Here is a 138,763-nt window from a genome sequence, read left to right as displayed (position 1 = left end):
ACACGCGAGGGTTTGTAGAGTCCCAGAACCTACTGATCCTTTTACCTGGAACACACCCCTCAGTTTTCCACTTGTCTTCTGCTCCTTGTCCTTCAGACCTAGTTGGTGCTCATTCCTTCACGGAGAACCAACATAATGCAGCTCCTCCCTGTTCCTTGACCGCTGTACCCTTAGCCTTAGTGCCATTCCCTGTCACCTCAGCCATCTGTTTACTTTTGTACTCCTGCCTCTCCCACTGGACTGTAAGCTTCTCGAGGGCAGGGACCCTGCGCATCTCTCTCACTGTACCCCAGAGCCCAGCACCCTACCGTCAGAAGACAGCACGGACTCAATAACGCTTTCTGCATGGATGCATGTACCAGGGACCACAAGGCAAGTTTAATGATCTCAGGCAAGGGAGACTGACCAGGGACCTGAGAAAAGTCAATACAACTGCGCTCAGGTCTTGCTGCCCCTCCACCTGGAGCCAGCTGGGATGCAGGAGTATTGGGGTGGGGGGGCGGGTTCTCAGCACTCGGGGAAGCACTAGTTGAAATCTTCTAGTGGTTTCTATATGCTCAGGATGGGTGCAGGCAGGAGGAGACACCTGGTGGCCGGTTGTGGAGGTGGCCATAGGGAGGAAAGAGGCCTTTGGCTGGGTGTTTCCAGGGTGTGCTTGGCCTCTCCTGGCTGCCCCATCTAGCAGACGTCTGAGGAGTTGGTAAGGTAGAAGGGGCGGATGATGGCGTAGAAGCTGTTGAAGGAGCCCGTGGGGCAGGGGAAGAAGGAAACGTTGCTGGAGCCATTGGTGCTCAGGGCACTGGGGATCGAGGCCTTCTGGCCCCTGAAGTCAGTGACAGTGGCCACGAAGCGGCCACTGCAGAGCATCAGGGCTTTGTTCTCATAGCCAATGGCTGGATCCGGGTAGTCGGACCTGGTCAGGCCCAGGGCAGGGACCTCGTCAGGGGAGCAGGAGAACCCGTAGTTCCAGCAGCTCTGGACGGTGGGGAGGTAGGACAGCGACCAGGAGAGGAACGTGGAGTGGAAGAGGAAGCTGGGGTGCTGGGGGGTCTGGAAGGACTGAAAGGGGTAGTATCTGTAGCCAGAAGGGGCTGGGGGGTAAGGAGTATAGTAGGAGTACTTGGAAAAGTAGGCATCCCTTCTGGACGTTGCCGCCAGCCGGGAGTTGTGGGGGTCCCCTGAGACGGAGGCACTCCAGGTGGGCGTCATGTAGAGCCGGGGTCGGTAGGCATCCTGGCTGAGGTTCAGGTCCTGGTGCTGGGCCAGCAGCTGAAAGGGCACCGTGTGGAACTGCAGGGCCTGCAGCATCTTCTTCTGAAAGAACGACTCATGGTCATGGAACAGGGTCACGTTAAACTGCAGCTCGAATAGGTCAGTGGGCGGCATCATGGGGAAGCGGACCCCCTCGAGCAGACCCGCCATCACCCCATGGGAGGCGTGATTCTCCTGGCCCCAGGTGTCCACTGCCTTCAGCAGGGCCAGCTCGCTGGACACGGCCAGCTCGCTCCTGGAGAGCAGCGTGTGGAGCAGGGCGACAGGCACCCTGGGCCAGGCCTCGACCTTCGTCAGCGCCTCGAAGTTCCAGGCCAGAAACTGCACGCACAGTGCCTCCAGCAGGGCATCACTGGTGGCCAGGGCGTAGGCGTGGAGGTCCAGGGTCGTCCAGAAGGAGGGGTCCTGGGGGATGACGGCGGCGAAGAGGTGCGCGCAGTAGTCCTGCAGCTGCTTGGCCCCGTGGGCAGAGGCCACCTGGTGGAAGCACTTCACGGACTTCAGGGAGACGTTAAGCCTGCGGGTGTACAAGTACCTGCCGGGGAGAGAAGTGCTGACCCCATGCAGCCCGGGGCCAGGGAGGGGCCCCTGGAGGCCTTCGGGGTCGAGGTCGTGGCTCGGACGGCCTCTCCTTTGGCCTTGGGAGCGTGTGCCGGTGGTGTTTGTGAGTGTGTGTTTATGTGTGTCCCCGTGAGTGAATGTCTGTGTGAGTATGTGAATGTACATGCGTGAATGTGTGCTGTGTGTGAATGAGTGTGTGTGGTGTGTGTGTGCGTGTGCGGTACGTGCACCAGGGGAGGATACTTATGATGGGTTGAACTGTGTCCCCCAAACAAGACTTGTGGCAGTCCTAACTCTGGTGCTGTGAGAGTGGCCTTGTTCATAAATGGTCATGAGCTAACACGCGGGCACACGGGAGGAGGTGGGCCTGACCCACTGTGACCCACGTCCTTTTAAGAAGGAAAGAGACAGACGCAGGGAGAGGCAAAAGGAAGAGGACCACGTGACGATGGAGCAGCGGCTGGAGTGATGTGTCTCTAAGTTGAGGAACGGCAAGGACTGCCGGCGGCCACCAGAAGCTGGGAGAAGCAAGGAAGGACCTCCCCTCAAGCCTCTGGAGGGAGCATGGCCCTGTCCACACCTTGATTTCCGACATCAGGGCTCCAGGACTGTGACAGAATACATTTCTGTTGGTTGAAAACACTTGGTCTGTGCTCATTTGTTGCGGCCCGGGGTACTCACGCACCCTCCAGAGAACCCCTGGGCTCTGGCAGAGGACAGCATTTCTAACCAGGCCCAGGAGGCAGGATGGGTACCTGCCTGCCAGTCCCAAGATGTCCCAGCAACGCCCACAAGAAGGGGAGGATGCTGTTCAGGGTTTATATGTGGCTGGAACAGAGCCATTGTCATCTGTCCTTAATTGCCACTTAGCGTTTTCCTGTAACTGTCCTGCTCAGCTATACGAGTTCGCAAGTTCTTTGAAGGCTTTCGTGGGGTAAGATCATGGCTACCTCCCAACAGAGGGTGCTGACAGAGGCTCAAGGGGGCTCTACCTTGGCCACTGATGCCCGGGGTGCCCTGTGCAGCCCCCCAGCTCCAGGTGTGTCACTTGCCTCATCTGAGAAGTGAGGCCAGAGAGACCTGCGTGACCTCATTGATCCTAATGTGAAGCCTCGAGCCAAGTCCTTAAAGGCCATGTGATTGCTCCTTTAAAAAGCACTTTCCTTGTGATTCCCCACTGAATGGTTCTGCCCTTGGGTTTTCTATGTTTCACATCAGCAAGGTCAGATGAGAAGAGGGGGACTGAACTTGACAATCATTTTCAGGTACTTGGAAGACTCCCGGGGTGAGAGGTGTATGAGAGATAGATCACTGTGGGGTTTTGTGTTTGTTTTGCTGTTGTCGTGTGCCGTCAAGTCAATTCCGACTTATAGCAACCCCGTAGGACAGAGTAGAACTGCCCCATAGGGTTTCCAAGGCTGTAATGAAGGTCATCACGCTTGGTAAAGTAGGGGTCAGTGAAAAAGAAGAAGAAGACCCTTGATGAGACGGATTGACACAGTGGCTGCAACAATGGGCTCAAGCACACTACGACGGTGAGGACGGTGCAGGACCAGGCAGCGTTTCATTCTCTTGTACACAGGGCTGCTATGAGTCAGAACCAACTCGCCCGCATCTAACAACAACCATCTTTATGGGAGCAGATCGCCAGGCCTTTCTCCTGCGGGGCCGCTGGGTGAGTTCACACTGCCAAGCTTTCAGTTAGCAGCCGAGCACTTAACCATTGTGCCCCGGGGCTCCTTTTGTTTTCTTTAGTGTTGCCTGTACTTTTTACAGTGCAGACAGTGTCCACCTTGCGTCTGCCCCCAGGCCGTGGGCTGTGGGCGGGGGGCTTGTGTCCTCCACTCTGTTGCTGCCGGTTGTGTGCCCCCGGCCAGTGGAAGGGCAGGTTGACGCCACGTGGGAGCAGCACTAAGGCCATTCCTGCTCTCTGAGCGTCACCAAACGTCCTCCACGTGGGCAGGGTTTTGATGGTGTTAAGTTCGTAGTCTGCAAGGCTTTTGAAAACTGCTTTAACTCATATTGAGTGTTGCCCAGGGAGATTTTTATACTGTGTTTTGTGAAAATGAGTATATTTCTGTGTGTACATGTGAGCATGTGTCTGTGTACTTTGTGTGTGCGTGTGGTGTATACGGGGTGTGGTGTATGTGTGGCATCTGTGCGTGAGTACACGTGTGTGTATATGTGGTGCTTGAGGTGTGTGGTGTATGTGTGAGTGTGGCGTGTGTGTACATGTTGTGTTCACATGTGTGGTGCATGTGTGATGTATGTGTGATGTGGTACGTGGTGTGTGTTGTGTGTGGTGTATGTGTGAGTCCACACATGGTATTTGTGTATGTGGTGTGATTGTGCATGTCTGTGGTGTGTGTGCATATGTGTATTGTGGTGTGTATGTGTGTGGTGTGTGTCTATGTGTCTGTGTGGTTTGTGTGTCTGTGTCCGTGTGGTTTGCATATGTGTGGTATGTGTCTGTATGGTGTGTATGTGTGTGTCTGTGTGGTGTGTGTGTGCATGTCTGTGTCATTGTACGTGTATGGTGTGTGTCTGTGTGGTGTGTGTCTATGTGTCTGTGTGGTGTGTGTGTGCATGTGTCTGTGTGGTATGTATGTGTGTGTGTCTGTGTGGTATATATGGGAGTGTGTGTGGTATGTGTGCGTGTCTGTGTGATGTGTATGTGTGGTGTGTCTATGGTGTGTCTGTGGTGTGTATGTGCGTGAGTCTATGTGGTATGTATGTAGGTGTGTGTGTGGTGTCTGTGGTGTGTCTGTGTAGTGTCCTTGTGGTGTGTATGTGCATGTGTCTGTGTGGTGTGTGTGTGTGTCTGGTTGTGTGTGTGTCTGTGTGGTGTGTGTCTATGTGTTGTATGTGTGTTTGTGTGGTGTGTCTGTGTGTGTGTCTGTGCGGTGTGTGTCTATGTGTTGTATGTGTGTTTGTGTGGTGTGTGTGTGTGCATGTGTCTGTGTGGTGTGTGTGTGTGTCTGTGTGGTATATATGGGAGCGTGTCTGTGTGCTGTGTGTGTGCGTGTCTGTGTGATGTGTATGTGTGGTGTGTCTGTGTGGTGTGCTTGTGCATGTCTGGTTGCGTGTGTGTGTCTGTGTAGTGTCCTTGTGGTTTATATGTGTGTGTGTCTATGTGGTGTGTATGTGCTTGTGTCTGTGTGATGTGTGAGTGTGTATGTGTGTGCGTCTGTGTGGTGTGTGTGAATGTGTATGTGTGTGTGTATGTCTGGTTGTGTGTGTGGTGTGTACGCGCGTGTGTCAGTGTGGTGTGTACACACAAAAGCACTATTGTGACTTGTACCCCCTCCCTTGGTTGTGGAAGTGCAGAGCACAGAGCCCCTGGCACCATTTGGTACTGAGTCCCCAGTTCCAGAGGGCTGCTCACCTGATAAAGTCCTCGACAAGGGGCACACACTCGGTGTCCACCTCCATGGTGACCTTGCCTTCTGACTTCCTCACCAGGCTCTGGGCCTCAGGGTTGGCAGAGAGGATCAGCGTGTGTGCGCAGATGCTAAGGGCCTCCTTCCCCCCGACCAGCACCTGGATGGACAGGTCGCAGCCCTGCTGGCTGTCAAAGATTCCACTGAGGGCCTCCGAGAGCTCACTAGAGAAGTCGAGGGTGTAGACGCCTGCGGTTTCTACCAGGGGAGGGAGAGACGTGCTGGGTCAGGGGTCAGACACTTGCTCTGAGACCTGGAAAAACACTTTCAGTCCCAAACTGCGGTGATAAACCAAAAAAACAAAAAAACCCAGCTGCCCTTGAGGCAACTCCAGCTCCCGTGACCATACGTGTGTCAGAGCAGAACTGGGCTCCACAGGGTTTTCAGTGGCTGGGTCTTTGGTAGCAGATCACCAGGCCTTTCTTCTGCAGTGCCTCTGGGTGGACTTTTGGTTAGCAGCTGAGCGCAAATCATTTGCACCACCTGGGGGCCCTTAACTGCTGTGACAGTCCCTGCCTTGTCTGCTCAGAAGGGCTCCGGGAAGACAAGGGGTCTAACTGACCTGCAGAATCTTGGTAAAGCAGAGTCTCCTCTGGAAGACAGGTGTCACTGCTGTTGGTGGCCCCAAGTCCTCCCCACCCGCCCAGCCCGTGGAACAAGCAGCGAGGCTGAGACCCTGGGTGTTGGCTCTCCCCCCGCTCCACCTGCTTGGTTAGTTTACCTGCTCCTCAAATTCAGGCCGCACCTCCAGGTGGGGGCTCAGTGGCCCCAACTTCCAGAGGCCCAGGCCCTAGCTTTTTTTTATGATAATACATGTATAACATAAAATTTTCCATTTCAACCGTTTTTAAGTGTACAATTCAGCGGCATTTGGTGCAGTCACGATGTTGCCTAACCATCACCACCATCTATTTCCGAAACTTTTCCATGAACCCAGCTCCATCCCTTAGGCAATACCTCCCCACTACCCTCCCCAGCCCTGACAACTTCTAACCTGCTTTCTGTCCTACGAATCTGCCTGTTCTAGCTGGCTCGCGTGCGTGGCATCGTACACTGTTTGTCTTTTGTGTCTGCCTTATCTCATTCAGCATCACGTGTTTAAGGTCCACCCGTGTTGTAGCATGTACCAGAACGGCAATCCTTTTTGTATGCCTGCATAACACTCATTGTATACGTATACCACATTCTGTCACCTATCTATCCTTTCTAAAAATCCAGTGAAGTGATTAACCACTCCAGATGCTACCCTTCTAAAACCAAAACCACCTTCCTGGCTGGATGGCCTCAAGTTGAAGTCCTCTGGCAATCTGATTTTGGAACCTGATTTTGACTGCCACCTCAGGGGAAACCGAGGCCCAGCCATGTCACATGAGGCCCCCCAGGGTGGTACAAGCACTTGTGATCGACCACTGCTTCCCCGCTGCCACTCACACAGCCTAACTGGGAACTAAGCCCCACCTGTTCCCTAGTGGCCCCAAACGGGTTTGAGTCAATCCCCACGTTTTAGCTTCCACAAGGGGGTCCAGCCCTATCGCTCCTCCTGCCCCAACGCTTAGGAGCTCCCAGCCTCTAGCCTGTCCTCACAGCTGTCCCTTCACACCGCATCACCCCTGCATCCCTGGCCCCACAAGCCAGCCTGTCCTGACACCCCTCCCAGTGTGAGCCCCCGACTCCATCTGCATGTGGACACATCGGCTCCTGGCAGGCCAGGAGCAGCCTGTGTAGGGTTGGCAGGGGTGCCTCCAGCCCCATGCACAGACAGCAGGAAGAAGGGGCAGCTGGCACTGAGCGAGGAAAGAGCGGCTCCCACAGCCAGGTTCAAGGACTCAAATGTACAGAGCAACTGGCATTGCTGGGGGTGTGAGGAGTGAGGAGATGGGGGTCTCCCTGTGGTCTGGGCTTGCTGGAGGTGTGAGGAGTGAGGGGCTGGGGGGCCTCCCTGTGGTCTGGGCTCTCTGGGGGTGTGAGGAGTGAGGGGCTGGAGGGGGCTTCCCCATGGTCTGGGCTTGCTGGGGGTGTGAGGAGTGAGGGTCCAGGGTTGGGGGCCGAGAGAGGTTTCCCTGTGGTCTGGGCTCGCTGGGTATATGAGGAGTGAGGGGCTGGGGTGAGGGGCCTCCCCGTGGTCTGGGCTTACTGGGGGTGTGAGGTGTAAGGGGCCGGGGGCAGGTGGAGGGTGCCGAGGGGCGCTTCCCTGTGGTCTGGGCTCACTGTGGATTGAGGAGTGAGGGGCAGGTGGGGCCAAGCAGGGGTCTCCCTGCCGGTCAGACCCCCCTGCCCTGTCACTGAGAAATGCCTAAAGCAGGCTCTGCCCTGGGCGCTGTGGAACATTTTAGAAGGCGCACTGACAAAACCACGGAGCTCGGGCCCTGAAAGCCATCACCTCAGAGATACAAAAGCCCTGTTTCAACACAGCATTCTGCCCGACAGCCAGGTTAAAGGAAGCTCTCCTGGGGCCAGCTGCCACACAGGGAGGGCATCCAGGATGCTGAGAGAACCTGTGCTGCACAGGTGTGAGGCTTGCCGGGAGGCGGCGTGCTGGGGGGCGGCCAGGAGGCGGGCAGGCCCTGTTCTGGTTCCCAGGGCTCTGGCCCCCTGCACTCAGGGGCCAGGTTTGGGGGAAGGCGCCTGCTCACTGTTGTTGCAGATCACGCCGGCATCCTCTTGGTGTCCGCAGTTGCTCTGCAGCCAGCCCTGGGACTTGCAGTCGCCCAGCGATGGCTCAGTGCCCACGCATTCCACGTCGTCCAGCATGATGGGGCCCGTTCCTGTGGGTACAGGGAGGACAGAGCCGGCTGCAGGGGGACAGAGCCTCCCGGCCAGGAGCGGGAGGCTACAAGGCTACATGGACCAAAGAAAGGACATGTTTACTGCAGAGAGAGGGAAACCACCCCTGGCGGCCTACCAGTCTATTAAAGCAGTTCTCTGTTGTTCCTGTTCCCCTTCACTGTATGCCGATATTTACAGATGTGTTTTAAAAAGAACTTCATTGGTAAAATACATATAATGCAAAATTTGCCACTTCAGCCATTTGAAAGTGTACGCTTCAGTGGCATTAACGACATTCACCAAGTGCGCAACCATCCCCACGACCTATTTCCAGAGCTTTTTTATCACCCTAAAGAGAAACTCAGCGCTTCCTCAGCGAGAACTCCCTGTTCCCCTCCCCAGCCCCTGGTAACCACTAATCGACTTCCTCTCTCTGCTTTTGTGCTTAGCGTGTTTTCAAGGCTCAGCCATGTCACTGCATGGATCAGAACCTCATTCCTTTTGAGTAATATCCATTGTATGGATGGACCACTTTGGTTCATCCTTCATCTGCTGATGGTTCTTTCCACCTTTTGGCTACTGTGGATGGTCCGCTGTGACGGACGGATTAGCCAATAAGCGAGGTATGTACAGGCTTCCTTGTGGTTACTAATCTGGAGTGCACAGTTTCACCCGTTTTCTACCACAGGTGAAACTGCGCCCTCCAGATTAGTAAGTAACCACAATTAAGCCCGTGCGCACCTTGCTTATTGGTTAATCCGCCCCTGGCCGCTCTGAAGATCCATGTACAAGTATACATGCCTTTTAACAGGTGTGATCACAGTGGCTATTCAAGTTTTGGTTTTGATTGTTACTGTAACATTAGGCCATGAACTTAGCCTTCATCCTTGTGAAGTTTAATGGCTGCTTCGTAAACATCAAACTGCTTTGTTGTTGTGTACTATCGTGTCATTTCTGACTCACAGCGACCCCATGCGACAGAGCAGAGCTGTCCCATAGGGTTTTCTAGGCTGCAATCTTTACAAAAGCTGACCATCAGGTCTTTGTCCCACGAAGCCACTGGGTGGCTTTGAACCACCGACTTTTCATTTAGCAGCCGAGTGCTTAACCGTTTACACCACCAGGGCCCCTTCAGATGTCAAATTAGCATTCCATAATTGGTGCCACTGTCCCTATTGCTGAATATTTAAATCATTTCCAATTTTTCAGAATCACAAACACGATGTTCCTCTGGGGGAAACTGTTTCATGGGGATAAATCTCCAGGCGCGGGGTTTCTGGCCAGAGGGGAAGGACGTGGCTGAGCGCTTGAACCCCGTGCCTAGGAGCCTTTGTGAGGCCAGGGCGGAAGAAGTGAGCCAGAGCCATCAAAGCCTATCCGCAGGGCTTCGGCCTCACCGAAGACGTCAGCGGATGTTCAATTAGCAGGAGGAAAGCCTGCGTGTCACTGATGTCTGCTGTGCCCTCCAAGTGGACTCGTAGGTGGGCTGCGGTCTTGGCTCTGGAGGACCCGGAAGCAGAGGCCCTACCTTGCCCGAATGCAGCATTTCTCAGAACCTGGGTGGCATTCTCGAAGCCCAGGGCGCGGCAGACCACGTGGGCATCGTCCAGGTCCCAGCCGTCATCACACACGGTCCCCCACTGGCCTCTGTAGAAGACCTCCACGCGGCCCTCATTAGCCGAGTCCCCGTTCACCAGCCTCATGGTGCCGTCCTCCAGGCCTGCAGGCTCGTAGGGGCAGAGGGGAGCAAAGATCAGACAGGATGATGGGAGGGCACCTGGCCCCACCCTAGGCCCATCTGCTGCCCACTGCTCTCGGGCCGTGTGCTTTCATGGTGGCAGCTCTGTCCACCTAGGGCTGAACTGCTGACCAGTGAGCTGGGGGTCTGGTTTTGCCACTTTGAAGTCCCCTGCCCGTCCTCGGGGGAGGTCACCCACTGGGGAGGAGCAGGAGATACTCACAGACCCCCCAACACAGAGGTAAGCTAGCCTTGTGTTTGGGGTCCCCCCTTTGTGCCCAGCACTTGGAGAAGAGGTGGCCAGGTGGCAGGAAGAGGGGCAGGGAAGGGTGCCCAGGCTGATCCTCTCTGTGGTGTCTGTAGTTGGGCCTGGAGACAGTCACACAGGGAGACTGGGAGCCCCTTCCTCTTCCTGGAGGCCCCACACCAGCATGATGGCCCACAAGAAGGGTGCCGCAGGGGTGCTGGGAGAGTATGGGGAGCCCAGGCCTCCTGCCCAGAACCCACAAGCCCCCATCACCAGGGACAACTGGGGTTTTGAGCAGGAGGGGAGACGCAGGCCACCAGCAGAATCTTTGCTGGCATTTTCTGAAGGGCGGGAGTGTAGCCTCAGATGGAGGAAGAGCTGCTTAACTGATGTTTTCTCCCGTCTTCCCAGGGGTTCAGCTCACCGTGAGTCCCTGCGACGAGCAGCCATATCCAGAGGAGCTCAGGGAGTGCCATGGCAGTACCTGGAGCCTCGATCCTATGGCAGAGGAAGACACGGTGGTGGTGGGGGGGCGGTCCTCAGAGCAGGGCCATGCCCCCTGCAGCCCTGACCTGCTGAGGCCCAGGTGCCAGGCTAGGAAGGAGCCAAGAGGCCTGCGGGTCCTGCTCCTCCAGGGCCCTCTGCAGGCAGTGAGCATGAGAGACGCAGGGAAGGTGGAGACCCAGCAGAGCCCTCACCCCAACTGAGGGCTGGTCTTCAGGCTGAGTAAGACTCAGCCAGGTGAAGAGGGGGTGCTGGAGGGTCCAGGCAGCGGGTATCTCCCAATGCTGGGCCTGTGTGTGGCTGCCACGTGGTGTTGGATGAGGAGGGCTGAGGAGGGGGTGCGGGTCTGCAGGGCCCAGATGGTGAGGGCCCGGTGAGTCTCATTAGAAACCAGGGCTGTGTACAAAGGTGACTGACCCTCGCAGGCATGCCCACGGTGACTGAGGGGACAAAGGTTCCCTGGCTGCAGCGTGCAGAGCAGGGGGCCTGTAGGGAGGCACCCCAGAAGTCCAGGCTTGAAACACTGGCAGCGAGGAGTGTGGGCTGGTGGTGTTGGGTGGGGGTGATGGAGAGGAGGGGTCGCAGTGACGGGGGGGAGGGGGCCGAATTAGGAGCCAGGACAGGGGCACAGGGCAGGGGCGGGGATCGCAAGGCACGCACAGGCTTAATTGTGCTTACTGACTAATCTGTAGTGAACAGCTTCACCTGGTTTATACCATGCCAAAGATTTGGTGAAACTCATGTGAAATTGTTCACTATAGATTAGTCTGTGAGCACAGTTAAGCCCGTGCACGCCTCGCTTACTGCAAACCAGCGCCTACTGCGCTTGCTGGCTAACCCACCCCTGGTTTGGGGAGTATGGTGAGCAGGCTCGGCATGGACATGGTGCTGCTGACCCCCTGAGGTCAGCTGGCCTACTGTCTCATGAAGCCAAGGCTTGGGGATGTGGAACCAGCAGGCCACTCAGCCAGTGGGGGCAAGGTTGGGGAGGACCAGGCTTTTGGTCTCCACGTTCTTCTCCACTCTTGATTGTTCCATCATTGGCAGCAGCCTGTCGCCCCCGGCTACATCCTAACCTGCTTCCCCACCCCACATCCTGTGCATGTGAACGGGCCGGACAGGTCACCGTCCCTCTGGCCCAGCAAGAATCATGGATGCCCCCTAGCACTGCTCTCTGCTGTCCAGCAAGCCCAGGACCAGGCCAAGGACCAGGCCACTGTGGCGCTGCTGAGCACGGAGACAAGATCAGGGCCTGGTGACCTTGGAGGCAACATGTGGCATGGATGCCTGCATTTATAAGACCCCCAGGGGGCACAGGAAGCTTTGAGGGGTGACCTGTGCCAGCCCTGCTCAAAGCACAAGCTCACAGAATCCTGACCGTGACCAAGAAACGCCTTATAGCTAACAAGCTTCTAAGCAAAGCCACTGAAACAGGCTAATGAGTAAGGCAAACCTCGATTCACTGCAGTCTTCTCAGAAGACGGCTGAAGGGCCAGGTGACTGGGCACACCAGAACAACTGGTCACCCGCCCTGCTCCTAGGATAGCCTGGACAGGAGCTCAGGGCCATGAGGAAATGGCCAATCAAGCCCTAGGTGAATGCGTGGTGGGAAGTCACCTGCCTGCAAACCAGGCAAAGGTGCGCTTCCTGCAGGCGGGTGGGTCAGGGTAGCACGCAGACTGTGAGAGGCTACCCTGCCACTGCCCCCTTGGCTGGTGCCTCGTGCAGTGAACAGTCTGCCCAACTGTATGGGGTGGCCCTGCGGATCTTCTGGGAGCAGCACCCTGCCCCTAGCCCCGGGTCTGTGTACAATGTACACAGTATGCTTGGCCCCCACTGTGTAGAGAGAAGGGTGCCCACCTGGGAGCAAGGAGAGACAGGTGCTTACCTGCCCAGGTAACTCCTGTGGCTGTCCTGGAGCCTTGTGCCTTCCTGCTGCAGGAGCCTGCTGTGGGCCTGTCCTCGGGCTCAAAAACCCTCCTGTGTGGAGCGTGGTCAGGAAATGCTTCAGAAAACTGTTCAGTTTCAATTTCTAGGAATCACATGACCTGTGTTTCTCCAGGGGTTGGCTGCCACGCAGAGTCCCTGGGGCCCCTTCCTTTTCTCAGCTCCAGTGTGGGTGCTGGGAATGGCAGCAGTCCAAGGATGGATTCTGGCTGAATTGGTAACCTGCAGCAACTCCCAGAGCCAGACAGGGATGACTATTTCGGAATTTAGACAACCTTCCAAGCTGGACCAATGTGCCAGGCACTGTGCTGGGGGAGGGAAGGAGGGGGCAGCAGCAGATGTGGTGGGGGGGCTGGGGGAGACTTTAGGGACAGACAGAGCGGGGTCCAGGCAGGCGGAATTTAAAGTCCCAAGGCCGTATCCCAGAACCAGCACCAATATCGGCTCCCCTGGGCTCTCAAAGGTTTTCCAACCTCCTGAGACCCCCAAAAGGAAGTGCTTAAGGAGGGGGAGGGGAGGGGCGGTGTGAGATGATAGCTTCAGGGAGACGGGGAGGGAGAGGGCTGGCTCAGTTCTGATAAGAAGACTGTTGAGGCCTCAAGAAAGCAGGGCCCAAAGGTGGTACCATAAGAGGCTAATCTGGCAGGGAAGCCATTCCCAAGGCGCTGCTGGAGAAAGGCTGGGTGCTGTTGGAGACACTTTTTTTTTTTTTTGCTTCTACTCCGTATCACCGAACACGGGAATGCTGACTGTAATAGCTAATATTTGACCAGTAACCAGTTGCCAAGGAGTCAACTCCTCCTCATGGCGACCACATGTGTGTCAGAGTAGAACTGTGCTCCATCAATGGCTGATGTTTTGGGAGCAGATGGCCGGGTGTGGGGGAACTCGAACCCCTAATCTTTCAGTTAACAGCTGAATGCGTTAACTGTTTGCACAACCCAGAACCAAAACCCGTTGCCATCAAGTCGATTCCGACTCACAGGGACCCTATAGGACAGAGTAGAACTGCCCCCATACGGTTTCCAAGGAGCACCTGGTGGATTTGTACTGCCGACCTTTTGGTTAGCAGCCATAGCTCTTAACCACTACACCATCGGGGTTTCCTTGCAGAACCCAGGGACTCCAGTATCTATTGAGCCAGGCTCCACTGCAAACCTTTGACCGGGATGAGTTCACTTAATCCTTCCAGCCAGTCTGGGAAGCAGCTGCTCTTCTTATCCCTGCAATAGATAAGGAAGTGGAGGCACACAGAGGTTACATACTCTGCCCCAGGTTACACAGCTGGAAGGTGAAGAAGTGCTGGGATTCAAACACACATTTTTTCTTTATTGAGACATAATTTACGTAACAATAAAATGCATGGAGTTTAAGTGTACATCCATTCAGCTTTGACAAAGCCTACAGTTGACGACCATGATCACCACTGTGATAAAGAACATTTCCATTGTCCTCAAAAGTTCTCTTCTAAAATACTTTGCGGTCAATCCCCTTCGCCAGCCCCCGCCCCTGGCGACCACTGCTCTGCTTACTGCCACTATGTCGTCCTCGTTGTTGATTCCGACTCATTACGACCCCATGTGACAAAGCAGAACTGCACTCCAGGGTTTCCTAAACTGTAATTTTGATGGGAGAATATTCCCAGGTCTTTTCTCCCGCGGAGCCCCTGGGTGGGTTCCAAACACCGATGTCACAGTTAGCAGCCAAGCGCTTAATCGTTGTGCCACCAGGGCTCCAGAATTTCATATAAATGGAACCATACAGGATGTAATCTTTTGTAGCAGAATGCTTTTGAGATTCCTCCGTGGTGCTGTGAATATCAGTAATGTGTTCATTTTTTTTGCGAAGTAGTAGTCCGTCACGTGGGTAGATCGCAGTTTGTTTAGGCATTTGTTCATTGATGGATATTTGGGTCTTTTCTATTTTTTTACTATTATGAACAAAGTTGTTATGAACAATTGGATGCAAGCCTTTGTGTGAACATGTTTTATATCTTTCCTGTAAATACCTAAGAGTCAGGTTACTGGATCATGTCAAGATAGCCAGATGCTGGGTGTGGCTCAGCTGAAACCCGTCCCTCCTGTCCACTGTACTCCAAGCACTGGGTGCGGCTCAAGCCAGTCAAAGCCAGTTTACTAGCCTACATGACAGAGGAAAAAAATGCAATTTGTCTAATTGTGCCTGGGTGCCATGATAACCTATGTTGTCCATAACGTTTGCATGTACTTCCTTGCAAGAGTCTGTATAAAATGTTCTGCCTGTCTTCGCTCAGGGAGCTTGATTTCAGGATAACCTCCTCGGTTCTTGCTTGCATGCTTGCAATAGACGCTCTTCCTTGCTCTTCACCTCGGCGTGTCTTTATTGAGAAGTCGCACCGAGCAGCACCTGCTTTGGGTAACAATATGGTAAATGTATATTTAACTTTTGAAGAAACGGCCAGACTGTTTTCCAAAGTGGCTGCAGCATCTGCCATTCCCACCAGCAGCGGGAGCGTTCCAGTGACTCCAAACCCTCACCAACACTCAGTACTTCCGGTCCTTTTCATTTTCGCCACTCTAGTGGCTATCTAGAGGAGTCTGTCTGTGGTTTTAATGACTAATGATGTTAAGCGTCTTTTCAAATGCTTATTTGTCGCTCATAGACAGTCATGTGCCACATAACGTCCATTTGGGCAACATCTGACCCCATAAACATCTGTGGTCCCATAGGTTATAACAGAGTTTAGAAATCTGGATTGGAGAACAGGACGTACCGGATTTAGGCATGTTTCACTCACAGTCACAGCAATCCTCAAGAAGAAAAAATTCTCTAAGCTGTTAAAGGATCGGACCCACTGAAAGCTACACCAGGCTAATGAAAACGCGAGACGGACCCACATCAGATACAGAGAAATTGCTAGTGACCTGGATTGGGGACCAACCCATGTCATTAGCAATCAGTGCAGGTGGAGTCTATTCTAAGTCATAGTGACTCTGTGTACGACAGAAGGAAACGCTGCCCAGTCCTGTGCCATCCTCACAATCTTTGCTGTTTTTGAGCCCATTGTGGCAGCTACTGTGTGAATCCATCTGTGGAGGGTCTTCCTCTTTTTTGTTGACCACCTACCAAGTATGATATATTTCTCTAGGGATTGGTGCCTTCTGATAACGTTACCGCAATTTCACAAGTTAGAGCCGCCTGTGGCAAATAGCCAATTCTTGAGACGGGTGAGGTGGGTAGCAAGAGGTTTATTAGATATACCGGTATATGGAGACGGGGGGGATGATCTCCTCCTAAAGTCATCTGTCTCACCAGACTACCGATCAGCTCGGGTTTTTAAGGGGAAAGGGGTCATAAGTTTTAGGGACTTGTGGAATATGCACTCTCTTTCTTCTGTTTGGTTTCAGTGATCCTATCTCAAATCTGTTGATCTTTTCCTGCCATTATCCCATCAGCTGGGCGGGGGGGGGGGGGGGGCGGTGGCTGACGCCATCCTTCTTATTTGACAGGCTTAGATCAATATCACTTGCTTTCCACAGTCTTAGAGGAAACATTGGTTAACCATTTGGTGAGCTAACAGCAGGATCTTACTTGGAGGCAGGGATGCGCTAGGGGAGGGAAAGGAGAGAAAGAAGAAAGAAGGAGAAAAAAAAATAGGCTCAGGTACTGTTCAAGATCTGGCTGAGCAGCCTGTTTCAATAACATGTCCAAAGTAAGCTGGGTGAAGTCTCGCCATCCTCACTTCTAATGAGCATTCTGGCTGTAGTTCTTCCAAGACAGATTTGTTGGTTCTTCCAGTAGCCCATGGTATAATCAATATTGTTCGCCAACACCACAATTCAAATGCATCAGTTCTTCAGTCTTCCTTATTCATTGTCCAGCTTTCGTTTGTCTATGAGGTGGTAGAAAATATCATGGCTTGGGTCAGGCACACCTCGGTCCCTAAACACAAAAGGGAATCCCTCTCAGCACATTGACCGTCACTGCTAAGGCACGAAGCTTGTTCAAGATGCTTAAAGAAAAACCAAGACCAGACTACGATAGTGGGTTTAGTGCTACCTCTGGGTGATTCAAGTGCCTCGAAGTTTTTTGCTGCATAATGTGAAAATGGTTGGTAAGCCTGTGGGTGCTGCTGCGAAGGAGGCAGAAGAATTTGTTGAAACCTTGGATAAACTAATTGCAGAGGGAGGTTATCTGCCCCAGCAAATTTTTAATATGGATAAAACCTCCTTATTCTGGAAGTGAATGCCCGAAAGGACCTTCATCCATAACATGGTGTTCGCTGAACGTCCAAATCACATAATGTCCTATTTCGCAGAACGTATCATGGACATTGTATCTTCTTTGGTGAAGTGTCTATAAATCCTGTACACATTTTTTTTGAATTGGGTTGCGTACCTTATTATTGAGTTGTATAAGTTCTTTACCCATTGCCATTGAGTTGATTCCAACTCATAGCAACTAAGTAGGACAGAGTAGAACTGCCCCATAGGGGTCCCAAGGAGTGGCTGGTGGATTCAAACTGCCACCCTCTTCATTAGCAGCCAGATGCTTAATCACGGAGCTGCAAGACCAGACAGCATTTCATTCTGTTGTACATGGGGTCGCTATGAGTCGGAACCGACTTGAAGGCACCTAACAACAACATAAGTTCTTTATATATTCTGGGTACAAGCCCTGTGGCAGATATATGATTTGCCAGTGTATTTCCCCAGTCTGTGGTTTGCCTTTTCATTTTCTTAAGTGTCTTTTGAAGGGCAAAGGTTTTGAATTTGGATGTCCTCTGGTGTCATATCTAAGAAATCTTTACCTACCCCAAGGTCACAAATATTTTCTCCTATGTCTTCTTCTAGGAGTTCTGTAGTTTTAGCTCTTACGGTTGGATCTATAATCTATTCATATTAATTTTGTGTACGTGGGGAAGAGTCACAGTCATTTGTTTCAATACAAAATAGAGTTGTTCCAGCACCACTTGTGGCAAAGACCATCCTTTCCCCACTGAATTACCTTAACACCTTCGTCAAAAATCAACTGGCCACATACATAGGAGTTTATTCCTGGACTTCGTTGAGATTAACCTGTTGCGGTTGAATCGATTCCAACTCATAGAGACCCTACAGGACAGAGTAGAACTGCCCCATAGGGTTTCCAAGGCTGTAAACATTACGGAAACAGATCGCCAGGTCTTTCTCCCATGGAGCCACTGGTGGGTTTCAACTGCTGACCTTTCAGTTAGTAGCCAAGCGCTTAACCACTAGACCAACCAACCCATTGCCATTGAGTCGATTCCGACTCATAGCCACCAGGGCTCCTCTATGCAGATTAAGTCTTGAATTCTGATAGTGTAAGTCCTTCAATTTTGGTTTTCTTTCTCAAAGTTGAGTCTCCTGATCCATGAAGATGGTGTATTGTTCTAATTTTTTGAGTCTTCTTTGATTTCTTTCACCAGCATTTTGTAGTTTAAACATGCAGACTTTGCACATATTTTGTTAGATTTATATATAGGTAGGTCAGGTGTTTTTTTTTTTGGTGTTACTGAAAATGGCAGTTTTTTAAAATTTAACTTCCACTTGTTCATTGCAACTATATAGAAATACAATTAATTTTTGTATGTGGGCCTTGAATCCTGTAACTTTGCTAAGCTGAATTTTAGTTCTACTAGTTTTTTTTAATTACTTTGACTTTTCTACGCAGCTGATCATGTAATTGTTGTTAAACACATTTTACTTCATCTTTTCCGAACTGAATGACTTTTCTTTTTCTTGCCTGTTGCACAGCTTACTCCAATAGTATGGTGAATAAAATTGACGAGAGCACTATTGTTTTTCTGGGTGTGATCATCGTACTACAGTTACCTAAGATGGCATCAGTGGAAGAAGCTACATGGAAGACACACAGAACTCTATACTGTTCTTGGAACTGCCATGTGGTCTAAAGTTATTCCAAATTAAAAAAGTATTAAAAAAAAAAAAAAAAGCAGTGAGAGCAGACATTCTTGTCTTACTCCCAGTCTTAGGGCGAGAACATTCAGTCTTTCACCAGGAAGTATGTTAGCCGTACACTTTTCAGATGCTGTTTCAGATCAAGGGAGTCCCTTCTTTTCCTGGTTTCGCTAAGAGTTTTTATCATGAAGGGGTGTTGGATTTTGTCAAATGTTTTTCTGCATCTTTTCAGATGATCAAATGTCTTTTTTCCTTTTTAGTCTGTTAATGTGGTGAATTACATCGATCAATTTTAGAATGTTGAACTAACCTTGCATTGCTGGAATAAACCAGCTTTGTCATGATGTATTTTCATTTTGATGTATTGCTGGATTCAACTTGCTGAATTTTTAAAAAAAATTTTACTGTGTTTTAGATGGAAGTTTACAGAGCAAATTAGCTTTTTATTCAAAAATTTATATACGAATTGTTTTGTGACATTGGTTGTAATCCCCGCAATGTGTCAGCACTCTCCCCCTTTCCCTTTCCACCGTAAGATCTCCTTGTCCATTCGTCCAGTTTCCTGTCCCTTCCTACCTTTCGTCTTTGCTTTTCAGGAGGTATTGCCCATTTGGTCTACATATTTAATTGAACTAAAAAGAATGTGCCTCATGTGTGTTATTGTTTGTTTTACAGGCCTATCTAATCTTTTGCTGAAAGGCAGACTTTGGGAGTGGCTTCAGTTCTGAGTTAGCAGGGTGTCTGGGGGCCATAGTCTTGGGGGTTCCTCTAGTCTGTCAGACCAGTGAGTCTGGTCCTTTTTTGCGAATTCAACTTGCTGAATTTTTGCTAAGGATTTTTGAATCTATGTTCATGAGGAATACTGGTCTGTATTTTTCTTGTAATATGTGTTGTGTTTTGGTATCAGGATAATGGTGTCCACACAAAGGGTTCTTTCATCCTCTATTTTCTGGAAGACTTGGTGTGGGCTTGGTCTTCTTCTTCTTTAACTGTCTGATAGAATTCGCCACTGAAGCCATTACCTGGATTTTTCTTTGTGTGAAGGTGTTTTATTTTTGCTCTATTTAAATCTTTCACAGTTCTATGAGGGTGTAATTATATACCATAAAATTTACCAATTCCAAGTGCACACTTAAACAGGATTAACATGGGGAAAGTAACTCACAATCTCATTTCTTTCACCCAGTTCAGAGATGATTTGGGGGTGCAGTTCCTTTTTGCTAACAAACTGCATGCCGGATACACGAGGGTTATTGCCCAGTTATTGCCCTTGTGAGTCCGCTGTATCACGACCCCCTGAACTGACCGACTTTCAGTTCCTTTATCCTCTGTGGTTATTCGTTTCCTGTTCACCCATCAGCTAGGGGCATGATGGCTTCTGCTGTCATGCTCATCACCGAGAGCACCAGTCCTACTTGTTGCTCAGTGGACACACTCTAGACCTGGTCTGCCTTGACCTCCTGCAGTATTGACAGTTGATCACTCTCCTTCTTGAAAGACTCTCTTCCATGGCTGGACTGGCCAGGTTCCCAGCAGAAAACAGATGGCACCTCCAAATTAGGACAACCTGCTGTCGTTGTTAGCTGCTGTCAGGTCAGCCCTTGACTCGTGGCAACCCCATACATGATGGAATGAAACACTTCCTGGCCCTGCACCATCCTCATGGCCAGTTGCGGATCAGAATGTTGTGCTCCATAAGATTTTCATCAACTGATTTTTGAACGTTGATTGCCAGGCCTTTCTTTCTAGTCTTAGTCTAGAAGCTCCGCTGAAAATCTGTTCAGCATCGTAGCAACACATAAGCCTCCATTGACGGATGGGTGGTGGCTGTGCATGAGGTACATTGGCCGAGAATCAAACTCGGGTAGCCGGCGTGGGAGGTGAGAATTCTACCACTGAAGCAGCACTGCTGCTAGGATCACCTAAGGAGAGTTTTATAAAGGGACTATTCAAAGCAGTGTGAGCATGGGTAGTGTGGTTCTCTGGGGAGCTAGTGCCATCCTTGGCCAGAAGCCACAAGGGGAGGGAGCAGTTAGTGGAGCCTCAACAGAGAGAGTGGGGCAGAGGGAGCTGCCCTGAGAACGCCATGAGGGAGCCCTGCAGGAGGAACTGGGGACCCCAACCTCACCCTCCTCCCTCCTTCCAGCCACCGGCTGGGACTCCCCCATGGTCAATCCAGAGAAGCTCCTAGGGTTGCCTCTGGGGACACAGGGCAGGGTGGGGAAGGAAGAGTGGAGCTGAGGGGACTGAAGGAAGCTACACTTGGCTTTAGGCCACCACGATGGCCTGTTTCCTTCCCCTCCCTGTCTGAAGGCACCGTGATGGTTGTGTGTCAACTTAGCTGGGCCAGGATTCTCAGTGGTTTGGCAGTTCTGATAGTTTGGCAGTCGTATGATGATGTAATCACTTCTGTAATGAGATCTGATATGATGTGATCACCTCCATGATGGGGTCTGCTATGAGTAGCCAGCCTCTTGATAGGGAGTTTCCTTTAGGGTGTGGCCTGCAGCCAATATAGGTGGAGTTTCTGGCAAGGCTTGGGGGCTTTTGCTTGCTCTGGGTCCTGCAGCTGGCTCCTAGGATTTGACCTAGCAGCTTACCTGCCATCTTGCCTGCGGATCGTGGGATTCGCTGGTCTCCGCAGCCTGTCTGAGCCTTGCTGTCTGACCTACCAATCTTGGGCTCACCAGCCCCTGCAGCTACGTGAGCTGGGAGAAGCCTCCAGCCTGACCCAGGGACTTGGGTATTCCAGCCTTTGTAACCATGTTAGCCATTTCCTTGATATCAATCTCTCTCTATATATATTTAATACACTTTGCTGGCTTTGCTTCTCTAGAGAACCCAGCTGAAGACAGGCACCTTTGGCATCTCCAACATGGGTAATTGAGTGCTATGTGTAGGGTAACTCTCTAAATAAGCCTTTTATATGTGTTAAGCTGTCTACTGTTCACAACAGCCCAATGAATTAGCTGCTACCATCTTCCTGTTACAGATGAGGTAATGAAGCACAGCGGTTAGGTAACTGGTCCGAGGCCACACAGCTCAGAAGCGGCAGAGCCGGGCTGGAGCTCAGCGGTGCCTCCAGAACCCACATTCCTAACCACTATGCTGTTTCTCTTACAGCATCTTGGGCAAATGCTTTAGGGACCAGGAAGGGTTTCACTGGGTGGCCACCCCCTCCCCGCCCCCGGAAAGGCTCCCCTGACCCCTGGAATGCTGAGGTGCCCATCCCAACGCTCCCACGGCACATCCAACGACCCGGGTTGAGAGCTGTCTTGTGTGCCATTTGCCTGGGCTCCCCGGGAGGGTGCATCCTCCATGAATGCTGGGGTGTGTGGACCACATACCTGTTGTTTCCCCCCTGGGGCGGCGCCTTCATGAATCACAGAGACAGGAGTGTTCACAGTTCCCTCTGACACTTTATTGTTCATAAAAGAAATGGATCCACGAGGACAGGGGCACAATCAGGGGCTTCCAGTAGCAGATAAAAAACAAACCAAACCCACAGCCATCGAGTCGACTCTGACTCAGGGTGATAAAGAGGGAAGAGAAAAGAAAGAGGCTGGCATTAAGATACTGAAATATCTCAGATAAACCTATCTGAAGACACTGTGTGAAACGCCGCTTCCAGACACCTAGGATGCAGCTCAGACGCTGACACAGATGCTTCAGAATCGTCTCGTCTGTCGATTGCCCCAAGTCCTCCAGGCTTCCCAGGCCTGTCTCCCTCCGGTTTGAAATACCACCACCCTGCCATCACCCACATCTCCCCAGGAGCTGAGTCAGAGAGCCCAGTCAGGCGAAGGGAGAAAAGCTGAGCTCATCCAGGCGACACCCAGTGGAGGAGTTTTAGATGGAGGAATCATACTCAGCGGGGAAAGACGCCAGCACAAGGAAGGGGGGCCTTTCTAGCTGCCCTCCAAGAGGCCGTACTTGTTTCCAAGTAGGAAAAGTTGGAGTGGGTCAGCACAGTAACAGAGCCCAGAAGGCCCTCTGTCTGCCCAGCTGCGTGGCCTCATGTTGCCATGAGGGAGTCACACAGAATGAGGTAGCTTCTTCAGGGAGGACACTGCGGGCTGATGAAAACGGCCCTTCTTGGCTTTGGTCGCAGCTAATGTCTGCCCCAAGCCCTCCCTGCCTTTACCCTGGAGGGTCAGAAGACAACAGGACCAATGACAATGGGGACCAATGACAACAGGGGGCAACGACAATGGAGGCCACTGACAATGGGGACCAATGACAAGGGGGACCAATGACAATGGGGGCCACTGACAACAGGAATCAATGACAGTGGGGACCAGTGACAACGGGGCCACTGACAACAGGGGCTAATGACGATGGGGGCCAATGGCAAGAGACCAATGACAATGGGGACCACTGACAAGCCCAAGTGTGTGAAGTTTCCATGGGGAAGGGGCTGAGAATACCCACTGGACAGAGGAGAAACCAGGGTCAGGGGAAGAAACCCCAGGCGTGTGGCCTCATTCACAGACACTCAACTCCAAGAGAAAGCAGCTTTGGGACCGGAGTCAAGTATGTGTGGTCGGAGCCTGGGGGCCAACTTTCTTCAGGAAATGAAAAGTTCAAGTCACTCATGAGTCTTTAAAGGCATGACAACTTCCGAGCTGCTGGAAAAAGGCAACGTCTCCTTATCTTTGCATCTGCTGGCTGAGGATGCAGAACCCTTTAAAAACTCGCCTCCCCAGCTGCACCTGCCCTGTGGCCGGCTCCTTCACTGCTGGACGTTGCTCCACGTGACAGACAAGGCGTGGCGGCTCCTTCACCGCCAGGGCCCGCCCGCCACCTTCACTGCAGGACTTTGCTCCGTGCGACAGACAAGACGTGCCGACTCCATTACGTTGGGAAGAAAATTACCTTAATTAAACTTCAAAGTGCTACACGGCTAAAGAATTTTCCTGAAGGGAGAAAATGGAGTCAGGTTGTTTCATGGGAGACCTGGGAGCCGAGGGGTGAGCTTGGACCCTTCGCTGCAGCTTCAGGCACCCGTGTGCCAGAGCCTGCCCTCACGCAGCCCCTGCAGTGTCCTGTAATGTAAACGTTTTAGCCCCCAAGGACTGGGCTGGGGTGTCTAATGCCAGAAGATCACGAGGCTGGAAGAAAAGGGGTGGCCTGGGATTTACTACAGGGCAGGCTGGTCTCAAAGCCATGGCTGTGTTCCCAGGGCGGGCACAGTGCTTGGCGCATAGCAGGCACTCAATAAATATTGAACAGAAGAATGAATGGAAGGAAAGGGTGCTCAGAAGGAAGAAATGGCCTGGGGGAACTGAAAACGACAGAAGCCCCACCACGTTAAGATGCAACGATCACCTTTTACCACCAGATGGCAGTGCAGAGGAGCAGTGTGGCCACAGCAGCCTGGGGAGCCAAGGCCCCTTTTCCCGGCTCCTCGGTGCCATACCCCCACGGCTTGATGTGCCCTGGGACTGAACCCTTTTTCTGGAAATCTCTAAATCAGGCAGAGACCTACTACTTCCGAAAAGGAAAGGAAACAAACAAAGCCCACATAAAAATACAGTCCTCTGGTTTTTATAAAACCTTGCGCCCCTCGGCTCTGCTCAGCGCCTTCATGTTCTGGGTTCGTTTCAGATAAACTCTACTCCTTCGTACTTCACGTTCCCGATCCGGGTCTCCGGCAGGAGGATGCGGCCGTCCAGCGTGAAGGCCATGATGTAGGTGGCGACCTTGCCGCTGTCCTCCTCGGACTTGAGGGCCACGATGATCTGGTCGTCGGTATTGGGCACGAACTTAAAGGAGGAGAAGCCGTGCGTGGGGACCAGCTCACCGACACGGCGCACAGAGACGTCGCTGAAGTCCTGGGCGGCGCTCAGCAGCAGGTTGGTGCCCCTCCTCTCGTCTTCCTTCTCGCTGTAGCGCTGGTGGCTGGCCCGGCGCGGCAGGAAGAACCAGCGGCGCAGCGTGTCACTCCAGCAGCCAGACTCATGGATGAGGTAGCCTGGGGACATAGCGCGCAGCAGGTCAGCACACAGGTGGCACAGCCGGCCCAGCCCCGCACGCCCAGCCCCGTGCTCCCAGCCCTCCTGTGTGCACAGCCCAGCCACACGAGCAGGGCAGCAAGTGGGGCCCGGCTGGCCTCCGGCGTCCACCTGTGATGTTTCACCCCACTTGAGCTCCCCCTCGGTCCCACAGCAGGTCACCGTTCACCATTTCTTTATACCTGTTGCCACTGAGTCAACTACAACTCATAGTGACCCTACAGGACAGAGTAGAACTGCCCCATAGGGTTTCCAAGGCTGTCATCTTTACTGGGGAAACCCTGGTGGCATAGTGGTTAAGTGCGACTGCTGCTAACCAAAAGGTGGGCAGTTCAAATCCACCATGCGATCCTTGGAAACTGTTGGCCAGTTCTACTCTGTCCTATAGGGTAGTTATGAGTTGGAATTGACTCGACGGCAATAGGTGTGGTTTGTTTTTTTAATCTTTACGGAAGCAGACTGCCATATCTTTCTCCCACGGAGCAGCTGGTGGGTTTGAACTGTTCACCTTCCAGTTAGCAGTCAAGCACTTAACCACTGCGTCCCCAGGGCTCCTTCATCCTTTGCTGTTGTTGTTAGGTGCCATCAAGTGACCTTATATACAACAGAACAAAACTCTGCCTAGTCCTGCGCCATCCTCAGTCATTCTAATGCTTGAGCCCATTGTTGCAGACACTGTGTCAGTCCATCTCACTGAGGGTCTTCCTTCCTCTTTCGCTGACCCTCTACTTTACCAAGCATGATGTCCTTCTCCAGGGACTGGTCCCTCCCGGTAAGATGTCCAAACCTCCCCATTTCCTACAGGACTTTTCAGTCTGTCGGTATCCTCAATTACCCAGAGCAACAGAGCCCAGGCTATCAGAGACAGGAGCACCGATGCGGTCTTTGGTGTGCCCACTGTCCCCACTGCCATCACCCCAGAGCTGCCCACGAGCCACAGAATGTATTTGCTTTCTCTGTGCTAACCAAGGGGCCCCCAAGAGGACAAAAACCCAGGGAAAGGGGGTGGATCAACAAGGTTTGATTTGGGGAGACCAGACCAGAAGAAGCGGGGGGAGGCTGCCCCGGAGCTGGAAAGGAAGTTCACATCCAGGACAGAAGGTGAGCAATGCCTGGGTACCACGTGACGTACTCGGGTCACTTTATCCTGAACCGACAGCCAACCCCCTTTCCAAGTCCCCCCACTGAAATCACAGTGACTGTCATGAAACCCCAAGGGGAGAAAGCAGAGCGCTGTGGCCTCCATATACTAGGTGTGCCCATCCAGGGCTCTGACTACCAGGGAGGAGAGGACAATGCCCAGCCAGCCCTGGCTTAGGTGTGCCAGGGGCTGCAGAAAGGGTCTGTCAGCGGAGCGAGGCAGGAAAGGGTGAGGGAAGCCACTGTCAGAAAAACCAGGTGCCTTCGAGTGGATTCCAACTGGTGACACCATGGTCTGGGCAGAACTGTGCACCATGGGGTTTTCAGTGCCTGGTTTTTCAGAAGTAGATCACCAGGCTTTTCTTCTGAGGACTTGAACCTCCAACCTTTCCATCAAAAGCTGAGTATGTCAACTGTTCGCGCCACCCAGCAACTCTCAAACCGTCAGGCACAGCTAAAATAATCCAACTCTAGTGAGAAATCCAGGGGTCCTGGTGGTGCAGTGGTTAAAGCACTCGGCTAGCCGCTCTATGGGAGAAAGATGTGGCTGTCTGCTTCCATAAACATCTACAGCCTTGGAACCCTTCCGGGGCAGTTCTATTCTGTCCTATATGATAGCTGAGTTGGTAAAGGACTTTTTTTTTTTTAATTTAGCAAGAAATCCAGTCACTGCGCTCTGAATGCAAATCCATTGAGAAACCACACTCATACAGAATCGACTGTGGTTAAAAGTCTTCTCTGCACTGGGCCTCAGCCAGCCCCCTCAGCCCCAAGCGTGGTCTCCCGCAGCCCTCAGGCAGACCCGCTGTCTCTTACCTGGCGGCCGGATGCCGGCGGCGGCCCTCAGGGCATTGTAGCTGGCCACCCAGTTCTCGTGGTCCACACTGCCCTTACGGCCCACTACCTTCACCCACTCGGGGTTCTCGTTCACCACCTCGCCTGTGGTGGTGGTCCACTCCTTGCCCAGGCCGCCCACATACAGATGCTCGTCCTTCACGGCCAGCCACTCGGCTTTGAAGCCTGCAGGCGACAAGGAAACAGGGGCACCTGAGATCCCTGCCCAGAGGGGCTGCTCTGCTCCCAGCTCCAGCTCCTTCTTCTGCAGGAAGCCCTGCAGCCTAGGGGCATCCAAATGTCAGGTATTGACTTCACTCACAGAAACGAGAACGGGGTAAACGGAAGGGCCTGGCTCCGACATCCCATTTCGCACAAGATCACTGAGCAAACCATTCATGCTGGACAGACGGGCACCGGCCCTCCCTCCCTTTATTCTTCTTCTTCTTTTCTCCCTCCCCTCCAGGAAAGGCTCCACTTTCCCTTCCAAGAACTCTGTGGGGACGGCCTCTCTGATGAGCGGGCAAGATTCCTTCTGCTGTATTGCCTCACCTTCCTGCTCTCCAAAGACCTCACCAACCTTTCTTGTAATCTCCTCTGAACCCCAAGTTCTCGTGGATTTCCCCTGAAACCTCAAATTCTCATCTATCTCCCCTGAGCCCCAAATCCTGTTTCTCAAGCTGTCACCCTCAACCCCAAAGTCATTCTCAATCCTAGAGAAGTTTGCATATGCAGCACCTGGATGTTTTCAGGGCAGGACAGGTTTGCTGGCATCTCACTGGGAGTTGATGGTGCCAGCAGCAGGGTGGGCTAACAAGAGCTTGATGCTAGGGGCCATGTGGTGAGTGGGAAGCTGACTTTTCCCCACTAAGTGGTTTCTTTAGTATGAGCCTAATTTTTAAGGCCGCAACACAGTTTGTCCTTCTAGCGTCTTCTCACCTGCTCCTACAGCTAGGCTTTGAGTTGTGCTGCTCTTCCAGGAATTCTGAAGCTACCTGGCGCCCCTGGAGCACTGGAGCCTCAGCCCTTCTACCCCGACACCGGCAGCAGACCTCTGAGCACTGCTCTCAGTGTTCCTGCAGCCCCAGTGGTCGCACCTGGCCCCTTAGCCACTTTCCAGGCGAGAGATGCTCCACCGCCCCAGGTCTCCTGCCTTCTCTGGACAACCTGACCAAGGGCAACCCCAAAGGCCCCTTTATTCCACTTTCTTCTCTCCAAGGGGAGGGAGGACAGGACTGCATAATAGCTGCCTAAAGCCCATGGATGAGGCCGGAAGTGGGTGGCCAGCGCTTCCACTAACACCTGGGCTGGGTATGTTTGCCCTGCCAGCTTCCCAGCCTTGGGCAAACACCAGGGAGGTCTTATCACCGGGGGCACCCTGCAGAGGCAATGCAGCAACTCCTCTGACCCCGGAAGCCCGCGGTGGAGCTAGCTTCCAGGAGGTGCAGACCCACAGCTACAGCACGGAAGAGCACAGCTTTCTACAGTCTTCTGCCAAGCCCCCAGCGCCCCCTGCCGCTCTCATCTGAAGGCTACTCTGGGTCCCCTCTAGTGGTTCTGTCCTCTGCGCCCACTGGAAGCAGGAGCTCCCTTCTGGCAAAGAGCAGAGCCCACTGGCCACTGCTGGTTGCAGAATTGGGTCCCCATCCAGGGCTGACACTGGTGTTCACAGACACGCCCCCCTCTGCTGGCTTTTCAGAGAAGTTCACCATCTAATAAGCTGAAGCTAAGCCTCCTTTTAAAAATGGGAACCACGGCTTTAAATGCAAGGCGCCCGGTGACTATAACTCTAGCATGACTTAAGACATCTTTTAAGACACAGAAAAGTTACATGTCCCCTGGGGCACTGAAGGCAGTACCGGATAGAGCCCTAAAACTTATCCTGGAAAGAATCCCCCAATCCTCTGGCAGCCCTCTAATAACCTAACGCTTCTAGAAACTGCTTTGGTTCAGGCTTTTTGCTCCCAGCTCTGGGGAAGCCGGGGGCAGGAGCAGGAGACTGCCTTTTTCTGGTGTGCCAGCTCTGCCCGGGTGGACGTGCGTGGTACTGCGTACCTGGTACTTCCCGACTGCGATCACACTGCAGGCAGGCAGCCCACCTCTGGCCCGGCCTTCCACAAGCCTCGAGGCAGAGGCAGCCGGCTCACCTTTGCCCACGGTTCCATCGCCGTCTGACAGGATCACCCAGGGCACAGCCTTGGAGCCCTCAATCTGGTAGACCACGCCTGTCCGGTCGTCCACAGAGTAGAGCCTCCCATTGAAGACAATCAGCTCGGAGAGCTCCATGCCCCGCCCCTTCTCTGCCAGGTGGGACTCCAGGACCTCGTGGCCTGGGTCCCACTCCACGGCCACCCAGTCCCCACTGTCTGACAGGGTCAGGTGGCCCTTTTTCAGGTAACTGAACCAGGTGTGTTCCTTCTGGGCCTTGGACTCTGTGTCTAGGTCGGCGATGATGGCAATGCGGTACCGGGTGCCACCGGCAGTCTTCTGGGGTGGGGAGAGGGGATAGGTGTCATTGTAGCGGTCGGCGGAGCCTGGGCCGAGCCTCCAGTTGTGGGCGTTGGGCACGGGGGGCCTGAGGGAGGATGAGTGGTGGCTGTAGAACACCCAGAGCATGGCGGCGCCCACGAAGAAAACTACGATCACCTTCCAGCGCGGTCGGAAGCGGGGGTCCGTGGCCTTGGTCATGGACGCCAGCACGGGCAGGCCCCCCACACTTATCCGCAGGGCGTGCATAGACTCATTCCATTCCAGGGGCTCAGAGGGCTTCGCGGGCATCAGCGTGGGAGCCGGGTGGGACCTGTGCACGGGAGAGAGGACAGAGGTCAACTATCTGAATGCGACTGGTTCCCGGCTACTTGAAGACGTGCGTGAAATCAGGTTTTCTCAGAACACACAGCCCTTCCAGTACTTTGTGGCCGTTACTACGTCCTGGCTTAATTACGCCTCGGCTCCAGCCGTGTCCTTGGTTGCTCTTATTCTGCAGCATGTGTCATCTTTCTCTCCTTCGGCGCAGCTGGCGAGAGGGAATTCTGTGCAGCTCAGTAACAAGACAGGCAGGGGGTCAGGGTGGTGTGGGGGCCGGGGATGGTGCAGGGGATGGGGCTGGGCGGGACGAGGCAACGTCGGCTGCAGATCTGAGCGTTACTTCAACGCCGCCTCACTCGGAGACTCCCTGATGCCAGCCCTCGGCATCCATCACCAGCGCTACCGTGTCACACACCATCAGTTGGTCCCTGTGTACCACCTCAAGTCCCTGGCTCCAAGGCAGCCCAGCTGTGAGAGCACCTCCACTTCCTCCTGGTGAGGTGGCTGCGATGCTCAAATGTGAGTGTGAAACGGCCCTCCACTCCCTGTCCCCGTGTCCCACCTTCATCACCTGCAGCCTACAGCCCTGGATCAGGCAACAGGGCAAGGGGTGCCCACTGTCCCCCAGCTTCAGAGCATGGTGAGCAGAGCCTGGCAGGGCGGGGGGCGGGGGTGGTCGTGCACCATGACAAGCTCTCTGACACTCTTCCCGTCAGCTCCCTCCTCATCCGTTATGGTCACATCTCTTTCCTGTGCTCTCCTAGCAATGACCCTGTGACCACCTTCAAAAACTGGACTGACCACTGGGAAGAGCCCACAGCACAGGCCCTTCTGTGCACCAGCCTGTCCCTGCCCTTCTGGTAGGGCAGGACAGAGGGAAGGGGCCTCGCCCCTGTTCACGGCGATACACCCAGTCCCTCCAGCACAGGGATGGCCCTGGCACAGTAAGGCCTTAGCAGGGTTAGCTCTGGCACAGTAGCCCCCAGGACAGGGTCAGCCCACAGCACAGGGTAGGCCCCCAGCACAGCAGCCCCCAGTATAGGGTCGGCCCCAGCACAGTAGCCCCAAGCCCAGTAAGGCCTGAGCAGGGCTTACCCTGAGTACAGGGTCCCTCCCAGGAAGGTCACGCTCACTCTCCTGGCTCCTCCCTCCCCCCTACAGTTGGGTCCCCTCTTGAATCACGGAGCAGCCTCCCCACACCACCTGACCTTACCTCTGTGCTCTAGGAACTCGTGGGCTCTTGATGAATATTGTGGAAGGAGCAGGGAACCCACGAGTGAGCAAATGAAGAGTACCTCCCTCAGCTGCCTCAGCCCCCTACACCCTGCCCATCATCCTCCCCTGCCAAGGCCCCCTCACCACCTGGAAAGAGTATGCACCCACTCGGCCCCTCCTCCTACCCATGGGTCCTCTGAGCCCGGGATGGGCCCCACTGCTCCCTGACCCACAGGCCTGCCAGCACTGGCCACGCTGGCTCGCTCCCTCCCCAAGACACGCTCCCCAGGACCTCCTCCATGGCAGTCTCTCCTCAGCCTCATGGCTGGCCCCTCCTACAACATGCCTCCCCTCATTCCATACCTCTCGTAGTACTCAGCCTCCACCACGAAGACTCTGAGTGCCTTCCTCACCCAGATCTCTGCCTGGATCCCAGGCCAGTGGGCCCAGCCTGCAGGTCTCTCCGTACCATGCCCCACAAACACCTGGAACAAGGAACTCATTTTTCTCCCTCAACAGGTTCCTCCTTCAGCATTTACTGCCCTGGCTGAGGACACGCCCACCCTCAGAGGCTTCCTGGTGAGCAGTGTAGCCCTCCGGTGCTCTTCCTCTCACCTCCAGGGAGGCACCGCTACTGCTGTTGGAGCTGTTGAGTCAGCCCCGACTCACGGCAACCCCATGGACAATGGAACAAAATGCTGCCTGCTCCTGCCACATCCCCATGATCAGTTGCGGATCAGACTGTTATGATCCATAGGGTTTTCAATGGCTGATTTTTGGACACAGATTGCCAGGCCTTTCTTCCTAGTCCTTCTTAAACAGGTCCTCGCCTGGTGGCAGCATACACTAAAAGTAGGAAAGCAGCTTTCCAAGAAACCTGAGAGGCAGAAAATGTAGGTGGGCTATGTATGCCCCATGGGTCACGAAAGGGTTAGTCTAGCAGCTCTGCTGAAATCTGTTCAGCGTCACAGCAGTTCACAAGCCTCCACTGACGGACGGTGGCTGTACATGAGGTACACTGGCTGGGAATCAAACCCAGGTCTCTCGCACAGAAGGTCAGAGTTGTACCACTGAACCGCCACTGGCCCCTGCCTCCTGCCCACTGGCAGGCACTTATTGTTGCTGAGTGCTGTCAAGTCGATTCCGACTCACAGGAACCTTATAGGACAGGGTAGACCTGCCCCATTGGGTTTACTTAGCTATGATCTTTACGGGAGCAGATTGCTGCATCTTTCTCCCATGGAGCCACTGGGTGGGTTCAAACTCCCCACCTTTCAGATAGCAGCCACATGCTTAACCATTGCACCACCAGGGCTCCAGACAGGCAGGTACTAGGTCCTGCCAAGTCATCCACACCCCACTCTGGACTCAGTTCCCTTCTCCCCACTCCTGACCTGTGACTGTGGACAGTGACGATGCCAACCTCAGAGAGCTGCGCTAATGACCAAGGAAGGTACAGTGAGCGTAGGCCTCAGTGTGGGCCTTGCCATTTACTGCGCACCTGCTGCTCTACTTCTTACTCACCTTACTACTCCATCACCTGCCTGCCTGGAAGGGTCAGCAAACTGTGACCCCTGAGCCACATCCACAGCCCTGCTGTTCCCTTAAGCGCTGAGTAAGGCTGCTGTTTGCACCGCGGTGGTAGAATTGAGTAGTTCTAACTCAGGCGGCGGAGTGTAGAGCCGAAAACACCTGTGCCTTAGTCATCTAGGGCTGCTACAACAGAAATACCACAAGTGGATGTCTTTAACAAATAGACGTTTATTCTCTTACAGTCTAGGAGGCTAAAAGTCCAAATCCAGGGCGTCAGCTCCAGGGGAAGGCTTTCTCTATTGGCTCTGGAGGAAGGTCCTTGTCATCAATCTTCCTCTGGACCACGAGCTTCTCCATGCAGGAACCCCGGGTCCAAAGGATGCACCCTACTCCTGGCACTGCTTTCTTGGTGGTATGAGGTCCCCAACTCTCTGCTTGTTTCCGTTTCATTTTCTCTCTTGAGAGACAAAAGGTGGTGCAGGCCACACCCCAGGGAAACTCCCTTTACACTGGATCAGGGATGTGACCTTAGTAAGGGTGTTACAATCCCACCCTGATCCTCTTTAACATAAAATTACAATCGCAAAATGGAGGACAACCACACAATACTGGGAAATCATGGCCTAACCAAGTTGACACATATTTTGGGGGGGAACACAATTCAGTCCATGACATTCCACTCTTTGGCCTCCCCAAATTCATGTTCTTGCCACATGTAAAACACACTCACCCCATCATATCATAGCAAAAGTCTTAAGTCAGCTCCAAGTCCAAAATCCAAAAATTCCTCTTTATCTGTGTAACATAGAATACAAGTTATCTGCTTCCAGACTACAATGGCAGAACAGGCACAAGCTAGACATTTCCATCACAAACGGGAGAAACTGAGGAAAAGAAGGGATAACAGGCACCAAGCAAGTCAGCAAACAGATCACATTAGCCCTCAAGGCTTTGAAAATAATCCTCTGTTCTCTGAGACAATTTACACAATGGCCCTGCCCTCCAGACTGTAGGTACTGGCCACACTCTTCGGATTCTGAGTGGAGGCCCCTTGGCCCTGGGCTTCAACTCTGCCTTCCGGGCCACCTGGGATGGCAGTTCTGCTCCCTGGGCTTTAGGCGCACCATTCTCTTAGTCCATCTGAGTAGGGATTCCAGCCTTAGAAACACCAGAGGCCATGGCTCCACCCTTTGAAGCCCCAGAGTGGCCATATCCTTTGACCCTGAGGCAGCTCTACTTCCTGTGTTCCTGTCTCTTCAGCTTCTACTTCCTTGTTTCTTGGCCTCTCAGCTCCTCAGGCTTCACAGCTCCTCAGGCCTCACGCCTGCATCTGCCCTGCTGGGGCAAGTGTTCCAGGTCTCAGTAGCTCCACCGATAAGTGCCTGGAGGCACCCCACACCCCAAGTAAACTTTGGCAGGAAGGCAGTCAGCTCTCTTGCTCCGAAGAGCTCACCAATAAGTGCCCAGAGGCACCTCACTCCGCCAGGAAGCCTCCTGCACACAGGCACTCAGCTCTCTTGCTCTGTGGGTCAGCTCCTGTGCTGCCTGGCACTGGTCTTCTGGTTCTGCTGCTGCCAGCTCTCTTCCACTGCCAGTCCTCTATTCACTCACAGGTTCAAAACTGCTTCCACATTTTAGGTATCTGTTAGAGCAGCACCCCACTCTCTCGGTACCAAATTCCATCTTAGTCATCTAAAGCTGCTGTAACAGAAAGAGCACAAGTGGATGGCCTTAACAAACAGAAATTTATTCTCTCACAGTCTAGTAGGCTAGAAGTCCAAATTCAAGGTGTCAGCTCCAGGGGAAGGCTCTCTCTGTCGGCTCCGGCTCTGGAGGAAGTTCCTTCTCATCAATCTTCCCCTGGACTAGGAACCTCTCCACACAGGGACCCTGAGTCCAGAGGATGTGCTGTGCTCCTGGTGCTGCTTTCTTGGTGGTATGAGGTCCCCAACTCTGCTTGCTTCCCTTTCATCTCTTGTAAGATAAAAGGTGGTGTATGCCACACTCCAGGGAAACCCCCTTTACATAGGCTCAGGGATGTGACCTTATAAGGGTGTTACAATGCCACCCTAATCCTCTTTAACATAAAATTACAATCACAAAATGGAAGACAACCACACAATACTGGGAATCATGGCCCAACCAAGTTGACACATATTTTGGAGGGACACGATTCAATTCATGATAAGCTGCTATCCGGCCTTTTATGGGCAGCATGTAGGTCCCTGGTCTCTCTCAATGCCAGCCTCCACAGAACTGATGAGACGTCTGTCTGAAAAGTAAATCCAGGTTTAAAAACAAAACAAAAGCCGCTGCTGTCAGGTTGATTCTGACTCACAGCAACTCTATAGGACAGAGCAGAACTGCCCCACAGGGTTTCCAAGGCTGTAATCCTTACAGAAGCCGACTGCCACATCTTTCTCCTGTGAAGCAGCTGGTGGGTTTGAACTGCTAATCTTTGCGTTATCAGCTGAGCGCTTAACCACTGCACCACCAGAGATCCTTAAACCCAGACTGGAACTCTTTAATGGATCCAAGGCTTTTGGGCTGGAAGTCACAGTCCCTGGTCTGCAGCAGAGAAACCTTGTTTCTTAACCCAATCTCCCATGTGCTCTGTGTCCACTCCACGCTGGGTTATTTACAGTTCTGCGTCCCAGGTGTCCACACCTTTGCACAGGCTGCTCCCTCCACCTGGAATGCTAATCTCCTTGGGCCTCACGGAATCATCTAGAATTCCCGAGATGTGCCATGACAGGCATGCTGTCCCTTCCCTGGCCCTCCTCCCCTCCCGGAGTAAGCCTGTCCTGATGTGGTCCTAGTCCCTGGAGCCTCAGACGGCAGTGGAGGCTTTGCAGCTGTGATTAAGTTAAAGCTCGTGAGATGGAGGTGCGCCTGGATAATCCAGGTGGGCCCTGACCGCGATCACAAACATCCTTACAAGAGAGAGGAGAGGGAGATCTGACAGCCATAGATGGAGGCGGCAGTGTGACCACAGAGGCAGAGATCTGAGTGATGCAGCCACAAGCCAGGGAATGCTGGCAGCCAGCAGAAGCCGGAAGAGGCCAGGAATGGATTCTCCCTATCCTCTGGAGGGAGAGTGGCCCTGCGGACACCCAGCTCAGTGTACTGACTCTGGACTTCTGGCCTCCAGAGCTGTGAGAATAAACGTGTGTTGTTCAGGCCGCCATGCTTGTGGTAGGTAATTCGATGCAGCAGCCGCAGGAAGCTACTATGCCTCCTGCCACCTCTGAGGACAGCCTCTACCCACTCTGTGCCCGTGTCTGGGGCGCTCCTCTGCAGAAGCATGGACCACACCACTGTAGGGGTCTCCTCACAAGTTCCGTCTCCCCTCACTCCAACCTCCGACGTGGGGGACCTGCATTAATCTTGTCTGGCTCCTTGAGATCTAGCGGAGGGGCAGAAACGCCTGGAACTCTGTCACCTTTTGCCAAATAAGAGGGTGGGTGCTGTCAGCGATAGCAGAACTCTGCCTTCCAGAACATTCCTTTAATTTCACAGCCAGAATAACTTCCTTCTGGGTCAAAGCTGATCCTTGGTTTTCATTGCTCCTTTAGTATCCCCAGAAATTCCTTTTTATTTTGCAGAAAAGAAAGTTTCAGACCAGACGCCTTTTCATTTCTGTTCTCCAACCACATGTTGGCTGATCAGACAAAGCTGACCGGAGGCTTCCGCAGTGTCCTGTGGCTGGGGCTTGGTGTGCAGTGACAGCTGTCATTTTTATTCATTAAAAAAAAAAAATTTTCCAGCTGTGAATGACAACAACAAAAATAAACCACTGAAACAGAGTCGGTCCCAGAAGACAGGAGCCTGTCCAAGGCTCTTCTCATTGCCCACATCCTTCAAAGCCCTTGCCAGCTGCTGTCAAGGCGGCTCCCGACTCGTGACAACCCCATGTGCAATGTGACAAAATGCTGCCTGGTCCTGCACCATCCCTATGATTGGTTGGGGACTGGACCGTTGTGATCCACAAGGTTTTCACTGGCTGATCTTCAGAAGCAGATCACCAGGCCTTTCTTCCTAGTCTGTCTTAGTCTGGAAGCTCCGCTGAAACCTGTTCAGCATCACAGCAACACACAAGCCTCCACCGCAGATGGCTGGTGGTTACGCATGAGATGCACTGGCTGTGAATTAAACCTGGTCTCTCGTGTGTAAAGTGAGGATTCTACCACCGAACCTTAAAACTCTAAGCAGTCCAAGTGTGCGCTTTACTACAACAAACCAGAAATCTGTCAGTCCCACCGCCTACAGCACAGTGGTCTGATTTTATATAATCAGGAAGCAGAACCAAGGAGCAACAGTGAAAGTCACAGGTTCTTTGGCTGGCTGAGTTGACCTGCTCAGGTGGGCCTTCAGTGACTTCTGTCCTTGGTCCGGAACCCAAAGGGGCTGCACCCTTGCTGGTTTCCTCTCCAGGTGCAGCATCCTTGGAAAAGTAGCTGTGAGGAAGGACAACTACCCAGGGCTCTGGGTTGTCACTCCTCCCACCTCTCCTCTTTAGGGTAGGCTCACTGACATTCCCATGTTTCTGGTTTCTCAAACCAGGAATTCTCTGTGAGACAGGCCTGAGACAGGAAGACGTGTCAGCACGCGTATGTGCCCACTCCACGGCACAACCCCAGACTCTGAGGGAGCAGAATCTCTCCCTGTCCCTCCCTGACCGGCAAGGAGTCACTGCATCCCCACTGAGATCAGCCGTAACACAGGGACCACCTACCTTCATGGGCAGCCACAGGCCTGGCGCTGGATTCTACTGCAGGGCTTTGGATGAAAGGGAGCAAGAATCCCCACACAGCCCAGAGCCTAGAGGGTCTCCTCCTCCCCCAGCTTCCTCAGGGAGTGGTATGTAGTGGTGGCAGAACAAACAAGTTCAACAGCCACTGCCAGAGAGAAACTCCTCCCTTGCAGGATACGGCTGGGCAGGAAGAGCAGCGCAGAGATGAGGGGGGCACGTTCTAGCTCCTGCCCCCTCTGCAGGGCACCAGGCGGCGCCTCTCGGCCCAGCCCCTCACTGCGACAGAGCAGCCACCTTCCCTTGACCCCCACTATGTGGCCCGTCTGCAGAGCCACGTCCTGAGAGCCCTTGGGCCTTGAGGCCCCACTCTGCTGGCTCGCTGCCAGAGCTCACTTCCTCCTTGACTGCAACAAGCTCAACCCATTGACCTTTGCAGTCTTCACAGATCAAAGGCAGGAGCCAGGCCTTCCCAACACCAGTGACAACCATGCCCAAGAGCGCTCTAGAGGCCTTGGAGGGCACGGCTCTAAGGATAACGTTCGTTAAACACCTTCTGTCTTGGTGACCTAGTGCTGCTATAACAGAAATACCACACGTGGATGGCTTCAACGAAGAGAAATTTATCCTCTCACAGTCTGCTAGGCTACAAGTCCAAATTCAGGGTATTGGCTCCAGGGGAAGGCTTTCTCTCTCTGCCGGCTCTAGAGGAAGGTTCTTCTCATCAGTCTTCCTTGGTCTAGGAGCTTCTTAGCGCAGGGACACTGGGTCCAAAGGACACGCACTCCTGCTCTTCCTTCTTGGTGGTATGAGGTTCCCACGTCTCTCTACTCGCTTCTCTCTTTTATATCTCAAAAGAGATTGGCTTAAGACACCATTTAGTCTTGTACATCTCACCAACGTAACTGTCACTAATCCATCTCTTTACATCATAGTGACAGGATTTACAACACATAGAGAAACCACATCAGATGACAAAATGGCAGACAATCAGACAATACTGGGAATCGTGACCTAGCCAAGTTGACCAGTATTTTGGGGGGATACAATTCAATCCACGACACCTACTACGGGCTACCCTGGAGCCCTGGTGGTGCAGCGGTTAAGGGCTACGGCTGGTAACCAAAAGGTTGGCAGTTCAAATCCACCAGCTGCTCCTTGGAAACCCTATGGGACAGTTCTACTCTGTCCTGTAGGGTCTCTATAAGTGGGAATCAACTCGATGGCAACAGGTTTGGTTTTTGCATTGGCCGCCCCGGTGGTGCAGTAGTTAAGTGCTGGGCTGCTAACCAAAAGGTTGGCTGTTTGAACCCACCAGCAGCTCCATGGAAGAAATATGTTGTAGCCTGCTTCCGTAAAGATTATGGCCTTGGAAACCCTACAGGCAGCTCCACTCTGTCTTACAGGATTGCTATGTGTTGGAACTGACTCAGTGGCAACAGGCTTGGTTTTTATTATAGGCCAGGCGAGGAGCCCTGGTAGTACAGCAGTTAAGTACTTGGCTGCCAACCAAAAGGTCACTGGTTCAAACCTATTAGCTGTTCCATGGGAGAAAGACCTAGTCAAATGCTTCCGTAAAGACTGCAGCCTCAGAAAAACCCTACGGGACAGTTTTACCCTATCTTATAGGGTCGCTACGAATTGGAATCGACTTGCTGGCAATGGGTTCCGGTTATGGGGTGGCCTCCCTGAAAATGTGAGCCGACTCAAGGGGTCCTTCTGCTCTGGACCTGCCAAGGCTTACCATTTCCCCTCCAAATCTGGTGGGTGTGAGGGCAGCAGGTTTGAAGGATGGGGAGCCAGGAAGGCAGGCCTGTGTTAGGGTAGTCAAATGTGTACTTTGGGGGTTACTGTGGACGCTCCTCCTCCCAACCGTAGCCTCCTTCAGGGCTGGGGCTCTCTGGGTCTCACTGATTTCTCACCCTACTCCCCAATACTCTGTATACAGTAGGCACTCACAACTTGTTCCTGAATCACATTAAATAGTATTCGGTATAGCTTATTTTTCAGCCCTCTGGTTTTTGTACTTAAGTCAGCTGCCTAAGTGTATCAGTATTCCACGACTGCTGTCACAAACTACTGCATGCTTGGTGGCTTAACCACCACACGGTTTAGTTCTGTAGGACAGAATCTGACATGGTCTCACTGGGCTAAAATCAAGAGTGAGCAGACCTTCGTTCCTTCTGAAGGCTCTAGGGGAGACTCTCTTTCCTTGCCTTTTCCAGCTTCTAGAGGCCGTCCACATTCCTTGGTGCGTGGCCCCCTCCTCCACCTTGAAAGCTAGCAACGGTGCATCTAGGTGTCTGTCATGGATTGAGCTATGTTCCCAAAAATATCTGTCAACTTGGCTGGGTCATGATTCCCAGTATTGTATGATTGTCTACTGTTCTGTCATCTGATATAATTTCCCTGTGTGTTGTAAATCCTATCACTACGATGTAATGAGATGGGTTAGTGGCAGTTATATTGATGAGATATACAAGATTAGGTAGTGTCTTAAACCACTCTTTTGCGATATAAAAGACAGAAGTGAGAAGAGAGACACAGGAACCTCATGCCACCAAGAAAGCAGCGCCGGGAGCAGAGTGCATCCTTCGGACCTGAGGTTCCTGCACAGAGAAGCTCCTAGACCGTGGGAAGGTTGATGACAAGGACCTTCCTCCAGAGCTGACAGAGAGAAGCAAGCCTTCCCCTGGAGCTGGCACCCTGAATTGGAACTTCTAGCCTACCTGACTGCGAGAGAATAAGCTTCTCTTTGTTAAAGACATCCACTTGCAGTATTTCTGTTACAGCAGCACTAGATGTCCAAGACAGTGTCTTTCTGCCATCATCTCCCCCGGACTCTCTGCCTCCCTCTTCCACTCTTAGGGACCCTTGTCATGGCACTGGGCCCACCTGGATAATGCAGGATAAGCTCCCCAGCCAATCTTAACACCCCTCTGCCAGGTAAGGAAACATATTCACAGGTTCCAGGAACTAGGACATGGGCATCTTTGGGGGCGAACCACAAGAAGAGAGACACAGAAAGGACCTCCAGCTTTGCCGAGGCCAGGCCTATTGGCACAAAGCCGGGCTGTGGGATGCCCTAAACATCTTCCACAGTTTGCATTTACTGCCATCACAATCGGGTCTGTGTGACTGGTCTGTAACCAGTAACCAGCTGCTGTTGGGTTAATTTCAATTCAGGGCGACACCATGTGTGTCACAGTAGAACTGTGCTCCATGGGGTTTTCAACAGCTGAATTTTTGGAAGCAGATCACCAGCCTTTCTTCTGAGGCACCTCTGGGTGGATTTGACCCTCCAACAAACTGCACCCCCCAGCAGCTCCTTGCACCCACAAGGATAGCTACCATCAGCAATTTTATACTTCGAGGAGTTTTATCAAAAGCTGCCCTCTCAGTTGGAAGTGCCATCCCAACCAATGCTCCACATCGTTGAGGTCATTTTCCAGCATGCCTGAAAACAAGGGGATGCAATGATTCCACACATGACCCACATGGGGGCTCACTTCTGGAGATGGCGGAGTCTAACCCACAAGAACCACCTCCTTGTCCTCCTGCTTTCCTCAGTGCTGGGTGTCTGGGGCAGGCTGGCCAGCATCACCTTGACTTTTACTCAGCTCAGCAAGACCCTCAGAGCAGTTCTGGCCTGGCTGCCCACCGTGCACTCACCCCCGCATTTTAACTCTATCTGGTGCAAAATTCCGCTACTCCTTCTGGGCCCCACGTCTGCACCCTGCCTTCTCCAGCCCTGCCTAACTGCCCCTTCATCTTCCCCAGTAGACACATACTCCCCAGCTGAATACAGACGGAAGCTGAGCTCTGGTCCCCATGGCACAGGGGTGGGCTGGAAGCCTGGAGCTGTGAGTTCCACTGAGTCCCTCAACTTGTCACAGGCAAACAAAACCAAAGCCAAACCCATTCCTGTCAACTCCACAGTACAGAGTAGAACCTCTCCATAGGGTTTCCAAGGAGCACCTGGTGGATTCAAAGTGCTGACCTTTTGGTTAGCAGCTGCAGCAGCCAAAAAAGCAGGGTTCAAAGTAAATGTAACCAGAAAGAGAAAACCGAACATCTTCCCACACAGATCTCTCTAGTAAGTAGGATTATGTTTTCCTAATTAACAAAGTCTTGACCTAATGAAATGGAAAAATCAACATAAAAGCTTTAAAAAGTCAATATGAAAAGTTTTAATTCCCACATGTAGAAACTGTCGCACTGGTATATGTACTGCTGTGCACATTTTCAACAACAAATAAAATAAATTATTAAAGAAAAAAAAGTTGCAACTTCCTTAGTGTTGGTTTTTGATAAGCGCTTCCCAGGAAATCTAACAGGCAGAGTGGAGTGGATGGAAAAGGATGCTCGCTCTGTCTTTTCCTCCAGCACACCCGATGCCGTCCCACACACACGTCTGCTCAATAGAGAAACGCGCTCCTTGTTAGAGCTCTGCCCCAGCCTGGGACCCTGGATGAGTCTCAGGGCCCAGACATTCTGTTTTGGAAAAACAAAACACTAGAGCACTTGTGCTCCCCCTCCTCCCCCCCCACCCCCACCCCACGAGGATGGCGCCGCACTGCCCTGAGAGGGCCCTGAGGCTCAGATGAGAGAGGCTGTGTGCTGGTGGGCCCAGTGTGCAGGACCAAAAATACACAGCATTCAGGGAACTGGGTGGAAACCACACCAGAGCAAGGGGTGGCTGCTCCTGCCGCCAGGGCTCCTCACTCCCTCTGTGGCTGGGACAGCAGGGCAGACAGGGAGCACGGTAGGAAGGGGTAAAGTTCAAGAAGAAAGGAGCCATTTAGCTAAGTGATGGTAACAGATGATCAGATTTACACCTCCAGGAGGGGTAAAAGGGTCACACAAAGTGGCAGTGTACAGCTGCAGATATGTGACTTCCTCCGCCATTCTAACACAATGTCACTTTTTGTGATCAGGCTAATATGGACCAGAGCGAAAGACAACCTAGAATCCTCCATCCCTACCCCTGTGGTGACTTTGGGATGAGAACCCGTGCCAAGACCAAAGGGGGAACAAAGGCTGGTTCCTTCAATGTGCCTTTCAGCAGGCGCATGAGGCAGCCAAAGAAGGCTGAGGCTTGCAGGGAGGGGTACCAGGCAGGCCACGGCTAAGAGACCTGTGGAGCAGGTCTGAGTTGGGGGCTGCTGGAAGGAGGGTCTGCAGCCCCACCCACCATGACCCTTCTCGAAGGGAAAGGAGGGAGTGGCTATGGGACTCAACCACCCCTGAGGGACTGAGGCTCAGCTTTCTCTCCGTGGAGGCTTCTGTCACCCAGTTCCCTTTCCAAGCACTGGCCCTTACGCTGAGGACCTAGCAAGATTCAGTAGATCAGCGCCTCGTGGTCCCAAACTCGTGCTTGCTGAAAACGTGTAGGAAAAGATGGCGCACAAATAACCCAGAGCCAGGGATGAGAATGGAGCTGGTATGCCAGAAAGGGGACACAGGTTTCCCAGGGGACATAGGGGAAAAGGTGCTTGGGAGAGAGATTTGTCCGCTGGCAGCTGACAGAGAGTAGACAAACGTGCCAGGTGCCAAGCCCAGGGACACAACGGGCAAGACCACTGGGAGAAGCAAAGTGACCAAACAGTAAGGACGAGGAGAAGGGGTGCCAGTTTCCAAAGATGAAAAAATCCAGATGAGATGGCTGTGCAGGGAGCGGGGAAAAATGAAAGACAGAGTGTTGTCCTCGAGTCAAATCCAATTCATGGCGACCCCATGTGTGTTGAGCAGGCCTGCTCTATAGGGTTTTCAAGGCTGCGACCTTTCGGAAACCGATAGCCAGGCCTTTCTTAGGCATCTCTGTTAGCAGTACAGCACTTAACCATTTTCGCCACCCAGGGACTCCTAAACAGATACGGATGTGGGAAGGCGGAATGTTTTAGGTGCAAAAGGAGGGGGGGTGAGTTGGTCACAGGTGAGACAAAGTGCTGGTCAGAGGGGGAGGGTCCCCGAGTCGGTCGGGAAACGCGGCATCCAAGTCACGGGGGGGCGGGACGGGGCTATTCCCGGGGCAGGGGGTACCCCACAAATCGGAGGGGGAAGGCGTCCCACCAGTCAGAAGAGGGCTGCTTCCCAGCGTCGGAGGGAGGCGCCCCACCCAGGTTAAGAGGAGAGTGGTCTGCGGGGCAGGGGTCAGGGGTCAGAGGCCCCGCTCGGGTCAGAGGGGAGGCAGCCTGGGATCAGGGGGCGGGGCGCGGCAGTGGGAAGGCGGCGCAGGCGCAGGGACGCATGGCCAGGCCGTCGCGAGGGGACAGCGCCAGCGGGCGCACCGTCACTCACCCGGCGGGCCAGGCTCCGGCGCCCCCGGCGGGCCAGGCTCCGGTGCCCCCGGCGGCGGGCCTGGGCGGCTGGGCTGGACAGGGTTGGCCACTTCCGTCGGCGCCCGCTGGCCCCGCCCCCGGCGACGCGCTCCCGGCAGCCTCCGCTCTGCGGCTGTGCGCGGGTCGCCGCGGGGGCTGCTGGGAGTTGTAGTTCATGCAACTCTGATTCCGGGGAAGCGGGGTAGGAGGAGCCCTGGCTACTCCTACCCGGCTGCAGACCCCTTCTACCGAGGTTTCGGAACGTTGGCCAAGCAAAATTAGGGCGGGGGTGGGGGGAGATGAAGGCTACTGGGGAGGGAGTGACATTCCTCGAGCCGAGGTTATCAAAACCCCTTGCTCAGGCCTCGACCCTCTTGTCTGGCCCTCTCAACTCTCATATCTCCTGGGCGGAGGAGCGTGGACCCCTTTCTACCACCCTCGTTCTCAGAGAGCCTCTGTCCTTGACCCTTCGAATCGGCTACCTCTGGAATGCTGCTCACCTCTAGGCGCTTCCACACCAAAGAACAGGACACACGTGTACTGGCTGAAGTGTCCTCAGGGAGCCAGAGTGTTTGGACAGGAGACAAACAACTGTGATCAAACACCCCCCCCCCCCGCTTCATTAATAAACCCCAAAACCAAACCCACTGCGTTGAGTGGACTCAAAGCAACCCTATAGGACAGAGTAGAAGTGCCCCATAGGGTTTCCAAGGCTGTAATCATTACGAACGTATTGCATTGGGCAAATCTGCAAAAGACCTCTTTAAAGTGTTAAAAAGCCAAGACGTCATTTTGAGGATTAAGGTGCTCCTGCCCCAAGCCATGGTATCTTCACTCACCTCATATGCAAGTGAAAGCTGAACTATGATTGTCCCTTCCTTGTGGAAGACAAAGAAGAATTGATGCTTTTGAATTATGGTTCTGGACTGCCAGAAGAATGAACAAGTCTGTCTTGGAAGAAGTACAGCCACAATGCTCTTTTGGAAGAGGATGGTGAGACTTTGTCTTATGGACTTTGGGCATGTTACTAGGAGGGATCAGTCCCTGGAGAAGGACGTCATGTTTGGTCAAGTAGAGGGTCAGCGAAAAAGAAGAAGACCCTCAACGAGATAGATTGACACAGTGGCTGCAACAATGGGCTCAAACATAGCAAAGACTGTGAGAATGGCGCAGGACCAGCAGTGTTTCATTCTGTTGTAAATAGGGTTGCTATGAGTCAGGACCGACTGGACAGCACCTAACAACAACAACAATCTTTATGGAAGCCGACTGCCACATCTTTCTCTCAGAGCAGCTGATGGGTTCGAACCGCCGGCCTTTTGGTCAGCAGCCGAGTACTTTAACCACTGTGCCACCAGAACTACCACCCCCATCAATACTTTCCTTCATCCCTTTCCTCCAACCCTACCCGCCTCCATAGTCCTGCAGTAATGGCCATTTTAGAAATCCTGAAAAAAAAGACCTGGTCGTGTACATTCAGCCTCTGCCGGTGTGCCAACATATCCATATCTCCCTCAAAAGAAAAGTCAAATTATGTGAATTGCGCGTGGTGAAAAATAACCCTCCTTCCATTCTGCTTCTCCATTCCCTGCCCAGGGCAATCAATATTATGAGTGTTTTGTAATTTCTCTTAGAGATAGTTCCTGCATAAACAAACAAATCATAAACACATATATCAAATTACCTTTTTTAACCAAATGAGAATATGCTAAGCATACGGTTCTGCATTTTTATTATTACTATTGAGGAGAGCAAACTCTTCTTGAATTCATGTATGTTTCCTGTAGTACTGAACCAGGTCCCAACCATATACATTTTTTAAAATTATTCAGATCCTCTGTTTATTTTATTTAAATACTAATTCATTCATACACACATATGTCTTAGGCATACATCTGTATCTTTCTATCTAGATCTTAAACTGCCTCTCAATTTAAGAAATAGGACATTTTGGTATCTTTAAAGCCTTTTAGGTGCTTCTCCCCATTCCCAACTCTCTCCCACCTCCAAGAGGTCACCACAATTCCGAATGTTGTGTGACTCCTGCTCTTGCTTCACTTTATAATCTTAGCACATGGGTATGTATCCCTGAACAAGGTTTTGTTTAATTGAGCTCATTTTAACCTTTATGAGGTGGAATATAACTATATGCAGTGGATGAGGGGCCCAGGTGCTCCACAGATACTATCCGGAGTTTCAGTTTGCTTTTAAATGTTTTCTCATTGCCTGATTACTGAAGGGTTATATGTCTTATATTTTTTGACCATTTATATTTCTTCTTCTATGGATGCCCCAATATCTCTCTCTCTCTCTTTTTTTTTTTTTAATAATAATCTGTTTTTTCTCCACCTATGGAGTCCCTGGGTGGTGCAAATGGCTAACATGCTCAGCTGCTAACTGAAAGGCTGGAGGTTTGAGTCTACCCAGAGGCACCTAAGAAGAGAGGCTTGGTAATCTAATTCTAAAAAATCTGCCATTGAAAACCCTGTGGAGCACAGTTCTACTCTGACACACATGGGTTCTGTTTCATGGGATTGCCCTCCTTAAAGTTACCAGTGACTTCATGATCCAATACAATTATGTTTTCCCAGTTTTTTTTTAATGCATTTTATTTTTTAGAGTAGTTTCAAGTTTACAGAAAAATTGCTCAGATAGTTTCTCCTGTTAACATCTTGCATTCCTGTGGTACGTTTCTTACAATTGAACTGATACTGATACGTCGTCCTTGTCTAGAGTCCATTGGGGGCACTAGAATTCGCTCTCTACGTTGTACAGTTCTATGGGTTTTCATAAATGCACAACGCCATGTGCCCACCGTCACAGCATCATACAGGAGAGTTTCACTGCCCCCAAAATGCCCTGCGCCCTCCCTATTCACCCCCTCACCCCGAACCCCTGCAACCACTGATCTTTTCACCGTTTCTGTGTTGCTATTGTGTAGTTGTTAGGTGCCATGGGGTTGATTCCGACTCATAGTGATCCTATAGGACAGAGTAGAACTGCCTCATAGGGTTTCCTATGCTGTAATCTTTACACTGGCTTTTTTTCCCTTAGATTGGCAGCGCAGTGATTAAGAGCTCAGCTGCTAAACAACAGGTTCGCAGTTCGAATCCATCAACCACTCCTTGGAAACTCTACGGGGCAGATCTACGACTCTGTCCTCTAGGATCGCTAGGAGCTGGAATCCACTCGGCAACGGTGGGGTTTAATTCTCCTTCTTTGCAGTGTCTGAGACTTCACCGTGGCCTGCTTCTGGAAGTTCTCTGCTTTTGTTTCTGTGGCTCTGCATGCAACACTGCAGGGTCCGCCCTTTAACACTTCACTCATGCGTTCCCTTACACAGAGTACTCTCAGGTCCGTGTCACAGTTAGGTGCCTAGACTCGTGTGTCCACCAGGGGGCGCTCCCATTTCACTTACCAAGTTAAACATCTATCAGCAATACCTGTCTGGGTGCAATGGAAAGCATCCCTTACCTAACCGGGTGCACACTTTTGGAGACGGGGAAACTGAGGCACAGGGAAATTAAATGACCCAATTAAAGTCAGAAAGCATACAAGTGGCAAAAGGAAGACTCCAAATGTGGTTTCTTATCCCTTGACCTCTGTCTTTTCATCAAGGGTCCAGTGCGGGAAGGTTCTTGGATGGTGCAAATGGTTAACGTGCTCTCCTGCTAACCAAAAGGTTGGAGGTTCGAATTCACAAGGGGTGCGGTGGAAGAAAGGCCTGGTGATCTACTTCTGTAAGATTACAGCCATTGGGAGGAAAAAGAGTCTAATAGGGGCTCTCAAGGAAAGGCTTGTCCTTGGACAGGGAGTGCCCTTGTTCTCGTGATCTTCTCCAGATGTGGAAACCACAAAGAAGTAGTTCTGCTGCCAGCGTTGAGCTCCACCTGCCCTGAGCCTCCCAGGATGTGGGCACCGCTGTCCAGGAGCGGTGAGCATGGGCCATTGGCCAAGGAGGCTGGGTCTGGCTGCCAAGTTTCCACTTTTCCATTTCAGCTCCTTCTCTAAACCTCCACGGAGGCGCTCCCCACCCCCACCCCTTGGCAGTGGGATGCTGTGTCTCAGCCTGCCTGTCTCTACCCTTCGGAATGGAATTCAAAAGTTTGCCATAGTCGTCTCTGCCCTTGTGGGATGCTGGGCAGCCCAGCCCAAAATAGCTGGGAAAACAGAATGTTAGGGCTGCAATGGGAAAAATCACAGGCCCGTGAATGACATACGAGTGTCTCACAGACTCTAACTGGGGCCAGTGGTTTTCCCAACAATGAGAAAACAGATACAGCAGCAGCTACGGCACGGCCAGGGAGCAAGAAGGAGTTGCCAAACTGGGGAGGGCATAGAGTGTGCCAGCGATTCCAGGGAACGGTCCTTCCCCTCATGCATCTCCAGGATGTCCATCCAGCCAGCCGCCCTTGTCTGAGGACATGGAGTCACTTGGGACTATTCCGGAAGCCTCTAGGGGTTTCGGCCTAGACATCCTCCTGTAGGAGATGTGAGAATCCAGGACAGTCTGGTATACTGCTCGTTTGGGAACTTAAGGGAGAGACCCTGGGGGCTTCTCTTCCTGGTTGGCTTTGGCCATCCCAGAGCCAGGGAAACCTCCCCCCAGGCGCTGCTGCCGGTTTTGGTTTTGATCTGCTCCTGTTGTTTGTTTTTGCCTTGGCTCCCGTCTTAGCACTGGCGGAGACTCTCCTGACCAGAGCTATTTGCTAAACCCTGATCACTCGGCTTCTGGTTGCTCATGGGCCACTATAGCAGGCCAGGGAAGAAGATCAGGCGGCTGCAAGGCCGACGCTCGCATGCCTGATTTCCATCGTCTCTATTTACAGTTTTAAAGCGGTCATGAAGCTGCTGACAAAGAGCATTAGCAGACTGGCAAGCTTTCTGTTTTGATGAAATGTTTTACTTCTGTTGTAGAGGATCAACACGCGTTCTTTGGGAAGCTGGCCTCGGGAGTCTTTGCCCATTTGCCTGTCGGCTGGAGTCGAGGACCATGATGGCCCCACCGAAGACGTGGCTCAGAGCTCGATTCCTGTTCTTGGGAACTTCCCACGCCTCAAAGCCTTCTGTCTCACACAAATATCTTGGGAAATCCCAGGCTCCCATTGCTACATTTAATATTAAGCTCCCCACCCCCACCCAGTTTCTGCCTTAAAAGAAATGAGTAATCCCTCTCCTAGTCTCTTGGGAGATACGGGGCTCAACCCAAGAGGAGGGAAGGAAGAAGATGATACTTAAAATAATGGTGGTTACAACTTACGTTCTATAACTTTGTATCTTCTCCACCAACCTTTTTACCAACCATGTGAGAAATTACAGGCTCACAATCCCATCTCCAAAATTCCCCAAGTGCAAAAATCTCTGAAAATAGTGTTTCCCTAAATTAGGCACAAACTAATTTGGCAGAAAAACAGGATCTGAACTGTTGGGAGACTGTTAACAGCCTTTTATTTACCCCACCGCAGTGTTTGAATAAAAGGTGCTGCCCCAAAGCCTGCTGGGACCAGATGCTCTCTGTGATGTGCATGTCTTACCCTGAGCACATCTGGCCTCCTGGGCCCCAGACACGAGACCGTGGGTCTATCTCCACTTTACAGACTAAGACACTAAAGCTCACTGAGGTCCAGTGGCATCCCCAGGTTCACTCGGGAAGAGACAGAGCTGGGATTTAAAACCCTCCTAAAACCCTGGTGGCGTAGTGGTTAAGTACTATGGCTGCTAACCAAGAGGTCGGCAGTTCGAATCCGCCAGGCGCTCCTTGAAAACTCTATCGGGCAGTTCTACTCTGTTCTATAGGGTCACTATGAGTCGGAATTGACTCGACGGCACTGGGTTTGGTTTTTTTGGTTTATTACAGCAAGCCAAGGAGCCCTGGTGGTGGATCCTGTAACGTCTTGGAAAAGGCCTCGCAGGGGCTGCCTGAGGATGTTGCCTCCTTGGCCCTTCTGCCACCCTTGTTTGTTTCCCTGGCGTCCTGCTGGCAAGGCTGTGTGAGGACAGAGGAACTAGACGGAGGTTAAGCAGTGTGTGGGGTCTTGCCCTTGCTGACTGCGGAACTTCCTCGTGTTACTTACAGGAACGAAGAAGAACTTATCTCTGGGTTTTCCTGTATAGATAAGCAACCAGGGATGGAAGCTTTGCCAAGTCTTAGATGTGTGCCAAAGAACGCGAGCGCTCCCCAAGCCTTCTAAGGCTTGCTAAAACCACATCTCTAATGGAGACAAGCTGACTTGATGTTGCCATAATGTCCTTTAAGTACTTACTGGGCATTCGAGGATTTGGTGGCTTTCTCTCCTCCTACTCTTGCAGCAGGGTGCTGGCATTTGTTGCCGGTGTCCTCACTAGGGTGGCCACCGGGCACTGGCTGGCTGGCTGCCTCCACCGCTCAGAGTCCTGCCTCTTCTTCAGTGTGTCCATTCTCAGCTCTACCTGGTGCAAGCCAGTGTGCCTGGCGGACCTCAAAAATGCATGCTCCTTCTCCCCTTTTTTATTCTCTTAGCCTTCCCAGACACCACTCATCTGTCAGTCTGTCGTACTGTGGTGGCTTGTGTGTTGCTGTGATGCTGGAAGCTGTGACAGTGGTATTTCAAATACCAGCAGGGTCATCCATGGTGGACAGGTTTCAGCAGGGCTTACGGACTAAGACAGACTAGGAAGAAAGGCCTGGTGACCTAGTTCAGAAAATGAGCCAGCGGAAACCCCATGGATCACAAGAGGGTGTTGTCTGGTATAGTGCTGGAAGGTGAGCCCCCCAGGTTGGAAGGCACTCAAGGTACAACTAGGGAACAGCTACCTCCTCAAAGTAGAGTCGGCCTTAGTGACATGGGTGGAGTGAACTCTTTGGGATCTTCATTTGCTGATGTGACACACATACACAGTGGGCACAAAAATGGACTCAAATATACCAACAACTATGAAGAGGCATAGGACCTGGCAACGCCTCGTTCTGTTATACATAGTGTCACCACGCACTGGACCGACTCTATGGCACCTAACAACCGCCTTCCCACATTTTGGGGCTTGGTGTTTGAGACGGAGAGGTGGGGAGTGGCCAAGGGGAAGAAATTCCAAGGCACGGATTAGTGACAGCATCTTCGCTTTGCCCCAAACACCCCAAACCAGCATCCCTGTTTTGATGTCTCCTGTCCAGATGTAGCCAGCGGGGGAATGGGGGGAGAGAAAGAGAGGAGGGCCCTTGGAGGAGCCATAAGGAAAAGTACAGGTACGATACCCTAGCCAGGAGCAGACTGAAGAGAGCTTGGGGGGTGGGGGGCGGGTGCCAGAGATAAGCAAGGATGAAGGAAAATAGTTATCATCACAGCAGAGTTTTGTTTCTCTTGCCAGATCCTTCCAGATCCTTCCTCTTCTAGCAATATGATAAGATTCCAGAACAAGCCAGTCTGACTCAGAGTTTGAGGATGGACACAGGGCCCTAATTGGGGGCAGCTCTGGAGAAGCCTGGGTCAGCTGCTTGAGTTGGGAGGCAGGACTTGGGGTCTTGTTTAGAAGAACATTTGCGTAAGATTGGGAAAATGTCACATTTCCACATCAAGGAATGGGAAGCTTGACAGACTGAGAAAGGCTAAAGCCTTCAGGCTACCCCTGACCCCACCACTGCCCCGACACCACTTTCCAAAAAATCTAAACCTTCCAGGCAGGGGTTCCCAGCCTTTGAATCAATGACCTCTCTCTAGGAAGGTGATTAAAGCAATGAACCATAAAAAAAAAAAAAAAAAACTTTGCCGTCACGTGAATTTGGACTCATGGTGACCCTATAGGACAGAGTAGAACTGTCTGATAGAGTTTTCAAGGAGCGGCTGCTGGATTTGAACTGCCAACCTTTTGGTTAGCAGCTGAGTTCTTAACTACTGTGCCACCATCCAAAAAACGCACATGTGTACACACAAACACACCACACACACTCAAACATACACATACACCACTTTGTAAGCTGTTTTAGGGGGTTCACCGACCAACCAGTCGACTCCAGCACATGGCGACCCTATGTGTGTCACAGTAGAACTGTGGTCCAAAGGACTTTTAGGGACCAATTTTTCAGACGTAGATTGCCAGGCCTTTCTTCTGAGGCACTTCTTCCTGGACCTAAATCTCCAACCTTTCAGTTAGAAGCTGAGCACATTAACCTTGTGCACCACCCTGGGACTCAAGGGGGTTCATGAACTCCCCAAAACCTATCCATGGTCCCTGGACCCTGGGTGGAGCCCCAGCTCAAAGGTGGATCTCAGGTGTGCCATTGTTTGCAGACTTGATCCCACAGGGTTGGCTACAGGTGATCTCTGAGCTCCCTCAGGCCCCTCCCCTGCCACCAAACAGCTGGGGCTCCTCAGCCTTTCTGGGCGCCTCCTCCCTGGGCAGCAGCGTCCTTGACCTGGGCTCCCAGCCTGCTCCCAGCTGCCTCCACATCTGGACAGACGTCCAGACACACGGAAGTGGCTGTCCCAGCCCCTTCTGGGCAGGCTCCCCTGCCGGCCGGGCACACACACAGTTAACGCTCAGGCGCTGTTGTTTGAGTCGAGTGTGCTGGGAGCGTCCTGTTCAGGCTCACATCTGGCTGGGGCTGGCTCTTTCCGTGTTTGTCCCGCTTTCTCCGTTTCCTCCTTTACTTTCGAGAAACCGCGTTTCGGCTGCTGGCTAGGAGACCCTGCATCCAAGGACATAGAGGAGCTGGGGGGGAACCCCGTGTGGTTGCGCCGCCCCCTTTGTGCCTTCTTCCCGGAGGACTTTCTTTCCTTCCTCGCTCTGTCTTCTTGCTGAGTCTGTGTTCCTCGACCTGGCCGGGAGGCGCTGCCGCCGGGAGATGCTCTGAGAGGCACGGGCCAACCCTGAGAGCCCGTGGCGCCAGCGGCCGGGTCGTGCACCCGGGACTCGAACCCCCAGGTACGTGGCGCGCGGCGAGCCAGTCGGGGCGGCGACTCCTGCGTCCGAGGCTGCAGCCAACTCCCGGCGGGGCTGCTGAGCAGACACGCGGCAATGGCACGCAGACAAGGAGCCTAGGAGGTCAGGCTGGCAGTAAGAGAAAAGGGGTAAAGGTTCCAGGGAAGGTCCTCGCGCCCTGGCCCAGTGAACCCCCTTCCACAGGCAAGGTCCTACAGAATTATGGTCTTGGGCTCCCCTGTGACTGTGGGCAAGGCAGCTCTTCTAAACGCAGATGCTGTCAGGAGTGATTACACCTCCCCCATTTCTGTGAAGAGTTCTTCTTGCTTCCCTCTTCTCTGGAATTAAGGAATCACACCATGCCTGCCTCTGCACCTGGTGAGAGCCCCCTCCCCGGCCCCTGCAATATGGCCAGACCAACTGAGGGCCAGTTAGCCCAGCCTCGCCTCTGGCCAACCTGGAGACCCATGGCAGGAAGTGCTGACTTTGGCCTCTGCATCTAGTAGCCTTGGTGCTTCTGGAGGGCATCCAGCCTGGACAGGAAAAAACAACGGCCCTTCTCTAGGGGCCCATTCCTAGGGGCCCTCTGGGGGTCTTGTGCCCTGCTGCCTTGCTGCTGAGTGGCCCCTGATCTGGGCCAGAGTCGCTGAGCCGCCCTCTGGTTTTTGGAGCGTGCATGCCTTTCTGTTTTGGCCCACCGCGTAGCCCCGCTCCACCGGGCCAGGCCCACAGCATCTCCACGGGCACAGGTGTGGCTACACCTGCCCAGTGCCCTCGCCATACTAGCCTTGTGCCCCTGTGCTGACTCTTTCCCTCTCCAGGGCTGCTTTCCAGCTCTGGGCGGCCTGTGTGTCTTCTGTGGACCCTCGCATGCTTTGGGGTTCCACTTTGGGTAACCAGTAAACCAGCTGCCATGGAGTCCACACTGACTCATGGTGACCCCATGTGTGTCAGAGTAGAACTGCGCTCCAGGGTTTTCAATGGCTGACTTTTTGGAAGTAGATCACCAGGCCTTTCTTCCTGGGTACCTCCAGGTGAACTCGAACCTCCAGCCTTTGGGTTAGTAGCTAAGTGTATTAATTGTGCCACCCAAGGACTCCTAACCAGTTGCCATCAAGTTGACCCCAGCTCATGGCACCCTATGTGTGTCCGAGTAGAGCTGTGCTTCACAGGGTTCTCAATGGTGGTTGTTCACGGACTGTACTGAACCTGAACCGCTGGGGGGCGGAGGGCGGTGGAAGTCGCCTCGCTCTGGTTTCTCCTTCCTCACCTGGTTTCTAGGAAAGAAGGCCCTTTGGCAAACTTGGAGCTTTTCAAATGAGGAGTACTGAGAAACCGAGTTTTCCCGGCCAGGTCCCAGGGGAGGCTGCTTGGCTTTTGCTTTTTATAGTGCAGGAAAGCAGACACCCCACCAGGTGGCCAGGCCCACGTACGTGTTCCCACAAGGATGCACGTGATTCCACTGGACGGCCTGCGGTGGCCCTGGCTGGCTCCACGGACTCCCCAGGGAGTATGTTCTGCACAGGCCTGCTCATCGTCCCTGTCATCAGGAGAGAAGACCACGGGTGCAGGGGGAGGGAAGCCAGAGGGCCCTGTCCTCCGTCTGCCTGGCTTTCCGCTCTCCCTCATCTTGTAGATTGGGAGAGGAGCTTGGAGATGGCCCAATGATGACAACAACAACAGCAGCAGTGATAGTAACGTCAGCCACGAGCGTTTGTGTGTGTATGTCTGCATGTGAGGGTGTGTGTGTGAGTGTGTATGTGTGTGTGGGGGTGTATGTATGTATATGTGTATAGTGTGTGAGTGTTTGCAGGTACGTATATGTGTGTGAGTGCGTGCGTGTGTACGTGTGTGTGTATGTGTACATGAGCATGTTCATGTGTGAATTATGTGAATGTATGTGTGAATTGTGTGTGTGTGTGATTGTGTGTGCACATCTGTATGTGTGTGCTTTGTGTATGTGTACGATGGTGTGTATGTGTGTGTACATATGCCTGTGAGTGTGTACCTGTGTATATGTGTATATGTATGTATGTATATGTATGTGAATGTGTATGTGTGTGTGTATGGGTGTGATTGCGTGCACAAGTGCATATGTGCGAGTGTGTACATGCATGCATGTATGTGATTGTGTTTATGTATGTGTGCATATGTGAGACAGCATGTATGTGTATATACGTGAGTGTGTACACGTGTGTCTACGGGTGTAACTGTGTGCACGTGTGTGCATATGTGTATATGTACGTGAGTGTGTATATGTGCATGATTTTGTGCACATGTGTATATGTGTTTCTGGTGCATTGGCGCTGAGCAAACACTGATTCTCAACAAGTCTATCAATGGAACTGTCACCAGTGCAGAACTCAGCGGCTCAAGACTTGCCTGAAGTCCCAGCACTGGCTGGTGGTGGAGCCAAGACTCAAACCGGCATCTCCATCCCTAGAGACTGTGTTGTAGCCACTCCTGCCCACACTGGGGAAGCTGAGCCCAGAGAAGGCCGTGGCTTGATCAGGGATGCACAGATTTCCAAGCTGAGGCTGGGACCCGAGCAACTCAAGGCTGGCTGACGCTTCCCACTTCCCAGCTGCCAGTGGGGAAAGTGCCTGAGCAGGAAGGCCAGCCAGGCTCTGCTTCCCCAGGACCCTCTCCTTTCCCTCTTCCCCTTTCTCCTTCTCCTCCATCTTGAGTTTTCAAAGAAGGTCTCACAGTGCAAGGTAGGTCAGGGAAGCAAGGGTCCCTGGTGCAGCTGCCCAGCTGCTATGGATCCCTCCTTTCTGGGGGGTGCAGACAGCCAGCAAGGGGCACCCTCCCAGTGGGCTTTGAGGAAGCCCTCGTTGACCCAAGTAGGGGACACACAGCCCCATCTGTGTTCCCAAGACGTACCCTCCCTCTTCAAGGCAACCAGCACAGCACGGCTTTTTGGGAACATGCTTGTTTCTGTTGTTCTTCCTGGTGCCTCCCATCCCCCGCTCCACTGTAATTAACATGACTCATAAACTAAATATTCTGGCATTGAACATTACCCATCAAAACAAAGATGAAAAGAATTTCGTAGATACAACCGCACTGCTGAGAGTCCTCCTGGACACAGCTCGCCATTCACGTTGTGGCCTCCGGGACTAGGCCTGCTGTGGGTCCCTGTTTCTGGCACTGGGGCGGCTCAGGCCCTCGGGTTTTGGGGGAGGTGTGAGGGCGACAGGAGAGGGCTGTGAAGGGGCAGGAAGAATGCAGGGCGGTTCCATTAGCATCACCACATTCTGCTGACTACTCGCTGCCTCCATCAGCAGAGAAGCTAGTGTTTCTGAAGCCCTAGTAGCCCCAGAGATGTTTAAGTCTGGGGGTGACTGTCCTCTGGGGCTCTTCGTCTCGGTGGCTTAACTACTGTGTAGGCCGAGGGTTATCATTTTTTTCCTGTGTTTACCTGCTGAAATCTGCCTTCTGTTAGTGTGAAGGGCGGCAGGTCACCTTCCAGTTCAGCATGGCCTTCTCCTTCCCTGACCCCTCGGCCTTCCCCACATGTGCAAGAAGCTGTCTGTCCTCATTCCAAGAAAGCCAGACTCATTGCGGTTGGGCCGATTCCGACTCATAGCAACCCTGTGTGTTACAGAGCAGAACTGCCCCACAGGGTTTTCTTAGCTGTAACCTTTATGGAAGAAGATTGCTAGGCCTTTCTCCCACAGGACTGCTGGGTGTGTTAAAACTGCCAACCTTTAGGTTAGTAGTCAAGCACAAACCATTTGTGCCACTTAGGGACCCCTTTGGAGCCCTGGTGGCTCAGTGGTTAAGAGCTATAGCTACTAACCGAAAGGTCGGCAGCTCAAATTCACCAGCCGCTCCTTGGAAACCCTGTGGGGCAGGTCTAATCTGTCCTATTGGGTCGCTATGAGTTGGAATCCACTTGACAGCGATGGGTTTTGGTTAGAGACCCCCTTAGGTAAGCAGTAAACCAGTCACTGTCAAGTCAAGTCCGGATCCTGGTAACTTGACCCCATGTGTGTCAGAATAGAACTGTGCTCCACAGGGTTCTCAATGGCTGGGTTTTCTGAAGCAGATCGCCAAGGCTTTCTTCTGAGGCTCTTCTGGACAAACTCGAACCTCCAAACCTTTGAATTTAGCTGCTGAGCACAGTAACTGTTTGCACCCCCAGGGACCTCTCACCTTAGGTGTCCTTCCTTGCTGTCCCGGAGGCCCGGCATCTCGGGAGCTTGAGTTCCGGACTGGCCTCGTGTTCACGCCGAGTCTGCGTCGGGGCCTGGGCTTGGCAGAGGCAGTTCTGAGCTTACCTGTGGCCGTGCAAAGCAGTGCACACTCGCTCTTTCCTCCTTACTGGGCCTGCGGTGAACTGCTCAGAGTATTCTGTTCCGTCTACCTTTCCTCCCACCTCTGTCCCCTTGGACCCTGGGGTTCCTGTGTCTCATGGAGAATAAGCAGAGACGGGAGCAGGAGAGGGGCTTTGGACCCTTTGCTGGAATAACCCTCTCCAGCTCCTTGTCACAATGGTAGCTGCCTGTTGCATGTCGGGCAGGAGAAACGAGGGGCCCGCGTCTCCTTCGGGTCTTTGAAGTCCCCATTCTTCCCTTTGCTTGCTCTTCAGAATGGGGCTTACTTAGTGTGTACTTCCCAGGGGACGGGAGCGCGGGCAGGGGCCCTGAGCACGCCATGGCCCACGGGGCTGTTCCTGACATGCCTATGGGGCTCCTGTCATCAACTCCTTCTCAGCTGCAGAGGGGGCTGGCCCAGACCAGTGGCCCCTCCTCGGACGCCTGAACTTCCTGAAGGTCATCGGGACCAGCTACATTCCAGACTGGGCCCTGTGTCTGACCATCTTCCTAGCTCCCTTGAGATGAGACGAGAAGAGACGGGGAAGCAGGGTTGGAGAAGAGGACAGGCAAGGGGTCCGACAGCCAGGCAGGCAGCGGGGGGCATGGGAGCAGGCGGTGGGCAAGTTCTGATTCCCTGTGCACAGCCGCTGGCAAAGGCCTTCCTGTGAAATGCCCCAAACTCCCTTCACTCTCCGCCTTTGGTTGCACCGCCCCAGTGGGGACATCTGGTTGCCAGCTGCCCTCTGCCCTGGGGACCTTGCCTGGGAAGGCTGCCGACTCTGGGTGGGTTTGTAGGTGGGCACAGGCCAGGAATGGGGCCAGCCAGGCCTGCAGGTTTCAGGCTGATCTCCCAGACCTGGGGCCTGGGGAGCCTCTGAAGGGCTTGGCCCTGCTCTCCTTGTGAAGTCTACAGAGGGTTCTGGTAAGAGTCGTGAGGGGATCCAGGTGGGCTCGGGGGTGGCAGCGGGGCTGCTGGGTCTGTGACATGCACCCCACCCCCTACCCCGTGGAGTTGTCTCTATGAGGTGAGACCCCTGGCTCTGTAAGTCCTGGGTGGTGCTCCACCAGCTGTAGGGACCGGGTTGAAGAGACTTGGAGAACAAGCCGTGCAGGCAGGGTGACAACGGGGAGGGGGCGGCTAGGCACGGTTCTACTCCCCTCCTGCTTTCCTGCTTCCTGTTCCCTCTCCCTATGGTCCTGTGTGTGCACCCAAGCCTGGCCCCCAGACGGCCCCAAAGGGGCAGGCAAGCAGGCACAACGCTGCCCCCTTCACCACACTGCCTCCCTGGCTGGACTTGGCCTTAGGTTCCTTTTAGGCCAGTAAGGGCTCTGGGGGTGGGAGGGAGCCCTTTGTCAACCCCTCCTCTCTCCTCTTCAGCTCCCCATGTGCGGTTTTCCCTCTCCCCGCTGCAAAACCAATACTCTAAAAATGCACACCCAAGGTGTCACACTTCCAACACGTGGTTTTAGGAGGCAAGGGTTGCAGGTGGTTCTATTCCTAAATCCAAAGGGATTAAACTGGCACAGTGGGTTTAGAACTGGCTGGCCCGCACCAGGGGAGTGATAGCGCATGTGTCAACGAAGACCCTTGTTGCTGGCTTTTTGTTGTCAATTCCCTGGTGCTTCTGTTGATTAAAGGAGTCCCTGGGTGGTGCACATGGTTAACATGCTCAGTTGCTAACTGAAAGGTCGGAGGGTTGAGTCCGCCCAGTGGTACCTTGGAAGAAAGGCCTGGCGATTTACTTCCGACCAACCAGCCATTGAAAACCCTGAGGAACAGAGTTCTGTTCTTACACACGTGCAGTCTCCTGAGCTGGAGTCGACTCCTCGGCAAGGGGCTTACTGGTCTGTTGGACGAATGAACAGAGGGCTTGGTGGTGGGTGAATTCCTCAAAGCCGGAGGCTGCCCCTGCAGTTCCAGCTGTAGCCAGGCGTGCTGAGTGGCAGGAGGGATGAGTCTGCGTGTCCGGGTCTTTTCGGAGACCCACTGAGGTGAAGTGGAAGGTGCTTACCTGTCAGACACACCTGGGTCTCCCTGGACCTCCCGGGGACCTGGCGCAAGTGGCTCCTTCACCCTGAGCCCGTTTCCTCGTCTGTGAGGTGGAGGGACACCGAAGGAGTCAGTAGTGCCGTAAGCACCACACCCAGAGCCCGGGGCGAAGTAGGTGCTTAAATCAACCTTAGCGGCCCTCCATCCAAAGGAATCTCTGATTAACTGCAGGGCTTCCGGAGGGTCCATTAACGCACCTGGTCGTTACTGCATTTAACTCGTGAAAATTCTCTGGGCCTTGGCCCCTGCTCCTTTCTCTTCTGTGGCTGCAGGGTGCTGGCTGTACCTGGGCAGCCTCCTCCAGAAACCAGGACTTCCATGGGCAGTGTGTCAAAGACAGAACAACACTCTGCTACTTGAAAATGTTCTCTTGGGCTTGCCTGATTCTAGTCCGGCTTAGGGACTAATTCACTGGGCTCCCAATGAAAGCCCTGTCCTTCCTGGCCTCACACATACCCACGGCAATTGCCAGGGCCCTGCTGCTCACGGGAAGGGCTGAGTACTTTTCTTCCCCCATTGTGCCCCTAGAACCCAGGCCACTGCCTGGTATGTAAACCAGCTGCCGGCCAGTTGACTCTGATTCATGGAGACCCCATGTGTGTCAGGGTAGAACCGTGCTCCTAGGGTTTTCTTCTGTTTTTTAAATGATATTTTGTTCGGTGGTATTGGTTACATTCTTCACAATGCATGAACATTCTCATTATTTCTGTTCTGGTCGTTCTATTTTCATTCATCTAGTTTCCCTGTCCCCTTACATTCTCGTCTTTGTTGTAAAGTGATTGTTGACCATTTGGGCTCATATAGGTGATTTTTTAAAGGAGCATAGTACTTACGAGTGATATTCATTATTTTGTGGGCCAATCTCTTATTTAGCTACAAGGTGACCTCAGGGGTTAGTTTCAGTTCAAGGTTTCAAAAGTGTTTCAGGGCAATAGTCTCGGGGAGTCCTCTAGTCTCAACCAGTCCAGTAGGTCTGTTTTTTTTTTTTTAGGAACTGGAGGTTCTGTTCCACTTTTTTCTCCCATCCTATCAGGGCCCATCTAGTTCTTCTGGTCTCAGGGTAGATGAGGCCGTAGTTGGTGTGAACTACTTGTCCTGCTCCACGGGGTTTTCAACAGCTGATTTTTCAGAAGTATATATCCCCAGGACTTTCTTCCAAGACACCTCCGGGTGGACTCGAACCTCTAACACTTTGGTTGGCAGCCGAGCGCATTAACCATTTACTTCACCCTGGGACTTTGCCTGGTATGCAGGAGGCCCTCAATGAAAACTTACTGAGCGAATAAATGAAAGGGCCTGGGACCTCAGCGGTAGGTCAGACCGTACTCAGCACAGGTCCATGGGAGCCGCAGGCTTGCACTGCATCACCCAGCCCCTCCCATTCCCAAGATAAGCAAAGTCGTCCCTCGTCTCCAGGGTGGGGCTTATCGTCATGTTCCTAAGGGAAAAATGACGGGTACTCGCTGTGAAAGAACACTGTGACTGTTATGGGGGAAAAAAACCCCAAAAAAACAGTGATGCCAAAATAAGAAAACCTTGAATGTGTATTTTCATCACCCAGGGATGATGGCTGTTAGCAGGCAGACGGGGAGCTTCAGATCTTTGCATCTGTCTCAGCGTGTGTGTGTGTGTGTGTGTGTGTGCGCGCGTGTGTTATGTTCTCAAACGGCATTTTCACTCTATTTATGAACGTCTCTCCTGTCAACAAATACTCATCTGTTTACCGAGGTCACTAATTGGTGGCTGCTGGCTGAATTTGCCTCCCCCCAAAAGTTTTATCTGTCAGACTAACCAAAACCAAACCCACTGCTGTCAAGTTGATTCCGACTCATAGCTAGCTAGCTGTTATCTACCCACCCACCCATCCGTCCATCTACTCATTCACCTATCTATCCAGGCATCCATCTGTCTGCCCATCCATCCGTTTGTCCATTCATCTGCCCTTCCATCCACCTACCCACCTACCCACCCATCCACCCATCTACCCATCCATCCATCCACTTGTTTATTTAAATACCTTTAGACAGAGCATGTACTTCCTAGTTTACTGCAATCCCCACCCCTCCCTATTGCCTTACACTCAGCCTTCTTGGTCTTGGACAATAGCTGAGGGCATTTGAGTTTGCTACGCTGATCAATCACATCATTTTTTTTTTTTTTAGTATTCCACTGTATAGCTGCACCATAATTCATGTAATTAGATTGTTTCTGCTGGCCATTTAGGTGGTTCATAGCCTTGGATGATGGAAGCAGTGGGTTTTAACTGTCCTTTTGAAGCAGTAGGCTTTCTGAGTGCAGGCAAGAGGAGCATTTGGGAAAAGGGTGGCTAGATGGCAGCACAGGGATCCAGAATTTGGATGAGACTTCATGGTACCCTGGGTCACTCTCCCTTTTCATCTGTTCTCTCCCCACCCACCCTCACCCTGATCTAGAGAAGTTTTGAACACACAAGGTTGAAGTTGTAAGAAGTGTGGAACCCTGGAGTCCTGTTTGGAAATGGGCTGCAGTTGGCTTTACTCTTGGAAGAGAAGGAAAGGGGAGGGTGGTGTTCAGTCGATATGTGAAGATTCAAAGTAGACGCTGGGGATGCCGGAGGTGTATGGGAGATGAGACGTGGCTCCCGTTTCCGAGGGGACTAGACAAGGAGGTTGACCCTGGATGCAGGAGAGGGAGGGGCAGATACATCAGACTGGGGTAGGAAGACTTTCTGGAGGAGGTGGCATTAAGCTGAGCTCTGGAAGACACATCAGTGAAGAAGGTGACGGAGAAAAGGAACCAAGGCCTGGAGAGAGGAAAGAGCTTGTGCAAGAGGATGAGACCACATGACGTGCTTTAGGGACGGAGGGTGGACCCAGGGGACTGAGTGACCAGTACGCATGCAGGAGGGGACAACAGGCAGAGGTGGAGGCAGGAACCAGCTGGGAAGGTCTTGTGCACCAAGCTCAGGGTTGACTGTTTTCTTTGCTGTCATGGGAACCCCTTGAAACCAAGGGTGGCAGTTGTACCCTTTGCAAATCCAATTTGCATTTTTAAAAGATGCCTCTGGTCAGCAGTGTGGGGGAGAGATGGGAGGCAGGTAAGCCAGTGAAGAGCTGGGACAGAAGCCAGAGGCTGTGGGTGTGGGGCAGAGAGGAGGCCTTCAGGGGTGTTAAGGAGGGTAGCTAACCGATTCAGTGTGAGGGCTGCATGAGAGTTAGGAGTCTGAATGGCTCCCAGATTCTGGCCTGGGCCGCCTTGTGGATGGCATCTTTTACAGAGCTGTGGACATCAGCAGGATGGGCAGCCACGTCGGTGGTGGGAGGGGGGAGATGATGCGTTCATTGGGAGTTTAAGGGTCTTACTCTCCACCTGTCTGTAAGTCTGTTGTGCTGTGGTGGCTTGCATGTTACTGTGATGCTGGAAGCTATACTATGCCACCAGTATTTTAAATACCAGTAGGGTCACCCATGGTGGACGGGTTTCAGCAGTGTTTCTATATTAAGACAGAGTAGGAAAAAAGGCCTGGCAATCTACTTCCAAAAATCAACCAAAGAAAACTCTATGGACAGCAACAGAATACTGACCAACATAGTGCTGGAAGATGAGCCCCCTAGGTTGGAAGGCACTCAAAATACACAGCGGCCACAACAATGGACTTGAGCACACCAACAAATGTGAAGATTGCATAGGACCGGGCAACATTACATTATGTCGTACGTGGGGTCACCATGATTAGGAGCTGACTCAACAGCAACTAGCAGCAACAACAGATCAGAGAGGAGGTGTTCGGAAAGCAGTTAGGTACATGGATCTAGAACTTTCTTCTCTATCTAATAGAATGTTCTGTCATGGTGGAGGCACTATCAACTGGGCTCTCTAACACAGTAGCTGCTAGCTGCAAAATGCTTAACATGTGGCTTGTGAGACTGAGAACTAAGTTTTTAATTGTGTTTCATTTTAATTCATGTATAGGTAGTCCTTGACTTACGACATATGCAAGTTAAGAGGAACTGCACTTAGGACCGTGTATTTTTTTTGGACATCTCATCATCAGTAATATGTACCACATACAATGTTGCAGTGTGTAATTTGCCAATGTTACCATTCTCGGATGTTCACTTGCAGATGCTCAATGTTACGATTTACTGTTCAAAACACTGCTATCTATCAGGCTATTGCCTGGTCTACAACAAAGTTGACGTCGGTATCAGTGTTGGTGTCGGGAGTCATAACAGAAAGTTAGGCGATGTTCAACTTGAACGACAGGACAATTAAATTTCGCCGCACTGACAGCCGTTATAACATCGACTTCATTGTTACAACACCGACGCCACAAATAAATACCAGATTTATAAAGATACTGATAATAAAAGACAATAACAATGAAAACTGAAAAAAAACAAAACAGGAGGTATTCAACTTACGTCAGAACCTACTTACGACGGAGTCATCCTTGGAATGGAAACTGTCTTATGTCCGGGACTGCCTGTAAATGTAAATAGCCCTGGGGGTTAGTGGCAACTGTATTGGACAGCACAGGGCTAGAGCTCAGGGGGTGGGTCAGGGATGTGGACATGGACTATACAGTTGTCACTCATGGGAGATAGCTGAAGACACAATGCAGATAAAGACAGAAAGAGCGTCTGAGAGAGAGAAGTGGAGAGCCTAGGATATACCCTGGAAGACACCCATCTTTAAGGAGCAGATCAGGAAGGATAAACGCTAGAAGACAGGGTGGGCAAGGGACCAGGATGGGAGAAAAGGGTGGTCAGCACTGGCAGATGTTCTAAAGAGCTCATGAAAGTCGAAGCTCTTGGTATCATGAGGTTTGCTGATGATCTTAGCAAGAGCTAAGTCTGGCCTGGGGATGGAAAGGATGCTGTTGGTCTCGAAGCCATTAGGTGTGGGATGAAGTTCTGTCTTATGCCAGGCTTCCTAGGGAGATGCATGGAAAGTGTTGGGATGATGTCCAGGCCCTAGGAAAGCTAGACAAAGACGTCTGTCTTGTATATAAAGGGCTGGGCTGGGATGGGACACAGGGTTAGGATTCCCAGGTTGTTTCCTCCCCCAGTCTTGGGAGCGGTCAGCCCCTGAGGGTACTGGGAGAGTGGCGGGGAGCCAGGCCGCCTGCAGAGTGGGCTCGTGGCGCAAGCTCCCAGAGCCTCTTCTCTCTCACCAGCTCTGGAAGCAGGGCAGCCTGACGCCTGAGCACTCCCCGCTGGGAGGTGAACTGAGGACACTCCTCTGCTCAAGGGAACCTTTGTTTCCAGGGACAGAGCCGTAGCCCTGAGGCTGGGCTGGCAGGTGCCTCCGCAGGCTCAGTGCCTGGTGGCCCACATGGCCTCCCTGTTTGCAGGGCCGGGGAAGAAGCCTAGACTGGGTCCACCCTGTGCTCCAGGTGAGCCATTCTTGGCCAAGGTGCAGTGGCCCAGGAGAGGCTAGAGATGTCTGAGGATGAGGAAAATCTTTGGCCTCTCTTCTTTTCACTGTTTTGTCCCAAGCCAGACCTTGTTCCATCCAGGGGAAGGGAGACACTTGCCTGTCAACTAGCAAATAACCACAGAGGAACCCATCCTTGTCCCTGGCCTTGGCCTTTGGAGGGAACCAAATAAATCCCCAAACCCTAAAACATCCCCCTTCTCCAAGACAGAGAGCAGCTCCTTGGAAACAGGGGAAAGGGAGATTGAGAGAGTAGACAGGCTTCAGGACACCCACATCCCTTGGGAAAGGCACTGCTCACCTCCAGGTGGCCAGGGGTCCTTTAAAAAGGGGTCCCCCCTCCCACTGCTGCTTCTTCCAGGGGCACAGAGGGAGAGTCTGGCCCGGCTGGGGCTGCCCAGTTATGCTGTTGTTGGTACCTGCTATTGAGTTGGCTCCAACTCACGGTGAACCTCGTATAACAAAGTGAAACATCGCCTGGTCCTGGGCCATCGTCACGATCGTTGGTGTGTTTGAGTCCGTCACTGCAGCCACCATATCAACTCATCCTGTTGAGGGTCTCCTCACCTTTGCTGGCCCTCTACTTTACCGAACATCATGTCCTTCTCCAGCGACTGGTCCCTCCCGATGATGTGTCCAAGCTCAGAAAGTCGAAGTCTCGGACAATGTTCTGTGATCCGTAGGGTTTTCATTGGCTGACTTTTGGGAGTAAATTGCCAGGCCTTTCTCTGTAGTCTGCCTTTGCCCAATTATAGACGGGAAAATTAGGTACTAAATGGGCTTCCGAAAGGGGTGAACAAAGGTTATTTATCGACTGGAAGTCGCCCTCTTGTCCATCACTAGAGGAGTTTGCTAAATGGGCAATTACTGTGATTAGTGGCTCCTGGGGGAAGGAAAGAGGGGTGTCTGCAGGTGTCATGTGCTAGGAAGCCCCGATGGTCGTCAGGTCCAGGGGAGCACCCCAACGTGGTGCTTCCCCTTTTCCTGGCACCCGGCATCTGGATCCAGGAGACCCCCTGTAGCAACAGGAGAGCTCCAAGCTTCCCAACAGAGAATTCTACCAGACGTGAAAGCAGGAGGGCCAGAGCCGGGCTTCCACTCTGGTTGAGAGGATTCAAGGAGGGGGCCGCGGGAGGAGTGGGTGTGGGGCAGGGGTGGTGGTGGTTGGGGGATGCCTGGGGCTGCTCTGAAACAAGGAGCTCTTGAATGGGCAGAGGTCTGCGAGACAGCCAGCGCCCCTGGAAAGCCTCAGATACAGGCAAAAGGGGGAAAGGAGGAGAGACTTCAGGAGCCATTAAGGAAGGCTGGCAACTGAAGAGATGGGGCGGATACATGAGAGGAAGGAGTCTAAATGATTCCCAGATTTCTGCGCTGCTTTTGTTCACATTCCCACCTCCTCCCCAACCACCTTCATTTTTATCTAGAACAGAGTTGCCCAATAGACCCTTCTGCAATGATTGCAAAGTTCTGGTCTGCTCTGTCCAGTATGGTAGCCATGAGCTACACATGGCTATCAGGCACTTGATATGTGGCTAGTACGACCAAGGAACTGAATTTTAATTTTTATTTAAGTTTAGTTATTTTAAATTTAAATAGCTGCATGTGGCTGGTGACCTCCATACCGAACAGCAAAGGTCTAGAATGTTACCCTCTCAACGTTTTGACTCAACATTTGGCGCTCCGTCTTGAGTTATAGTTGGGCACACATCTGTCTCCCTCTCCAGTGTGTTTGGTTCATGGTTGAGTCACTTCCTCCCCAGCTCTTGCATGATGCTGTGCAAACCCTGGGCGTCCTGTAAACCATGCCTGTGTCCAATTATCTGCTGAGAGGGAATTCCTGAGTTACATGGTAGCTGAATTTGTCTTCCAAGACTTCTTCCAACTCAAGGAGATTCTAAGCTTCTCCTCGTTCAGAATAGCTACCCACCATATGAGGCTTGGAAAAGAGGAAAACTATGTTTGTAAAATGCTGCTGTCACATAGCCCTGGCCTAGGTATGGCACTGAGACAAAATCTCAAACACATGGTCCCCATGTTCCTAGAATTTCCTGCCACAACACAGGCACAGCAACGCAGGGGCCAGAGGCCGTAAAATATTAGGACCGATTTTTAACAAATACAAGGAAAGTTGAACTCGTGTATGAGTATGAAGTCCCTGGGTGGGGCAAACGGTTAACGTGCTCAGCGGCTAACTGAAAGGTTGAAGGTTCGAGTTCGCCCAGAGATGCTGTCGAAGAGAGTCCTGGTGACCTCCTCCTGAAAAATTAGCCACTGACAAGCCCTATGGAGCACAATCCTCTGACACACAGGGGGTCACCAAGAGTTGGATGGCAGCTGGTATAAAGGATTGGCCACTGGTCCCACATTATTAACCTGTCGGTTTAGGGTGGTGAAGAAGTTCTGGACATCGAGAGTGATGGTTGTACAACACCGTGCACGTAGGTAATGCCACTGAAGCGTCCACAGTAACTGAGTTGTTAAACGGCCAATGGTATGTTACATATATTTCCAAGCCAGTAAGGATGCAATTTGCCACAAGTTGAGGAGAGGAGGGCAGGGAAGGGAAGAAAGCAGAAATGAAATAAACAACTTAAACAGTGAAGATAGTCTTTCCCAAAATGTCAGAGGCGACAGTTGTGGACTTTGGCATTGATCATGACAAATAAAAGCACCAGTTGTGCCTCTCAGGTCTTTTGAAAAGGAAAATCATTAACAAAGAGGTGTTCTCAGGCTTCCCACCCTCCTCTAGATCCTGTAACTAGCCCAATTTCCCCTTTCCTGCCTCCTGCCTCCTGCCAAGGGGGTTCTTTCTTGTTGGGGGAGAGGGTGAACTGGAGGTAGATGGGGGGGTGGGGAGGGGTTGCTGGAGGGCAACAGGTCCTCAGGGACATGGGCGGGGAAAAAACGATGTTCGTGGAGGACCCATGGAGTGTGGCTCTGCTTCACAGGGATCGGAAAAGGCAAGGAAAGAACTTGAGTCGTGTGAAATTGTCTTCAGTCGCTTTGACTGCAACGCAGCCCCGAGACTGGACCACATGGATCCAGATTCATGCGGGTTACACACCAGCAGTCAACATGTCCCGGGACCCACTACTCTGGACTTGGTTTTGCTGTGGGCAGCACATTCCTCTGAGCAACGTCAGTGGGGAAGAACCTCACCCTTTGTGGACAGACTTCATTTGACTGGAAATAGCAAAAAGTCATCTGCAGCCAAGTTTGATTAGATGTTGGGATACTGTTTTTGCCTAAAAGTGACTAAAATGATCACAGTGCTATGATGCCGACTTTGCTGTGGGACTTGGTAAAATGGTTCTAAAGATATTTTCAAACAGAAAAGATTTCAGCCTAGGTTTGCTTTGGCTCCAAAGAGGAAGTTCTTGTGGAGAACCACCACCAGCCTCTGCTGCACTCAGTCTGTCCGCCTGGCACCTCTGACCCTTGCTGGACTCTCACCTGTCCCCACCCCCATGTCATCACCCTTAACCCAACTGAAACGGCAACATTAGCTCAGTGGTGGAATTCTCCCCTTGCATCTGAGAGACCCAGGTTCGCCTCCCAGCCAATGTACCTCATCCACGGTTACCATCCATCTGTGAGTGGAGGCTTGCATGTTGCTGTGATGCTGGACAGATTTCAGTGGAGCTTCCAGATTAAGATGGAGTAGGAAGAAAGGCCTGGCAACTTATTGCCAAAAAACATTCATTGAAAACCCTTTGGATCATAACAACGCACAGGATCACCATGAGTCAGGGGCTGACTTGGTAGCAGCTAACAGCAACAACCCAACCGCATCTTGGTTCAATCTCTTCTGATCAAGGTGCAGACAATCCCCTTGCCAGACTAACCAAACCATACCCATTGCCTTCAAGTTGATTCTGACACATGGCGATCCAGTTGTATTACAGAGTAAAACTGCTCCATCTCCGTAGGGTCTTCTTGGCTGTAATCTTTACAGAAGCAGATTGCCAGGCCTTTCTTCTGTGATGCCAGCGGATGGGTTCAAACCTGTTTGCACCAACCAGGGACCTTTTTGCAGACTACAGAGAGACATACCAACATACGCAGCAGTGCTTCTGTTGGGGTAGAGCAGTGGTTCTCAACCGTGGGCCATTTTGCCCCCCGCCCAGGACATTTGGTGATGCCTGGAGACATTTTTGGTGCAGTGGTTAAAGCACTCAGTTGCCAACTGAAAGGTCAGTGGTTTGAACCCACCAGCCCCATCTGTGGGAGAAAGACGTGGCAGTTAGCGTTCATGACTTCCAGCCTTGGAAATCCTATGGGGCAATCTGTTCTGTCTTATAGGGTTGCTATGAGTCAGAACTGACTTGATGGCAGTGGGTTTGGTTTTGGAGACATTTTTGGTTGTCACAGCTGGAGTGTGAGTGATACTGGCATCTAGTGGGGGTGGCCAGGGCTCCTGCTAAGTATCCCCTAATGCACAGGATTCCCCATGAGAGAGAATCACCCGGCCCCAGTGGCTCCTGCACAGGATTCCCCACAAGAGAGAATCACCTGGCCCCAATGTCAGCAGCACCGAGGATGAGAAACCTGGGGTAGAGTGATCCAAGTAGCTTTTTCTTCCTGGGTTGTCCTATACTTTTCAGCGTTTCCAAAATGAGTATATATTGCTTTGGATTCAGGAAAAGAAAAACTACGTTTAAAGAAAAGAAAACCCTCTTTTCCTTTCAACTGATCCAAGCTGGCATTTAAAAGAAAAAAAAAGAGTAATGATTAAGGCACAGAGGAAATGCAGAAATAGAGATGTAAAGAAACAGAGAATCTAAGGTAACAAATGTTTGCTGAGCACCAGGGAGGCTCAGGAAGCTGCTGGTGCTCCTCTGGTCTGAGATGAACAAGTCTGCGTCCGGGCTCCAGGGAGGGAGCAGACAGCTTGGGGAGAAGCTCACAGGCCAAACAGAAACCTCCCCAGTGCCACAGGACGCACGGGAGGATTTGGAAAGCAGCATCACAGAATCGGAGGGAGGGTGTTTTCCCAGTTGAAGGGCCATGAAAGTTGTCCTGAAGAACTTGACACACTTCATTGGCCTTGAGGTCAGGACAGGATTTTGATGCATTCCAAGGCCAATCTGCCTGGGTTCAAATTCAGCCTCCCCCTCTTAAATACTGGATAGTCACAGGCTAACTGAGGCAGTGGTGGCTCAGGGGTAGAATTCTCGCCCTCGCCCGGGTTTGATTCCCAGTCAGTGCACCTCGTGTGCAACCACCACCCGTCTGTTCCTGGAGGCTGTGTGTTGCTGTGATGCTGAACAGGCTTCAGTGGAGCTTCCAGACTAGGTGGACCAGGAAGAAAGGCCTGGTGATCTGCTTCTGAGAATCAGCCAGTGAAAACCCTATATGGTCACAACAGTCCGATCCACAACTGATCACGGGATGGCGCAGGACCGGGCAGGTTTTGTTCTGTTGTGTGTGGGGTTGCCATGAGTTGGGGACCTGCTCGGGGGTAGCTAACAACAGACGAAGTTCTCTAAACCTCTGTTTTCTCCTTTATAAAACTAGCACAATAATGGTGCTAACTTACATGGTTGCAAGGATTCAGTGAAACAGTCCATGCTTACTCAGCACGCCTGCTGTGGTCCTCGTTCCTGTTAGCTGGGCTGTAATCACAAGAGAAAGGGAGAAAAGGGCGCTCCTGACCACGGTGAATGGAGCCCCTGGGTGGTACAAACGGCTAATGCGTTAGGTTGCAAACTGAAAGGTTGGTGGTTTGAGTCCACCCAGAGCTGCCTAGGAAGAAAGACCTGGCAATCTACTTCTGAAAAATCAGCTATTGAAAACCCTCTGGAGCACAGCTCCACTCTGACCTCCGTGGGGCCTCCATGGGCTGGAGTCGGCTTGAGGGCACCTGGTTTGGCCACGGAGAAGTACACAGGGCTGGCTAGGTGCAAGCGGTTTGGACAGGTGGCTAGAACCTGGTGCTCTCAGTGAGGGCTTCAGACCAGCACCATCAGCACCACCTAAGGACTGTTGAGATGCAGACCCTCAAGGTCCTGCCCCCGACTTGCTGAATTGGAGTCTGCATTTTAACGAGACTCCCCAGCTGGTATGTGTGCGCATTCAGGTTTGAGAAGCGCTGGGCTGAGGTGCGCTGCGAAATGCAGCTGAAAAAGTACTAGTTGGGCCTTTCCCAAGAACCGGCAAGGTGGCGGAAGTGCGGCCAGAGAAGAAGCAGCCCTCTCTCAAGCTCACCTACTGCATTGCGTTCCTTGTGGAAGCAGCTCACGCGGTTGCTCGGTGTGCCGTGGCGGTGGAGGCTGAATGCAGCCTGCCCAAGGAGCTCCACTAGCTGGGAAGCGGTGAGCAAGGCCAAGAAGGAGGCGCCGCCTGTAGAGAACCCGAGGTGGTGAAGACACACCTGCCCAACTTAATCATGTTGCCCTAGATGGTGGGCAGCCTGGTGGGCATCTATACCTGTCAGACCTTCAGCCAGGTGGAGATCAAGCCCTAGATGACCGGCCACTACCTGGGCGAGTTCTCTGTCGCCTGTAAGCCTGTGCAGCCCAACCAGCCCAGCATGGGGCCACCTTCGCTCCTGCTTCATCCCCCTCAGGTAGCCCTGCTGCCACTAAAGGCTCAGACTCCTGGGGGTGGGGCGGAGGGAGAGGGGGTATTTCAGGTTCAGTCATAAAGAGGGATGCAGTCCTGATCCATGCACAACACAGATGAACCTTGAAAACATGACGCCGAGTAAAAGAACCTGGTCACAAAAGGGCACATATTGTGTGATGAGACCAGGGCTTGTTAGTGGCCACCAGGGGGTCGGGGCGGGAAGTGGAGCATTGCTGCCGAGGGGCACGGAGTTCCTGGGCGAGGCGATGTGAAAGGCTTGGAGATGGTTAGTGGGCATGGCTGCATGTCCTGTGAGTGTATTACCATCCCTGGATCGCAGCCTCTACAATGCTTACAGCAGCACACTCTAAAACACTTGTGCATTGTGTAAGTGTGCTCAAGTATCTATGGATGTGTGCAAGTGTGTGCATGTGTGTAGTTGTGTAAGTGTGCTCAAGCATCTGTGTGGATGTGTGCCCAAGAATACATGTGTGAGTGTGTGTGCATGAGTGTAAATGAGTGGAATGTGTGCAAGTGTGTACACTGTGCACGTGTGCATGAGTGTGTATGTGAGAGCGTGAGTGTGAGAATACACACATGTAAGTATGAGTGTGAGTGAGCGAGCATGTGTGCATGTGTGTGTGTGAGTGCAAATGTGTGCATGTGTGGGTGCGTGTTCATGTGTGAGTGTGTGTGGGTTGGCTTCTAGTAAGGAGCTGTGACTGAAGCATTTCATGGTCATAGCTGGTCTGGGCAAACGCCCCAGTTTCTTAGCTGCTTCTCCGAGGAGCCCCATTCCCACCAGGCCCCTTCCTCACCTGTCCCCATGTGGTGTCTCTTTCCCCCCAGGCCACGGTAGGAAGATGGGTGCACTCGCTCTGGGACTCCAGCTGGGCTGCTGTCTGGTGCTGATCTTCGCCTGTGCCCCAGTGCTGGGCCGCACACCCCGTGGCCAGCAGAACCAGCAGGAACACGAGGCGACTCCGGGAGATAGCAAGGCTGAGGGGACCAAGGAGCCACCGCCACCACGGGGCCACCCTGAGAGGTGAGGGCTATGGGCATGCCACTGCAGGAGCCCACTCTGGCCAGGCTGTTGGGGCTCCTGGCTCCCCTGGGGCTGTGAGGAGCTCTCGGGGGCCAGGCCAGGCCTTGGGATCCTTACCTGGAACCAGTGACTGGATCCCAGCCTTGCTCTGACCCCAGAGGAATGGGAGCCTCCTGAGGTCTCTCAGCCACTCCCTTGGAGCAAGCCAACCCCCAATCCCAGGCTTTCAGTTTGTATTTCCATTCTTGCTTTGTCCTTTGAAAATGTCCGAACGGGTCCAAAGTACAAACTGGAGATAGGAGGTACAACCTGAGTACAACCTGGAGGATTCAAATGGCCTTTGTTAGCTCTGGAGCCTGGCCAGAGAGTAAGATGCAGTTCAGCGAGATACCATGAGGTGGGGACGTGGAGCTGTCACCTTGACGTCCATCCTGCAGACGTCAGTGGCAGACATTGTCGTGGAGCCTCCAGTGTCCTGGCTCTGGAGAGAGCTCAAGATCAAGCCCAACCCTCTTATTTATAAGAGAATCAGCTTGAGAGTATTTTCCAGAACCATGGATATATGGTAGAGCTCACCAGTGACAGACAACGTTGTCATGTGCATGCAAAGGCTCTCCTAAACCAAATAAGTTCCTGGGTGGCACAAACCGTTAAACACACGACTACTAGCCGAAAGGTTGGCAGTTCGAACCCACCCAGAGGCACCTTGGAAGACGAGCCTGGCGATCTGCTTCTGAAAGGTCACAGCCTTGAAAACCCTGTGGAGCACTTCTACTCTGCACACATGGGGTCATCAAGAGTCCAAACTGACTCCACGGCAACGAACAACAACAAAAACAAACTCCAAAAAACCCCAGACTGGTTGCCGTACACTCGATTCTGACTCATGGCGGCCCCATGGATACAGAGTAGAACCTCTCCATAGCGTTTTCTTGCCTGTAATCTTTTTTTTTTTATATAATTTTTATTGTGCTTTAAATGAGAGCTTACAAATCATGTCAGTCTCTCACACAAAAACCCATACACACCTTGCTACACTCCCAATTACTCTCCCCCTAATGAGACATCCCGCTCTCTCCCTCCACTCTCTGCTTTTGTGTCCATTACACCAGCTTCTAACCCCTTCCACCCTCTCATCTCCCCTCCAGGCAGGTGATGACAGCATAGTTTGAAGTGTCCACCTGATCCAAGAAGCTCACTCCTCACCAGCATCCCTCTCCAACCCATTGTCCAGTCCAATCCATGTCTGAAGAGTTTTCTTGCCTGTAATCTTTACAGAAGCAGATCACCAGGCCTTTCTTCCATGGCACTGCTGGGTGGTTTCAAACAGCCAACCTTTAGGTTAATAATTTAGACACTCCTAAACCCGAAAACCAAACAGCCCTCAAATTATTGCTGGTTTTGTTATTATTGCTTTCATCACTATTACTGCTCTTAGCAAGGGCAGGAGGCTGGTTCTGAACTTTTGTTCAGGGTCACAGGATTCACTGGGAGTCATGCTCCCCCCTCTTCTGGGAAAAGGAACCCAGCCCTCTTACATGTTGGTGAGAGAGAAAATGTGTTGGGTGCACTGGGAGGGGGAAGGTTCTAGGCTCTGAGAGTTCACGACGTTTACTGTGATGCCTTCAATCCCTAAGGGCTGAAGAAGAACATGAAAAATACAGCCCCCGCCAGGCCGAGGAGCCACCAGCTTCCAGGTGCTTCCGCTGCTGTGACCCCAGTGCCCCCGTGTACCAGCCGATCCCAGTGCCGCAGATCAACATCACAATACTGAAAGGTCAGGCTGCTGCAGGGACCAGAAGAGGGCCCTTCGCCTGGCTGGGCTGCTGCGGCCTGACAGAGGGAGGAGGTGGAGTCTCTAGGGTGGGCACAGGGCGGGAGTGCAATTGCTCTCTCGGGACAGGACAGGAGCAGAGGCAGGCTGTCAGCTAGAGGAGCAAGGAGGAAGGGAAGGAAATTCCACTTTTGAGGCTCCGGTGGTTCTCCAAGGTGAGGAACTGGCAAGAGGCTGCAGAGCTAGGAACAGGAAAAGAGGCTTCGCCGATTCAGGCTTTCGTCCCCTCCTTGTGCATTCTGACTAAAGACCTCTTGGCTCCTGGTTTTGCGGTTTGGTGCTCCGCAGTGGTGTTCTGAAATGCCATTGCCTGGCGCGGCTCTGCGTGGAGCAGATAAGCATGCTCGGCCTGGCAGCATCTAACCAGGAACACATGCGGCCTGCTGCCTGTGCCCACAGCTGCGGCCTGCTGCCTGTGCCCCCAGCTGCTCTTCATTTCCCCAGCGTGAGCGGCAGGCCTGGCCGTGGAGGCTGCTGCTTTTGGACAAACCCACATGTTCCCTTTTCTTTGCCAGGGCTTTCCAGAAAGGGGGGAGGGAAATTATTGCTTCTGGATGAAAATAGAAAAATCCTTGAGGTTGAGTCTGCTGGCTTGACTGGGGAATCAAAACACACTGTGCCCAGGGTGGAGAGCCTCAACCAGGTGACAGAAGTGCTTTCTAACTGCTCAGAAAGCTAACACGGAACCACCATGTGGCCCAGCGACACCACTCCTAGGCATACACTCGAGACTTGAGAGCAGGGACTCTGACAGACACGTGCACCCCCGTTCACGGCAGCTCCATTCACAAGGGCCGAGAGCTGGAAACAGCTCAAGTGCCCATCATCAGATGAATGGATACACAAAATGCAGTTCCTCCTACTCAGCCATAAAGAGAAATGTTACATGTTGCGACAAATGTTACATGTTACCACCTGTATGAACCATGACAACCTTATGCCCAAAGAAGTCAGATGCAAAAAAAGCACAAATAACGTATGATTCTACGTATATGAAATATCCAGAATAGGCAAGTACATAGAGAGCCAAGTTTATTAGTGGTCACCAGGCGCCAGGGGGAAGGAGGACATGGGGGTTATTGCTTAAGGGATGCTGGGTTTGGGGTGATGGGAAAGTTTTGGCGATAGATAGTGGTGACAGTGGAATAACATCACAAATGTAATTGATGTCACTGAATTGTCCTTAAAAACGGTTACAATGGCAAACGGTTATATATATATGTATATAAACCCATTGCCATGGAGTCGATTCCGACTCATAGCGACCCTACAGGACACAGTAGAACTGCCCCCATAGGATTTCCAAGGAGCGGCTGGTGGATTCGAACTGCCGACCTTTTGGTTAAAAGCCGAGCTCTTAACCACTGCGCCACCAGGGCTCTCTCTCTGTCTGTATATATAAAATCACAATAAAATAAGGTAAAACAATAAGAAGCGAGGATTGCAGGGTCAGGCCCATGCGTGCCGGGTCAGAACGGCGCCCAGGAGACAGTGCACAGAGCTGGAGGGTAGGGTGAGCACCAGGCTGCGCGCTTCATGCCTGCATCTCCCTGTCCCTTTCAGGTGAGAAAGGCGATCGAGGAGACCGAGGCCTCCAGGGGAAATATGGCAAAACCGGCTCAGTGGGCGCCCGGGGCCACATGGGCCCCAAAGGGCAGAAAGGCTCGGTGGGGGCCCCCGGGGACCGCTGCAAGAACCACTATGCGGCCTTCTCGGTGGGCCGGAAGAAACCACTGCACAGCAACGACTACTACCAAACGGTGGTCTTTGACACGGAGTTCGTGAACCTCTACGGCCACTTCAACATGTTCACCGGCAAGTTCTACTGCTACGTGCCTGGCATCTACTTCTTCAGCCTCAATGTGCACACGTGGAACCAGAAGGAGACGTACCTGCACATCATGAGGAACGCAGAGGAGGCGGTCATCCTGTACGCACAGGTGAGCGACCGTAGCATCATGCAAAGCCAGAGCCTCATGCTGGAGCTGCGGGAGCAGGATGAGGTCTGGGTGCGCCTCTTCAAGGGCGAGCGCGAGAACGCCATCTTCAGCGACGAGTTCGACACCTACATCACCTTCAGTGGCTACCTGGTCAAGCACGCCGCTGAGCCCTAGCCGGCTGTGGCCCCCGCTGCCTGCTGGAGCCGCCCTCCCGAGCTCCCACCCATCCTGCCCCCCACCGGCACCGGCCAGTCCAGCACCTGTCCCCACCGTGGTGTCCCTGTCCCCGCTCTCTGGCTTTGGCATTCAGCAAGATGCCCTTCACGGGGATGGGAAGCAGAAACTGCTGTGTGGTCCAGACCTTGCGACTCCGTGGAGCATTGTCAATGGATGAGATCATGGGGCGGGGTGCCTGGGAGGACCATGGGGACCTCCCGCTCCCCTCTGGGTTCATATCCTTAAGTGACCCACGCACCGTGGCAGGATGCGGAAGCAAGTCCCAGAGCAAAGCTCTCACTCCTGTCCCTGGGTCGCTGGAAGTTGTTAAGCAAATTCTAAAGGTTATGATGGGAGGGAGTGGAGTGGAGTGGAGGGAAAGCAGGCATTATTTTTGCCTTCCCGCCCAGCTCTCTGGGCTCCGAGGGAGCTGTTTCCAGTTGAGGTTGCGTGAGGCTCCTTTTAATCTTAGTGGAATCTTAGTGGAAGCCGTGGGTGACAGGGAAGGTGGTCAGGGCACAGGGACCCAGGAATCCACATCTGGTGTAATTCCTTCAGGCCATGTCTGAACCTTCTGGGGCAGCTGGACTAGTGCCGTGACCACTGCCATCCCTGTGGCCTCACCCCAGAAGGTCTGCCTGAGTCACGACAGTGAGGGGGTTCAGGCTGGGGACACAGACATCAGCTCCCAAGGGGGATAGCCAAGACCCCTGCGGTTTACCCCGGGCTGGGAGATGAGGCCCGCTCGCTCCAGCCAACAGGCTGTGGTGGCAGCTGGGGGTGCCAGGGGCCCCCCTACCTGCAGCTGCTTCTAAGGAACAAAACCAAACCAGTTGCTGTGGAGTTGATTCCAACTCACGGTTAGCCCATGTGTGTCAGAGTAGAACTGCACTCCACAGGGTGAACAACGGCTGTGACTTTTTGGCAGTAGGTTGCCAGGCCTTTCTTCTGTGGTGCCTCTCAGTCAGCAGCTGAGCGCCTAGCCATTTGCACCACCCAGGAAGTCCCATAAGAACCAAGACCAAAAGCCAGTTCTGACTCACGGAGACCCCAGGTGTGTCAGAGTAGAACCGTGCTCCGGAATGTTTCCAATAGCTGATTTTCAGAAGCAGATCACCAGGCCTTTCTTCCAAGCCACCCCTGAGTGGATTTGAACTACCAATCTTCCAGTTAGTAGCCGAGCACATTAACTGCTTGTGCTACCCAGGGACCCCGTAAGGAGCAAGAGCCCTCACAAAGCAGAGGCAAGTTCAAGGCCATCCTGGCACAGTTCTAATCCACTCCTCAGCGCGGCCTCAGGCCCCAGTTAGGGTCTCCATTCCTGCCCCCCTCCCACATCAGCTTTCTGTTCCTCCCCCACAGGGGTCAGACATGGAGGGCTCCAGGCTTCGGCTTTGTGGCAGCTATGATGGTTAGATAATGTTGTAGATGAAGGCACCTCGCCCACCATCTCAGTGCCTCGTTGCCTGATGTTTCTCATCCCCGGCCCAGCATCCACAGCCCACTGTGCCATCCAGGCCCCTAGTGCCCTCACCTAGGCCCCTAGTGCCCTCACCTAGGCCCTAAGCGCCCTCACCCAGGCTCCTGGTGCCCTCACCCAGGCTCCTTGACCAGCTGCCTCAGGTAGCACAGGAGCGGCTTTCTCTGGGCCACAGGGTGGGGAGAGCTGGAAGGGCTGGCAGGCTCCACCTCGGCCCGTTTTCAGGGCTCCAGTGGGCTCGGTCCCTGGGACTGGGATAGAGGGACACAGACCATCACTGACTGGTGTCAGACATGCTCTGGAGGGGTGGTGTCAGGAGTTCTGAGTAGGAGCGCTGGGAATGGGCTGTGCTGCAGTGGGTCCCTGACTTAGGCCTGGCCTCCAGCCCAAGCAGAGGTCTCGCTCAGGGGCAGGGACCCGGCTGGGATGTAAACCCTCCCACTAGAGAAGCCGGCTGCCGCTGGCAAAGATGGCCCTCGTTTGGCTGTGTTTCTGGAGCTTTGCTCTAACTTTCACCTCTGGGCTCATGTACCTGAATCACCTCAAAGGCAAGCGTCCTTTAGCTCTTCGACGCCACCGCCATCTATGATGGGGTAAAGGGAAGACAAACGTCCAGTCTTCTGCTTTTTTCTGACCTGGGGATCCACGCAGCCCTCCTTACCCCACCCTAACGCCACCGCCATCTATGATGGGGTAAAGGGAGGACAAATGTCCAGCCTTCTGCTTTTTTCTGACCTGGAGATCCACGCAGCCCTCCTTACCCCACAATAATGCCAGGGCCCAGTCGCCCGCACTGCCCACTGGGGTCTCTAAGTCCTTGACACTGGACTGCCTTCCTGGAGCCCGGTGGTGCTTTGGTCTTGGCCAATTCTGGACCCTCCCTGGGTGCCATGGGCCAGGCCATGGGCTGGGGCTCACACACCCTCTCTGGGAGGGACTTCCGCGGGCCAGGGTTTAAATCCCTGTTTCCCGGGCGAGTATTGAGCAGGCTCCCCGCCCACCACCCTGTTTCCCCCAATGCTCTTTTCAGAAAACATTAAACTTGGAATTGTGTTCCTCAGCAGAGTGGCCTTGTCTGCTTGGTCATTGAACTGGTTCCCCCTCCTTTTCTGACTCCCCACCTCTACCCCCACCTACTGCCTGTCATCTGCCTGGGGCCCCAGCCCTGTATCCGGGACATAGGTACCAGCAGGCACACTCTGGCTCCCAATTGCTTGTCCTCCTGTGGGCTGGGCAGTCAGAGACAGAGCTGGACTCGCAGTGGTTAAGACGCCCCAGTGCTCAGACAAGCCTGAGGGGGTGGGCAGGAGGGCCAGGGTCTGTCTCCTGAGCAGATGCAGCCTCTGGCAAAGGCAGAAACCGCGGAAGTAGTACCTGGTCTGGGCTCCCTGGCTTGGAAGGCTGTATGAGCTTCTCACAGCTGCAATGACAAATGATCACAATCATGGTGGCTAAAAGCAACAGAAGTGGATTCTTTCACAGTCTGGAGGCCAGGAGTCCCAAATTATGGTGCTGGCAGGGCTGCACTCCCTCTAGAGGTTCTACGGGACAACTCTTCCCTTGGCTGTCCAGCTTCTGGTGGCTCCAGGCTTTCCTTGGCTTCCAGCTGTCTGGCTCCCATCTCTGCTTCCATCTCCACATGGCCTGCTCTGTGTCTCCCCTGTGTGTGTCAGATCTCCCTCTACTTTCTCATATCAAGACGCCTGTATCGGACTTAGGGCCACCCAGATAATCCAGGATGACCCTGTCTTGAGATCCTTCATGTAGTCGTATCTGCAAAGATCCTATTTCCAAATAAAGTCATGTTTACAGGCACCAGAGGTTAGGATTTGGGCACATCTTTTTGAGGGAAACATTCAACCCACCCCAGTGACCTCCAGGCTTGACAGCACCTGCCTGCAGCCCCCTTTATGGCTGAGCCACGAAGGGCAGATGCTTCTTTCCAACCCTTGTCAACTGGATTAGTGGCCAGGGCCCTTATCTGGACTGCCAGAGGGCAGTGCAGATGCTGCCTCACACCCTCTGGTGCCAGCAGGTTGGCAAGCAGCTCGTCTCCTTCCTTTGCCTGTGGCTGGGGGACAAGCCTGGGCTGCCACGCTCAGCCTTGGGCCGGGGCCAGACCAGAGCAGGCAGATGCTGCAATTCTGCTCTCAGTGGGATCAAGGGCAAGCCCCCACCTCCTCACAGAGCTTTCCAGAAGATGTGCTTTTCATGCAGCTGGGAGCAAGGCTGACTGCTTTTTTCAAGGTGCGTGGAAGGAACGAGCCAGCTTCGTCCAGGTTCCTACCGCCTGCCCCTTGCCAGGGACAGAGCCAGGTAGAGCATGCAGCCACCTCCCCACTGCTGGCCAGAGCCAGTGCAGAGCCAATGCGGGGAAGGAGGCGGCGTTTGCTGCAGAGACTTCGTTCCAGGGTCTTTCTGATGTTCCTCCCTCTTGGCACTCTCCCCCTGCCCCCTTCATGCTGACACTTACGTCTTCATGCATTCGTTCGCCAAATGTTTACCCTGCGCCTACTTTGTGCCAGGCCACAGGCTATGTAATATGTAAAGACAAATAAGATATGGTTCTGCCTTTCAAAGACTTGTCGTGGATTTTAACTGCGATGTGATGTCCTCAGAACTGCGGGCTTTGAACCAAGTTATCTGCTCTGTCTGGCTCCTTCCCCACGCAGTTTACCCTACTAAAGGTCCTTTTACCCTCACCTGTCCCAGCTAGTGAGGAATTGGACAACTATCCCTGGAAAAGATCTGGTAAATTCATTTGTAAGACAAATATTAGTGTTTTAACAAAAGGACTTAGAAGTGGCTGATGATTCAACCAAAGGAAAGAACTGCGTATGTTAGGACTTTGAGAACCCTTTGTTGCCTGGGGTAGGAGTGGTGAGGAGGTGTCAACTCCCCACATATCTCACCTCTCTCAGATGCTGCCCTACAAGGGTATAACGTGTGTGTGTGTGTGTGTGTGTGTCCTCAAAAATAACTTTCTGTAGAGTTCACTTTTGGAACACAATGCCACAATGACAAGCTGGTTTTATTGGCCCATAGTAACTGGGATAAAAGGATATATCCTTGCCCAGATCATGGAAAATACAGACGGTTACAGAAAACTGTCAGTGAAACAAGATTCCACTGCAGGTAAAAGAATGAAGTTGGACCCCTACCTCACACCATAAGCAAAAGTTAAGTTAAAATGGATCAAAGATCTAAATGTAAGAGCTAAATTTATAAAATGCTTAGAAGAAAACATAAATCTTTATGACCTTGGATTAGGTCTTAGGTATAAAACCAAAAGCACAGCAAGAAAAGAAAAGAAAAAAAAAGATAAATTGGACGTCATCAAAATTAGAACTTTTGTGCTTCAAAGGACATCATCATGAAGGTGAAAAGACAACCCACAGAATGGGAGAAAATATTTGCAGATCATAGATCTGATAAGAGACTTTTATTTATTTAAAATATATGAAGAACTTTTACAACTCAATAACAAAAAGACAAATAACCCAGTTAACAAATGGGCAAAAGATCTGAATAGACATTTCTCCAAAGAAGATATACAAATAACCAATAAGTATATGACAATATGCTCAACATCATTAACCATTGTTTTTGTTGCTGTTAGGTGCTTTCAAGTTGGTTCTGACTCAGTGACCCTATGTACAACAGAATGAAACACTGCCCAGTCCTGCACCATCCCCACAATTGTTATGTCAATTTTTTCTTCAGTCTTCCTTATTCATTGTCCAGCTTTCACATGCCTATGAGGTGACAGAAAATACCATGGCTTGGGTCAGGTGCACCTTAGTGCTCAAAGTGACATCTGTGCTCTTTAACACTTTAAAGAGGTATTTTGCAGTAGATTTACCCAACCCATTGCATTGTTTGACTTCTTGGCGGCTGCTTCTCTGGGAGTTGATTGTGGATTCAAGTAAAATGAAATCCTTGACAACTTCAATCTTTTCTCCGTTTGTCATGATGTTGCTTATTGGTCCAGTTGTGAGGATTTTTGTTTTCTTCATTAACCAAAATGCAAATCAAAACCAGAGTGAGATATCACTTCACACCCACAAGGAGGGCTACAATGAAAAGACAGATAATAACAAGTGTTGGTGAGAACAGTGAGAAATTGGAACTGTCAGAGACTGCTGGTAGGATTGCAAAATGGTGCAGCCACGGGAGAAAACAATCTGGCCAGTTTCTCAAAAGGTTAAACATAAAATTGCCATATGGCCCAGAAATTCCACTCCTAGGTATTTACCCAAGAGAAATGATATCACATGTCCACACAAAGCCTTGTGCATGAATGTTCATAGTGGCATTATTCATAATAATCCACAGGTGGAAAGTCCCAAATGTCCAGCAGCTGATGAATGGACAAACAGAATATATTCATACAATGGAATTATTCAGCAATAAAAAGCAATGAAGTTCTGATACGTGCTATGACATGAATGGACCTTGAAAACATTATGCTGAGTGAAGAAAGCCAGTCACAAAAGATCACATATGATTCCATTTGTATGAAGTGTCTAGAACAGGCAAATCCATACAGTAGATTAGTGGTTGCCAAGGATTGTGGGTGGGGGAGAATGGGGAGTGATTACTAATGGGTATGGGGTTTTATTCTGGGGTGATGAAAATGTTCTAAAATTGATTGTAGTGATGGCTTCACAATTCTGCAATTTTACTAAAAACCATTGAATTGTACACTTTAAATAGGTGAGTCGTATGTTATGTAAATTATATCTCAATAAAGAAGTTACATAAAAGATATATATATATATCAAAAACAAAAAAAAACAAGATGCCTTGGCCTTCTCTGAAGAGGGCTGGGAAGTCTTGGAGATCCTGGGGTGTAACCTTTGGAGCCAGTCCCATTATTCTGTGCTCCACTTAGGATGGGGCCAGGAGTCAGGGGCCAGTGAGGTGGAATGGGAGGGTCAGGGTTAGTTCTTCCAAGAGCGTTATTGAGCAAACATTTTGGAATCAGCCAATAGATGAGATCACTCAAGCAGGAGGCTGACTCAGGTGCCAAGGGCAGCATTTTGGAAGGAATGGCCAATCAAGGACTAAGTTTTCCTCTCTCTGAAGTCCCTACATAGCGGGACTAGGGGTTGGAAAGGCGCGGTGACCTCAAGTGCCCCTACCTCAGCTGGCCCTGGTAACCAGCCCCTCCTAGGGTGAAAGGAGCAGAATGCACTTCTCATTATGCGGACGGCCAGGCGAGGTCAAGGAATTTCTACTTTCCTTGGAGACTTTCACAAATAGGATTAGAAGTTCATACACTCTGGATAATTTGGAAATCTCCTTGTCTGAACACAGAGATAACACTCCAACTGTTCAACTGAGATACCCACTAAGCTAGTTCTCCATGCAGCGCTTCTATTTACTAATGATATTCAACAAGCATGCATTGAATGCTTACCATGTGGGGAACAAAAATCCACAACAGACTTATCAGAATGAAAATGTAAAATAATTATGCTTACTATGTTCAAAAAGATAAAGACAAGATTGACTATTGTGGTAGAGAACTTGAAACTACTACTCCCAAAGAACCAAATGGAAACTCTAGAAGTGAAAAACAAATGAAACTAAGACTCGATGGAGGAATATTACAGCATATAATACAGACTTGAAGAGAAAATACAGTGATTTAGAAGATGGTGGTGTTGTTAGATGCCTTCGAGTTGGTTCCAACTCATAGTGACCCTATTTACAACAAAATGAAACACTGCCCAGTCCTGTGCCATCCTCACAATTGTTGCTCTGTCTGAGCCCATTGTTGTAGCCACTGTGTCAGTCCATCTCCTTGAGGGTCTTCCTCTTTTTCACAGACCCTCTACTTTACCAAGCATGATGTCCTTCTCCAGGGACTGATCCCTTCTGATAACATGTCCTAGTATGTGAGACGAAATCTCGCCATCCTCGCTTCTAGATACATCTGAAGAAAATATCCAGAAAGAAACATGGAGAGACAAAAGGATGAAAAATACAGAATAGAGAACAGATCTGTATGAGGGAAAATGAAGAAGTCCAACATATGTATGACTGGAGTCCCAGAAGGAGAGGAGAGAGAGAATGCAGAAGAAATAATATTTGAAGATAAAGGAGCTGAGAATGTCACCAATTTGATGAAAGTCACTGCAGCACAGATTGAAGACACTAAATGAATCCCAGGCAAGATTAAAAAAAAAAAAAACAAGCCCACACAGAACATGGCACATTGTGGTAAAACTATTGAAAACCAAAGGCAAAGAGAAAATCTTAAAAACAGAAAGAGGGACAATTTTTTCTTTCCAAGGAGCAATAGTAGGCATGACGGTTGATCTCTCAACAGAAACAGTGGAAGCCAAAAGACAGTGGGATGGCATATTTAAAGGGCTGAAAAAATAATAACTACCAAACTGAAGTTCTGTTCCCAATAAAAATATGTTATAGGAAAGAAGGTGAAATAAAGACATTTTCAGACAAACAAAAATGAGAGAATTTTTCACTGGAAAACCTGTACCAAGTGAAAATGATTCCAGAAGGAAAGTAAGAGATGAAGGATGGAATGAAGAGAAAGGAAAAAAAAGAGAAAAAAGGGCAAATTTGGCAGTAATTCTAAGTGAATATTGCCTGTATAAAAACAATAATGTCTTGGGAAACAGTTTGCCAGTTCCTCAAAATGTTAAAAATAGAGTTATCATATGAGCTAGCATATGGAGAAATGAAACATATGTCCACACAAAAACTTGTAGACAAATATGTTCACAGCAGCATTATTCATAATAACCAAAAAGTGAAAACAACCTAGATGTCCATCAACTGATGAATGGATAAACAAATTGTGGCAGAACCATATAATGGAATGTTATTCAGCCATACAAAGGAATGAAGTTCTGATACACGCTACGCCATGGATGAACCTTGAAAATATTATGCTAAGTGAAAGAAGTCAGTCACAAAAGACAGCCTATCGTATGGTTCCATTTATATAGAATATGCAGACTGGGGAAACCCACAGAGACAGAAACTACTTTCTGTGGTTGCTTAGGGCCAGGGGTGTGGGAGAAGTGGGGAGTGACTGCTCATGGGTACAGGGTTTCTTCTGGGGGTGACAAAAGTGTTCTAAAATTGACTGTGGTGATAACTGCACAAGTCTGTGAATATACCAAAGACCACTGACTTGCACCCTTTAAGTGGGTGAATTATATGGTATGTGAACTATATCTCAATGAAGCCATTAAGAATAAATAGTGTCTTGTGGGGTTTAAAATATGTATAGTAACGCACAACAAGTCTAGAGGACAATCAAGAGTGGAAGATTGTATTTTCCAAATACGGCCATGACAATATCTTCCAACTCCCATGTTTGTCTTACAATGTGACTTTTTATCTATCTACCTCTCTACCTACCTACCTACCTATCTGTCTACCTACCTACCTGCCTGCCTGCCTATCATCCAACCATCCATCCATCCATCCAACTACCTATCAATCACCTATCTACCTACCTACTTACCTATCTCATTACCTATCTTTCACTTATCTATCATCTAACTATCAATCACCTATCAATCTATCATCTAATTACCTCTCTATCCATCACTCATCTACCTACCTACCTATCATCTATCTACTGTGATAAAATATATATACCAATGTATCATTCTAACCATTTTAAAGTGCACAATTCAGTGCCATGAATTATATTCACTATGTGGTGCCACCATTTATTCCTAAAACCTTTTCATCACCCCGAAGATAATCTCTCTACCCATTAGGCAGTAGCTCCCCGTTCCCCTCTCCCCCCGGCCTACAGTAACCAAGACTGATGAGTTTTACTACAGGAAAATTAAGGATTTTGTTCAACAACAAACCCCAGAAAAAGAGTGAAAAGATAGTACCCAAACTGGGAGAGATTTTTTGCAATAACAGTTCCTATAAAGAAGAAATAAAGATTCCTACAAATGGTGAGGACAAAGGCAAGTAACCCGACCAGACAAACTGGACATGCAGCGTGACCAGGCACTTCCCAAGGTCCAGATGGCCAAAAATTATATGACAAGACCCTCAACCTCATTACACACAAAGAAAATGCTGACTAAAACCACCGTTCACCCACTGGAATTTAAAAATTAAGAAGCTGATAAAACCAAGGGCTGAAGAGGATGTAGAACAAGAAATTGCTGACAGAAATAGACATTGGTCCAACTAGTTGGGGAAACAATTTGGTGTTAGCTACTAAATTTGAGTAACTGCAGGCATCCCCTCTGACCTGGTAAGCCCTCTCCTAGGCATATACCATCGGAAAGGCATGCACTATGTACCAAGTTATTATCAAAACTGGACCAAGAGATCTGTACAAAATGTTTGCAGCAGTGCTTTTTTCTGATAGCTCCATACTGAAAATAGCCCAACTGTCTGTCAACACTAAAGTAGATAAACGGTGACATCTTGGTGCAATGGTTAAGTGCTTGGCTGCAACCCAAAAGGTTGATGATTTGAACCCACCCAGTGGCTCTGGGAAGAAAGGCCTGGCAATCTGCTTCCATAAAGATTACGGCCTAAAAAACCCATGAGGCAATTCTATTCTGTCACACGGGGTCACTTGAGTCAGAATGGGCTCAACTTCACCCAACAACAACATAGAACATTATATGGCACTAAAAACAAAAAAAATGTCAACTACACTTAGCAAGAGGGATGAATCTTATAAGTATAATATAAAATGAAGAAAGCCTGATATGTACGTATGTGTGTGCATACACTGTATTTTTCCATTTATATCCATTTTCATAAATAGGCAAAACCAAAATATGGCTTTTCGGGTGTGAATTATGAAGAAAAGAAATGAAGTGGTTTCCGACAAGTCAGAATAGCCTCTACTTTTTCAGGAAGGAAGAGCGTAACAACTAGGAGAGGGCTTCTGGCAATTTTCTATCTTTTGCCTTGGCTGGTGGTTACATGGGCGTTTCCTTTGTGATAAATTGTCGGCCTCTGTACCTCCATTTTTACACTTTTCTGTCTGTGTGCTAGATCGCACTATAAAAGAAGGTTAGGGAAAGCGAGGCAAATATGACCACACGGCAGGAATCCTGGATGCTGAGAAAGAGGCACCAGGCTGCGTGTGTTTAGTATTATTCTCCATACTTTCCTGCATGCTTGAAAAAGTTCCTAATAAAAAAGTGGAAAACAATCTTTTCGAAAATTGAAGACACTTAGGAGAAGAGGAGTGGAGTGTAATCAGCCAAGAAAAAAACAGATTGAAGAAATCAAAGGGCAAAAAGTAGGTCAAACATCCAAAAGGGAAAACGTAAAATAGTAAGTCTAACCAGATCAGCGATCATAAATGCCAATCGGTTAGTCTATTAGAAAACAAAGGCTCTCAGATGGATAAAGAAACAAAACCTAGATCCATGATATTTACAGATGTGTATAAAACTAAATGACAGAAAAAAAAATTTTTTTTTTTTAAATGATAGAGGAAAGTTAAAAATAAAGGGACAGAAAAAGACACACCAGAAAAAAATCCAAACAAAACATCTGGTAGAGCAAACCACTGATAAACTGGAATTCAATGCAAAAAAGCAATAAAGAGGACAAGGAGGGGCAGTTCATAGGGGTAAAATGAACAATTCGCCAAGAAGAGATATCCTCACCCACTTGAACAAAAAGAGAAATAGAATACCTGTAATGCATCCTTCTGTTTGAGCAATCAACCAAACGTAAAAGAAATTCAAATACAGAGAATACGAACAACACAATGATCAAGTTGTTAAATAGACAAATACATATTGCATTTCAAACACACATGAACGAAGCAACAAAAGATGTCTCAACAGATTCTTTAAAACAGTATTTACAGCCTATAGACACTAAGAAAAGTGCAATTAAATTAGAAATCAACCAAAACACGAGGGCTAAAATGGCTGGTACTTTTGAAACTATAAAAGCGTTGTTGTTGCTGCTGTTAAAAACCCACTGTCATCACGTTGATTCCGACTCACAATGACCCCACAGGACAGAGTAGAACTGCCCCATAGGGTTTCCAAGGAGCGGCTGGTGGATTTGAACTGTCAACCTTTTGGTTAGCAGCCGAATGCTTAACCACTATGCCACTTCAAATTGGCTCCCAACTCATGGCAACCCTATAAAAACAGAACAAAATGCTGCCTGCTCCTGAGTCATCCCCAGGATTGGTTGTGGATCAGACCACTGTGATCCACTGGCCGAGTTTCAGAAGTAGATCACTAGGCCTTTCTTCCTCGTCCATCTTAGTCTGGAGGTTCTGCTGACACCTGTTCAGCGTCCTGTGTTGTGCTATAATCTTTATGGGAGCAGATCACCAAGTCTTTCTCCCATAGAGCTGCTGGGTGGGTTCAAACCGCCAACCTTTCCATGAACAGCCAAATGCTTAACCATTGTGCTACCAGGGCTTCTCGCAACACGCAAGCCATCACTGACAAGCTGCTGATGGCTGGGCTTGAGGTGCGTCGGCCGGGACTCGAATCCAAGTCTCCAGCGTGGAAGGTGAGAATTCTACCACCGAACCACCAGTGTCCCCCTGTAGCAGGGTTAAGGAGGAATTAAACACAGAAATTACAAAGTATTTGTAACTTAACAAAAATGAAAGTCCTACATATCAAAACCCCTGGGATACAATGAAAGTAATTCTCAGGGGGGACCGAATCCCCTTAACTGCATTTATGTGAAAACAAGAAAGATTTAAAAATTAGTAAACCAATCTTTCTACTTTGTAATCCACAAAAAGAACAACAAAATGTATCCAAAGAAAACAGGTGTAAAGAAGATAAAAGCAGAAATTGATGGAACAGAAAACAAACAAAAAGAGAATAAAATCAACACCTTGTTTTTTGAAAAGACAAAATAGACAGTTTTTGAGGGAAAAGCATCAGAAGAAAAAAAAAGAAGGAAAATGATTAAAGAGAGGGCATAACCAAGAGATTAAAAAAACCCACATTAGAAAATCTCAATGAAATGGACACTTCCCTTAGAAAACAGTTATCAAAGCTAGACCAGAAAAAAGGAGAAAAATCTGAATAGGTCAATAACCAAATAGGTATTGAAATATTAAAGGCCTATTTCCCCAAAGGCATCTGACAAAACAAAACAAAACAAAGACAACCACAATTTGACATTTATTAGCTGACAATGCAGAAGGGTATCCTCACGACCTGAAAGTAGGGACAACCCTCATAAACAAGAGAAAACAGCAGAATCTTAAAGGACAATATAATAAATTTGACCACGTTGAAAAACAAAACACCTTTACCAAGGAAGACGCCCTAAGACAGATAAAGGAGCCCCTGCTGGTGCAAACAGCTAATGCTCTCGGCTGCCAACCGAAAGGTTGGAGGTTCGAAAACACCCAGAGGCACCTTGAAAGAAAGCCTTGGTGATCTGCTTCTGAAAAACCAGCCACTGAAAACCCGGAGGAGCACGGTTCTACTCTGACACACATGGGGTCGCTGTGAGGCAGAGCCGACAGCAACTATGGTACAGTGGTTAGGAGGTTGGCTGCTAACCAAAAGGTCGGCAGTTCGAATCCACCAGCTGCTCCTTGGAAACCACCCATCAGGTGAGCAAAAATCTTCATGTTCAGTCATATCATTGTTTGAGAGGTTGTGGGACTGTTGTTAGTTGCAGTCAAGTTGGCTCCAACTCACGGCGACCCCTGGTGCAATGGAACGAAACATTGCCCGGTCCTGCACCATATTAATCATTGGGATGCTCGAGTCCATTGTGGCAGCCGCTGTGCGTTTTGAGTGCCTTCCAACCTAGAGGGCTCATCTTCCAGCATTATGTTGGACAGTCTGTTGTGCTCCACAGGGTTTTCATTGACTGATTTTCGGAAATAGATCACCAGGCCTTTCTTCCTAGTCTGTCTTAATCTGGAAGCTGTGTTGAAACCTGTGGCACTGTGGGGGCAGTAAGGGAGAGGGCAGAGGAAACCCAAGCAGGCTGACGGGAGCCCAGACCTCTCTCTGGCGTGGCTAAGGGGCAGGCCCAGTAGCCAAGGTAGGTAACGGAGGCCACTGCACAACACCAAGCCAGAGACATAGCAAGACCATGGTGTAGTCACACAGGTAGGGTTGCCAGATTTAGCAAATAAAAAAATACAGGACCCCAGTTATATCTGAATTTCAAATAAACAAGGAATAACGTTTTAGGATAAGCAGGTCCAATTCGTTGTTTATTTGGAATTCAAATTCAACTGGGCATCCTGTATTTTATTTGGAAATCTTACAGGGGTAGAGTTTCAGGGGGCTCTGCCAGGCCTCAGAAGGGTCTGGAGCCCCTGGGGCAGACATGGGGACCTCCAGGCTAGCCTGACCCCACAGAGACTGGGAGCCTCAGGGGCCCGGGTAGCAGGCAGCAGCTGCCCCATTGTGGCCCTAAGACCTGACTCCTGCCTGTCCCTACTAGGTGTGCAGCCCCCTTCACTCCCTGCTGCCCTAGGCCAGAGGCCCCCCTGTAGAGAGGAGCCGGGGCGGGGCGGGGGGGAGTGGGGAACCTGGGCATACTTCTACCCAGAGACTGGACATTACCCAAGGGCTGTTTAAATCATCCTTTAGAACTATGTTTTAACCTGGCTAGAAAGAAAATGGGGTGGTGGAAATGGTTAAGGCGTTCAAAGGTTAAAGGTTCAAGTCTACCTAGAAGTGCCTCGGAAGAAAGGCTTGGAGGTCCACTTCTGAAAAATCAGCCACTGAAAACCCTATGGCGTGTAGTTCTACTTTGCACAGGTGGGGTTGCCAGGAATTGGAATCACTTGATGGCAACTGGGACTGGTAAGGAAGAAAAGTTTACGCACCTATTTATTTATTTTTTACCACTAAGCTGCTGGTGAGGGCTTGGGAAGAGCTGGTTCATGGCAGATCAAACCAGACTACATTTTCTGTGCTCACCTGGGCACAGTGGAGGGAGTTTTGTGACTCTGCTACCTTTTCCAATGATCTGCTTCCATGAAGATTCTAGCTTAGGAAAGCTAATGGGGCAGTTTTACCCAACTACAATCCTTTCTCACTGCAAACTGCCCCAGGGCTGGGGCCCCAAAGGAACAGGGCTTTGCAAGGTCTGTCCTTCCCCTGCTCCGGACCAACCTGTGCTACTGGCCTGACTGCCCCCTCTTCCGCCCCCGCAGTGAGGCCCTGCCCACATTCACCATTCTGCCCACACTCACCATTCACCACCTTAATCATGTTCCCCACCCTTGGGGATTTTGGAAGCTTGGGGTGTCATAAACTTCAAAATGTGAAACAATAACATATAGGCCTTTCAGCATGGCTTGGTGGCGGCATCAGTTCCAGATCAGGAGCTTTCAGAGGCAGGAAGGGGCAGTGGTGACTGAGGAAGGACTAGGGCAGTCTGGGCAGGCTCCACCTGGCCCTGTAGGACTCAGCCTTTTGACCCTGCTTCCCAGGCCCCTGTCCTTGCACTTCCTACTTCCCCTCACAACTCAGACCTTCACTCAATTGCCTTGACTGTCAGCTCCTTCCAGGCCCAAGATGTTGGGTAGGCCCCCTTCCCTGAGACACATGTGGGGCCTGTAAGCTTGGGGGCAGGGTAGCTACTACAGAGTACAGGTTTGGGGGCGTTCAAAAAATGTGTGGACAACTCTGCCTCACCTACAGACAGCTCATTATCTGGTTATCTGATTCCTGCCTTTGTTTTGTTGCAATCCTGTAAGTTGGTAGGTAAAACAAACCAAACCCATTGCGGCCAAGTCGATTCCGACTCACCGTGACCCTATAGGTCAGAGCACAACTGTCCCCCAGGGTTTCCAAGGCTGTAAATCTTTATGGAAGCAGACTGCCACATCTTTCTCCTCTGAAGCGGCTGGTGGGTTCGAACCACCGACCTTCTGGTTAGCAGCTGAGCCTTAACTGGTAACTGATAGACTTTTGAATTGTCTCCTCCAGTAGAACTTCAATTCTCTTCCCCCACCCTGTGGAAAAACCAGTTTTGCCTTGATTTACATATTCATTTCAATATTCCTGATTTATAAACTGGTCTCTCAGTTCTCTTCCGAACGTGCTATAGTGTATGTCTGGTTCCCTCATAGATTAACGTGTAGAATAAAATCTTTAACACTTGCTCCCATTTATATCTGTATAAGAATCACGATCTTATCTTTTTTAATAGAGGGAAATTATTTTTTAATAGGGGTTAGATGGATTTTCTTAGTTACCTAAACCAAAAACCAAACCAAAGCTGTTGCTGTCGAGTGGATTCCGACTCCTAGCCACCCTACTACAGGACAGAGAACCGCCCCACAGGGTTTCCCATGTTGTAATCTTTATAGAAGACGGCTACCTCTTCTAAAGAGCAGCTGGTGGATTGGAGCCCCACCAGGCTCTTCTTGGTTACCTAGTGCTGCCGTAACAATACCACAAGTAGGTGGCTTTAAGAAGAGAAATTTTCTCACAGTTCAGGAGGCTAAAAGTCTGAATTCAGAGCTTGACTCTGAAGGAAGGGCCCTTGTCTGTTTCAGCTTCCAGCAGCTGCCAGCAATCCTAAACGTTCTGGGGCTTGCAGATACATCTGCCTCTGTGGCCTGTCTTCCTGGTCCCCCTCTGTGCCTTTACGTCTGTTCTGGTCGTTTTCTAACTCAGCACTGACTAGGTTTAGGACCTACCCTACTCTGGTGTGACCTCCTTAACGTAACAAAAGAAAACCGCTGTTTCCAAACGGCCATATTCACAAGTACAGGAGTTAGGATTTCAACACGTATTTTGGGAGACACGTTCAATCCATAATATCGACTCAGTTCAAATATCACTTCTGCCACTTATGAGCCTTTCAACCTTTGAGAAATTGCTTCATCTCTGAGATAAACCTTAACGTGCTCATCCGAAAAAGGATGGCAAAGATGGGGAGAGAACCTGCAAAACGGAGCTTCCCGGAAACGCAAGCGCAGGCCCCGCCCCTCGCCCGCCGCCCCTCCCAAGGCCCCGCCCCCAGACCGCTCTCCGGGCACAAAGCCCGGGTCACCCGGCTCGAGCCCGCAGGGAGCGTGGAGCTCAGTCTGGGCCAATCCGAGGGAGGCGGCCGCGCTCCGCAGTCCCCATTGGCTGGTGGCGGTGGTGGGGGCGGGCGTTGCCCTGCAATTGGACGGCCCGGCGGTCGCGGGCTGAAGGAGCCATGGAGGCCGCGGCTGTGGCTGAGAGCCTGGCGGCTTCGAGGCGGCGCAAGCGGCGGCTGCAGGCGGGCCCGGAGGACCGGCTGGAGCGGGCCCCGAAGGGGCGGCGGCGGCGGCCCGGGCGGAGGTGAGTGGGCCGGACGAGACTCTGGAGCGGGGCTCGTGACCCCGGGCCCTGACCCCGGCCACGATGCAGAAGCGAGGTCGCCCGGACCTGAGCGTCCACAGCGCGGGCCGCAGCCGTCACCCCCCTACCCGACCCCACCCGGTCTCGGGGGGCCGCCCCGTGCCACCCCGCCGCAAACTGACCACTGTGGCACACGCGGGTCAGATGGGCTGCTCCCCACGGGTTGTCAGAAGTGGGGTGCAGACCCGAGTGGCCGCGGGGCACAGCGGGGATAGCAGAGAGACCTGGCCCAGCCCTTCCTGCACGCTGCTCTTCTGCACGCAGACCACGGGCGCTGCAGCCTCAGCTTCCTCACTGGAGAAAAGGGTTAATGATAGCTGTCTCCCAGGGCTGCTGACCTCCATACCAGATCCTAGCGTGGCATCTGTAATTGCTGAGTACTTGACAGCCATGTAATTAAGATGATTAGTACCCATGCTGAGTCGGAATGGGGTGGGTTTCTGGAGGAGGTGCTGTATGAACTGAGAATTGAGGGAGGAGGGAGATTTCAGTTGGGAGATTGGGCAGAAGGGTGTTCCAGCCTAAAAAAAATGTTTAGGGAACAGAATTAAGAGTGATAGATATCTGGTCCTGCCCAGGGGTTCCTTCCTTTTCAGGGTAAACCCCTGGTCAGTGAGCTGCTGGGGAAGTTAGGAGCATAGACAGTGCCTTCGGGAAACAGCATCCCTGTCTTTCTGTTTTTAAACCCAGAGGAGTGAGACGGAGGGGTGTTTCAGACGGGACAAGGTGTTGGGCCAGTGGTGCTGGCTGGTGGAAAAGATATTTTTGGGTAGAATGTTGAGATGGTTCTTTCTCTTCTAGTGGGGGAATTAAAAAGGTCCCTAGGTAGTGTAAATAGTTTGCACTCAACTACTAACCTAAAGGTTGGCAGTTTGAACCCGCCCAGCAGCATCACGGAAGAAAGGCCTGGCAATATACTTCCTTAAAGTTTACAGTCAAGAAAACCCTATGGAGCAGTTCTGATCTTTAACACATGGGGTTGCCATAAGTTGGAACCGATGCTACAGCACCAGGTTTGGTTTTGGTTTGTCAAAATTAAAGGTGACAGAGCTGAGAGGTCCCAGAGCTCAAGGGATAAAGAAATCAGCCAAAAAAGGGGTTGGGAAGAGGGGGGTGGTGGAAAAAAGTTTGAAAAGCAGTGTTTTTCAGTGGCATTTCCATGTCAATCTATCTCATTCCCCCTGCCGTCCCCGCAGTTCTTGTTACTAGTTGCCACTGAGATGGCTCCTACTCATGGTGACCCCATGTACAATGAGACTGGACTGTTACATTCCATAGGGTTTTCATGGGCTGATTTGTAGAAGTGGATTGCCAGGCCTTTCTTCCTAGTCTGTCTTAGTCTGGAAGCTCCACTGAAACCTGTGCAGCTGGATCATAGCACCACAAAGCCCCCACTGACAGCTAGGAGGTGGCTGTGCATGAGCTGCCTTGGCTGGGAATCGAACCCAGGTCTCTCACATGGAAGGTGAGAATTCTACCACTGAGCCACTGTTGCCCCCATCATGTTTCTATAGTTTGTATTGAAAATAGTGAGCCAGAGAATTTGGGGAGACTAAAAAAAAAAAAAAAAAATTTTTTTTTTTTATCTCCCCTACTTGTCTCGGTGGGGCCTAGTCCATTTGCTTCTAAATGTTCTTTTTCTTGACCCTTTTATTTAAAAAAAAATTTTTTTTAACTACTTCTTTGCTTAGTGTGGATGAGGCGCAGGAGGAAATGGTCTTCCGAGAAGTGGTCAGCTTCTCCCCGGACCCTTTGCCAGGTGAGCAGGACTGAGCCTCAGAACATCCATATCCGCTCTTGGGGCTCCCTAGCAGGGTGCCCCCACTTATCTCAGTAATCGTCCAGGCATTTCTATGAATCTCTAAATGCCCCCTCCTCTGGCCAGATAGGTATTATGACAAGGACACCACCAGTCCCATCAGCTTTTACTTGTCTTCTCTGGAGGAGCTCTTGGCCTGGACACCCAGCGTGGACGATGGCTTTAATGTGGCCCTGGAGCCCCTCGTGTGCCGCCAGCCCCCTCTGAGCAGCCGGAGGCCCCGGACTCTGCTGTGCCATGACATGATGGGCGGGTACCTGGACGACAGGTGAGAATGGCACAGCCCACTGCCTCTGAGCTGTGGGAGGGAGGGTGCTGCGCCCATGGGAGGATCCCAAGATGGGGTCGGGATGGTGCTTGGCCAGACTGTCCCCACCTGGGAGAGAAGCTCGGGCCTCAGAGTCTCCTGTGCAGGAGGAGGCTGGGCTCAGTGTGTGATGCCTCCTTCAGCCCTGTCATTGTGTGATTCCGTGAACTGCCGAACAAGGCAGGACCTCTGCAAACTGCACGGTCCTGAGACTTTCTTCTCTTGAGTTGTTGTCTTACCCTTCACCTAAGCTTGGTTCTCTGCTGGGTCTGTTGGCTTCTGGTCTCACCCTCTCCCACTCTCAGTCAAGGACTTTTCATCCAGAGTGGCTATGGTGTCGCGACCTTGGGTGTCGCGATTTAGGGAAGGCTTGAATCAGCTCGCCATCAGGTGCAGGCCAGGCCACTGGTGGGATCTTGGGTGCAGCCCATGTGCTTATCAGCCCAGCCTTCAAATGCAGGGAGACCGGCTCCCAGAGGCCTGATTCTGGTGAGGCTTCAAGAGATGGGAGCTTGTCCACCGGCCCTTCCGTTCTTTCTCTCTTCTGTCCTTCTGTCCTTCTTTCCTCTGTTCACAAAGCTGCAGGGGCTTGGCCCATGGATCCATGGCAGATTCTGTCGTGTCCTCTTACAGCGAGGGCCGTGGCTCGCTCACCCTCTCTCAGGACTGCAGCTGCAGGCACAGAGCAAGTCTACAGTTAGCGCTGGCTGAACGGAACTGAGGAGAAGCTTCTCTCGGGCTGCTTCCTCTTTCGCCCTTGAGGTAGCCATGTTCTGCCTCTCTGCCCCAGACCTGACTGCGCTGTCCCTCTGCCCAGGTTCATCCAGGGCTCCACAGTGCCCAGCCCCTACTCCTTCTACCACTGGCAGTACATCGACATCTTCGTGTACTTCAGTCACCACTTGGTCACTATCCCCCCGGTGGGCTGGACCAACGCTGCCCACAGGCACAGCGTCTGCGTGCTGGGTAAGGCCTGGGCTAGCTTCCGACTTAGCCAGACCCCTTAGCACACCTCTAGGTGCCCAGGGACCAAAGGGCGACCTCGGTCCACCTCTTTGTGAGCAGGATGCCCTCTGGGCACTGCTGGATAGGTTACAATAGGCAAACTCCATCCGGAAAGTGCTAGAGGGTAAATGTTTTCAGCCCTGGAGGCCATTTGGTCCGTTGCTGTCGTAAATACTAGTGTGAAGGCAGCCAGTGACAAGAAAACAAATGGGTGTGGCTATGTTCCAGTAGGAGGTCCTGGGTAGTGCTGAGGTTATTGCGCTTGGCTGCTAACCGAAAGGCTGGAGGTTGAAGTCCACCCAGAAGCGCCTCGGAAGAAAGGCCTGGCTATCTACTTCCAAAAAACAGCCACTGAGAACCCTATGGAGCGTAGTCGTACTCCGACACACGTGGAGCGGCCACGAGTTGGAGCTGACTTGATGGCAACTGGTCTTACTGGTGGTGGATGTGGCCCTTGGGGCACAGATTGCCAACTCTGAGTTACACGGGTGCTCTCAAGCACCAGCCTGCCGCCCAGTCACTATGGGGAGTTTTGTAACTCTGATCGCAGGGTCCCACCCCAGAGTATCTGCTTCACAGATAGCTGGGCGGTCCAGAATGTGAGCGTCCACCAAGTGTCAGGAGAAGCCAGGGCGGCTGGCCCAGGACCCTCCCTTGGAAACTGCTGGGTCGGAGGGCTTCAGCCTGACCTCACCTCTCCCCCTCCCAGGGACCTTCATCACCGAATGGAGCGAGGGCGGGAAGCTCTGTGAAGCCTTCCTGGCAGGGGACGAGCGCTCCTACCGGGCTGTGGCTGATCAGCTGGTCCGCATTGCCCAGTTTTTCCGCTTTGATGGCTGGCTCATCAACATCGAGAACTCCCTGAGTGTGAGCGCAGCCTTCCCTGAGTTCTGCCTTGTGCGGTGCCGTCCGCCCCACTGCTGCCCTGGCCCTGCCTTGTGCGGTGCCGTGTGCCCCACTGCTGCCCTGGCCCTGCTTTGTGCGGTGCTGTCTGCCTTCCTGAGCCCAGGCCCTCTCCCTCAGCTCCGGGTGTCAGCAGGAGGAGCCGCTTCTCTGGGTTCCTGGGTGGCCGGCTCTGAATCCCTGGGGCTTGGAACCCTCTGCAGCTCTGGTGCGCAGAACCTTCACCTGGCTGAGCCCTGCTTTTCCCTTTCCTCTTTTGCCGTCTCTGCTCTACTTGGCAGGATTTGTGGCTTCCTCTTCCTGGCTGCGCTCCCTGTCCACTGCATTTCATCTTCTGCTTTGTGAGCTCCTGCCCCTCCTGCTTCAGAAGGAAGGGGAGTTCTGGGCCTGGCTGCACCCTCTTCTCAGCGCCATGGCCTGGGGCCTTTGGTGACCGGTGCTTTCCTTGTGGGTCCATTTACTCTTGGGCATCTCAGTGTCTTCCCCTCTGCCCTGTGCTGGGGTCTGAGTGACCCCAGCTGAGATAAGGACCTCTCTGGGCCTTACTGAGTGAGTGTCCTGTCTCTTCCCCTCCCCAGCTGGCCGCTGTGGGGAACATGCCCCTGTTCCTCCAGTACCTGACTGCAGAGCTGCACCGGGCAGTGCCAGCTGGCCTGGTGCTCTGGTACGACAGCGTTGTGCAGAGCGGGCAGCTCAAGTGGCAGGACGAACTCAACGAACACAACAGGTGAGCCCCACATGTGGCCCCGGCCCAAGCCCAGGCAGGAGAAGCGGTTGCTGTCCTACAACAGGTTGTCCACTGTCTGGATCACCAAGGACATGGTCACGGCCTGATTACCCTGAGCTGTGCAAGGCTGTAGACAGCAATTTAGGGCGGGGCCCGGGAGGCAGCCATGGGCGTAAACTCCGAGTGGATGCCAGGATGGTGGGGCAGGAGCAGCTGGGAGAGCAGGGCGGCTGGCCACTCTGCCAGCCTCACGCAGGTTCTGGCTGCCCTACAGGGCCTTCTTCCAGGCCTGCGACGGCTTCTTCACCAACTACAACTGGAAAGAGGAGCACCTGGAGCGGATGCTGGCGCAGGCTGGGGAGCGCCGTGTGGACGTGTACGTGGGGGTGGACGTGTTCGCCCGCGGCAACGTTGTCGGGGGCCAGTTCAACACGGATAAGGTGGGGAGTGCCTGCTGGCATGGGTGCTGTGGGTCTGGTCTTCCCATCTCTACCTCCAGAGAAAGAGGTGGCAGTGACTGTCCCCAGTACAGGGAGACTGAGGCACTGAAATTCCAGGGTGCCCAAGGCCAAGACCGTCCTAACTGGAACCCTCACTTCCAGCCCATCCCCACAATCAGATGCTAGACTTTTATGTTGGTGACAATGGACGGACGCGTCGGATCCCAGTTGCTTTCCTCCCCTCGACCCAGCTCATACTTCCTTTTTGGGCTACATTCTTTAAGGTGTTGCAGTAACATTTTAAGCTTTTGGGGTGGGCTTCAAAAAAAAAAACCTCACTGCCCTCAAGTCAATTCAGACTCATAGTGACTGACTCTGTAAGACAGCGGAGAACTGCCTCGCAGGGTTTCCAAGGCTGTAAATACGGAAGCAGACTGCCACATCTTTTTTCCACAGAGCAGGTGGTGGGTTCAAACCACTGACTTTTCAGTTAGCAGCTGAGTGCTTAACCACTGTGCCAGCAGGGCTCCTGGGGTGGTCTTGGGGAAACAAACTCAAACCTGTTGGCATCAAGTGGATTCCAGCTCGTGGCTGACCCATGTGTTACAGAGTGGAACTGTTCCATAGATTTTCTTGGCTTTAATCTCTATGGAAGCAGATCACCAGGCCTTTCTTCCTTGGTGCTGCTGGGTGGGTTCAAACTGCCCACCTTAAGGTTAGTAGTTGAGAGCAAACTGTGTGCCACCAGAGGCCTCAGGCTTAGGGACCACCAAAGTCTATTGCTTCCTTTCCTGGGCAGCTCAGGAGTGAAGGAGCAAGGTAAAGCAGCTCAGCTTCAGGACTCTAGTTTAATAATTAGTGAGATTTTCCTGGCAAGACAAGTCATGTCATCAGTGAGCGAGGAGGGGCGCTGGGGCTGACACAGCTGGTGTGAGCTAAACAGTCCTCCCGTCTCCTGGGCTGTCTGTCCATCCTGCCCTTTCTGCGGCCAGAGGGAGGCTCTGTCATTAATTAAGGTTTAAGAAAGTAAATGAATGTGATAGCTGAAGCACTCTTTACCCCTGTGATTCTGGCACTGTAATGAGAGGGGCATGAGAGAGATTTGAGGCTTATTAAGCACCCTTACCTCCAGGCCCCCTGCCCACTTGGGGCGCTGCCTTGGCACCCTTCTACCTGCTCCCTCATGGCACCCTCTCCTGTTCAGTTTGTGGAACTGCAGGGGGAATGAAGGATGAAGAGCTGCTAAGTGGATTCACCCTGAGTTTGAATCCACCCTGCGGCACCTGCTTTGGTCCTTGGTGGTGCAAGTGGTTCACACGCTCAGCTGCTAACCAGAACGTTGGAGGTTCAAGTCCACTCAGAGGCATCTCGGAAGGAAGGCCAGGCATCTGCTTCCGAAAAATCAGCCACCACAAACCCTACCGAGCGCAGTTCTACTCTGACACACATGGGGTCGCCATGAGTTAGGGTCAGCTGGATCTAGGCAAGGGGCAGTGGTGGCGCAGTGGTAGAACTCTTGCCTTTCATGCAGAAGACCCGGGTTCAATTCCTGGCCAGTGTACCTCATGTGCCGCCACCCCATGTCTATCAGTGGAGGCTTATGTGTTGCTATGATGCTGAACCGGTTTCAGCGGAGCTTCCAGACTGAGATGGACTAGGAAGAAAGGCCTGGCGATCTCCTTCTGAAAATCAGCCAGTGAAAGCCCTGTGGATCACAACGGTCCGATCCCCAGCCAACTGGGGATGGCGCAGGACTGGGCGGTGTTGTGTTGTGCACGGGGTCGTCATGAGTCGGGGGCCGGCTCGACGGCAACTCAAAACAACAGCAGATGGATTTAGGGAGGGGGCGTCTGAACAGCTTGTGGTGTGGGATTGGGGCATCCTCCTGGCTTCTCTCTCCCCAGTCGCTGGAGCTGATCCGAAAGCACGGTTTCTCGGTGGCCCTGTTTGCTCCCGGCTGGGTATACGAGTGTTTGGAGAAGAAGGATTTCTTCCAGAACCAGGACAAGTGCGTTCCGCCCTCCTGAGGATTTGGTGTGGGCTGAGGGCAGGGACGGGCTGCGCACCATCTCTGGCTTCTAGCAGTAGCTCAGGGTCTTGTTCTCCGTCACTGTCTCCAAGCGGGTGGTGCAGGGTGAAGGAGAGGACATGTCCTGAGGCCACTTAGGAAATACAGCAGGTTGGGGACCTGAGGGCCAGCCCCCTCAGACGGCCTTTCTTCCACCCTGGAAGAGCTTGGGGATGCTGGGATGCCCCCGGGCCCTGAACCTGAGCAGTCACCTCTGCGTTTCTCTGCAGGTTCTGGAGCTTGCTGGGACGCTACCTGCCCACGCACAGCGTCTGCGTCCTGCCCTTTGTCACATCGTTCTGCTTGGGCCTGGGAGCCCGGAGAGTCTGCTACGGACAGGTTTGTGGTCACCCCATGGCACGTGGTGGGCAGCAAGTGTTCGGCTGTGCTGTGCCCCAGCCAAGGTGCTGCCTTTGCCTTCTCGTGGGGTCTTGGCCTTGGTGGGGCAGTGGGGGCCTGGGGGGTATGGGTAGGACGGAGGGTGCCCTGGGTCCCCACCTGCCACGCACTATCTGCCTGGTCTCCTCCGCTGAGTCCTCACCCTACTCTGCCTCTTCACTCAGGAGGAGGTGGTGGGGCCCTGGTACCACCCTGGTGCCCAAGAGCTACAGCCCTTGTTTGGGGAACACCAGCTGGAGGGGGATGGCCGGGGCTGGGTGAAGACCCACTGCTGCCTAGCTGACGCCTGGAACGGGGGCAGCTCCCTGCTCACCCGGGGGGCCATCCCCCCCGAGGTGGGACACGTGGCTGTGAGGTAGGTGAGTGATGGGGCCAGAGGTGTGGGACGGTCAGCGTTCCCCCTCCATGTCAATGGGCAGGCAGAGCACGGGACAGACCCAAGGGTTTCCCCCATGGTGGAATCTGGGTCTGGGGGCAGATCTGTGCTCCAGCCATGGGCAGCCTGGAGTGGGGCATCTCTTGGGATGATGCCGTATTCCTGGAGGGGAGGTGGGCAGGAGCCATCTGGACCCATTCTGCCTCTTCGTGGTGTTGGCACCCGCCCCTCACGTGGCCCTCCGTTCTCCAGGTTGTTCTCCCTGCAGGTCCCCATGCCACCTAAGGTGTTCCTGTCCCTAGTGTATAAACTCGAGGGGCCCACGGCAGTCACCGTGGCTTTGGAGCTCAGCACGGGGGACGCCAGCAGCTGTCACATTGGTAGCATCTCAGCATTGAACGGTGAGGAGAGGCTTGCCCTGTTCCTCCCGTGGGCCCCTGCCTTCTGGCCCCACTCTGCTGCCTCAGGGGACCCCCGAGAAGTCCAGAAGGATGCATGAGGGTGTGGGGCTGGCAAGGAGGGCTGAGCAAATTCTGCCTTCCCCAAGCTGAAGTGGCTGAGGCCAAGGCCGGTCCTCTGAGGCAGGGCTGTGCCAGGACCAGGAAGTGTCTACCGGGCCTGCTGCTGAATGCCAACACGTGAAGTGGGCAGGGAGCTGAGGGGGTGGTAACTTAGGAGGACCCAGGCTGGAGTAAGAGGTGGCCAGTCCCAGACACGTGTCCATTTTGTCCTCACCCCCTGGAGGCCATCTACACCCATCTCTGTACCCTGGGGCCCTTACTGGGGTACATGAGCTCTGGGCCCCCTGAGCGTCCTGCCTGACTCAGGGCTCACTGCCCAGTGGTCCCCTTGCTCGGACCATCCTTTTAGACCCTCCTCTCTGGTTTGGGGCCTGAGTCATCTCCTCTACCCGCAGAGACAAGCCAGAGGCGTAGCGCCCGGCCCCTCCGTGTGCCCCCTGCGAAGCTGGCCAGGTGGACCAACCGATGTGGCCAGCAGTTCAGCGGGGGCTGGGTCCAGCGGTGAGTCCCCCCATCCTACTGAGCTGATATCAGGGGCGGCCATGCCAGCGGGTGGATTTGGTGGATGTGAGGGTCTCTGTTGAGATCCCAGAACTGGGGGGCGGAGGCCTGGGCACCCCTTCTGCTGTCTGGCACTTACTCGACACAAGCCCAGAGGACTCCCTGTGAGCCATCCGTGTCATCTTGGGCCTTGCTGAGGCCCAGGGCGGGGGTGGCCCTCTGTCCCCGGACCATGACCAGCTAGTCTCCCTCCCCAGCTGCTACGAGGTAAGCCTGCGGGACTGCCTGCTGCAGGACCTCTTCATCAGCTTTTCCCGGCCCCTGGGCAGCCACCAGGAGGAGACCTTTGTCTGTCGCCTTGGAGAGATCCAGGTGACACTTTCTGGGGAGCCAGGCCTCATGGGGGCTCTGGCTGTGGGGAAGCCAAGGGCCACTGCCTGCATCCTCTCCTGCTGTGGGGGTGGGGGCACGGGCACGGGCACGGGCACGGAGACATGCTTCCCTGTGCTGAGCTGTCCTCTCTCACCAGGTGGTGGACGCCAAGAGCCTGCTGAGCCCCCTGCCCGAGGTGCAGGCTGTCACCATCTCCCATGTCCGCTGGCAGCTGGCTGCCTCTGAGCCCGAGGGTCCCCCTGCGCCCACATGGCTCCAACTCAGCTGCACCCTGCACTGGGCCTACCCACTCTCGCAGGTCCGCTGCTTTTGGATCCACTGCTGGAGGGGGCCAGGGGGCAGCCCCGGCAGTGGGCAGTCGCCAGGCCCGGAGAAGCCTGCTTTCCTGGGCTTGGCTTTCACCAACCAGTACCGGGTAGTGGACCTGCTAGTGGCCGACAGAGGGCCTGGCCGGGATGGCCGCGTGGATTTCCTGGTACAACCTGTCCCCAGGGAGGGGCTCTTGGTGCCACAGGCTGAGTGGGGTCGGGTGGCCCTGCTCTACACCAGCTCTGCACGTGGTGGACATTAAACACAGTGGTCTCTGTTCAGGGTCCAAGTCTCTTCCCTCCCCGCCCGCCAAGCCTGTGGGCAGTTGTGGCTTTAGAGGGGACATAGCAGTGGAAAGTCGGTGGGGCGCACTGGTTATTGCCTGAGGTGAACAGACCCTCTGTCTTTGTCAAGCCCTCTCCTCGGGATACACTTCCAAGGTAGAAGTTAAAGGATTTGGGGAAGTTTAGTCCAGAAAATTCTACAGAGGACATTTCCTAGTAGGCTTAAAGCTTAAGCTGAGGATGGAACCTGCTTTTATTCCTCAGACTGAAAATTAGACATGAGTGTAAGCCCAGGGGTGCTGGGAAGAGGGAGATGGCAGATGGGGCCACCCTGATGCGGGGCTGGAGCCCACAGCTGGCCTGAACTGACGTGTGTCCTGACTCCTCCCGGGGCCCCGCAGGTATGTAGCTCGTCCAGTCGGACCTTGAGTCCCACATTCTTGAGGTCTCTCACCCGCAGGTCACATGGGGCCCGCAGGAGAGGATGTTCTGAGTTTATGCACAGGCGGGGTGTCACATCTCCGGGCTGCCCTGGTCCCAGCTGTTGCTAAGTGCTGCTGAGTAGGTTCCGACTCACGGTGACCCCATGTGACAGTAGAACTGACCCCCAGGGTATCCAAGGCAGTAATCTTCACAGAAGCAGACCGACATATCTTTCTCCCTTGGAGCCACCAGGGCTTCTGGTCCCAGCGAGGGCCTGGAACTCACTCTTCCCTGTAGTAACAAGGGTTGCTGCCAGGTGGCCACCCTGCCTGTCTGTTCCTTCTCTGCCCTCGCCTGCAGAGTTGGGGGCCCCTCGGCGGGAAACTCCTCCGCTGCTCCTGGGGCCCCACCCCACCCCACTCTCCTGGGACCTCCCGGCCTCCCTAAGCTGTATGACAGGCGGGCAGCCTGGGCATCTGGGATCCGTGCACTCTCAGGTGTTCTGTCTTCCCAGCTGGGACTTCTCTGTTCTAACGCTCACTAACTCGCCCAGCAGCCCCCAGCAGCCCCCAGCACCAGAGCAAGAAGTGGGCTTTCTCTTCTCACTTGCTGCCTAGGAGAGGGGAACCCACACGGGACCCTCCACTGACTGACTGTGAACCGAGGCCTTCCCAGCCCTGGGGCTCCATCTCTGAGTCTGGAGGCTCCGTGGAACGTTCTGGGTGTGTGTGTGCGGGCAGGGGGAGGAAGACAAAATATATAACTCTTGGAAGCCCTCCCTCCACTTAGTTTTTTGGTTTTGACAGTTCCCTCGAGCTCTTTGTACCATGGGGGCTGCCCCTCCCGGTCCCCGCCCCGGGTCTCCAGGAGTGGGAGTCGGTCACCTCCCGCCTGCACAGCGCAGTGGCAACACCTGCTTCCTTTATTTTGTGGAGGCTTTTTTTCAAAGTGCTGGTCTCCCAAATATTTTATGTGGAGAAGGAGAGAAAATTTATAGTGGCAATTATTTTCTCACAATCTGGTGAGCAAGCGCTTAGAAGCTGGGGTTTAGCAGAGCGTGGCGCGTGACAGAAATCACACAGTCCCAACTCCCGAGAGCCTGGTCCCCAGCCCCACCGACAGTAAAGGTTCGTGCAGGAAAATCGGTATGCTGGCATTTAAGCCTGGACCCTTCTTGTGGGTATATGTAATCGCTCTGAAATAAATTATCCCAAGGCTTGAAAGATGGAGAACTCGGCTCTGGATGGGCGCTGTGCTGGCTCTCCTCTTGGGTCTCAGCCCCCACCCCAGCCCTCCGGCCCCAGGCTTTCCAACTTGTGGTTTGAGGTCTGCCACCCCCCTGCCCAGGTCCCCCTCTTCGCCACACCCCTACACCCCAGGGATACCGCCCCCTGCCCGTCCTCCCTGAGTGTGGGGTCAGGATGGGGGGAGGTCAGGAAAAATGGGTTTTCCTTGGGTGCAGCAGCTTCTCAGCTCCTCTTGGGGCCTATTGACCGTGGCACATGGATCTGAAGAGACCCTGCCCTGGGCCCAGCCACAGACGTCCCTGCAGGGGCTCTCAGTTCCCACCCAGCCCTGTCTAGCATTCCGATTGACCACACCTGCTGGTCGCCGCAGGTGGGGGGCTTCTGCCTCCTGGGGGCTTTATCCCACTTAGCGAGGTGTAAGGGGACCATGGCACCCTCCCCCAGGGTCTGCAGGTGGGCAGGGTGGCAGGGATCTCCACCTGGGCACCTGTCCTGGGTGGCGGGGTCGGGGGGAGAGGCCCCGTTTGGTGGGGAGAATGGGACCTTTACATCTCCTGCCTGGGGGGGGGGGGGAGGCGGTCTCCTGACCCTGTTTTGCCACCTGGCTTCTGCGGGGGTCAGGCCTGTGCCCTTGGCCCCACTGTACAGTCCTGCCCCCTCGAGCCCAGAAGCTGCCCAAATCAAGAAGAGTCGTCCTGGTTTGAAGAAAGAAATCTTTATTAATAACCTTAGTAATAATAATACTGCTGATTGGAACAGTCACACCTTGGAAGCATACAGAATGGTAAGAAAGGGAGCCAGGGCGGCCGCAGTCCTGGGGGGCACCGGGCGGGGGGCGCGGAGCTGCTGCAGGAAAGGATCCGGAACAGCAGGTGGCTGGAGCTTTGTCCCGAGGAGGCCGATGAGGCCGAGGGAGCCGAGGGAGCCGGGTCTATGTACACCAGGAATAGAAAAGGGCGTCGGTCGGAGCTTCGGTAGTTAGGCTGGATAGAAAGTGCGCTGGGTTTTTATATTTTGAGTTTCAAGAGGCAGTGGGGCCATGTTGGGAGCCGTGATGTGTGTTGGTTTTTGTTTTTTGTTGCCTCCCCTCCCTCATCATCCCACTCAGCTGTCCCTGCCCTGCCCGGGGTGGGGGGGCCTCCTTGTACCTCTCCTCTGCTCCCTCCGCCCGTGGGGATTCAAAGGCTACTCCCCCTCCCCAGAGGCCTGGCCAGCGAGCAGGGAGGTGGCTGTAGCCAAGCTGGCCTCACCCCCATGGGGCAGGGTGGCCCACGCCCTCCCCTCCCACACTGGCACGTCCACGCTCTGTCTGGGGGTCCCTGCTCTGACCCATAGCACCGGGACTCCGACCCCAGCCTTCTGCTCCCGGCTGGCCTGAGCTTTTGCGGCTGGGTTCCTGCTGCCCCCTGCTGTTCTAGGCCTGGAGGGGGCTGGGCTGAGCCCCAGGCCCAGGGCCTCCCAGGTCAGGGCCTGGCCCTTCCCCTATCCCAGAACGGCCTCTAGAAAGGAAATGAAATGGTCAGGAGGAGCAGCTCCTGGAGCCCAGGCCACCTTCTGAGCTACTAGGCCTGAGCTGTCTCTGGCCAAGCGGCTTCCTTCTGTTCTTCAGGAGGTCCCCTTGCATGGGGGAGCAGCGGGTGGGCCCCCCAGTTCTAGTTCCACATCAGCCCTTGTGCGCAGCCGGCGCCCACCTCACGCCGCCGGCCAGACAGCCTCCAAAAGGCCACACTCCCCTCCCGCACCCCGGGACCCTGAACCCCAATAGAGCAAGGACCAGCACTGTGGACACGGTGTGGAGGCTGGGCCTGGGATGAGACATGGAGTGCTGGGTGCAGGCCAGTGCAGCACTCCCAGGGATGACAAGCTGCCTGCCCTCGGGGCCCTGACCCAGCCTGCCCTGCCCTCTGTGGCACAGCTGGCCACCCCACTGCGCAGGCCTACACTGCCTGGGAGTGGGAGCCACAGAAAGGAAGACTTGATAGAAAATGGAGCCCTCCCCCGCGCCCCCGACTCTCCGCCGCTGCCTGGGAAGGAGAAGGGTTTTCCGACAGCACTGCCAATGGGGAAGGGCAGGCCCGCAGGCCATAAACCAGGTGCCTCTCCATCCGTGCGGCGGCAGCACAGCGCCTCCTGCTGGCCGCGCTCCCTCGGTGCCACGTTGGCTGGCGGGGGCTGCACTCGATGCCTCTTGGTTTGGTTGGTTGGTTTGCTCCTTGGATTGTAATGTCTTTTTTTGTTTGTTTTTTGTTGTTTTGTAATTTTTTTGTTTTGTTTTTTGTGTTTGCCCTTCACGGTCCAAGAAGGAAACAGTGGAAGCTTTCACTACAACAGAAACAAAAAGGCAGAGCTTGCCGTTTCACAGAAACAACTGCTGGGCGTGTAGACGGGGCGATGCGATCCCAGGGGTGGGCTGGCCACCATGTGGCCGGGGCCCCCACCAAGCCTGCCCCACCCCGGGAATCCACGTCTTCCTTAAGCTGAGTTTAAGGCAGGCCTCCATCCTTCAGGGCTGGTGTGTTAGGGACTGGGGTGGTGAGCACACCTGGGGGGCCTAATGGAGAAGCTACAGTGAGCCTGGTGCCAGAGAAGCAACCCGCAGGCTCCTAAGTAGGTGGAAGTGGGCAGGGTCTTGCTGGTTCTGGACAAACAGAGGTCAGGGCAAGGTGGTGGATGCTGGGCTTCAGCCATGAGGATGGGCCCAGACATGGTGGCATGGTGGAGAGTGGGCTGGGAGGGAGCAGGACCCTGGCAGGGTCTGCTGGGCCCACCCCCATCGAGGTGGCACAGTCCCGAACCCTCAGCTGGCTGTCCACCCCAGGAGCCCAGCTTGCACATGGGGAGGTGGGGTGGCCCCGCTGCACCCTTGCCTATAGTGGTTTAGGGAACCCACCCAACTCTGCGGACTCTCCCCAGGCGGCCCACAAGTTCTCGAGGGGCCTGGTGATTGAGCTGCAGGCCCCCAGCACTGCCCAGATGGACCTACGGGGAAGGCCCAGTAAGGGGTCAGCTTGCTCACTGAGGTTCTCCTTTCCCTTCTGAAAGGTACCCTGAAAGAAGCCCTTTCTGAGCAAGCTTAGGGACAGGGAGGCAGTGCCCCTGGGGCGCCCAGCCAGGAGGTTAAGGAATCGCTGGGATCGGATGGTTTTCAGTGTTAGACGTGGCTGTGACGACTTTCACAGGAAACGTCATCAATAAAATTTAATTAAAAATATTTGTTTCAGCTGCTTGAGGGGCCGGCCAGGAGGCGGGCTGGACCAGGGCTCCTCCTGCGATGAGCAGGTGGAGGCAGATGGGAGCTCACTCGTCCCCTGGCAGGAGACCCTGCGGAGGGCACTTCACACTAGGGGGGTGGGGCTGTGTCCCGGGCTGGCTGCAATGGTGTCCCAGGGAGACTTGGGGAAGGGTGGAGGGAGAGACCAAGGCTGGGTGTCTTCTGTGGCTCTCTGAGCCCTGGTCTGCCCCGGACACATGGGGAGTGACCGCTGTCCACCACACCAGGCCAGACGCTGTGGCTAAACCTATGGAAGGGCCACCTGCGAGGGCTCAGGCCACCTGCGAGGGAGGGCTCAGGCCACCTGCCCGGCCCTTCCCCGCTGCGTGTACATACCATACCTGGAGTGGGTCTGGGTGGTAGCACACCAACCAAAGGAAAGGAAGAAACTAAGGTTTCAGACACACAGGAACAACCAGGGCCAAAGACACACACACCGTCGTGGGTGGGGCGGGGAGACCGGCTGGAGAGGAACCCTATGGGTCTAGGGTTGTGGAGGGTCAGCGGTTGGAGTGGCTGACCCGGAGGGGCGCACTGTCCTCCTGGTGGGCGAGCCTGGTGTTTGGGTTTGTTTGTGACAGGCAGTCAGTGTGAATGCTGTTAGGGGCTGGGTCTCTTGCTAGTAGGGGGAGAAGCGGCTGTACCCTCCTCGGCAGAGACTAGCCTGCAACATCAAAGATGAAAAACAGCCAATCAGTACCGCCTGGTGCTGGGGTGGGGGAAAAGCCAAAAGAAAAAAAAGTAAGGAAAAGCAAAAAGAAATCGCTAAATCCTGTTTTCTGCCCCCTGTTAGTTTTCCTCAGGGGAGAATGAGTGTTGGGTTGTCATGGCCCCAGGAGAGGCCGCCTCTTTGAGGTGCGGGAGCTATTTCTGATCTGATGGCGGTCTCGGGCCAGGAGGGGGCGCTCTGGGGTCATCACCCAACAGTGCTTCTGCTAAGGAGCATTTGAGTTCTCTCTGGGGGCTTCTCTTGGCTCAGCTACCGGCCACCCCTGGGCTTCTCTTTTCTCTTTAAAGGAGATTAATGCCCAGTAGGGCTGGGTGAGGGCACAATCCAGCCTTCAGGCCCCGGCCTCTGTCTGGACAGGTCTGGAGACTGCAGAGGCCCTCCCACTTGGGCTCTGCTCTGTCCCTTAGGCTCAAGAGCCTGGTGCCACCAAGCAGGTCCCACCAGGCACAGCTTGAGGGGCTCCCTCTTGGGAGGGCCCCTCCACAGGGTCACTGGGGTCTTCCCGGACCCTCCTCCTGGGCCGTTTCAGTGGGCCCCCCTCCCGTCAGAGGACAGGTCTAGAGGATCCCCCCACCAGGGGGGCTTTCTAGAGCCTCCCACCGCCCCCCCCCCGCCAGTTTTGCCTAAAAAGGGAAGAAAAAGGCAACTGCAAGAGAAGAAAAGTTGGGTGAAAGAAAAAGATAGAAAATCTTAAAAAAGTGCTGAGGCCGGGCTGCCGGTGGGCACGAGGGCCTGCAGATGGCAGTGTGGGCCGAGCGTCTCTGTGGACAGCTGACCGCCCCCGTCGTGGGGTGCAGGGCTCCAGACAGGCCTGCACCCTGTGACTGCCAGCAGTCACTGCCAGCTGCTCAGGAGGATTGTACAAAAAAGAAAATACAAAACTTGGGAGGGAGTCAGCAAAACCAAAGGAGGTGGGAAAGTCCACGTTGGCCCTAAGCCGCCTCCTTCCCTGTCTCCCCAAAATGTTTTCATCTTTGATGCTGAATGCCAAGCTAGCTGAAAACCAACAGCAACATCCCCCGGTGGGGGTGGGTGAGCACATGGGGTAGTGTCCACTGGGAGAAGATTTTGGGGTGCAGAGTGAGCTGGGTTGTATGTGTCGACAGCTGGCCATACACACACACACACACACAGACACGCTGGCCCACACCCCTCTGGCAGCGAGCCCCCCATTCCATAGCACCGCGCCGCCCACCCCGCAGCCTGCCCCCCACGGCTGGGATCCAGCTTCCCTTCCCCAGGGGAGTGCCTGCTTGGCCCAGCCCGCGAGCCAGGAGGAGTGGGGGCACTGGGGTGAGCAATAGTGGGGATCCCTAGCTCCCCAATGCGGGAGAAGGTGCAGTATGGGGGTGACCAGAAGAGGAGAGGGACAGATGGTGGCCAGACACCCCCAGCTCCTGCCTGCCTCTGCAGCCCAGGCTGGAAGGTCATGTGGGCGTTGTAGACTTATTGGTGTTCCTGGCCATGGGAATGGGAAGGGGGGCAGGGCTTTAAGTTTCAGGGCTCAGAAAACGGGTCAGCCTAGGATGCCTCCCTCAGGACCAGACTACTACCTGCCCACATCCACCTAACTCAGCGCGGGTGCAAAGGGCAAGTCTCCCGGCCCAACTCCAACCCAGCCAGGGACTCAAAGCCAGGTCTGAGGAACCAGTCAGGACCTCGGTCAGAGGTCTTGGCCTCTCTCCCGGGCCCTGCCCCCTGCCAGCCTTTCTGTGCTCCCTCCTCAGCCCTGGCACCCAGGTGTGCCAGGCCCGGGCCAGATCCCTTACCATGGTTCCGATGCTGTAGGTGGCTGCGGGGCCGACGGTGTGATGGTAGGGGTCAGCGGTGGCGTACACTCTGCCGTAACTAGGGAGAGCGTGGAGGGCGGGACGGGGGGAGGCAGCTGAGGGGTGGTGGCGGCCTCCTACCTCCCCCAGCGCGCTCCTCCCTCCTGGCCAGTGCTTCCCGCCCGAAGTGTCTGGAAGACACCAGCCCACCCAACCTGTGGTGACACTGACACGGGCCATGCTTTATACTCGGTGCTACATGGAGGACAGAAGGGGGTCCCTGGAGAGCATGTCTGGAGGGAAAGTAAACCACAGTGCCCAGAAAGACAGGGGCAAAGTGTGGGGCAAGGGCTTCGGAGGTGGGGGAGAAGATCCAGTGTGGGGGCGGCAAAAAGGAGGTGGCACTCTTGCCCCTTTGGTTGCCGTCCTCTCCCCCAAGTTATCTTAACAACTTCTTAGATGGCAGGCCTGGACTGGACACCCCCCCGGCCACGTACATCTAACAAGGAGATGGAGCAAGAGGCTGCAGGGACTTTGGTTGTGAGGGTCCCACCTGCTGCTGGGAGAGGAGCTGGGCAATCCCCAGGCCTGAGCTGGCAGCTGGCACAAGATGAGGTGCCTGCCAGATGCCTGGCACAGTGACTTCATGCTTCCCGTGCCCCACAGCCCCAAACAGGAACTCGAGCCCCCAAAGAGAAAGGCACCAGGCTTGGCCACCCCACGGGGGCACCGGGGTGCTGGGTAGAGGGCTGGCTGCTTTCAATGGCGCCCACTGCCGGCCGTGCCAGACCACAGCACCCTACCTCCTCAGAGCCACGGGCATGTTGGGGCAGATGCTCATGCCCCTAATGATCCCTCTCATGGGGGCCTCTGGAGCTGGGGTGGGGCCGCTCAGGCCTCAAGGGCTGGGACTTGGAGGGGTGCTCTGCAGGCCCAGGTCTGGGGTTCCCAGCCTCCCTCCATTGTGCAGGCTGGTGGATGTGACTGAAGAAGTTGGGACTCACAGGCTCGGGGCCCCCAAGACCCCCCCACACCTGCTCCCCTCAGTTCTGATCCTGCACCCCTGGCCCAGGTGAGGCTTCCCTCCTGTCTGGCTGCCCCAGCTGGATGGCGGCCCCAACCCTTACCTGTCACTATATGCGGCTGCTGCTGCTGCGGCTGGCTGAGCATATCTGTAGGCTGTATAGCCTCCCTGCATGAGAGCGAGCAGAGAGCAGAGGGCTTAGTGGGGCTCAGCCAGGGGAAGCCGAGCCAGTGGAGGCTGCGATGAACCCTTGGGGCTGCAGACAGCCCGGCCTCCCAGCCCGCAACCTGCCCCTCAGCCTGGTGAAGGTGAGGCCAGTGCCTGGCCTTGGGGCACTTAGCTGCTGGCCTAATGGGGCCTGAGGACTGCCAGGCAGCAAGGTTCAAAGTGAGGCTGGATGGTGGGGGTGGAGGTGGCCAAAAACCTCACTCGCTCATTCATTCATTTGTTCGCATGTCCACTTGTGCATTAAACACACACTACCGGCACCTTGACATGTGTGGCTCTGCACACGGGAGGCACCTACAGACCTGCCACGCTGCCAGTGGCCCCCACCAATGCTGATGCTGATGGGAATGGGGAGCCCATGGGCGGCTCTGGGTGTCATCCTGGACAGTGGGAGGGGTCAAGGGCACAGGATGACAGAGACAATTAGCCCAGATGATGTATTGGTCCTGGACAGGAAAGCGGACGGCTGGATTACAGGCAACTGCCCAGGACTGAGTGGGTGGGGCAGTCAGAGCAAGGCCGCCGAGCCCGAGGAAGCTGAGTGCAGCCCCATGACAGGGAAGTGACCCAGGAGCACAGGGGTTTGGTCACCCTGAGCCCCCCTTCTTGTCTCTCTCGGGTCCTCTGTAGCACTGGTCACCAGGTGCCCAAGGGGCTCACCCGCTGACCCAAACCCTGTTAGGGGTGTGGGGGAGTCCCTTCTCCCATGGAGAAGACACGTGTTCGTCTTAAGCTCACAAGGCTGCTGGGAGCCCCACTGGTGAGGATCAAACCAGTAAAACGGTTGCCATTGAGTTGGCCCTAGCTCAACCTCAGGCGTGTCAGAGTAGAGCTGTGCTCTGCAGGGTTTTCAATGGCTGATTTTTCGGAAGCAGATTGCCAGGCCTTTCTACTGAAGGGCCTCGGGGTACACTTGAACCTCAACCTTTCAGTTAGCAGCTGAGTGCATGAACCGTTCGTACTACCCTGGGACTTCCCTGATGAGGACAGACACCCAGATGTGGCAGCACTGAGGTTCCCAGGGCTGCAATGCTCTTGAGCAGACACCACAGCTCATCATGCCTGGGTTCCAAGGACCTCTCTGTTAAATTTGGGTGGCAGTGGGGTAGGTGGGGTAGGTCGAGGGAAAACACGGATTTTCATTGGAACCAACATACACCTAGATTCCACCTCCCCTCCCGGCTCTCCACTTACATAAATCTCAGCACCATAAAATCCATCCTGATACACGACCCTGGAAGCAAACGGACAAGAAAGTGGTGGGAACGCTGGAGAGGTGGGGTAGGCCGGCTCTGGCGTCTGCTGGGGGAGGGGGCACGGGGCCAGCCCTGCCCATGGGACCGGCATTTTAACAAGCGTTTGCTCCAGTGCCCTGTTTTGGTATAACAATAGAGTAACACCCTTGCTGGTCAGCTTCTTTCTCCCACAACCCCAGGGGGCCTACGGCCTCAGCCTCTCTCACCCTTCCCCCTAACCACCCCAGGCAGGTGTCACCCCCTTTCTGTGGTGGGAGGCACTGCACCCCAGGAGACTGCCCTCGAGCTGCCCTTGAGGACCCTGGGACCCCCATGGAACAGACCAGAGAGGGCTTAGAGAAGCTCCCATGCTGAGCTGAAGCTTGGACAAGCCAACCCAAATCCACTGCTGTGGGGTCCGTTCTGACTCAGCAACTCCATGTGACAGAGTAGAGCTGTCCCACAGGGTTTCCAATGATGTAATCTTTATGGAAGCAGATTGCCACATCTTTCTACCCCTGAGCAGCTGGTAGGTTCCAACCGCCAACCTTCCAGTTAGCAGCTGAGCGCTTACTGTGTTACCACAGCAGTAAGAGTTGACACCCAAAAATAACCCAAGTGCCAAGTCCCCCCAAATGCCAGTGACCCTTGGCGACTTTCCCACCCTGGCAGGGTAGGTGTGGGGGTACCGATAAGGGGAGGCAGCTGCAGTGCTGAGGTCTGGGGATCCTCACAGTCACTCGAAGTACTTGAAAGGCTGCCTAGCCCCGCTGGCTGTCCCGTGCTCCCCGCCCCCACGTTCCCGGGGCCTTTCTCCACACCTTCCTCCCCACGGCCTCGCAGGTACTCACGCTCCGTAAGTCGGGATGGGGGGTGGGGGCGGCGCAGCCCGAAACGTGTTATACACGGCCCGGCCCCGGCCCCGTAGGTGCGCGCCCCGATAGGCAACCGCTGTGCCGGTGGTGGGGTAGGGAAATCCCGTCACTGCAGGGATGGGAGAGACCGTGTGAGACGGCCAGAGCCGGCGGGAGGGCCGGTGGTGCGCGGCCACCTGGACCAGCCTTCTACTTGGCCTCTCCTCCACCTGACTTCCCCTCTCACCAGCCCTGGAGCAGAAGCTCGCTCCTACCTGGCCAAGCCTCCCACCGGACCTGGCCCTGGCTGGTGCCTCCCACCTGGCCACGCCTCCTACCAGACCCAGCCCTGGCTGCAGTCTTCCTCCCCGAACCTGGACCTTGCCAATGACTCCGCCCAATACCCAGCCAGCCCCCCACCACCCCTCCCCGCCCCCAGCCCTCACCTGCATAGAATTCCGGCCCGTAGACTGCGCCTACCACGGGGTTTAACTTCCAGCCTAGGACAGAAGCAATGAAAACTGGTCACTCGCTTCCCCATCCTTTCCCCACCTCCCGGTGAGCGAGGAGCTGGAACCCCGGGGGGAGAGGGGGACATTCCGAGGGCGTGGCCTCTGCAGTGAGGTGCCACAGCCCCTCCCTTCTCGGTGGGGTGAGCGGTTGAGGGGCACTGACCCGGTTCTTTCCCGAAGCTGCAGTCACAGCTGGGCTCCTGTTGTCCGGAGAGAAACGGGGGTGGGGGCACTCTGACCCCTCCTCCTGGAGCGCTTTTTGGATGTTTTCAAATTCCCCAACCTAACCCTGGGCCATCCCAGAAGCTTGGGACAGTAACCTCGGCAGAAGAGAATTGCTGTTGTTAGGTGCCTGGAGTTGGTTCTGACTCATAGCGGCCCTATGTTCAACGGGATGAACAATCCTCACAACTGCTGTTATGCTTGAGACCATTGTTGCAGCCACTGTGTCAATCCATTCCAATGAGGGTCTTCCTCTTTACCAAGCCTGATGTCCTTCTCCAGGAACTGGTCCCTCCTAGTAACACGTCCAAAGTACATGAGACGAAGTTTCACCAACCTCGCTTCTAAGGAGCGTTCTGGCTATACTTCCTCCAAGACAGATTTGTTCTTTCGTCTGGCGGTCCATGGTATATTCATTGTGAGAAGTGGCGCCCTGCCCTGGTGGTGCAGTGGTTAAGAGTTTACTGCTAACCAAAAGGTTGGCAGCTGCTCCTTGGAAACCCTATGGGGCAGTTCTATTTTGTCCTCATAGGGTCGCTATGAGTGGAAATCAACTTGACGGCACTGGGCTTGGTTTTGGTTTTCTGTGAGAAGTGAAGGAAACCCTGGTGGTGCAGTGGTTAAGAGCTATGGCTGCTAACCAAAAGCTCTGTGCTCGAATCCACCAGGCACCCCTTGGAAACCCTATGGAGCAGTTCTGCTCTGTCCTACAGGGTCACTGTGAGTCAGAATCAACTTGATGGCAACGGTTTTTTTTTTTTTTTTAAACGGGAGCCCTGGTGGCACAGTGGTCAAGAGTTCAGTTGCCAACCAAAAGGTTGGCACTTTGAACCCACCAGCCATTCCTCTGAAACCTTGTGGGGCAGTTCTACTCTGCCCTATCAGGTTGCTATGAGTCGGAATTGACTCAATGGCTTCAGTTTAATGTGAGAAGCAGGGGGAAGGAACTCTCTAGAAAAGTCCTCTGACACATTGCCAGCACCACTCAAAACCTGTGGTGCTAATATACGCAGCAGCCACAGTGGTCCCTCCATTCTCTCTCCACAGCCAGCACCTACCATCAGCAGCCTCGCCTTCTGAGAACGGCCACCTGCTTACAGACAGGTGCACAGGCATGAGACCACCCAACATGTGCCCACTAGAGACCAAAGGCCTGCAACCAGGCACGGCAACCAGTAAGAACCAGCTGCCGTGGAGTTCACTCCAGCTCCTAGCGACCTCATGTGTATCAATAAATAAGGAAGATGGAAGAAGGATTGACACCTTTGAATTGTGGTGTTGGTGAAGAATATTGAATTTTACCCATAGAATTCTTCGGTATTGCAACTCGACACTTGAATTTTTTCTTCAGTTCCTTTGGCTTGAGAAATACCGAATGTGTTCTTCCCTTTTGGTTTTCCATCTCCAGCTCTTTGCACATGTCATTATAATAATTTACTTTGTCTTCTCGAGCTGCCCTTGAAATCTCCTGTTTAGCTCTTTTACCTCATCATTTCTTCCTTTCGCTTTAGCTACTCAACATTCAAGAGCAAGTTTCAGAGTCTTTTCTGACATCCATTTTGGTATTTCTTTTCTTTCCTGTCTTTTAATGATCTCTTGCTTTCTTCATGTATAATATCCTTGATGTCATTGCACAACTCATCTGGTCTTAGGTCTTTAGTGTTCAACGCGTCAAATCTATTCTTGAGATGGTCTCTAAATTCGGGTGGAATATACTCAAGGTTGTACTTTGGGTCTCGTGGACTTGTTCTTATTTTCTTCAGTTTCAATTTGAACTGGCATATAAACAATTGACAGTCTGTTCCACAGTTGGCCCCTGGTCTTGTTCTGACTGATGATATTGAGCCTTTCCGTTGTCTCTTTCCATAGATGTAGTCGATTTGATTCCTGTATATTCCATCTGGTGAGGTCCATGTGTATAGTCGCCATTTACGTTGGTGAGAAAAGGTATTTGCAATGATGAAGTTGTTGGTCTTGCAAACATTCTATCATGGGATCTCTGCCATTGTTTCTATCACCAAGGGCATATTTTGCAACTACTGGCCCTTCTTGGTCTCCAACTTTCGCATTCCAATCACCAGTAATTATCAATGCATCCTGATTGCATGTTTGATCAATTTCAGACTGCAGAAGTTGGTAAAAATCTTTAATTTCTTCATCTTTGACCTTAGTGGTTTGTGTGTAAATTTTGAATAATAGTCATATTAACTTGTCTTCCTTGTAGGTATATGGATATTATCCTATCACTGACTGCATCGTACTTCAGGTTAGATCTTAAAATGTTCTTTTTGAAGAAGAATGCACCGCCATTCCTCTTCAATTCGTCATTCCCAGCATAGTAGACCATATGATTGTCTGATTCAAAATGGCCAATACCAGTCCATGTCAGCTCATTAATGCCTAGGATATCAATGTTTATGGGTTCCATTTCACTTTTGATGATTTCCAATTTTCCGCTCACTATTGCGTGCCCCTGTATTCCAGGCCCTTGCCCAGCGCTCAAGGATACCGCCATCATTTCCTGGTCCTGGAGAGCCAGCATCACTATTCCTGTTTGCAGGTGAAAGAACTAAGCCTCAGAGAGGTTAAGAAGTTTGTCCAGGGTCCCTTGGAGGGCCAGCAGCTGACTCTTGGCTGCACTTTCCTTTCTGGCCATAAGCTAGTGTGGGTTGTGACCCCAGAATCCATCAATGCAAGTCCGTGGAGAAACAGGTCATAGTCAAGAACGCCCTTTGGTCCCACTGGCCAAAGCCATGTGTGTGACCTTTCTGCTTGCCAAGGGACCCCATGGTGAGACACGCCCACTGTGTGGGTGGGGGCGGCCCCAGCTCTCCTCCTGCCTCCCTGGCCTTGCCCTCCTGACCTGGTGCAGGGCTGGGGCACGGGGCGGGGGGGCACTTGCCTCCTCCCGGCCAGCGCCCCTGCAGCGCCACCGCCAGGGCTCTTACCATTGGTGTAGGGGTTTGCTGTCTTCTTGTTGGTCATGACGCGGGCCGTGGCGTTATTGACCTGCCCAGAGAGAGAGGGCCAGGGCAGCATTAGCCTCCTTCCCTGCTCTGCTGCAGCCCCTCCAATGGCCACCGTGGAGGGATGGAACATTCCAGAAAGGCCTCTGCCACCCAGCCTGGCCCACCCATGCTGGCTTGCCCACTAGGGCCTCCTGTCCTGGATGTGTGCCCTCCCTCCCGGAAGCCTTGACTGCCACTGCTCTTGCTGCTGCTGGCCCATGCCCAGCCTGGCCCAGGACCCCCTTGGCTGAAGCTACTGCATCCAGCCCCACTGGTCCTGCTGTCACTGTCCCCCAGAACAGAGCCCCAGCCACTCCCCGGACCTATGACTATGGAGGAGCTGGCTGGTGGGCTCTCTCCAGGGCTCTCAGTCTGGCTAATGGACTACCCCCCCGCCCCCCAGGAGCTGGCTCTCCTCTCTTGGGCAGGGGCACAGAAAGGGCCGCCTCTCATGTAGGGGGCACCCCTTCCCCCAGAGGCCACAATTTTCAGCTGCTGTTCACCACAGGGAGCATCCGGTGGGGCCAGCTGGGTGGCGGCTCTGGGAAGGCAGGCCCCAAGGGGACACTCTAGGGGGACTCTAATTTTCAGACATCTGGCTGAGGCCAGACAGATTCAGAAGGGACAGAGGAGGCCTCCACGGAAGGACGTAGAGAACCGGGCAGGTGGAAGGGACTGGAGGACAAGTCTGAGCCTTACTGCCTTTCCCTTGTCCACTTCCTGCCCCACAGGGCCCTAGGCCTCGGTCTCAGGTGACCACCTAGTGCTGGGCCAGGGCCTGGTTAGGGCCTTCAGCACGCCTGCCACTACAGAAGCCCCTCCGCAGGCCCTTCCACTGTTGGCTCGGCTGCCTGTGGGCTCTGCGTTGGCTGCTGACCCCCTCCTCCCCTCTAGCACCCACCCCCCACCACTGTCCTGTTCTAGCCAGAACCCAGAGCTGGCATTGGGGTATGGGAGTGAGGGTCCATTGGGGAGGACTGGGGAGGGGAAGGGAGGAGGTCTGCTCTGTCCCCTGGCCCTTGCTGTGGCTGCCGTGCTTCTACCCATCCAACGGTGGGAGTGGGGGTGAGCGGACCAGGGCAAACTCAGGGTGCTGGGCAGTGTGGGGAGGAGAGGACACGGGCAGCTGGGGGACAGACTGGTCCCTGAGATTGGCAAAACCTCAAGCCCTTGATTTCTGGGCCCTCCCAGTGCAGGGCAAACCCTAGACTAGGGGTGCGGAGGCAGGCACGCCCCATCACACAGCTTCCTACCCTCTCGTGGGGGGTTGTGTCTTTGGCTGTCAGGAAGAGGCTGGGAGGGGAGAGACCTCAGGCAAGTCTGATCTAGTTCCAACATGGCGACAGGTGAGGGGCTTGGCTGACAGCCAGGATGTGGGGTGGGCTCTGGCCTTCCCTGTCCCCTTGTGCCCTTTCCTGCCAAGGGGACCAGCCCAGCTCTGTGGGGCGAGGGTGGCATCTGGGGTGTCCCTGCCGCACGGCACTTATCTGAGCACCTCAATTTTCCGTCCCTCTACGATGGTCCCATTCAGCTTCTCCCGGGCTCGGTCAGCATCTGAGCTAGTTTCAAAAGTTACAAACCCAAAGCCCTGTGAGTGGGGAGAAGGACAGACACGGAGAGAAAGACAAACCATGAGAAAAGGACAAAAAAGGAGGTGTGTGTGGGGGGGTGCAGGCCATGGGGAAGGAGACAGAGAGAGGAAAGAGGGAGAAAGAGGGCCCAGTCAGGCCAGCTGGAGGAGAGACCAGGGGAGTCCAGATGTCTGTCCTGGCACCACGGCCAGACGCAGGGGGACGGCCTGCCCTGGCTGGAGCAGGCTGCCAGCCCCTCGAGGGGACAGCCAAAGCTACAAGAGTTCCTAACCTGGCCACCAGGCCCTCTGGGGGGGCCCAGGTGGGGGTTCAGGACGCCCAGGGGACAGGAAGCCGCACCAGACCTTCATCCCAGGACCAGGGGGAAGCCAGCCTTGTCTGGGCCAGGCACCCTCTCGGCCACCCACCCAGGCCCACGAGTGCCCTGCAGCCCCTCCCCCAGGCTCCCGGGGCGACTCCAGGGGCCGCCAGCACCCCAGGCTTAGCGGGCTGGTGGGTGGGTGGGAACCCAGGCCACCCAGGGCTCTGGGGAGCAGGCGGAGGTCCCAGCAGCTCAGAGAGAAATTAGCGCAGCAGCAGCAACACAGACAGCTGGGGAGGGGGATGGGAAGCAGGGAATACAAGCACCCGTGTCGCCAGGGGTCCTCGGGCTCGAAGCTCCAGGAAGGAAACGCACATTTCACAGTTAGCCGGGCGGGCGGGGCCTATAGCCGGCGGTAACGGTGCGGCCTCTCACGGCACCCACCTTGGAGCCCCGCTCGTTAAAAATGATCTCCACGTCTAAAATCTTCCCGAATTGCTGCAGAGACAGAGAAGGGGTGGGAGATGGGGGGGGGTAGTAAGCGGAAACGGGGTGGGGGGGAGATGGGTGAGGGGTAAGTGGAGACGGGGTGGGGGAGGAGATGGGGTGGGGAAGCGGAAACAGGGGGACAGGGAGACGGGGGTAAGCGGAGACGGGGGGGGGCAGGAGACAGGTGGTAAGTGGGAACAGAGGGGGGACGGGAGACGGGGGGTAAGCGGAGACGGGGTGGGCGGGAGATGGGGGTAAGGGGAGATGGGGTAAGCAGAGACAGGGGGCAGGAGACAGGTGGTAAGTGGGAACAGAGAGGGGATGGGAGACGGGGGTAAGCGGAGATGGGGTGGGTGGGAGATGGGGGTAAGGGGAGATGGGGGGGCGGGAGATGGGGGGGTAAGACTTCTGCCCTAGGCCGCTGCCCTCCCTGGGGGTGCCCACATCACACCCACCCAGCCGGGCCACCAGAAGAATGCTGGGTCCCAGTGGGCTGGGAACTGAGAGGCCCAGGACACCCTCCTCTTCCCACTCTCCACAGCCGGCCTCGAGCCAGGCAGGAGCAGGGGTTTTTGGTGTAGCATAGAGGGTGTCAGGTGGGGGGATGATCAACCCTCCACCTGCTCATGGGGGAGCCTGTCCTGCCAGGAAATGGCTCCATCTATGGGTGGGGCTGGGGGTGGGGATGCGACCGCCCGGTGTCACCAGGGTCTCCTTCTCTCTCCCTGCTGGGACTTTGCCACAGGTAGCTGATGGACTCCCGAGACAGGACAACCATCCTCAATTCACACTGAAGGGCAAGCATCCAGGGGCAGGTCCTCCCCAAAGGAGGGAGGCTGAGGGGTGGAGAGGACCATTGCCATGGAGTAAAGGGCCAGAAGTGAGGTGGGGTTACCGGAGGTTGGGATCTCAGGCTGGGAAAGGGGGAGCCTCAGGCCTCCTTGGGAGCAGGAGGGGAAGGGGGAGCAGAGGGTGGGGAGGACTGGGGAAGGACTGCAGGGGGAGGGGAAGGCGGAAGGCCAGAGGGCCTAGGAGGAGGCCCTGTGCCCTGAGCCCTGGGATGCCCACTGCCCAAACAGTTTGGGGCTGGACGGTGTGGTTGCAGGGGGCAGTGACCTGGCCCCAGGCCTCCTGCCGTCCAGGGACCTGCCCAGCCAGCCTGGCCAGCATGCTGTGCACCCCTTCCCACAAGGCTTGGCCTCCCTGGGCTCCCACACACTCACAGCATGCACCTGTGACCCAGTCTGGCCAGTGCACTTGGGGGCCGGGTCTGCTAACTGACAGGGTCCCCATGTCCGGCGGCGCCCGGGAGGCAGGTGTATGAAGAGGCAGCGGGTACAACGCTGCTGCCTGAGTGAAGTGAGGCAGGCTGTCCCCCACTGAGGGAGTGGACTTGAGAATGCATGTTTGGGGCCGACACCAGCGGGACCCGATGCCAGCTGCTAGAAAGGGGCCCTAAGAGCAGGACGGGCTGGCACCAAGAGGGGGCTCCAGTCTTCAATACAGGTGACTCCAAGTCTCCAGCCAGTCCCCTGGGCAGGCGGTCTAAGCCCCATGTCCAAGGGGTGGAGGCCTGGGGCAAGGCTCAGGGTAGGGGTTTGGGACTCACCCACATCCCATTTGCCTGACAAATCCCAGCTGGGGTAGTGAGGGGAGGCTGTGGAGCAGAGCCACCCAGCGTGTGAGCACAGGGGGGTGGAGCGGTTGGCAGCAGGCAGGAGGAGGGTCTGGGGAGAGTCCTCAGTGGCCAGGGCAGCCTTGGGAGCTCTGTGGCCCCACCGGGTGCCTGGGCTGGGCACTTGGTCACTGCTCACTCCCCGTAACTTGGCACCCAGTGGGGGTCAGCACCATGGGGACCGAAGTCAGGGCCACAGTCCTGACATTTGGCTGTTATCTAGGGACTTTGGGGAATGCATGCAGGGAATCCCTCCCCCCCCCGCCCCCAGCTTGTTCTCCTTCACTGCAGTGTTTGGTGCTGGCTCCCCAGCCCAGGGGACTGAAGGGCCTGGGAGAGAGGCTGAGAGCCAGCCCTGGTGCCCAGGTGAGGAGGGTGGGGCTGCAGCTCAGGGGGAGTCTAGGAGGCTGCGGTGCCCCTGAGAGGGACACAGGGATTCCTGGAGTCTTTGTCAGAAGATGAGACCAGGACAGCAATAACCCAACTCGCCCTGGCTACGAAACCCCTGCAAGCAGGTGGTGCAGGGGTGGGTGGGTGCTGAAGGGAGGCCTTGGGTCAGGAGGGAAGGGCTATGGGGCCCTGCCCACCCAGTAGGGGCAGGGAGCCTGGTTGGACAGGGAGGTGGACCCCCTGGGTGCCATGCTGGGGCCAGGGAGCAGGCGCAGCTGGCACGTGCACTCACTCCGAACATTTGCCGCAGGTCGGGGTCCCTGAACCGGAAAGGGATGTTGGAGACATGTAGCCTCTTGGGCTGCTGCTTCTCTGTGGGGTCGGAGGGGTGCAGCGTCTGGCTGTCCGTCTGCGCCGCCTCGTCTGTCTGCTGCGGGAGAAGACCTGAGGTTGTGAGGAGCCCGGGGCCAGGCTCCACCACCCCTCCGGTTCTCCAGACCCTGCCCTCCCTCTGCCATGGAGGAGGGCTAAAGCCAGCTCTTCCCAGGCCCCTGAACCCTCCCGTCACTCAGCCTGGATCCCATGGGACCATGGAAGAGTTCCCAGGAGACAGGCTCGACTGCCCCTCAGTCTCCCAAGTCCCCCCTCCAGGCCTCTGCCCAAGCTGTGCTGGAAGCCACGTGCCAGGCCTCCAGGGCCCAGCGTGTCCTGTGCTCAGCCCCCAGAGTCCAGCCTCCAGGGCCCAGTGTGTCCTCTGCTCAGCCCCCAGAGTCCAGCCTCCAGGGCCTCATTCTCCACTTGAGTCCCCTCGTTCTCTTTGTCCTGACAGACTGTACGGTCCAGGAGAACGGAGGCTGTTTCGGGCTTCCACGGACTGACGGTCAAGTGTAGAGAGGTTTCAGAACCTGCCCTGGAAGGGTGAGGCCCTCCCAGGGGCCACTCCAGGCTCTGCTCACTCCAGCCGCCTTCAGGAGCCTCTTGTGATGCAGCGCCAGCCAGGCCTCATAGTCCCTCCTTGTTCTGGACCGCACACTGGCCAGGAGACAATCTGCAAGACTCGTGTCCTGAAAACAGGCTTGTCCACCAAGCAAGGAGCCACCCCCAAGCTCCCTCTAGGACCAGCCGTGTGGTATGTCAGCAGGTGGTTCATCAGCCCGTGGGTGGCTCCTGTCGTGTGGGCTTCTGCAGAGCACAGGCCACAAGCTCACCATGACGCTGGCTCGGGCTGGCTGAATCCCAGACCAGAGGGAGACCTGGTGTGGGGAACCACTGTTCCCTCGTTGGCCGGGACGCACTGTGACCCGGCTCTCAGCGGCTCAGCCATGTCTAGCCCAATTCTGACCAGTGTGTGCTCTCTGCTGGCAGCTGAGAGCAAGTGTGCCCAGGGGAGTGGCTGTGGGTAGACCTCGTGCCCTGGAGTGGGATGAGAGTCTGGGGGCTCTCGGGGGACAATGAGCCCTAGGGTCTGACTGGCTGGTAAGCTGCTCCTTGGGGGTACCAACGAGTGCAACCCCAGGAGCCCACCAGTGGGGTTGTGGCTCTGGTGGGGCGGAGTCCTGTGGTCGGAGCAGCTGTGGGGCAGGCCCCCGAGACTCTTGGTCTGGGCTGCCCCAGGCCCTTACTCATAATGGGCTTGGGCTCCTTCACAGTCACACTGTGGGGGCTCTTCCCTGAAGCCTGGGACAGGGAGATGTCCAGCTTCCTTGCCAGTTCTGCAGCCCCCCTTACTTGGTGCCAATCTTTCTTGCAGAAGACAAGCCCGTGCTAAGCCTCCAGGACCCCTGAATCAAGGGGTCCATGCCAGACCCCTGTACCAGTTGATAGGTCTGTCCCCCACCCTCTGGCCAGACAAAGTGTGGTCATTTCCCCTGGTGGAATCTGTGCAGTGGTTGAGCTGGGCACAGTGCACCCCACACACCGTGCCCTCGGGGGTCTTGGGCACAGACTTGAATTAATCAGCCCTGATTTAGGAATCCAGGTTGGAGAGAGCATGCAATGCTAGTTTTGGACCAGCAGAGGGCAGCAGTCAGCCCAGCCTGGTGGCCAGGAGCTGTGAACGGGCACCTCACGCACCAGGAGGGGCCAAGAAACCCTGGGAGGCAGCGCATGACCCCCAAGCCTGGCTGAGGGCTCGGTGCAAGCTGGGGTGGGGCCACAGGGCTGTTGGTGATGAAATTAGGGCCTTCGGGGCAACTGCCTGCCCTTCGCCTCTTCCAATTGCAGGGTTAAGCTCACAGTGTGTCTCCAAGATCAGGGACACCCCGCTCTTTTCAGGGCCCGCACCTCTCACCCCACGCCAAAGTCCCTAAAGAGGGAGAAATGGGGTAATGGGGTTGGAGGGGAGGGAACACAAGTAGGCAAAGAGCCCCCCTGCGCCCCCTACCGCCGCCCAACCCCAGGCACAGGCTCGGCTGCTCACGGAAGCCCATAATAACCAGGTCCAGAGAGTGTAAAATTGTAGGACGTGCTCAGAAACCGCAGTGTGAGAGCTCAGTGCCACCTGAGGGGAGAGGCGGCTGTCCTGCCACTTCTCACAGTAGCCCAGGCACCACGGTTGCCTTTCCCACAGTGGCTCCCCCATCTCCCAGCCTTTTTTTAAAAATAATTTTAAAGCAATCTTTGTCTCCAGTTCTCAAATGCAGGTAACATGACACAAAACACCCCCTCCCCCTGGCTGGTTGGGGTGGCTTGGCTTCTGGGTCCTTCCTTGTCGCTGGGTCTCCTCCCAGCCATCATACCCCCACCCCACTCAACGCTAGAGCCAGACCCTGGTGGCCTGAGGTGGGTCCAGATGGTGGCCAGGCACTCGTCTCCCACCCTCAGAAGAGCTCGAAGTCCCTGCGCCTGGGCCTCCCCAAGCCCAGCACAGATGGGCCCAGAGACAGCTGCCCAGGGACACTCAAGGGGGGGATATTCTTCTGGGTCTGGGGGGTCTGGGAGGCTCCATTGTGGGACCAGTACCACACCCAGCAGCACAAGATGACCCAGCTCTCGGAAGCCTCTTCCCTGCAGCCTTCCCCCTCCCTTCATCTGGTTCCCCCAGAGACTTTCTGAACACTCACACAGTGACTCCGCTGTCAGCTCTCTGCTCTAAGACTCACCCATGGTGGGCAGTTAGCCTCCCCAGGAGGAGAGGTCTCCGGTGTGGCCTTATGCTGTCCATTGGAAATGTCTTCTTTGCAATTGGGGGCACTGGGTAGCCCCTTCCTCAGGGACACCTTCCCAGGCAGGGCTGCCCTCTGTACGTGTTCGCACGATGCCACCTTCTAAGGGCCCTCTGCTAGCTCCTGGGTGGACACCAGCCTGGCTGCTCAGATGGCCACTGCCTCTGCCCGTAGGACACATGCCCTCAGCTGGGTCTCAGGCGCAGGCACTCATGGGCAGACATGTCTCGCCCTGCCTTTCTCACCCCACTCCAGCCCTGGAGCCACCCTTTCCGTTGTTCGAAGCCCGCGAGCTGAGAATGCAGAGGCCAGTGGCTGAAGCTCCTGGTGGAGTCTGGCTGCAGCAGCAATTGCTGGCCCTGGGGTGGAGCTGGGAGGTCTGCAGTGTGCCATGATGAGGTGGCCCGCAAGGACCATCGGGTGAGAGGGAGGAGCTTCCGATAGGAGAGGGCCCTCTGGTTGTCCCATGACTCAGGGTGGACAGATGGTGGGGCAGGCACCTAGTTACTGCCGAGGCCTGGGTCAGAGAACAGTGCCTCAGGTCTCCAGGGGATAGGGTAGCCAGGATCTGAGCCTATAATGAAACCCATGACGGGAGGGCAGGGTGTCCAGGGGCCCGGGGGCTGCTCACCGTAACCTGGCGCCTGCACAGGCAGCAGGCACTGGGGGTCAGCCTGGGTGGAGCCCCTGGGGAGGACTTTGTGGACCCACAGACTGGGGGCCACACGTGGACCCCTGGGCTTGTGCTGAGCAGCCATAGGACCAGGCAGGAGGGGGTGGGCTGGACACAGGCTCCGAGACACCCAATCTGTTGCCCTGGCCCCCAATCCTAACACCAGGCTGCCTGGGGACGGGCCAAGAGGAGGCTGTCGGGAGCTGGAAGGGCTCTCATGAAGTCCACGAGGACGAGACACAAGGACAGGGCACCTTCAGCTGGCAGCACTGGCAGCTTCTCTGGGATCTCAGCACAGGATGGGACCTGGGTCACCCTGGACAGGGGCCTCGGTCACCTCAGCTCCCTCCCAAGCTCCCTCTGCTAGAACAAATACTTCAGGGTCAGAGAGCTGACAGCCTCCAGAGGTGGCCCAACTCATTGTTGGCTAGCACCCGCATTTCTAAGTCTTTCTATGGGTCCAGGACCTTCCATCTGTGCCCCTTCCTTTGGCCATGGGGACGGGAGAATCCTCTCTCCTCCGTATCCCAGAAGGGAACAGTTGCAGAGCACACTGCCCCCCTTTTTGGGACTGGAAGAAAAACAGCTGGAAGTTAAAGGCCACTCCGTCCTCTGGGCCCCAGGCCTCATCTGGCCCAGGGACCTTCCTTGGACGCACTTGGGCTGCCGGCCTGAGCCTTGAGACTGTCACTGCTCGAAGGGGGATGTTCTGCCTCTCTGGCCACAGCATCAGCCTTTTCAGGGCTGTGGCTCACTCTTGGGTCCTCTCCAAGGCCTGGACGCCCACAGGCGTGGGTGCCAGCCCAGGTCTCCTCTCTTGACTTGGATGTCCTTGAGTTGTGGGAACTGGCGGCCACCAGAGGGCAGGGCTGGCTGTTTCTTCTTTTCTCCCTAGTGCCAGCTCAGCACCTGGCACTCAGGAGGTTCTGGGTGCCATTTGCCCTATGGGGGGAGATGCTGTTTGTCCCGGCTCGGTGGCATCGGTGGTCCCAAGGGGTCAGGAAGGCCTCCAGGCTGGTTTCTGTTGCTCTGTTCTTCACTATCCGTCCCCACTTGGTGTCATCTGCCAGTCTGATCATCTTGTCACCTCTGCTTCCTTCCAGAACGGATCCCTGTGGCACCATGAGAGACCCCTCATCTGTCCATAAAGAGGTGGCCAGAGACTTGACCAGAGAGATGCCGGGCACATAGCCCCATGAGAAAGGGGACAAGGCTGCCAGCCACAACTTGTTCAAGATAAACCCACGCTAGCTCCTGAGATCACCTCCTTCTTTCCTAAGCACCCACGGGTGCTGGGTGTGATAAAACAGAATTGGAAGCTGCCTGCTGGGGAGTGACTTGACTCCCTACTCTATGACCCCAAGGGCTTTGCCTTCTCCTGCAGGGACCCCAGGGAGTCAACAGGCACATTCTCCACCAGGGAGGTGGAGGGGATGGAAAAATCTTGGTACCAGGTTTTGTGGAGCGATGGCACTCTGAGCGGGAGGAAGGGCTATAGTCAGGTACCACTTGAGGGCTTATCCCAGCCCAGCGGGGGGAAGGTTGGGGGTGGTGGTGTGAATGATGCTGCCATGGAGGTGATAAGACTCATACTACGTCCTCTGAGAGCGCCAGGCTGGGTTAGGGGAAGGGCCCAGGAAGCACAGTGGGGGGCACCCATCAGGAGGCGCCAGGGCGGTGCCGCTCCTGGGTGAGCTGGCCTCCTGCCCAGCCCCCATCAGCGCACACAGCCAGCTGCTGGGACAGAGTCAGCAGGGAGGGGGTGAACCCAAAGTCCCAGAGCAGGGAGGCAGGCACGTGTGGAGTGCAGGAGGTGGAGGAAACGGGGGGCTGCAGGCTGGGGCCTGGGGGCCCTGGGAGGGGCACCCTCCTGGGATCCCCCCCCCACTCCCCCATCCATCCTGAGCTCCCTCTGCTATTAGGAGATCTCGCAGAATCTGGGGCTCAGCACTTGCCCTGCATTGCGTTACAACCTCATAATTGAAGCGATCTGATTGGAGGACAGCCAAGCAGGTAGATTACAAGTGATCAGAAATGATAGGAGCGCCTGCAACCCAAGACTGCTCGCAGGCTGGCCAGCCTCCTCCTCGCCAGCCCTCCCTGGTGGGTCTGTGTCCCTCATCTTCCACTAGCAGGTCACTGGTGGGCAGCCGAAGGCCCACGCACCACCTCCCAGATGAGGGCATATACTTGCCTGGAGGCAGGGGAAGCGGATGTCGGTGGCCTGGGTGCAGGGGCATCACCCCCTACCTGGCTGTGCCCGGCCATCCCGAGACATCCTTGGGGCCAGATGAGAAGTTGGCAGAGCCGGGAGCATCTTCCCCAGGTGTGGACCAGCTGTGGGGCCCGCCTTCTATACACAGAGAGGTCGAGGGGCCCTCCCGGGTCCTCTGCCACCAGAGCCACCCCCCAGGTGAGCGGGTGCTCCCCCCTGGAGCTCCTGGGCTGGCCAGGGCTGTGGGGGTGCCCTTACCGGCACGGTCTGTGTCCCGGCAATGGACTGTGTGCTGGCGTCGGTGCCCGGCTGCTCAGGGTGGCTCTGTGCTGGTGTGTACAGGGCCATGCCATGCTCTGGGGGCACAGGGGTCTGGCCCGAGTAGTCCTGTGTGGGGTGCGGCGGGGGAGGGGCATACTCGGCGGGGATGCCATTCTGTGGTGGAGGGGGGTACTGGGCTGGGGGGTAGGGCTGAGCCATCGCTTCGGGGGGTGCCGTGGTGTCCTGATTGCCCTGTGAGGAGAGAGAAAGGCCTGGTTAGCATCTAGGCTTGACTCAGACTCAGCTCTCTTCCCAGAGCCCGGGGAGGGTACCTTCTCGAGTGAGTGGGGTTTCCCGTTGAAGCCCCTGTTGACTCGAGGTGGCACCTTTACCTCGGCGGCAGCACCTCCAGCATGGGGCAACAGCTTTGAGCTGGAGGGGCCAGTACTGGGGAGCCTAGCATAGATCAGCGTCCAGCGTGAGACATCCCTGGTTTGACCCACTCACAAGTACATACCAGACCTTGAGTACATTATGTAAAGTCTTTAAAAAAAACAACGTATCAAGGTGAAATTCACAAAACCAGCCATTTTCAAGTGTACCATTCAGTGGCATCAAGAACGCGGCTATAAATGGTGTGCAACCACCACCTCTATGAGCTCCAAACACTTCTATCACCCCAAAGGAAACCCCACAGCCAGCAGGCAGATTTTCAAGGTTTTTTTTTTAACCCATTAAAAAAGTAAAAGTTTTCAAGTCAGCTTTTTGTTTTGGGATATTGTGGATCCACATGCAGTTGTATGAAATAACAAGAAATCTGGTGGGCCTGGTTCCCCTAACGACAACATATTACAAAATTGTAAGAATGTCACAACCTGGATATCTACGTTGTTACAGTCAAGATACAGAGCATTCCATCAGCACAAAGATCCCTCCTGTTGCCCTTCACAACCACACCCACTTCCCTCCTGCCTTACTTAAGGTTTTTAAACCTAAGTTTTCTCATCTGGTGGAGCGGGGTTAAGCACTCAGCTACTATACAAAAAGGTTGGTGGTTCGAACCCACCAGCCACTCTTTGGGAGAAAGACGTGGCGGTCTGCTTCCATAAAGATTTACAGCCCTGGAAACGCTAGTGGGCAGTTCTCCTCTGTCCTACAGGGTACCCGGGAGTCAAAATTCAACTTGTCAGCAATGGGTTTGGGGGTGTAAAGCAAGGGTAAGAGAGCGTGCTTTCTAAGCGTGTAGGGTGGATCCAGTCAGGTGACTGTGCCAGAGCTGAACACAGAGCCTGGCTCAAAAACAAAAACCACCCTAAATGATGCCCTTAAGGTGAGGTCTTGTCAAGGAGGGCATGGAAAGTCCCACTTCTGCTTGCAAGGATCCCTGAGTTCTCCCAAAGACCCTCCCACCTCCAAGGCCTGCTGCTCAGGCCAGGAAAACCACTTCCTGGCAGCCGACTCCAGCCGTTCCTGGACCTTGGGCGGTCCCGAAGTGCCGCAGGGCAGCACTTTATGGAGTGGGGCATCCCAACCAGCAGCATCAGCACCACCTGGGAACGTTTTAAAAACGCGAATTCTCAGCCTGTCCAGACCTCAGCCTCAGACACCAGCAGTCTGAGTTTGAAGGAGCCCCCTGGGTGACTTGGGAGTCCCTGGGTGCCGCAGATGGCTGACTCCTCCACTGCTCACAGAAAGGCTGGAGGTTCGAGTTCACCCAGAGGTGCCTCAGAAGAAAGGCCTGGGATCCACTTTTGAAAAATCAGCCATTGAAAACCTGTGCAGCGCATTTCTACTTTGACACGCGTAGGCCACCACGAGTTGGAGTTGACTCGACGGCAACTGGTTTTCTGGGTAATTCCGAGAATCACTGATTAGGATACAGCAGGCAGGAAGTCCTTTTGCCCCAGAAGAAGGGGGCTGGGACCTGCGATGGTATCAGAGGGCAGGTGCAGGGGAAAGCAGGGCAGGGGTGGGGGTTCTGGCTTTGTCCACCCCGTCTATCACTGTAGACACACGCTGGGGAACAGGCTTGGAGCAGGCCCCTCTGATGATCCAGGAGTGCTACCAGGTGAGAGAAAGGGTGTCCCTTCTATCACCAGAAAGAACAGATGCCATCTCTCACTTGAGCAGCCCCGAGTGGAAGGTCCTTGGGCAAAAGCAGACAGATCTCACACTGGCAGCTGCCAGAGGAGGGGGCAGGCAGGGATCCATTTCCTTGTTGAGAAGTGGGGGAACAGGATTGCAAAAGGACATGGAAGGGGAGCCCCAGGCCCTTAATGCCATGAGCCACGCACCAATGAGCAAAAATTCTCTCCTCCTCCTCGGCAAAACCACCTGGTCCCTTCTCTCTCTGAAGAGACTCTGAAACACCTGGTCCCTTCTCTCCCTCTGCAGAGACTCTGAACCACCTGGTCCCTTCCCTCTCTCTGCAGAGTCTCTGAAACTCAGGCTACACTCAGGCTTCAGAGCAATGGGAGGGAGACAAAAGCATGTGTGCACGTGCGCGCACACACACACACTCACATTCACATACCCTTATACACAGGCTTGCACAGACACAGACCCACACACACTCATACACACATTCACACACCCACACACAGACTCACACAGACACATACATGCACGTACACACACAAATTCATACACGACACACAGACATTCACACACAGGCTCACAAACACACACACACTTACGCAAAGACATTCACACACTCCACAGTCATACATACATGCTCACACACACACACACGCAGACACACAGATACACAGAGAAACACACATGAAGACATGCACATACACATTCACACACTAAGTTACACACACACACTCATGAGAGTTCAAACCCTTGGTGGAGGGTCCTCCTCATGGCTCCAGGTCACCCTGAAGCCCCTGCCCACTATCAGCAGGCGTGGTGGTGGAGGGTCCAGCCCACAGCTCTGCTGAGAGCAGGGTGGGGCCTGGGGGAGAGGGGAGAGAGCGTGGGGAGGTGGGTGGGGTGCAGCCAGGCTGGGAGCCTCTGGCACCCAGGATGGCGAGGACAAGAGGGATGGAGGCAAAAGCAGGGAGCAAAAGGGAACCGGGAGCCTAGAGCATTGGGCGAGGAGGACAGTGTGGAGACACAGGGGGCGGGAGAGAGAGCTGCCGGCCCCTCTGCAGACTGCAGATCAATTACCTGATAAATATTTGATTACAGCCTCGCCAAATTACACCATCTCCAGGTGCCCTCTTCCTCCCTCCTCTGAGGCCCCAGGAAGGGTGGGTTCCTCTCCCACCCCACTCCAGCTCTCCCTATGACACATGTGCCCTCCTCCCAGGGTACCAGGTCCAACTTGGGCAGAGGGAAGGATGCTGGGGACAGCTGTGGAGCATGCCACGGCTCGGCTCATGGTAACCGTCGGGGCACCTGCAGCAGGAAGATGGGGGGATGCCCGGCAATGTGCTGAGGTAGTGAAGAGACCCCCAGTGCCTTGGCCTTGGAGGGCCTGGTGTGAGCAGGGAGGCAGCCGTCAGAGGGAGGTAATTTAGGAATGTACCTGACATGGTAAACACAGCACATCCAGGCCCAAGGAGTGGCCTGCTTTGCAGACAGTGACTCTTCTAATTCCCTCCAACCCTCCAGGCAGCTCCTATTATGTCCCTCATTTCACAGCTAATAAAACAGAGGTACAGGCACTGACTTAACAGGCTGGTCTTGGGAGGAGCTGGGTTAGCAGCCCAGGCTGTCTTATGCAATCTTGAAATTTAAAATAGCATCTATATGTTGACATAAGGTTCCTGGGTAGAGAAAACTCTTTGCTCTAAAGGTTGGTGGTTCGAACCCATCCAGTGGCACCTCTGAAGAAAGGCCTGGCAACTTGCTGCCATTAAGATTACAGCCAAGAAAGCCCTATGGAGCCCTTCTACTCTATGACACGTGGGGTCGTCATGAGTCAGAACTGACTCAACAGCAACTAACAACATCCAGGTAACATTCGTACGTGGAAGGTGGTATTGGGGCGGGGGCGTCTCTTCCCAGCTCCACATTCAGTGAAGTCAGCCCCGGTGGGTATTCACACCACGCAAACTGGGGAACGCTACACATCAGGTCACCCCTTTCCCCAAGAGCAGATTGACACACATTTGCCAGCACACCTCCCTGCCTCCCTTGAGCCACACCACAGGTGACCTGGCAACGGTGCCTTCTCTGCCCCTGGCCTACGTTCCGCGCGGGGCTGGGGGAGGACAGGTGGAGCTTGGGGGGCAGGCAGTGGAGGGGAGGGGAGAGCTGGAGGTCTGGCAGCAAATGGCACCTGCTCGGCTGTCCCAGCTCGCACCCCCTCCAGGCCTCCACCCTTCGGTGCTGCCTGGCCCTGTCCTGACTCGTGCCCTCCCTGCCCCACCCTCAGGTGCTGCGCATCCACTGTTCCAGCTCACATCCACCTCCGGGTTCTCAGCTCCCAGGAACTGCAGGACAATTAAGCTAATTGTCTCTCAGACTCCGTCACCCCTGAGGGCACCACACGGAGCCCCAGGTCCCTAGGCTAGGCTGTGATGGGAGGGAGCCTGGCGGCAGAGGCTGGGCACCGAGCCATTTCTCCACCACCGCGGGGCAGAGCCACTTCCAGGCAGGAAGAAGGAAGAGGAGTGAGGCGGAGCAGCAGGCCCCCAGCCATGCTGCTACGTGCCTGGTGTCCCTGGCCTACCTTGGACACCCGCGCTGGGAGGTGAGTCCACCTACCTGCAGGTGTATGCCTGGCACCCACCCTCTTCCCGCCATACCGCCCCTGGGCACAGCCTGGTGATGCTTGGCATTCCTGGCCCAGGAGTGAATCTCGCCTTCACCCCCACACCCACCCACATGCGACCTTGGCCCAATGCCGAGGTCTTCACTGAGTCCCTGCTGTCACAGTGTCATACCAGGCACGGAACACACGGAGTGGACAGACACGGCTTACTGAGGGCCCCAGTGTGCGGGCCCTGCCCTCAGGGCCCTGCAAACACGGCCACTGAAGCCCCCGGTGACTGAAGGGGCAGACGTCAAGAGCCTGGCTTCACCAAGGGGGTTATTGGGCTGACAGCACCTGGTTCATGGGCAGGCGCTCCAAAGTCTCCCCCCATCACGTCCGGGGCATGACGGTGAGTGTTCTGCGTCAGCCTGGCTGAACTCAGCTCCCAGGTGTTTAGTCTAACACCATTCCACATGCAGCTCTGAAGGCACCTTGTGGATGTGGCTAACACCTGCAATCCCATGGCTCTAAAATAAGGAGACGGCCCTCAATAATGGGTGGGCCTTGTCAATCGGCTGAAGACCTTAAGAGCAAACACTGAGGCTTCCCAGCACCAGCGCCTACCACGTTCCCAGCCAGCCTGCTCTACGGATTTCAGATTCAAGAGCCAATATTGACTCCTAGCTGAGCTGGCCAGCCCCACCGACTTCAGACTCGCCAGTCCTCACAACTGCGTGGGCCAGTTCCTCAAAATAAATCTCTCTACACAATTATTTTATATAAATACATGCGTAGTGTACATTTATGTTATATATCATATATATATCTACATATACACGCACATATAGCTATATATATAAGCCCTGGTAGCGCCAATGGTTAATCACTTGGCTGCTAACTGAAAGGGTGGTGGTTCCAACCCACCCAGCGGCTCTGTGGCAGACGGACCTGGTGATCTGTTCCTGTAAAGACTGCAGCCTAGAAAAACCTGTGGAGAAGTTCTGCTGTCACACGGGGTCACTATAAGTTGGAATTGGACTTGACGGCACCCAAGGACAACAATATGTATGTATGCAAATATGTGCGTGTGTGCACGTTGTTGAGTCAACTCCAACTCATGGTGACCCCGTGCACAACAGAATGAAATGTAGCCCAGTCCTGTGCCACTGTCACAATCGTTGGTGTGTCTGAGTCCATCGCTGCGGCTGTTGTGCCAGTCCATCTCATGGAGGGTTTCCCTTGTTTCTGCTGACTCTTCACTTTAGAAAACGTGATGTCAGTCCTCCACAGAGGGCAGAAGGGAGGAGGCGGGTTTGGGACCAGGTCTTGGCAGGTACGTGGTCCTAATGCCGCCCATGCACGCTCTGCTCACTATTGTGACGAAACCAGGACAGGATGAGGGCTGAGGACCCCCTAAGCTCTGGAGCTGGGTCCAGGCCAGTGCCTTTCTCAGCAGCAGCCACAGCTACAGAACCCGTCACACGGCACCTGGCCTCTAACACCGTCATGTGGCAGTTTACGGGGTGAGAAGATGGTGGGTCGGCAGGCTGGCTTTCCAGGAGACACCAGCCCTTTCTCAGCATCCCTGGTTTGCCTTCCTGCTTTCCCTGGAGTCCAGTGTTGGGAGGGGTGGCAGGCTGGCCTGGGCTGTCCAGGGCTTACCCGTCAACCCAGCAGGCAGGAGCCCCTAGTGATGGCCAAGTCAGGGGACCCTGTCGCTTGGGCCTCCCCAGCCCGGATGCAGGGTGGCCCTACTCCGTTGCCCCCGCTCCCCCATGCACATGAGGCTGGGGCTGTGTCCCTGGACGCCAGCGAGCCTACATCCTCATCTCTGGGTGCAACTTCAGCAAACCAATCCTCCTTCATTCCTGAGTCTTAGAGCAGGAGGTGACTGGAAAGACACCCAACCTGGCCTCCCAGACAGACTGGACCCTGTTTCCTCTGCAGCCTCCACCCAGCCAGTCCAGTGGCGGTGCTTGTGGGCCAGCGCCAGGCTCTCTGTCCTGGGAGAGCAGTCAGGAGCTCACACCTGCCTGCCAGAAACTTCCATCCAGCTCTGTGGCATGGAGCCTGCATGTAGCCAATGGAGTCACCGCACCCCTCCCCCCATCGGCAGGCCCTCCAAGGATGCAAAGAGCCCACCACAGCTTTATCTGCACCAGTTGGGAGTCTCTATTGTTTTTATCCCCATTTTACAGATAAAGAAACAGAGACAAAAGGTTCATGTGCGTCAGAATCCAGGCCTGTGTTTCATGTGGCTCTCCTAACCACCTTCCTTGTGCTGTCTTCCCCTGACCACACCTTTGCCTTCTCAGGCTTCAGAGGTACCTCTACTTGTTGGCACCTGACACATCTGTCTGCGGTGAGGGAGGCGACAGTGTGATACCAAGCGGACCCCCAGGAACAGCGTGCAGGTCAGTCATTAGGGGGATACCGAGACACACAGAGAGGTGACCAAGAGGAAAAGGAGTTGGGAAAAAATATGACCAAAAAAAAAAAAAAAGAGGAACCACTAATTGTATAGTCGGTGACAGTTTCTTGGAGACGATGCTCAGACTTTCCTTTTAAATGTGCTGGTCACAGGCAAGGGGCAGGGGTCAGCGGTAGACTCCTCACCTTCCGTGCAGGAGACCTGGACAGATTCCCAGCCAGTGCTTCTCACGCACAGTCACCGCCCGTCTGTCCGCAGAGGCTTGTATGTTGCTATGATGCTGAGCAGGTTTCAGCAGAGCTTCCAGACTAAGACTAGGAAGAAAGGTCTGGTGATCTTCCTTCTGAAGATCAGTCAATGAAAACGCTATGGATCACGGTGATCTGAAATGCAGCCGATCATGGGGACGGTGCAGGGCCAGGCAGTGGTTTGTTCCGTTGCGCATGGGGCCACCACAGCAGCTGTTATGGATTGAATTGTGTACTCCCAAAATATGCGTCAAGTTGGTGAGGCCATGATTCTCGGTATTACGTAATCATCCTCCATTGTGTAATCTGATGTAGTTATCCTCCATTTTGTGATCTGATGTAATTACCCTACGTGTTGTAAATCCTAATCTCTATGATATTAATGAGGCAGGGTTAGAGGCAGTTATGCTAATGAGGCAGGATACAATCTACAGGATTAGGTTGTATCTTGAGTTAATCTCTTTTGAGATCTAAAAGCAAGAAAGAAGAGCCAGGAGCAGAGCATGTCATTTGGACCCAGGGTCTCTGCACTGAGAACCTCCTAGACCCAGGAGAAGATTGATACTAAGACATATGGCGATCTCTAAGAAACACCAGGCCCGAAACACCAGGCCCGAACATATTGAAAAGAGACAGATCTTCCTCCAGAGCAGACAGAGAGAGAATGCCTTTCCTTAGTGCTGGCACCCTGTATTTGGACTTCTAGCCTCCTAAACTGTGAAAGAATAAATTTATGTTTGTTAAAGCCACCCACTTGTGGTATTTTTATTATAGCAGTACTAGATAACTAAGGAACAAACAAATCTGTCTCGGAAGAAGTACAGCCAAAATGTTCCTTAGAAGCAAGGACGGCAAGACTTCGTCTCACGTACTTTGGACACGTTACCAGGAGGGACCAATTTCTGGAGGACATCACGCTTGGTAAAGTACAGGGTCAGCAAAAAAGAGGAAGATCCTCCACAAGATGGATTGACACAGTGGCTGCAACAATGAGCTCAAGCACAACAAGGATTGTAAGGAGGGTGGCAGGACTGGGCAGTGTTTTGTTCTGTTGTACATGGTGTGACTATGAGTTGGAACCGACTTGATGGCAGCTAACAACAACAACAGATAACTAAGACAACAGTTGTAGGGAAGTGAACACTTGGGGAAAAAGACAAGATGAGATTATCTAAAGGGAATGAAGATTAAGCTTGAAACAGGACGATGCAATAAGTCAGAGTCAGGGGACAACCTGGAAGCCCATGCACCAGAGGCCTGCTCATAGTCCTGCCGCCACGTTGTTTCGGCTGGGTTGGGCTGGGTAGGGTTTGGGAAAGATGGCGGCCTTGATGAAGGGCTCACTGAGTGGCAACAGCACGCATGTGCCTGGGTATCTTCAAGGAGGCTGCAGCCCAACCCTGCTCAGGGGAGAACAGTGACAACCGGGATTCCAGGGGCTGGAGCTGAAAGGGACCCTGGAGAACATTCCATCCCCTTCGTAGAGCGAAACTGGCACCCAGAGAGGCTGATCCGCCCAAAGTTGCTCACTGGGTGAGTGCAGAGAAGACAAGTGTTCCTTTCACCAGCACATACGCAATGGCTTCAAGCACAATGACACATATAAGCTCACCAGCCAGGCGTGTACCCGGCCCCATCTGGGTGCCAGGCAAGGTCCCAGGTGCTCAGGGTACACCATGAACACAAAGAGCCCTGTCCTCAGGATGCAGACACGTCAGAGACCACCCCACGAGCATGAACCAATTGGAAATACATTATGTGATTTTCAGGGGCCCAGTGTTACGTTCTATTGTACATGGTGGGGTTGCTATGAGTTGGAACCCACTCGACGGCACCTAACAACAACACTGACTGGCCTCTGTAGTTTGGTTCAGGCTCACATTCAAACTTCCTGGGCTGCTGACTGATGGCAGGGGGGCATGCCCGCGGGCTCTGCCGAGTCCAGCCGGCACTATTATCTGCCCTGCTGACTCAGAGGGGCTTCCCCACAGGTGTGGGGGGCAGGGAGGGATTTCTTCTCCTCTGAAGCATGAATGCAGAAATAAGCAATCACAGCAGAGTTTTCCAGGCCCTGCCAAGTTCCCAGAAGTGAAAGAAAGGGTTTGTGGGCTTTCTCTAGGTGCTTTTTGGACCCAGAGTGAGCTGGTGCTGCCCCTGGATAGGTGTCCCTGGTGGGAAGGGGACAAAGTCCTTGCCGCCTTTGTGCTGGGCGCCTTCCTGCAGCCTGCGGGGGTAGCGGGTCCTGCAGGGCTGACCCAGGCCCTCTCCATCCCGCCACGTGGGGCAGTGACGAGCCAGCGCGTGTTGAACACTGGATCTGCTAAAGCCCTGCTTGGTAATGGTTGCCAATTCCCGTGGTGTAAATGCTCCCACCACAGCCAGCTTCAAGCAGGTCCCTGGGTGGTACAAATGGATACTACTAGCCCACCCAGAGGCATCTCGGAAGACAGGCCTAGAGATCTGCTTTGAAAAGTCACAGCCTTGAAAACCCATGGAGCACAGTTCTACTCTGACACACGGGGTTTCCATGAGTCGGAATGGACTCCACGGCAACCAACGACGACAGTGTGAAGTTACTAAGAGTGGAGCTGGGATGAAACTCGTGCCATCGGGAACTCGGAGGCTCAGTGGCACACCCCTGGGTGCAGGGGCTGGGAAGGTGGGGGGGAGCTGCCCTGGCAAGGGGAGGTCAGGGAGCCAGGGGCTGCGGGCTGGTGGGAGGCTGGGGTGGGGCTGAGAGGGCCAGGGGCCGGGGGAGGCTGGGCAGCACTGCCTGCCGGGTGGGAGGCTTAGGCTCCAGGCTTGGGGAACCTCCACCTGAGCGATTGGCTTCTCCCGCCCCATCCAATCCATTCTGTCCCCTGACAGCCAGGTTAATACCTTTTATTAATTAGGGCTGTCGGACAGCCTGTCACACCGCATATTACTTCATTCAGGGACCATTAGGCCCCCCTGTTCCGTGGCCACCGGCTCCCAGGCCCCTTTCCTTCTCTTCTCCCTCCATTGTCTCTGGGAGGGGTCCAGTGCCTGGGCTGCTCTGACATCCAGAAGGCACAGGCCCAACTGAGTGTCTGCCCCAGCCCAGACCGCTCAGGCCTGGAGGGGCCTCAGGGATAGCCCAGGCAGAGCCCCTCTCACAGACAGGCAGGAGGCCCAGAGACAGAAGTGCGTGCCATGGGTGCTTTGTGTGAGTTCCAGGTGCACTCTGTGTGTGCCCCATGCATACTCCATGTGAGTTCCATGTACACTGTGTGCACTCTGTGTGCGCTCCATGCATGCTCCGTGTGCACTGTGTTGGCTCTGTGTACACTCCGTGTGAGCCCTGTGTGCACTCTATGTGAGCCCTGTGTGCACTCTATGTGAGCTCCGTGTGCACTGTGTGGGCTCCATGTGACTCCATGTGCACTCCGTGTGAGCTCCCTGTGAGTTCCATGTGCACTGTATGGGCTAGTGTAAACTCCATGGTGCTCTGTGTACACTCCGTGTGATACCATATGAGCCCTGTGTGCACTCAGTGTGTACTGTGTGAGCTCCATGTGCATTCCATGTGTATTCCACATGAGCTCCGTGCATGCTCTGTGTGCTCTGTGTGTGCTCCGTGTACCCTCCATGCACCTCCCATGCTCGCTCTGACTGTGCGCTGCCATTATTCCTTATTGGGCGTTGGGGCTCCTAGTGAACAGTGGCTCTTAGGTGGGAATCAGGGTTCCAGGGAAGAGCTCAGGGCATCTCTGACCTTGTACCCTGTCTTCCACGTGACATTTTGGCATTTCCTTCACCCAGCAGTGTGCGCTACACGTTCCACAGCAGAGCCCCACCCAACACTCTGCCCACCCCGACAGGAACCATGGGTCCTTGCCTGTCACATCAGTGCACCACAAGCCCAAGGACCTTCACACTAACCCCAATCCCACAGCCTGACACTGTCC

General features: G+C 53.7%; 5 protein-coding genes across 13 annotated transcripts in view; 2 read left to right on the top strand and 3 right to left on the bottom strand.

The window, feature by feature from the left end:
* LGALS3BP (galectin 3 binding protein) overlaps positions 1-12,476 on the bottom strand; it is a 12,870-nt gene extending 394 nt beyond the window's left edge. The window contains exons 1-6 of the mRNA XM_064270631.1: positions 12,417-12,476; positions 10,449-10,522; positions 9,568-9,759; positions 7,907-8,038; positions 5,219-5,471; positions 1-1,807 (exon numbers count right to left, since the gene is read on the bottom strand). The exon at positions 1-1,807 is cut by the window's left edge and continues 394 nt beyond it. Coding sequence (XP_064126701.1) covers positions 679-1,807; positions 5,219-5,471; positions 7,907-8,038; positions 9,568-9,759; positions 10,449-10,500 — 1,758 coding nt within the window. The 5' untranslated portion in view covers positions 10,501-10,522; positions 12,417-12,476 and the 3' untranslated portion in view covers positions 1-678. The remainder of the gene's footprint in view (positions 1,808-5,218; positions 5,472-7,906; positions 8,039-9,567; positions 9,760-10,448; positions 10,523-12,416) is intronic.
* Positions 12,477-21,795: 9,319 nt separating this feature from the next.
* CANT1 (calcium activated nucleotidase 1) lies at positions 21,796-43,086 on the bottom strand. 2 transcript variants are annotated; one of them, XM_003417227.4, is made up of 4 exons: positions 42,991-43,086; positions 28,532-29,184; positions 26,367-26,570; positions 21,796-24,370 (listed from the first exon to the last, which is right to left on the bottom strand). In XM_003417227.4, the coding sequence occupies exons 2-4, from the start codon at positions 29,160-29,162 to the stop codon at positions 24,000-24,002; spliced, it is 1,206 nt and encodes a 401-aa protein (XP_003417275.1). In that variant the 5' UTR covers positions 29,163-29,184; positions 42,991-43,086; the 3' UTR covers positions 21,796-23,999. The 2 variants fall into 2 exon arrangements, with proteins under 2 accessions (XP_003417275.1, XP_064126700.1); XM_064270630.1 differs by lacking the exon at positions 42,991-43,086 and adding an exon at positions 36,676-41,195.
* Positions 43,087-51,823: 8,737 nt separating this feature from the next.
* Positions 51,824-77,840, top strand: C1QTNF1 (C1q and TNF related 1). Of its 2 annotated transcripts, none has more exons than XM_010596912.3 (4): positions 51,824-51,908; positions 71,112-71,307; positions 72,945-73,084; positions 74,705-77,840. In XM_010596912.3, exons 2-4 carry the CDS (start codon positions 71,126-71,128, stop codon positions 75,253-75,255), a joined length of 873 nt encoding a protein of 290 aa, XP_010595214.1. In that variant the 5' UTR covers positions 51,824-51,908; positions 71,112-71,125; the 3' UTR covers positions 75,256-77,840. The 2 variants fall into 2 exon arrangements, with proteins under 2 accessions (XP_010595214.1, XP_010595213.1); XM_010596911.3 differs by lacking the exon at positions 51,824-51,908 and adding an exon at positions 51,970-52,283.
* Positions 77,841-91,927: 14,087 nt separating this feature from the next.
* ENGASE (endo-beta-N-acetylglucosaminidase) lies at positions 91,928-102,157 on the top strand. 4 transcript variants are annotated; one of them, XM_064270626.1, is made up of 14 exons: positions 91,928-92,052; positions 93,804-93,871; positions 93,998-94,199; positions 95,056-95,204; positions 95,953-96,110; positions 96,725-96,873; positions 97,148-97,313; positions 99,218-99,321; positions 99,612-99,720; positions 99,945-100,135; positions 100,409-100,557; positions 101,073-101,178; positions 101,436-101,550; positions 101,708-102,157. In XM_064270626.1, the coding sequence occupies exons 1-14, from the start codon at positions 91,928-91,930 to the stop codon at positions 102,140-102,142; spliced, it is 2,226 nt and encodes a 741-aa protein (XP_064126696.1). In that variant the 3' UTR covers positions 102,143-102,157. The 4 variants fall into 4 exon arrangements, with proteins under 4 accessions (XP_064126696.1, XP_064126699.1, XP_064126697.1 ...); XM_064270629.1 differs by having other exon boundaries at positions 92,034-92,052; positions 94,002-94,199; XM_064270627.1 differs by lacking the exon at positions 91,928-92,052 and adding an exon at positions 92,122-93,577.
* Positions 102,158-107,627: 5,470 nt separating this feature from the next.
* On the bottom strand, positions 107,628-127,666 carry RBFOX3 (RNA binding fox-1 homolog 3). 4 transcript variants are annotated; one of them, XM_023556838.2, is made up of 11 exons: positions 127,445-127,666; positions 121,427-121,564; positions 119,025-119,078; positions 118,183-118,275; positions 116,628-116,688; positions 113,392-113,445; positions 112,943-113,075; positions 112,051-112,228; positions 110,732-110,796; positions 109,605-109,683; positions 107,628-107,769 (listed from the first exon to the last, which is right to left on the bottom strand). In XM_023556838.2, exons 1-11 carry the CDS (start codon positions 127,664-127,666, stop codon positions 107,725-107,727), a joined length of 1,122 nt encoding a protein of 373 aa, XP_023412606.1. In that variant the 3' UTR covers positions 107,628-107,724. The 4 variants fall into 4 exon arrangements, with proteins under 4 accessions (XP_023412606.1, XP_010595211.1, XP_064126694.1 ...); XM_010596909.3 differs by having other exon boundaries at positions 112,051-112,090; XM_064270624.1 differs by having other exon boundaries at positions 121,427-121,561.
* Positions 127,667-138,763: the final 11,097 nt, after the last annotated feature.

Source organism: Loxodonta africana, chromosome 18 (assembly GCF_030014295.1).
Source record: "Loxodonta africana isolate mLoxAfr1 chromosome 18, mLoxAfr1.hap2, whole genome shotgun sequence".
Taxonomy (NCBI): domain Eukaryota; kingdom Metazoa; phylum Chordata; class Mammalia; order Proboscidea; family Elephantidae; genus Loxodonta; species Loxodonta africana.
Note: the sequence above shows the minus strand (reverse complement) of the source record. Positions and strands in the feature narration are given on the sequence as shown.

Excerpts from the sequence above, each read along its gene's own strand:
- CANT1 (XM_003417227.4), bottom strand. The coding sequence starts at position 29,162 with ATGCCCGCGAAGCCCTCTGAGCCCCTGGAATGGAATGAGTCTATGCAC. Across the intron at positions 26,571-28,531 it reads CGATGGAACCGTGGGCAAAG|GCTTCAAAGCCGAGTGGCTG; the intron begins GTGAGCCGGCTG and ends TGTCGCCTGCAG. Across the intron at positions 24,371-26,366 it reads CGCCGGCATCCGGCCGCCAG|GCTACCTCATCCATGAGTCT; the intron begins GTAAGAGACAGC and ends CTATGTCCCCAG.
- C1QTNF1 (XM_010596911.3), top strand. Across the intron at positions 71,308-72,944 it reads CCACGGGGCCACCCTGAGAG|GGCTGAAGAAGAACATGAAA; the intron begins GTGAGGGCTATG and ends TCAATCCCTAAG. Across the intron at positions 73,085-74,704 it reads CAACATCACAATACTGAAAG|GTGAGAAAGGCGATCGAGGA; the intron begins GTCAGGCTGCTG and ends TGTCCCTTTCAG.
- ENGASE (XM_064270626.1), top strand. The coding sequence starts at position 91,928 with ATGGAGGCCGCGGCTGTGGCTGAGAGCCTGGCGGCTTCGAGGCGGCGC. Across the intron at positions 93,872-93,997 it reads CTCCCCGGACCCTTTGCCAG|ATAGGTATTATGACAAGGAC; the intron begins GTGAGCAGGACT and ends TCCTCTGGCCAG. Across the intron at positions 101,179-101,435 it reads AGCGGGGGCTGGGTCCAGCG|CTGCTACGAGGTAAGCCTGC; the intron begins GTGAGTCCCCCC and ends CTCCCTCCCCAG.
- RBFOX3 (XM_023556838.2), bottom strand. The coding sequence starts at position 127,666 with ATGGCTCAGCCCTACCCCCCAGCCCAGTACCCCCCTCCACCACAGAAT. Across the intron at positions 113,446-116,627 it reads AGCAAACCCCTACACCAATG|GCTGGAAGTTAAACCCCGTG; the intron begins GTAAGAGCCCTG and ends CTTCTGTCCTAG. Across the intron at positions 113,076-113,391 it reads CGGGCCGGAATTCTATGCAG|TGACGGGATTTCCCTACCCC; the intron begins GTGAGGGCTGGG and ends CCATCCCTGCAG.